Source organism: Pristiophorus japonicus, chromosome 17 (assembly GCF_044704955.1).
Source record: "Pristiophorus japonicus isolate sPriJap1 chromosome 17, sPriJap1.hap1, whole genome shotgun sequence".
Taxonomy (NCBI): domain Eukaryota; kingdom Metazoa; phylum Chordata; class Chondrichthyes; family Pristiophoridae; genus Pristiophorus; species Pristiophorus japonicus.
This window is the reverse complement of record NC_091993.1, coordinates 66,321,651-66,465,829: the sequence shown is the minus strand read 5'-3', so window position 1 is coordinate 66,465,829 and position 144,179 is coordinate 66,321,651. Positions and strand designations below refer to the sequence as shown.

Sequence of the window (144,179 nt, the reverse complement as noted above, 5' to 3'; positions counted from 1 at the left end):
CTCTCTCCAACACAACTTCTTCTCTATATGTCTGAATTGCCTCTTTAGTTTTAATATCCTGCTCTCTCCTCAGCCAAGCACCTTGTTTCTGTTCCACCACTGGGCAAGATATTGTACTTTGTCAGTCTATTTTTTGGATGGTCCAACTGCACAAAATTTTCAAATTCCACAAAGGATGGCAGGTTCTGGAAAGTTAAGTTTACAGTTGAATAACTATTGATTCCAATGGCTGTTTTTCATGGTTTAATGTCAACCTTTATATTGTTTAATGCCATTATATTAATTGCTAATTTAGAGTTTAATGTTTCATTTTCTGACCACAGTCAGTGTTCGGTTCATTGTTGGTATTATCATAAGGTATGCTTGCTCCAAACCATGGGCATGGGAGCAAGCGACTGAGATTTAATTTTTATTCCCTTTTTCTTGGTCTATTAGCCTTGCTGTGAGAATACTTTGCCCGAGGGCAAACACATTGGGAACTCTGAACACTTTGTTCCCAGTTTTTACAACAAGTACAAGTTAGTGCCAGTCTTAGCCAACTCATTGCATAGAACTTACAGCATAGAAACAGGCACTTCGGCCCCACCAGCTCATGCCAGATTTTATGCTCCACATGAGCCTTCCACCCCTCTTCATTTCAGCATAGCCTTATATTTATTTCTCCCTCATGTACTTACCTAGTTTCCCCTTAAATACATCTATGCTATTCGCCTCAAGCACTCCCTGTGGTGTGAGTTCCACATTCTAGCCACTCTCTGAGTAATGAGGGGGCGGGGAAGAGGGTGAACAGCCAGAGGTTGTGGTCCATATCGGGACCAATGACATAAGTAGAAAGAGGGATAAGGTCCTGCAGGCAGTGTTTAGGGAGCTAGGAGAGAGATTAAATAGCAGGACCTCAAAGGTAGTAATTTCTGGATTACACCCGGTGCCACGAGCTGGAGAGTACAGAAATAGAAAAATAGAACAGATGATGGAGAGATGGTGCAGGACAGAGGGCTTTAGATTCCTGAGGCACTGGGACAGCTTCTGGGGGAGGTGGGCCCTGTACAACCCGGAAGGGTTGCACCTCAACAGAGCCGGGACCAATATCATCATGGTTGGGCTTGCTAGTGCTGTTGGGGAGGGTTTAAACTAGCTTGGCAGAGGGATGGGAACCTGAAAATAGAGTCAGTAGGGAGGGGAGTAAAGTTGGAAGTGGAAAGCAAAAATGTAGAAAGTGAATTTGAAGGACAAGCAGTAAAAAATGGTAAAAAATACAAATTTAAAAGCTCTTTGTCTAAATGTACATAGCATTCGTAACAAAATAGATGAGTTGACGGCACAGGTACAAATGGGTATGATCTAATAGCCATTACAGAGACATGGTTGCAAGGTGACCAGGATTGGGAACTAAATATTCAGGGGTATTTGACAATTTGGAAGGACAGACGGAAAGGAAAAGGAGGTGGGGTAGCACTGTTAATAAAGGATGAGATCAGTGCGTTAGTGAGAAACGATATTGGCTCATTGGATCAGGATGATGAATAAGCTTAGGTGGAGATAAGGAATAATAAAGGGAAAAATTTGCTGGTGGGCATAGTCTATAGGCCCCCTAACAGTAGCTACACTGTTGGACGGAGTATTAATCAAGAAATAATGGAGGCTTGTAATAAAGTAACGGCAATAATCATGGGTGATTATAACCTTCACATTGATTGGACAAAGCAAATTTGCCAGGGTAGCCTTAAGGAAGAGTTCATAGAGTGTACCTGGGATAATTTCCTTGAACAGTACATTGCGGAACCAACCAGGGAGCAGGCTATCTTAGATCTAGCACTGTGTAATGAGGCAGGATTAATAAATGATCTCGTAGTAAAGGATCCTCTTAGGAATGAGTGACCATAACATGGTTGAATTTCAAATTCAGTTGGAGGGCGAGAAAGTTGGTTCTCAAACCAGGGTCCTAAGCTTAAATAGAGACTACAAAGATATGAGGGCAGAGTTGGCTAAAGTGGACTGGGAAAATAGACTAAAATATGGGATGGTTGAGGAGCAGTGGCAGATATTTAAGGAGATATATCACAACTCGCAACAAAAATATATCCCAATGAGAAGGAAAGACTGTAAGAGAAGGGATAACCATCCTTGGCTAACTAAAGAAGTAAGGGATGGTATCAAATTGAGAACAAGGGCATACAATGTGGCCAAGACTAGTGGGAGGCCAGAGGATTGGGGAATTCTTAAAAGCCAGCAGAGAATGTCTAGAAAAATGATAAAGGGAGAGAAGATAGATTATGAAAGTAAACTAGCAAAAAATATAAAAACAGATAGTAAGAGTTTATATAGGTACATGAAAAGAAAAAGAGTGGCCAAAGTAAATGTTCGTCGCCTAGAGGATGAGACTGGGGAATTAATAATGGGGAACAGGGAAATGGCAGAGACGTTGAACAAATATTTTGTATCGGTCTTCACGGTAGAAGACACTAAAAACATCCCAATAGTGGATAATCAAGGGGCTATAGGGAGCAACTTAATACAATCGCTATCACTAATGAAGTAGTACTTGGTAAAATAATGGGACTGAAGGTGGACAAGTCCCCTGGACCTGATGCCTTACATCCTAGAGTCTTAAAAGAAGTGGCTGCAGAGATAGTAGATGCATTGGTTGTAATCTACCAACATTTCCTGGAATCTAGCATACTCCCAGCGAATTGGAAAACCGCAAATGTAGCGCCCCTATTTACAAAAGGAGGCAGACAAAAAGCAGGAAACTATCGACCAGTTAGCCTAACATCTGTCGTTGGGAAAATGCTGGAGTCTATTATTAAGGAAGCAGTTGCGGGACATTTGGAAAAGCATGATTCAATCAAGCAGAGTCAGCATGGTTTTATAAAGGGAAATCATGTTTTACAAATTTTCTGGAGTTCTTTGTGGATGTAATGAGCAGGGTGGATAAAGGGGAACCAGTGGATGTGGTGTATTTGGATTTCCAGAAGGCATTCGATAAGATGCCACATAAGAGGTTACTGCACAAGATAAAAGTTCACGGGGTTGGGGGTAATATATTAGCATGGATAGAGGATTGGCTAACTAACAGAAGACAGAGAGTCGGGATAAATGGGTCATTTTGCGGTTGGCAAACAGTAACTAGTGGGGTGCCGCAGGGATCGGTGCTGGGTCCTCAACTATTTACAATCTATATTAATGATTTGGATGAAGGGACCGAGTGTAATGTAGCCAAGTTTGTTGATTATACAAAGATGGGTGGGAAAGCAAATTGTGAGGAGGGTACAAATAATCTGCAAAGGGATATAGACAGACTAAGTGAGTGGGCAAAAATTTGGCAGATGGAGTACAATGTGAGAAAATGTGAGGTTATCCACTTTGGCAGAAATAATAGAAAAGCAAATTATAATTTAAATGGAGAAAAATTGCAAAGTGCTGCAGTACAGAGGGACCTGAGGGTATTTGTGCATGAAACACAAAAAGTTAGTATGCAGGTACAGCAAGTAATCAGCAAGGCAAATGGAATGTTGGCCTTTATTGCAAAGGGGGATAGAGTATAAAAGCAGAGAAGTCCTGCTACAACTGTACAGAGTATTGGTGAGGCCACACCTGGAGTACTGCAAACAGTTTTGGTCTCCGTATTTAAGGAAGGATGTACTTGCATTGGAGGCTGTTCAGAGAAGGTTCACTAGGTTGATTCCAGAGATGAGGAGGTTGACTTATGAAGAGAGGTTGAGTAGGTTGGGCCTATACACATTAGAATTCAGAAGAATGAGAGGTGATCTTATTGAAACATAAGATAATGAGGGGGCTCAACAAGGTTGGTGCAGAGAGGATATTTCCACTCATAGGGGAAACTAAAACTAGGGGACATGGGGCTAGAACCTCCACTTTTTTTGCCTGCTTAATGCCCACTTAACCGTTGAAATGACATATAACGCCCAGATATCACCCATTTTGGCACAAAATGGAAACTGACGAGCTTTTTTAGGAGACTTATCACCGAGCGTTATTTTCCCAATGGGCTTAACGCCGAGAAAAAATATTACCGCCCGCCCACTTTTTTTGGGTGGAATCAGCAGAATGGGTGATTTCAACGCCCATATTATTGCCCAGCATTACTTTCCACACGGAATTAACGCCGAGATTCAATACCAACGCCCGGCGGCTGTTTTTTGTCGTAAAGAGCATATTTACCCAAACTAGCAGCCATGGAGATTGCCCACCATCAATTTCACCACCTCTGACACATATCGCCCAGAATATCGCCTGCTCAAAAAAATGCCCACAAAAAGTAGAACTAACCGCGACGGACACCAGCAGTGTGGCTGGCATTTGTTAAGTCCCACTCTTACGTGGGGAACTGATATCGGAAAGATTTGCCTGAAAGAGCGCTGACATGAGTGACAACGCTGACACACTGCTGTGTGTGCAGCTCAGACATCAATGGTGCCCATTATCTTGGTGCCAGTTAAAGTTTACGTTGATTGATGTTAAGCTGTATTTAACCCTTTCACGGTAAGGAATCACCAGTGTGTAACAGTCCAGCTCCCTGAGACAATGCGCAACAAGGTTATGTTCAATAACAAAAGTTTAATACAACATTGGTCTGAAATCATAAGTAACACAGCCAATAAGTCTGCGCTCTCATCCGTCGAGAACAGACCCAGCGGATTGTTGGGCAACAATCAGAGCTCCTCAGCACCAGATGTAGTAGGATCGTCCGCCGACTCTTGCCCCGCGCCCCCACCTTCTAGCCTCTGTGGCCTTGCCTGGGGCCGCGCTGCTGGCTGAGCTGCAAGACACAAATGAGGTTGTTAGAGGAGATGGGGTGCAAGGGTGACAAGGTGAGTCCAGCGCTGCACACAGTATATGCACGACATAAGTACCACCGCTCTCAAAATCATTACAGACATCACAATTCATGACCATCAACACATTGTGGATTTCAATAATTTTCATTAGGCCAGCATTATTTCTATGACACTTTTAGAAATCATCTATCATATATGATTGGTTGGATATGAGTTGGTGTGGCATCTATTGTCTTTACATCATGCAATGATGTAAGTTTTACTCACGTGGCATCACTTCAGTGTCAACAGATGCATCCGTGGCTGTCCGGGGGTGCTTCCCCACAAGTGCTCGCATTTGCTCCTCCATGTCAGTGATGTCGCTGGGGACTGGTGGCCTCCCCCTCCCGTTCGCCTCTGCATGGACCTCATTGTTGATAACTTCTTCTGTAAAAGGTGACAGGACAACATGGCATGAGATCATTGCGTGATATCATTGCAAGGCACTGTCACAGGCACTGATACAACACATAACCGACAGACGTAATCATGATTATTCTGATTATTATGATTCTTTACCTAAAGATGTACACCGTGACTACAGGCTTTGAGTAAAACATTCCCAGTCAAAGTGCAAGACCTCACATCTGCTGATAGTCACTCATGACTGTTACAAATCAAATTATATAAATACATAAGTACATGTAAATCAATGTAATACTTACTCTTGCGGATCCCAGAAGGTCATTCCATCGTTTGCGGCATTGGTTGCCCTCACGCACCTTGTTGGTCGCCGACGAAGTACCTCTGCTATCTCAGTCCATATCCTCTGGTAGGCCTTTGGGGATGGCTTCTCACGCTCTTCCTGTGTCAAATCACCCCAGCATGACACGACCTCCTGCAGGAGGGAGGCATTTGCCTCGTCCGAGAACCTCCTGGTTCTTTTGCGGCCTCCAATGTGCTCCTCACCTCACTGCTCTCTCCAGCATTAGTCTTCACAGCGTGCTGTGATTCCTCCTCCTCTCCCTCCATTATAGGGCAAATTTGATGAAATATGTGACTGTTAACAACTACTTTTTGTTTGCCTACTTGCTGTGAAGCTCTAAAGTCTCTCTCCTTACTCCCAAAGCAGACACACCACACCCAGCCATTCATTCAGTCCCTCTGAGCTCCCTCTCTCTGTCTCCTCTTCTGCGCATGTCATGGTGACCCTTGACCTCCTGGATCGTGGAAATCGAGCACTGCCATGACGTTGCTGAGGATGGCCACACTTTACGGCAGAAGGTCATTTGATATCGCTCACGGTAACGCCCATTTTCAAAAATGTAAACTAGGTATTTTGAAGCAAATTAAAATAACATTAGCGATGAAGGCGGTTTATTCTGCTGAGAAGTTCTTGGGCTCGAGGAAGGTATTGATTTCTAGAGGTTACTCGTGGAAGAGTGGAAGAATGCACATAAAAGGGAGAAGAATAGCAACTGAAATTGTGAAATTTATAGAGGACACCATCACATGAAATAAAACAGGTTGGGCATCAAATTTGATTGTACAAACCTCAATAATGTCAATGAAAGATTACTGTCTTTCTTAAAACATTTGAGTGTTCACATTTAAAATAGTTGTAACACTATTTCTGTGGTATAGTGTAAAAATATATCCCAATGAGAAGGAGAGACTGTAAGAGAAGGGATCATCATCCGTCGCTAACTAAGGAAATAAGGGATGGTATCAAATTGAAAATAAGGGCATACAATGTGCAAGACTAGTGGGAGACCAGAGGATTGGGAAACAGTTAAAAGCCAGCAAAGAATGACTAAAAAAATAAGAGAAAGGGAAGATAGATTATGAAAGTAAACTAACACGAAATATAAAAACAGACAGTAAGAGTTTCTACAGGTACATAAAAAGGAAAAGAATGGCTAAAGTAACTGTTGGTTCCATAGAGGATGAGACTGGGGAATTAATAATGGGGAACAGGGAAATGGCAGACATTGAACAAATATTTCACGGAAGAAGACACTAAAAACATCCCAATAGTGGATATTCAAGGGGCTATAGGGAGGGAGGAACGTGATACAATCACTATCACTAAAGAAGTAGTACTCGGTAAAATAATGCGACTAAAGGTGGACAAATTCCCTCTACCTGTTGGCTTACATCCTAGGGTCTTAAAAGAAGTGGCTGCAGAGATAATAGATGCATTGGTTGTAATCTAATTCATGTCTGGACCGGGGTCAAGCAGGGCTGCGTTTCAATCTTTCTCGCTGCCATGTTCCACCTCACAGCTGATAAGCTCCCCACTGGAGTGGAGCTAAACTACAGAACCAGTGGGAAGCTGTTCAACCTTCGCCGTCACCCGGCTAGGTCCAAGACCACTGCAACCTCGGTCGTTGAGCTGCAGTACGTGGATGACGCCTGCATCTGTGCACACACACAGGCTGAACACCAGGACATAGTCGACGTATTTACCAAGGCGTATGAAAGCATGGGCCTTACGCTAAACATTAGTAAGACAAGGGTTCTCCACCAGCCTGTCCTCGCCACACAGCACTGCCTCCCAAACATCAAGATCCACGGCGTGGCCCTGGACAACGTGGACCACTTCCCCTATCTCGGGAGCCTCCCATCAACAAGAGCAGGCATTGATGATGAGATCCAACACCGCCTCCAGTGCGCCAGTGCAGCCTTCAGCCACCTGAGGAAAAGAGTGTTTGAAGATCAGTCCCTCAAAACTGTCACCAAGTTCATGGTCTACAGGGCTGTAGTAATACCCACCCTTCTGTATGGCTCAGAGACATCGACCATGTACAGTAGACACCTCAAGTTGCTGGAGAAATACCACCAACGATGTCTCCGCAAGATCCTACAAATCCCCTGGGAGGACAGATGCACAAACATTAGCATCCTCGTCCAGGCCAACATCCCCAGCATTGAAGCACTGACCACACTTGATCAGCTCCGCTGGGCAGGCCACATAGTCCGCATGCCAGACACGAGACTCCCAAAGCAAGCACTCGACTTGGAACTCAAGAAGCCGGCGATCTGAAAACCCTTTTTTACCACCCACGCCGGAAATAATGCCCATATTTGGGTGATAAGCTCAAAAGTGGAGGTTCTAGCCCATTGTCTCAGGATAAGGAGATGAGGAGAAATTTCTTCTCTTAGAGGGCTGTAAATCGATGGAATTCTCTGCCCCAGAGAGCTGTGGAGGCTGGGTCATTGAATATATTTAAGGTGGAGATCAACAGATTTTTGAGCGATAATGGGATAAGGGGTTATGGGGAGCGGGCAGGGAAGTGGAGCTGAGTCCATGATCAGATTAGCCATGATCTTATTGAATGGCGGAGCAGGCTCAAGGGGCCAAATGGCCTATTCCTGCTCCTATTTCTGATGTTCACGAAATTTCACTTGAATCGCTATTAGATTTCTAGGTGAATATCTTATATTTATGACCACAAGGGGGTGAAATTGCCCCTTTTTGCATCTCTGGACTTGGTAATGGGGCGGAAACACTTTATGTTCGGGGGCGGGGAGTCCTATCAGCTCCCAGGAAATTGCACACGGTTAGCACCCTGGGTCGCCGCGCAACCGGCGATGATGTCATCATCGTGCACAGCGACCCCTTAACGCCTACGGCGACCCCTTTCCGCCCCGGATATTGCCCTGTGCCTCGCATGGTTGCCGCAAGCAGGTGTCAGCACCAGCATCGTGGCTCGCGAATGAGGCAAAAATCCGCTCGCGGGACGGAAGTTAAAGGGGACATCGCGAACATCGCACGCTGCCATCTTGGCGGCTTTGCGGACTCACCGGTCGGCGCCAATTCTTGTCCCCTATTGTGATCCAAGCCGCTTTGTGTGCTGGGCTGCAACCCTGATCGCACTCTACCATGGTGGCCTAGTGGAGGCCATCAGAGGCCATGCCAAGTGCGCAGCGGCCCACCCCTTTAAGCGAAGGGGAGAGGCATTGAAACGCGTCAGCGATACGTGGAGCATCCGCGTAGTGCTGACAATTGCACCCCATTATCTCCACCGGACCCGCCCCAGGAGAAAGTGGAGCATGCGAGATTGCGCTTCACTTCCTCTGAGCAGCTGTAAAGCCAATTCCGCAGCCGGGGGGGGATTTTGCTCCGGGTGCAGGAAGAACCACCCTGAGCAGGTTACCGCCCCCAGTCAGGGTGCAGGGCAATTTCTCCCACTAGTTTTGGTTCCACCTCAAGTAGAAATATCTTCTCTACATCTACCCTATCAAATCCTTTCATAATTTTAAAGACCTCAATCAAGTTAACCCCTCAGCCTTCTCTTTTCTAGAAAAAATAGTCCCAGTCTTTCATGATAGCTGTAGCCTCTCAGTTCTGGTGTCAACCTTGTAAATCATTTTTGCACCTTGTCCAGTGCTTCTATATCCATCTGTAACCTTTCGCCAATATTTCTGCATCTTCTCCTACTGTCTTCACTGGCTCCTCCTCAATTGTGCTTTGCGTTTGATCCAGTGCCCCTTCCTGCAGCTTACCAACTGTAGACTCCAAGGTCCCTTTATCTGTGCTGGAGCTGGTAGGGTGCTTGGCATAAGGTGCTGTGATGTGCCAAGTTCTTTGGTGCCACTTGTTTCTGCCTTATTTTGGGAATCAGCTACAGGATGCGAAAAGAAGATGGATTCAGTATACATCCCCGAGACAAGAGATGAAATTGGCTAAAACTCAAAAACGAGCACGGGGAGTGCAGAGCGTGATCTGCCCATGCCCAATAAAAATGATGATAAAAATTCCTACTGTCTGCTCATTATAATGATTGGAGCATTGATCTCAGCACTAAACATGTTGCTGGTTGCCTTCGCGCTCAACAGGTGCCACCAATATAGGGTGCAGTCTACTGGCCAGTAATGTTTGGCCTAGGCACTCTGCACTAGTTAACCAGAAAGTGCTTTGTTGCAGAAGTACCTCATTGTCAATCTGAAGCCATGGGCCAGCAGGGAATAACGAGGGCAAGGAGGTTCTCAGCTGCGGCAATGAAGGCATTGGTCCTAGGGTAGACAGAAGACTTCAGGTCCTCTACCAGCAGGGAGGCACGAGGCCTTCCAGGCAGCACACCAGAGGCTGTGGGTGGAAATTGCACAAGCTGTCAGTGCCACGAGTGTTGTCGCCAGGACCGGGATCCAGTGCCCAAAGAAGTTTAATGACCTCACATAAGCGGTCAATTTGAGTGAATGCATCTTCAAATGTCATATCCCATCATCTGCACCACTAGCCTCACACACTGCTCAATGCACCACACCCCCATCACTCACCTGCCAACAATCTCTAGCAATCGTGAATCATATCTCACAATCCTAGTTTCACCTCACCCTCACACACTTACCAGCGCTGCAAAACTCACATCCATATCTCACACCTTGCACACGCTGCACATTCATCCATGGCAGGCACATAACCCAACCACATTGCACTACACTCACTGACATACTCCCCTTTCTCTTGCATGCAAAGGTGGCTCGCAACCGCTGTGAGTAGCAGCAGACAGGCAGAGGGGAAGCCTGACTTCAGAACCTGACTGAGCTGGAGGAAACAGTGCAGGAGATCATTGGAGGGTTCGTCACTGAGGCTGAGGCAAGCAGTGAGGTTGAAAGCATTGATGATAACGGTATGCTCATACCTAATACTTCTCACATCCCATTTCCCCCTCATCCCACAATCTCGTTTCACTTACAAGCTGCTGATGGTGTAACCATGCACATCTTTCTTTCTCCTTCCTCCCCTTACACATCCTGACCCTTGTGCCTTTCTACTTTCAGATACTCAAGAACTGCCAGCAGCACAGCCTGTTTTGATGTTGTGGAGTAGGAGATTGAAGGTGAAGAAGAGGCACGGTTATTCGATCTGACATTCCCAGGCACGAACTAAGAAAATGGCACTGCGCAGACTTTAGAGGGTAGTATAGAGGTGGGTCTGCACGTGGTGAGCCACTAGGCATAAATGGGCTGCAGCCAAGCCAAAGGGAAAGGATAACTCGGGGGCCAACTCCCCAGAGAACGAGTTCGCGCACGAGTTCTGATGCACAGGACTCAGATGATGACTTCGATGGGGTGCCCTTCAGAATAAGGGTGATGGGCATGCACACAGAAATAGTTGCTGCATTGGCAAGCCTGCCAGAGAGACTCTTGTCAGTGTCAAGAAGCATGGAGGAGTCTGGCTCCAACATTGCACAGGGCTTTGCACAGAGCTAGGAGTCCAGGAATTCCAGGATGGGCAACTACATTAGGACACTTGTGGACCCAACTATGTCCTCAAGGTTGTCTTAGAGCAGCTGGCTAGGGGAGAAAATGTAGAAGGCCCGTTCGGGCCTTAAAGGAGGGAATACTTTTCAGGGGAGATCAGTGGGTGGTCCCAGAATAGCATCAGAGGGAATTCCTCCAGATAGCCCATGGGGGCCCAAGAGCGGGACACCCAGGGCCGGAGACTACCTGGCAGAGGATAGAACAGGCAGGGTGGTGGGCGCAACTGAGGGAGGATGTCCGCGATTTTTGCGCTGACTGTCTGGTGTGTGCAGCGTACAACCCCGATCCCCAGAAAAGAAAGGTTCCCATGGGACACACGAGAAGGGTAGAAGGACCAAGGCAGTTGGTAAAGGTCAATTACATTGGACCATTGCCCACTGCAAAGGGGGGGCAGGGGGGGTTACAAGTACTGTTTGGTCTTAGTGGACGTTTTCTCGAAGTGGGCTGAAGCCTTCTCTTGCCGATCAGCCACAGCATTGGCGATGGCAAGGATCTTGGTGAGGGAAATGTTCTCTAGGTGGGGACTGCCACAGATCGTGGAGTCCGACCAGGGGAGCCACTTCACAGGGCAGGTCGTGCAGGTACCTTGAAAGTGCTAGAGATAGAAGGGAAATGGCATGTGGCTCACAACTCACAGTCATCGGGGGTTGTGGAGTGACTTAATTGGACCATCAAAGAAAGGCTGCAGAAGGAAACAGGACAGTTCCTGAAAAAGTGGGTTGAGGTTCTGCCGTTTGATCTGATGGGAGTCTGAGCCAGCCTCGCCAGAAGCACAGGGTATTCCCTGCATGAGCTCATGACTGGTAGAGTCATGCGCACGCCCAGCCATGTTCTGGTGCCGGTTCTCACAGCGGGGCAGGTGAGAGAGGTAAACTGGGACAAGTTTGTTAAGAATCTGTTTGAGCACTTGAAACAGATTCATTGGCAAGCTGCCAGCAACATGGGGAAGCAGCACCTGAGCAATTGGTTGCTGCTCGAGCCCCGGAGAACATGGGAGTGGAAGGTAGGGGATCAGGTCATGGTCCGCAATTATGCTCAGGTGGGCACATTTGAGCCTTTGTACATGGGGCCCTACAGTATCGTAGATAAGGCCAGTCCCATGGTGTACGCGATTAAGCTTTCGAAGCGCACAAAGTGGTTCCATGTGAACCAGTGCAAGTTGTTTAACCCGGGGGAAAGAGCGAGAAACAGAAAGAAGCACCAAGGCGCTGTAAGCAGCATGGTGGACGCGGGTCTTCCTCCCATAGTTTGGGACAGTGAGGAGCCCGTGGTGGTGATGGTTAGGAGGAGTAGCAGGATCCCACGGCCGAGAACGGCGTGATCTCCTCCTTACACACCGCCGAGGAGCCGGAAAAGGCCAGGGTCATAGAGACCTAGCGGGGCCACCCAGAGACGGGTGGCGGTGTATATAGTTTCCTTCTCAGTTTCGTGTTTTACAGAGTGTGTTTTTGATGAAGCCAGACCTGTGGAGGTACACCCTCTCACAGAAAGGTTGTTTACCTGTTGTGTATTTCTTGTAAAAAGAGAAGTCAGGAGCTCTGAAGTCGATGGGAGGCCATAGTTAACGAACCTTGCATATAACTTTCTGTATCTATATGGTAACAGTGCGATGCACTGTTGTATTTCAGGGATGTTTTCAGGGATGTATTCAGGGTGTTAAAAGTAAAGTATATAGGATTGGCCATCCATCGAGGGACAGCCCAGTTTGACAAAGGGACAGGCAAAGACTTGGTTTTTGCTTTTCAGTTGGACAGCCTCAGGCGGGAAGGACAGTTGGACTTTTAGCAGTCTTATAGGTATAAGAGAAGGCAGTTGGAAGCCATCTCTCTCTCCCCTCTTCTATGCCTGCTTGCAACGCACAAGGACCGTGCACTCCATCGGGAATGAAGAGATGAAACCACCATCTACGAGCCAAGAGAGCCTTGCTACTTCAACTGGGAGGCTGATCTTGAGACTGGACTTGAATACCATAGTTTGGTACGGACCCAGAAGATACGCCTCATCGGGAGAAGCCAGAGGGGTAATTGGTGAGCATTTATCGCAGCCCATGCATCTTTAAGACCACTGCATAGTGTGAAACGATGTCGTGTGTCCCAACCAAGCTTTAGGGGTTTTCAAGAGAGGTGTTTTAGACGTGGGTACTTTGCATTAGGGGCCTGTTTAGACAGGCCAAACTGGGTATTGTACTGCATTTGTTTGTTTTACAAACCAGGGTGTTATTATTTCCCCCTCTCTCCAAATCTCTGCAGCAGTCGTAAAGTTGTGGAATTCTGCTCTCCTCCTCTCCCTCTGGATGAATTGTAGAGTAGCAAGCCCCTTCCTCCTCTTTCTGGGCTGGTCTCAGGGTTCACACAGGCCTCAGGCAGGAGCCCAAGCAGGGAGCTCCTTCCCTCACTGCTCCATGCTCCAAATGATTAGGCCACGCCCCCAACAGCTCCACAACTCCCCTGGAGTCAACAACAAACATGTAAATCATAAAACAAACCAGGGTGTGTGTGGTTTTACTGGGTGCAGGTGTGTGTTTTAACTTAAATAAAAAGCATTGCCGGTACTCGGACCAAGGTACCTGTCCCTGACTCATTAATCTGTCAGTACAGTAATTCCAGCGTTAAAACTATTGTAAAGTGGGAGTGCTTCAAAAACACCTAAGGAAAACCACTTATACCTCTCTCAGGGTGACTGCATTCATCCTCCCACCCCTGTTGCTCCATCATTGCCCTTGCTGCTGCCACCCATTCCGTGGTGGTGCAGTCTACAGCTGTGCTTTCTAGGCCCAGAGCAGCTCGAGGTTGACCTGCAAGACCATCTGCGGTCTCCCACACTAAAAGTCAGCAGCCTTCCACCAGCCATGCTGCAGCCGCTGGAATAGCATTGGGGTAGCACTAAGTAGGAGCACTAGAGAAGACACAGGAGCATGAAAGATGGACACTAAGGGAATGCAAGGGTGATTCGTTGATGTTGTGTAGTTTGCCATTGATTAATTTATAAATTATATCTGGAATGTTTATTTTGTGGTTGCTCTTACTTCAACTTTGTACCCAAGTGGATGCTGTGATGTTTTATGACAGAGGGATGGTAACATGGGGAAGTGGTGAGCAATGGAGATCTAGGGTTTCATTCATTAGAACCAGGTTCTGATGAGGCATTCACGGACAGCCCCTCTGGAATGGAAATCTGCTGCCCGCCTCCTGCCTTCCTCCTCCACTTCCTCCTCCTCCTCTTTAGTGTCAGCCAGTGGCTCAGTGGGTAGCACATTTACCTCTGAGTCAGAAGGTTGTGGGTTCAAGTCCCACTGTTTAATGGCCAGCTGTGACCAGGAGTTTGCGGTGTGCAAATTGGCTGCCGCGTTCCCCACATTACAACAGTGACTACACTCAAAAAGTACTTCATTGGCTGTAAAGCACTTTGAGACGTCTGGTGGTCATGAAAGGCATTATATAATGGCATGAGTTTCTTTCTTCTCATGAAGTGGTCACGGAATCTGTGGTGGCAAGGGCTGCATCCTCATGAGGCATTAGCCGAAGCCCTGTCTGCCTATTTAAGAACATAAGAACATAAGGAATAGGAACAGGAATAGGCCATACGGCCCCTCGATCCTGCTCCGCCATTCAATAAAATCATGGTTGATCTGATCATGGATTCAGCTCCACTTCCCCGCCCGCTCCCCATAACCCCTTATCGTTGAAGAAACTGTTTATTTCTTTCTTAAATTTATTCAGTGTCCCAGCTTCCACAGTTCTCTGAGGCAGCAAATTCCACAGATTTACAACCCTCAGAGAAGAAATTTCTCGTTGAGGAGGAGGCGGGAGTCCGGGGTCGGAGGCCTATAAAAAGGCCACGAGTTCAGCAGTCGGGAGTTCGTTGAAGAGGAGGCGGGAGTCCGGGGTGGGAGGCCTATAAAAAGGCCACGAGTTCAGCCAGTCGGGAGTTTGTTGAGGAGGAGGCGGGAGTCCGGGGTCGGAGGCCTATAAAAAGGCCACGAGTTCAGCAGTCGGGAGTTCGTTGAAGAGAGGCGGGAGTCCGGGGTGGGAGGCCTATAAAAAGGCCACGAGTTCAGCCAGTCGGGAGTTTGTTGAGGAGGAGGCGGGAGTCCGGGGTCGGAGGCTTATAAAAAGGCCACAAGTTCAGCAGTCGGGAGTTCGGAGAGGCCAGCCGGTGCAGCTGCAGGGAGAAGGCAAAAAAGAAGTAGAAAGAAATCGAAAGGTGACTTCACAGCCAAGGGGGTAAGTGATTGGCTGGTGATGGGTAAGTAGTTTTTCTTTTTCTTTTCTTTATCACTAAGTAACATTTAGCATTGTTGTTGCAAATTAAGTTAATCTAAAGGTTAAGTCATGGCAGGACAGCTCGGACACGTATTATGCTCCTCCTGTATATGTGGGAAGTCAGGGACACTTCCGGTGTCCCTGATGACTATGTGTCCGGGAAATGCATCTGCCTCCAGCTCCTGACAGACTGCATTGCGGCACTGGAGCTGCGGGTGGATTCACTCTGGAGCATGCACGATGCTGAGAATGACGTGAATAGCACATTTAGCGAGTTGGTCTCACCGCAGGTAAAGGGTACACAGCCAGATAGTAAATGGGTAAACAACAGGAAGAGCAGTGCAAGGAAGGCAGTACAGGGGTCCCCTGCGGTCATCCCCCTGCAAAACAGATACGCCGCTTTAGGTACTGCTGAGGGGGATGACTCATCAGGGGAGGGCAGCAGCAGCCAAGTTCATGGTACCGTGGGTGGCTCTTCTGCACAGGAGGGCAGGAAAAGAGTGGGAGAGGTATAATGATAGGGGGTTCGATTGTAAGGGGAATAGATAGGCGTTTCTGCAGCCGCAACCGAGACTCCAGGATAGTATGTTGCCTCCCTGGTGAAAGGGTCAAGGATGTCTTGGAGCGGGTGTAGGACATTCTGAAAAGGGAGGGTGAACAGCCAGTTGTCATGGTGTACATAGGTACCAACGATAGAGGTAAAAAAACGGGATGAGGTCCTATGAGACGAATTTAGGGAGCTAGGAGCTAAATTAAAAAGTAGGATCTCAAAAGTAGTAATCTCAGGATTGCTACCAGTGCCACATGCTAGTCAGAATAGGAATCGCAGGATAGCTCAGATGAATACGTGGCTTGAGGAGTGGTGCAAAAGGGAGGGATTCAAATTCTTGGGACATTGGAACCAGTTCTGAGGGAGGTGGGACCAGTACAAACTGGACGGTCTGCACCTGGGCAGGACCGGAAACAATGTCCTCGGGGGAGTGTTTGCTAGTGCTGTTGGGAAGGAGTTAAACTAACATGACAGGGGACCTATGCAGGGAGACAGAGGGAAATAAAATGGAGGCAGAAGCAAAAGATAGAAAGGAGAATCGTAAAAGTGGAGGGCAGAGAAACCCAAGGCAAAAAACAAAAAGGGCCACATTACAGCAAAATTCGAAAGGGGAAAAATGTGTTAAAAAGGCAAGCTTGAAGGCTCTGTGCCTCAATGCGAGGAGTATTCGAAATAAGTTGGACGAATTAACTGCGCAGACAGCAGTTAACTGATATGATGTAATTGGCATCACGGAGACATGACTCCAGGGTGACTAAGGCTGGGAACTCAATATCCAGGGGTATTCAACATTCAGGAAGGATAGGCAGAGAGGAAAAGGAGACGGGGTGGCATTGCTAGTTAAAGAGGAAATTAATGCAATCGTAAGGAGGGACATTAGCCTGGATGATGTGGAATCGGTATGGGTGGAGCTGCGGAATACCAATGGGCAGAAAACGCTAGTGGGAGTTGTGTACAGACCACCAAACAGTAGTAGTGAGGTTGGGGACAGCATCAAACAAGAAATAAGGGATGTGTGCAATAAAGGTACAGCAGTTATCATGGGCGACTTTAATCTACATATTGATTGGGCTAACCAAACTGGAAGCAATGCGGTGGAGTAGGGTTTCCTGGAGTGTATTAGGGACGATTTTCTAGATCAATATGTCGAGGAACCAACTGGGGAGCTGGCCATCTTAGACTGGGTGATGTGTAATGAGATGGGACTAATTAGCAATCTTGTTGTACGAGGCCTCTTGGGGAAGAGTGACCATAATATGGTAGAATTCTTTATTAAGATGGAGAGTGGCACAGTTAATTCGGAAACTTGGGTCCTGAACTTCAGGAAAGGTAACTTCGACAGTATGAGGCATGAATTGGCTAGTATAGACTGGCAAAGGATACTTAAAGGGTTGACGGTAGATACGCAATGGCAAACAGTTAAAGATCACATGAATGAACTTCAGCAATTGTGCATCTATGTCTGGAGTAAAAATAAAACGGGGAAGGTGGCTCAACCGTGGCTAACAAGAGAAATTAAGGATAGTGTTAAAACAAAGGAAGAGGCATATAAATTGGTTAGAAAAAGTAACAAACCTGAGGACTGGGAGAAATTTAGAATTCAATAGCGGAGGACTAAGGGTTTAATTAAGAGGGGGAAAATAGAGTACGAGAGGAAGCTTGCAAGGAACACATAAAAACTGACTGCAAAATCTTCTATAGATATGTGAAGAGAAAAAGATTAGTGAAGACAAATGTAGGTCCCTTGCAGTCGGATTCAGGTGAATTTATAATGGGGAACAAAGAAATGGCAAACCAATTGAACAAATACTTTGGTTCTGTCTTCACGAAGGAAGACACAAATAACCTTCCAAATGTACTAGGGGACAGTGGGTCTCGTGAGAAGGAGGAACTGAAGGATATCGTTATTAGGCGGGAAATTGTGTTCAGGAAATTGATGGGATTGAAGGCCGATAAATCCCCGGGGCCTGATAGTCTGCATCCCAGAGTACTTAAGGAAGTGGTCCTAGAAATAGTGGATGCATTGGTGATCATTTTCCAACAGTCTATCAACTCTGGATCAGTTCCTATAGACTGGAGTGTAGCTTATGTAGCACCACTTTTTTAAAAAGGAGGGAGAGAGAAAATGGGTAATTATAGACCGGTTAGCCTGACATCAGCAGTGGGAAAAATGTTGGAATCAATCATTAAGGATGAAATAGCAGTGCATTTGGAAAGCAGTGACAGGATCGGTCCAAGTCAGCATGGATTTATGAAAGGGAAATCATGCTTGACGAATCTTCTTGAATTTTTTGAGGATGTAACTAGCAGAGTGAATGAAGGAGAACCAGCGGATGTAGTATATTTGGACTTTCAAAAGGCTTTTGAAGAGGTCTCGCACAAGAGATTGGTGTGCAAAGTCAAAGCGCATGGTATTGGGGGTAATGTACTGACGTGGATAGAGAACGCGTTGGCAGACAGGAAGCAGAGTCGGGATAAACGGGTCCTTTTCAGAATGGCAGGCAGTGACTAGTGGAGTGCTGCAGGGCTCAGTGCTGGGACCCCAGCTCTTTACAATATACATTAACGATTTGGATGAAGGGATTGAGTGTAATATCTCCAAGTTTGCAGATGACACTAAACTGCGTGGCGGTGTGAGCTGTCAGGGGTACGCTAAGAGGCTGCAGGGTGACTTGGACAGGTTAGGTGGGTGGGCAAATGCATAGCAGATGCAGTATAATGTGGATAAATGTGAAGTTATCCATTTTGGGGGCAATAACACGAAGGCAGAATATAATCTGAATGGTGGAAGATTAGGAAAAGGGGAGGTGCAACGAAGCCCTGGGTGTCATGGTTCATCAGTCGTTGAAGGTTGGCATGCAGGTACAGCAGGCAGTGAAGAAGGCAAATGGTATGTTGGCCTTCATAGCTAGGGGATTTGAGTATAGGAGCAGGGAGGTCTTATTGCAGTTGTACAGGGCCTTAGTGAGGCCTCACCTGGAATATTGTGTTCAGTTTTGGTCCCCTAATCTGAGGAAGGACGTTCTTGCTATTGAGGGAGTGCAGCCAAGGTTCACCAAACTAATTCCAGGGATGGCTGGACTGTCATATGAGGAGAGACTGGGTCAACTGGACCTTTATTCACTGGAGTTTAGAAGGGTGAGAGGGGATCTCATAGAAACTTGTAAGATTCTGACAGGACTGGACAGGTTAGATGCGGGAAGAATGTTCCCAATGTTGGGGAAGTCCGGAACCAGAGGACAGTCTTAGGATAAGGCGTAGGCCATTTAGGACTGAGATGAGGAGAAACTTCTTCACTCAGAAAGTTGTTAACCTGTGGAATTCCCTGCCGCAGAGAGTTGTTGATGCCAGTTCATTGGATATATTCAAGAGGGAGTTAGATATGGCCCTGACGGCTAAGAGGATCAAGTGGGTATGGCGAGAAAGCAGGAAAGGGGTACTGAGGGAATGATTACCCATGATCTTATTGAATGGCGGTGCACGCTCGAAAGGCCGAATGGCCTAGCCCTGCACCTATTTTCTAATTTCTATGTTTCTCTTCAACTCTGTTTTAAATGGGCAGCCCTTTATTCTAAGATCATGCCCTCTAGTTCTAGTCTCCCCCATCAGTGGAAACATCCTCTCTGCATCCACCTTGTCAAGCCACATCATAATCTTATACATTTCGATAAGATCACCTCTCATTCTTCTGAATTTCAATGAGCAGAGGCCCAACTTACTCAACCTTTCCTCATAAGTCAACCCTCGCAATCCCGGAATCAACCTAGTGAATCTTCGCTGAACTTCCTCCAAAGCAAGTACATCCTTTCGTAAATATGGAAAGCAAAATTGCACGCAGTATTCCAGGTGTGGCCTCACCAATACTTTATATAGCTGTAGTAAGACTTCCCTGCTTTTATACTCCATCCCCTTTGCAATAAAGGCCAAGATACTATTGGCCTTTCTGATCACTTGCCGTACCTGCATACTATCCTTTTGTGTTTCATGCACAAGTACAAGTACCGCCAGGTCCCGCTGTACAGCGGCACTTTGCAATCTTTCTCCATTTAAATAATAGCTTGCTCTTTGATTTTTTTCTGCCAAAGTGCATGACCTCACACTTTCCAACATTATACTCCATCTGTCAAATTTTTGCCCACTCACTTAGCCTGTCTATGTCCTTTTGCAGATTTTTTGAGTCCTCACACATTGCTTTTCCTCCCATCTTTGTATTGTCAAAAAATTTGGCTACATTACACTCAGTCCTTTCTTCCACGTCGTTAATATGGATTGTTCATAGTTGCCACTATTTGCAGAGAGCAGAAGACTTTGCCCCGGTGTCCTGTGTAGTGTATGAAATGATACAATGAACTCCGTACTGTAAGCCAGTGACTAGGTATAACCTGGTCAATCTTAAATGGCTTCCAGAAGTGAAGATACAAAGGTGAAGTTCAGGTTATATACCGGGAACAGCACGAGTGTACCTATGACCTGAGGACCTCCGACGGTAGTGCCCCCTGTTTAGTGGGCAAACCTTATGTACATACATTACATCATTTCCCCCCCCACCGCACCCCCCCCCTCCAGTTGTTGGCACAACTCCATATTAAAAGTTCAGCTGGTCCGGAGCCTTTCGTTCCCTGTCTCAGTACAATCCTAGTGCTTTCTGAGTCTCTCACGACTTGGGGCATGACCACAGTGGGTTCTTCTGATGGCTGGACGTGAGTTGTTTGGTCGTCTAAGCTCACGGTGTCTTCTTCCAACTGTTTCGGTTCGTCAGTGTGTTTTAGCTTGATTTGATCAATGTGTTTCTTGCACATCTGCCCATTCTTGAGCTTAACCATATACACCCGGTTACCCTCCTTATCCATAACATTGCCCGGGAGCCACTTGGCCCTTGACCATGGTTAAGTACATATATCTGTAAATGACCCAGTGTGTCGCGTGACACTGCGGCGCAGTCGTGATACCACTGCTGGCGTTGATGTCAGCTTTTGACATGATCTTAAAGGTCAGGATGGACTAGAGAGAGCCTGGTTTTGAGATCTCTCTTCATCAATAGTTCCGCAGGTGGGACCCCGGTGAGCGTGTGTGGCCTTGTCCTGTAACTGAGCAGTATGCGTGACAGGCATGTCTGCAAGAAACCGTGAGTTACGCGTTTCAGGCTCTGCTTGATGGTTTGAGCTGCCCGCTCTGCTTGACCATTGGACGCGGGTTTGAACGGGGCTGACCTCACGTGTTTATTGCCGTTGCGTTTCATGAACTCTTGAAACTCCAGGCTCATGAAACACAGTCCGTTGTCGCTGACAACGATATCTGGCAGACCATGTGTGGCAAACATGGCTCTCAGGTTCTCAATGGTGGCAGTGGAAGTGCTGGATGACATGATCACACATTCTATCCATTTGGAGTATGCATCCATCACAACAAAAAACATTTTACCAAGGAAGGGGCCCGCAAAGTCGATGTGAATTCTAGACCACGGTTTGGATGGCCATGACCACAGACTGAGCGGAGCTTCCTTTGGGGCATTGCTTAACTGCATGCAAGTGCTGCACTGATGCACACATGACTTTAAGTCCCAGTCAATGCCAGGCCATCAAACATGGGACCGGGATGCATACTATGTAACTCCCATACAAATCTCGCCCTGCCTTTCTTGGGCATTACAACATGATTACCCCACAGTAAACAGTCAGACTGGATGAAAAGATCATCTTTGCGACAACTGTAAGGTTTGGTTTCATCACCCATTTCCTTGGGGATGGTCGACCAGTCCCCATGAAGAACACAACATTTTACAACTGATAGGGACGGATCCTGGCTGGTCTAGGTCTTAACTTGTTGAGCAGTGACAGACAACCCTTCACTCTCAAAGGCATCCATGAGCATGATTAGCTCTGTGGGCATTGGCGTTTCCACCTCCGGTGTGGGCAACGGTAACCGGCTCAATGCATCAGCACAGTTGTCGGTGCTTGGTCTATGGCGAACCACATAATCATAGGCAGATAATGTCAGCGCCCACCCCTGGATGCGGGACGACGCGTTGGTATTGATACCTTTATGTTCTGAGAACAACGATATAAGCGGCTTGTAATCGGTTTCCAGCTCGAAGCGAAGCCCAAACAGGTACTGGTGCATTTTTTTTACCCCATAAACACATGCTATAGCCTCTTTCTCTACCATGCCATAAGCTCTTTCCGCCTTGGACAGGCTTTGAGAGGCATACGCAATTGGTTGTAGTTTGCCTGACTCATTGGCTTGCTGGAGTACCCAGCCGACCCCATAGGACGACGCATCACAGGTCAAAACTAGACGCTTGCATGGATCAAACAGTACAAGTAGCTTGTGGGAACACAACAGATTTCTAGCCTTCTTAAAGACTCTGTCTTGAAGTTCACCCCACACCCAGTCGTCTCCTTTCCTGAGCAGCTTGTGCAAAGGCTCTAATACTGTGCTCAATTTGGATAAGAAGTTACCGAAATAGTTGAGAAGACCCAGGAAAGAACGCAGCTCCGTCACATTCTGGGGCCTGGGCGCATTTTTGATGGCCTTTGTTTTTGAATCTGTAGGCCTGATTCTGTCTGCAGCAATCTTTCGACCAAGGAATTCGACCTCTGGTGCCATGAAAACACACTTCAAACGTTTCTGCCTGAATCCCACTTTGGCCAGACGAAACAGAACCTCTTCCAGATTGTGCAGGTGTTTGGCAGTGTCACGACCTGTGACTAGGATGCCGTCTTGGACTACCACGGTCCTGAGATGGATTTAAATAGGCTTTCCATGTTTCTCTGAAATATGGCTGCTGCCGAACGAATGCCAAAAGGGCACCTGTTGTAAATAAACAGTCCTTTGTGCGTGTTGATGCACATAAGTTTCTTTGATGATTCAACCAGTTCCTGTGTCATGTAGGCCGACGTTAAATCCAATTTGGTGAACGATTTTTCCCCGGCTAGCGTTGCAAACAGGTCATCAGCTTTCGGTAGCGGGTACTGATCTTGTTTCGAAACTCAGTTGATCTTGACCTTGGAGTCTCCACAAATCCTGACTGTGCCATCGCTCTTTAACACCGGAACAATGGGACTGGCCCATTCATTAAATTTAACCGGTGTGATGACCCCCTCGCATTGTAGCCTGTCCAATTCGAGCTGGACCATTTCTCTCATCATGTGCGGGACCGCCCTGGCTTTGTGATGGATGGGCCTTGCGTCTGGGCCTCGGTGAATCTGCACCTTTGCTCCCTTGAAGCTGCCAATTCCCCGTTCAAACACTGAGGGAAATTTGCTCAGCACTTGAGCACACAAATCATCATCCGCTGATTACAAAGCTTTGATATCGTACCATTTCCATTTTATTTTCTTGAACCAACTCCTGCCAAATAACGATAGGCTGTTGCCCGGGATAATCCACAATGGTAGATCATGAACCGATCCCTCGTACGATACTCTTACTGCTGCACTACCGATCACTGGTATGAGCTCTTTGGTGTAGGTACGCAACTTCACATTTATCGGACTCAGCTTGGGTCTCTCTGCCTTGGTCTCCCACAGCTTTTTGAAAGTCCTCTGGCACATTATCGATTGACTGAGGGAGAGCGATAGTGATAGGGGATTCAATTGTAAGAGGAATAGAAAGGCGTTTCTGCGGCCGCAACCGAGACTCCAGGATGGTATGTTGCCTCCCTGGTGCAAGGGTCAAGGATGTCTTGGAGCAGGTGCAGGACATTCTGAAAAGGGAGGGTGAACAGCCAGTAGTCGTGGCGCACATTGGTACCAACAATATAGGTAAAAAAAAGGGATGAGGTCCTACGAGACGAATTTAAGGAGCGAGGAGCTAAGTTAAAACGTAGGACCTCAAAAGTAGTAATCTCGGGATTGCTACCAGTGCCACGTGCTAGTCAGAGTAGGAATCGCAGGATAGCTCAGATGAATATGTGGCTTGAGCAGTGGTGCAGCAGGGAGGGATTCAAATTCCTGGGGCATTGGAACCGGTTCTGGGGGAGGTGGGACCAGTATAAACTGGACGGTCTGCACCTGGGCAGGACCGGAACCAATGCCCTAGGGGGAGTGTTTGCTAGTGCTGTTGGGGGGGGAGTTAAACTAATATGGCAGGGGGATGGGAACCAATGCAGGGAGACAGAGGGAAACAAAATGGAGACAGAAGCAAAAGACAGAAAGGAGATGAGTAAAAGTGGAGGGCAGAGAAACCCAAGGCAAAAAACAAAAAGGGCCATTGTACAGCAAAATTCTAAAGGTCAAAGTGTAAAAAAAAGGCAAGCATGAAAGCTCGGTGCCTCAATGCGAGGAGTATTCGGAACCCAGGAGAGGGCTCTAAGCTAGTTAGAATGGGGGAGAGCTCAGCTGAACAGGACCGCAAGAAAGAATGCAAAAGGCAGGAGGCAACAGAGCAGAGTAGCACTGAGGTAAGTGTAAACCACAAGGTGATAGGAAGGGGAAATATGTATGAATATAAAGGGGCAGCAGGAGGGGTCAAAACTAAAAATTATTGATTAAAAACTAGTATTAAAACACTCTACCTAAACGCACGCAGCATTCGAAATAAAGTAAATGAGTTGACGGCACAAATCATTACAAATGGGTATGATTTGGTGGCCATTACAGAAATGTGGTTGCAGGGTGGCCAAGACTGGGAATTAACCATACACGGGTATCTGACAATTCGGAAAGATAGACAAGAAGGGAAAGGAGATTGGGTAGCTCTGATAATAAAGGATGATATCAGGGCAGTTGTGAGAGACGATATTTGCTTGAATGAACAAAATGTTGAATCATTGTGGGTGGAGATTAGAGATAGTAAGGGGAAAAAGTCACTGGTCGGCGTAATTTACAGGCCCTCAAATAATAACTTCATGGTGGGGCGAACAATAATCAAGGGAATAATGGAGGCATGTGAAAAAGGAACAGCAGTAATCATGGGGGATTTTAACCTACATATCGATTGGTCAAATCAAATCGCACGGGGTAACCTTAGGAGGAAATCATAGAATGCATACAGGATTGTTTCTTAGAACAGTATGTTACAGAACCTACAAGGGAGCAAGCTATCTTAGATCTGGTCCTGTGTAATGAGACAGGAATAATAAACAATCTCCTCATAAAAGATCCTCTCGGAATGAGTGATCACAGTATGGTTGAATTTGTAATACAGATTGAGGGTGAGGAAGTAGTGTCTCAAACGAGCGTACTATGCTTAAACAAAGGGGACTACAGTGGGATGAGGGCAGAGTTGGCTAAAGTAGACTGGAAACACAGACTAAATGGTGGCACAATTGAGGAACAGTGGAGGACTTTTAAGGAGCTCTTTCATCGTGCTCAACAAAAATATATTCCAGTGAAAAAGAAGGTCGGTAAGAGAAGGGATAACCAGCCGTGGATAACCAAGGAAATAAAGGAGAGTATCAAATTAAAAACCAATGCGTATAAGGTGGCCAAGGTTAGTGGGAAACTAGAAAATTGGGAAAATTTTAAACGACAGCAAAGAATGACAAAGAAAGCAATAAAGAAAGGACAGATAGATTACGAAAGTAAACTTGTGCAGAACATAAAAACGGATAGTAAAAGCTTTTACAGATATATAAAACGGAAAAGAGTGACAAAAGTAAATGTTGGTCCCTTAGAAGATGAGAAGGAGGATTTAATAATGGGAAATGTAGAAATGGCTGAGACCTTAAAAATTATTTTGCTTTGGTCTTCACAGTGGAAGACATAAAAACCATGCCAAAAATTGCTGGTCACGTGAATGTGGGAAGGGAGGACCTTGAGATAATCACTATCACTAGTGGGGTAGTGCTGGACAGGCTAATGGGACTCAAGGTAGACAAGTCCCCTGGTCCTGATGAAATGCATCCCAGGGTATTAAAAGAGATGACGGACGTTATAGCAGATGCATTCGTTATAATCTACCAAAATTCTCTGGACTCTGGGGAGGTATCAGTGGATTGGAAAGCAGCTAATGTAACGCCTCTGTTTAAAAAAGGGGGCAGACAAAAGGCAGGTAACGAAAGACCGGTTAGTTTAACATCTGTAGTGGGGAAAATGCTTGAAGCTATCATTAAGGAAGAAATAACGGGACATCTAGATAGGAATAGTGCAATCAAGCAGACGCAACATGGATTCATGAAGGGGAAATCATGTTTAACTAATTTACTGGAATTCTTTGAGGATATAACGAGCATGGCGGATAGAGGTGTACCGATGGATGTGGTGTATTTAGATTTCCAAAAGGCATTCGATAAGGTGCCACATAAAAGGTTACTGCAGAAGATAAAGGTACGCGGAGTTGGAGGGAATGTACTTGCATGGATCGAAATTGGCTGGCTAATAGAAAGCAGAGAGTTGGGATAAATGGGTCCTTTTCGAGTTGGAAATCGGTGGTTAGTGGTGTGCCACAGGGATCGGTGCTGGGACCACAACTGTCACAATATACATAGATGACCTGGAAGAGGGGACAGTGTAGTGCAACAAAATTTGCAGATGACACAAAGATTAGTGGGAAAGCGGGTTGTGTAGAGGACACAGAGAGGCTGCAAAGAGATTTAGATAGGTTAAGCGAATGGGCTAAGGTTTGGCAGATGGAATACAATGTCGGAAAATGTGAGGTCATCCACCTTGGAAAAAAAAAACAGTAAAAGGGAATATTATTTGAATGGGGAGAAATTACAACATGCTGCGGTGCAGAGGGACCTGGGGGTCCTTGTACATGAATCCCAAAAAGTTAGTTTGCAGGTGCAGCAGGTAATCAGGAAGGCGAATGGAATGTTGGCCTTCATTGCGAGAGGGATGGAGTACAAAAGCAGGGAGGTCCTGCTGCAACTGTACAGGGTATTGGTGAGGTTGCACCTGGAGTACTGCGTGCAGTTTTGGTCACCTTAGTTAAGGAAGGATATACTAGCTTTGGAGCGGGTACAGAGACGATTCACGAGGCTGATTCCGGAGATGAGGGGGTTACCTTATGATGATAGATTGAGTAGACTGGGTCTTTACTCGTTGGAGTTCAGAAGGATGAGGGGTGATCTTATAGAAACATTTAAAATCATGAAAGGGATAGACAAGATAGAGGCAGAGAGGTTGTTTCCACTGGTCGGGGAGACTCGAACTTGGGGGCACAGCTTCAAAATACGGGGGAGCCAATTTAAAACCGAGTTGAGAAGGAATTCCTTCTCCCAGAGGGTTTTGAATCTATGGAATTCTCTGCCCAAGGAAGCAGTTGAAGCTAGCTCATTGAATGTGTTCAATGATAGATAGATAGATTTTTAACCAATAAGGGAATTAAGGGTTATGGGGAGCAGGCGGGTAAGTGGAGCTGAGTCCACAGCCAGATCAGCCATGATCTTGTTGAATGGCGGAGCAGGCTCGAGGGGCTAAATGGCCTACTCCTGTTCCTAATTCTTATGTTCTTATGTATGACTCACACACGTGTCTAATTCCATGGATAACGGCCGTTTAATTTTACCTCCATCATTATCGGTTGGCTCTTTGTTAGAAACGCACTGACACCATATACTTCCTCCTCGGAACTCTCAAATGCCTTGGGCTGCATCGCCAGATCCACGCTGAATTGATTATCATCCTCGTGGTGTGTTGCAGCTCGCTTGCTCCGCTGCGGACACATCCACTGAAGATGCCCCGTCTTCGCACACCCGCTGCATGCATACTGCCTGAAGCGACACTGATGGGATTGGTGATTGGCCCTGTAACGCCAACACGTTGAGCTCGGATTTGCACCCGATGGCAGGCTTTGAAGGGCTCCTGTTCTCGCATACGCAGTCGAGTAGGCCCTCGATGGCAAACTTTGCGCGGCTCCCGTTCTCGCATACACAGTCAAATAGGCCCTCGATGGCAAACTTTGAGTGGCTCTTGGTCTTGCAGGCGCAGTCGAATAGGCCCTGCCATGTGCAGCTCTGCCAGCCATCGATACAATTTTGTACACAGTACTTGCCATGGAGTTCCTGTTTTGTCACGATATCTGCTTCGTCCTTTTCTGCGTGGACATGCAAGCCTGGGCGATGGTGATGACCTTGCTGAGGTCCGGTGTCTCCGCAGCCAGCAGCTTACTTAAGATCACCTCGTGGTTGACTCCGATCACGAAAAAGTCATGCAGCATGTCTTCCAACGCAGGCCAAAATTTGCAAGGCCCTGCAAGACGTCTCAGGTCGGCAACAAATGCCGCTACGTCTGGTCTTTTGGACAAATGTGCATATAGAAGCGATATCTGGATATGAGGATTCCTCCCATGGGTTTAAGGTGTTCCCGAACTAGAGTACACAGTTCTTTGTAATCCTTTTCTGTAGGAAGAGTGGGTGAGAGCAGATTCTTGATGAGTGCATAGATTGTGGGGCCACAGATGGTGAGTAGAACTGCCCTGCGCTTCTCTGCATCCTCATCTTTGTTTAGGTCGTTTGCCATGAAATACTGGTCAAGACGATCTGTGAAATCTCCCCAATCCTCTCCCTCATTGAATCTCTCGAGAATTCCAAAAGTACTCGATCGTGCTGTGCTCGCCATACTTTTGCCTGGGTTTGTATCTGCCTTGTTGCCAGTTGTAGTGTATGAAATGATACAATGAACTCTGTACTTTGAGCCAGTGACTAGGTGTAACCTGGTCAGTCTTTAATGGCTTCCAGAAGTGAAGATACAAAGGTGAAGTTCACGTTATATATCGGGCCCAGCACGAGTGTACCTGTGACCCTAGGACCTCTGAAGGTAGTGCCCCCTGGTGGTGGGCAGACCTTATGTACATACATTACATCCTGGCCAGTACTTATTCTTCAATCAACCTCACTAAAGCAGATTATCTGGTCATTTATCACATTGCTGATGGTGGGCCTTGGTGTGCATAAATTAGCTGCTGCTGGAATGTTACAAAAGTGACAACACTTCACAAAAAAAGTACTTCACTTCCAGCAAAGCACTTTGGAATGACTTGAGGTCATGAAAGGTGCAATTTAAGTGCAAGTTCTTTCCTTCTTGAGTTTGACACCTCATGCAGTGTAATGTCAAAGGCAGATACAAAGTGCTTGGGGTGTATGTTAGACCCTCTGGGCCCTTTTCGATTCTGCCTGATGCTAAATAAAAGTATAATGGTGAATTCTCCTCTCCATAACATTTAAAACAGTAATACTTCTACCAACATGTGTATCCAGACAAGCACAAAGCTTTGACTTGGGCAACATCATTAACATTCCAGCAGGCAGGAGCCCTGCAGTGCACTGGCTTTCTGAATCCGTAAGGGTAAACATGGGGTTACAATATTTATCTTCTATGAAGTAACATAGGATATTGTTTTCAGAGGTGACCTTGTGCCTCGCATGCTGAAGTTTGATTGATAGGCACGGATCACATGAACCACTGTAAATTGTGAAGAAATATTCTGGAACACCATGTTCAGACTGAGGCGGCACTGCTTGTTCCTGCAGTGCTGATTCATTCGTTTTTAATGTCTCAGTAGAGTATTTTATAGTAAATACAATCAATTGCTAACAAGCTTTGGAGGTAGTGAATGAGGAAATAAAGCCTTGTTGCAGGGAATAAAGTTCAAGGCTGCATGCTAAGGAATTCCTAAAGAGCCACAGGAGCATCATGACAATGTTATCATTAAAGAAAGACTTGCATTTATGTAGGGTCTTTCATGACCCCAGGACGTCACCTAAGCACTTTGAAACCAATGAAGTACTTTTGAAGTGTGGTCACTCTTGTAATGTACAAAACATGACACCCAATTTGCACATAGAATGGTCCCACAAACAGCAATGTTGACTGGTTTTGTCTCGATAATTTGTTGCTCAGGACACTGTGGAGAATGCCCCTACTCTTCTTCAAATAGTGTAATGGGATCTTTTAGGTCCATCTGAGAGTGAAGACGGGGTTTCTGCTTAATGTCTCTTGTGAAAGACGGCACCTCTGACAGTGCAGCATGCCCTCAGTAATGCACTGTAATACCAGCTTAGATTAGGTGCTCAAGTATCTAGAGTGCTCTAAATCATGTGATTAGGAGTGGGTTCTGAACCCACAACCTCCTGATTCAGAGACGAGACTGCTACAAACTGAGCCATGGCTGACATTATACTCTACCTTCAGTAAAGCAAAACTAGCTTCTGAAAAACACTGAGAGATGCACATTCTGTTGTCTCAGTTTGTTCGTGAGACTGTATTCTAAATAATAGCTAATTATCTCAACTTGTAATTAAAGGTTGCAGAGGAACTGATTAAAAATCAGCCTCTTCTCTTTTAAAGATGCTGTTTAAGTACTGGCCCAAGGTCACTTGGACCGATCCTGAGATTGGGTTGGGAATATCCAAATTTATTTCATGTCAGACTTCCTGACACAGGGCCCGTTGCCAGGTCCGGTCTGGACAAGTATGTAAAAAAGAAGAGAGTAGCAAACTAAGTGATTGTCCCATAGAGGCCGAGACAGATGACATGATAATGGGGAATAAAGAAATGGAAGAGAATTTGAACAAATATTTTGCATCTGTGGAAGACAGAAAAGCATACAAAAAATGATGGGGAACTTATGAATGTCTCCACAAGGCAATGCGTTATACTCAAACTGTAGTGACCTTGGTTCTTTAGTCCTAACTCCAGAGTGAGGCAGCTGCATGGTGGCTCCCCTTTTATACAGCCCCTGCTATCAGGGCAGGACAGGAAACTCCGGTCTCCACCAGTTGCACCCTCTAATGGTGCCAGCATGTATATACACAGTGTAAACCTTATTGAAAGTACATCAGGTAAATAGGTCTCCATCTTATGCAACAATAAAAAGTGACTACACAGACAGTATATCTATAGTCTGCATATACAACAGAACCAAGGGGCTGAGAGTGAAGAACTTAAAGTAATTAAGGTCAGTAGAGAAAAAGTACTTGAGAAACTAATAACACTAAAAGCCTACAACTCACCTGGATCTGATGGCTTGCATCTGAGGGTTCTAAAAGAGGTGGCTGCAAAGATCGTAGATGTGTTGGTTGTGATCTTCCAAAATTCCCGAGAATCTAGGACGGTCCCAGCAGATTGGAAGGTAGCAATCTGAGAAAGGATATACCGTTAGAGGGGGTGCAACGAAGGTTCACCAGATTGATCCCTGGGATGAGAGTGTTGTCCTTTGAGGAGAGATTGAGTAGATTGGGCCTATACTCTCTGGAGTTTAGAAGAATGAGAGATGATCTCATTGAAACATAAGATTTTGAGGGGCATTGACAGGATGGATAGTTGCTGAGAGGTTGTTTCCCCTGGGTCTGGAAAGTCTAGAACTAGGGGGCATAGTCTCAGGATAAGGGGTCGGCCTTTTAAGACTGAGATGAGGAGGAATTTCTTCACTCCAAGAGTTGTGAATCTTTGGAATTCTTTACCCCAAAGGGCTGTGGATGCTAAGTCGTTGAGTATATTCAAGGCTAAGATAGATATTTTAGCGTTTTTCAAGTGAACAGATATAACTGCTCCCCCCGCCCCCCGAAAAAATACTTTCATTCTATAAGAACATAAGAAATAGGAGCAGGAGTAGGCCATTTGGCCCCTCAAGCCTGCTCCGCCATTCAATAAGATCATGGTTGATCTGATCATGGAATCAGCTCCACTTCCTTGCCCGTTCCCCATAACCCTTTACTCCCTTATCACTCAAAAATCTGTCTATCTCCACTGAAATATATTCAATGACCTCCACTGTTCTCTGGGGCAAAAAATTCCATAGATTTACAACCCTCTGAGAGAAGAAATTTCTCATCAGTTTTAAATGGCGGCCCCTCATTCTAAGACTATGTCCCCTAGTTTTAGTTTCCCCTATGAGTGGAAATATCCTCTCTGTATCCCCCTCATTATCTTATAAGTTTCAATAAGATCACCTCTCATTCTTCTGAATTCCAATGTGTATATGCACATCCTACTCAACCTATCCTCATAAGTCAACCCCCTCATCTCCGGAATCAACCTAGTGAACCAAGAAGGTTAAAGCCCATGAGATCCAGGCCAAAGTGGCAAGTTGGATTCAAAATTGGCTTCGAGGTAGGAAGCAAAGGGTAATGGTTAATGGATATTTTTGTGACTGGAAGGATGTTTCCAGTGGGGTTCTACAGGGCTCAGTACTGGGTCCCTTGCTTTTTGTGGTATATAGCAACGATTTAGATTTGAATATAGGGAGTATGATTAAGAAGTTTGCAGACAACACTAAAATTGGCTGTGTGGTTGATAATGAAGAAGAAAGTCATGGGTTGCAGGAGGATATCAATCTACTGGTCAGGTGGGCAGAGCAGTGGCAAATGGAATTTAATGCAGAGAAGTGTGAGGTGATGCACTTTGGGAGGGCTAATAAGGAAAGGCCACTTAATAGTGTAGATGAACAAAGGGACCTTGGAGTCCTTGTCCACAGATCCTTGAAAGTAGGTCAGGTGGATAAGTTGGTTAAGAAGGCAACAGAATGCTTGCCTTTATTGGCCAAGGCATAGAATATAAGAGCAAGGAGGTTATGCTTCAATTGTATAAGACTTTAGTTAGGCCACAGCTGGAGTACTGCGTACAGTTCTGATTGCCGTATTAGAGGGTGCAGAGGAGATTTACTAGGATGTTGCCTGGAATGGAGATTCTTAGTTAAGAGGACACATTAAATAGGCTGGGTTTGTTCTCATTGGAACAGAGGAGGTTGAGAGGAGACCTCATTGAGGTGTACAAAATATTGAGGGGCTGGACAAAGTGGATAGTAAGGGCCTATTTCCATTGGTGGAGGGGTCTATTATGAGGGGGCATAGTTTTAAGGTGGGTGGTGGAATGTTTAGAGGGGATTTGAGGGGGGGCTTCTTTACGCAGAGGGTTATGAGGATCTGGAACTCGCTGCCTGTAAGAGTGGTGGATGCAGAAACCCTCACCACTTTTAAGAGATTTTTGGATGGGCACTTGATTTGCCATAACCTGTAGGGTTATGGACCTAGAGCTGGTAATTGGGATTAGACTAGATGACCTTTTGTTGTCCGGCACAGTATTAATGGTAAGTACTGCAGGGAATCGAATACGGCCAGGGTAATCTCCTGGACTAGTTTCGATCGCCTGGATGGGTCAGAGAGAAATTTTCCCAGATTTGTTTCCGGTTGGGGTGGAGTGTAGAATGTTTCAGTATAAGGGGTGTCGCAGTTGTGTGATGCGGATGGGTTGGGCTGGATGCTCTTTGCCGTTCCGGTATTGTTCATAGATTTATCTGTAACCTTCAGGGCTGTTGACCAAGGGCCTTGCGGCTCTTTGTCGGCAGGCATGGACACGATGGACCGAAATGGCCTCCTTCTGTGCTGTAAATTTCTGTTTCTATGAACAGCCTCCAATGCAAGTATATCCTTCCTTAAATACGGAGACCAAAACTGTATGCAGTACTCCAGGTGTGGCCTCACCAATACCAGTACAGTTGTAGCAGGACTTCTCTGCTTTTATACTCTATCCCCCTTGTAATAAAGGCCAACATTCCATTTGCCTTCCTGATTACTTGCTGTACCTGCACACTAACTTTTTGTGTTTCATGCACAAGGAGCCCCAGGTCTCTCTGTAATGCAGCACTTTGTAATTTTTCTCCATTTAAATTATAACTTGATTTTCTATTATTTCTGCCAAAGTGGATAACCACACATTTTCTCACATTATACTCCATCTGCCAGATTTTTGCCCACTCACTTAGTGTGCCTATATCCCTTTGCAGATTTCTTGTGTCCTCCTCACAATTTGCTTTCCCACCCATTTTTGTATCATCAACAAATTTGGCTTTGTTACGCTCAGTCCCTTCATTCAAGTCATTAATATAGATTGTAAATAGTTGAGGACCCAGCACCGATCCCTGCAGCACCCCACGAGTCACTACTTGCCAACCGGAAAATGACCCATTTATCCAGACTCTGTTAGCTAGCCAATCTTCTATCCATGCTAATATATTACCCCAACCCCGTGAGCTTTTAGCTTGTGAGTAACCTCTTATGTGGCATCTTATCGAATGCCTTCTGGAAATCCAAATACACCACATCCACTGGTCTCCCCATATCCACCCTGCTTGTTACATCCTCAAAGAACTCCAGCAAATTTGTCAAACATGATTTCCCTTTCATAAAACCAAGCCAACTCTGCTTGATTGAATCATGCTTTTCCAACTATCCCACTACTGCTTCCTTAATAATGGACTCCAGCATTTTCCCAACGACAGATGTTAGACTAACTGGTCTATAGTTTCCTGTTTTTGTCTGCCTCCTTTTTTAAATAGGGGCGTTACATTTGCGGTTTTCCAATTGCTGGGACCATCCCAGAATCCAGGGAATTTTGGTAGATTACAACCAATGCATTCACTATCTCTGCAGTCAATTCTCTTAAGACCCTAGGATGAAAGGCCAGGGGACTTGTCTGCCTTTAGTCTCATTATTTTACCTAGTACTACTTCATTAGTGATAGTTATTGTATTAAGTTCCTCCCTACCTATAGCCCCTTGATTATCCACTATTGGGATGTTTTTAGTGTCTTCTACCGTGAAGACGAATACAAAATATTTGTTCAACATCTCTGCCATTTCCCTGTTCTCCATTTTTAATTCACCAGTCTCATCCTCAGGCGACCAACATTTACTTTAGCCACTCTTTTCCTTTTCATGTACCTGTAGAAACTCTTACTCTTTTTTTATAATTTGTGCATGTTTACTTTCATAATCTATCTTCCCTCTCAATCATTGTTTTAGTATAAGACACCAAAAACATCCCAATAGTGCATAATCAAGGGGCTATAGGTAGGGAGGAATTTAATACAATAACTATCACTAATGAAGTAGTACTAGGTAAAATAATGAGACTAAAGGCAGACAAGTCCCCTGGCCTTACATCCTTCTCTGCTGGCTTTTAAAAATGTTCCAATCCTCTGGCATCCCACTAGTCTTGGCCACATTGTATGCCTTTGTTCTCAATTTGATACCCTCCCTTATTTTCTTAGTTAGCCATGGATGGTTATCCCTTCTCGTACAGTCTTTCCTTCTCATTGGGATATATTTTTGTTGCGAGTTATGAAATATCTCCTTAATTGACTGCTACTGCTCATCAACCATCCCACTCTTTAGTCCACTTTCCCCAGTCCACTTTAGCCATCTCTGCCCTCATACCTTTGTAGTCTCCGTTAGTTAAGCTAAGGACCCTGGTTTGAGAATCAACTTTCTCACCCTCCAGCTGAATTTGAAATTCAACCATATTATGGTGATTCGTTCCTAGAGGATCTTTTAATATGAGATCATTTATTAATCCTGCCTCATTACACAGTACTAGATCTAAGATAGCCTGCTCCTTGGTTGGTTCCGCCACGTACTGTTCAAGGAAACTATCCACCTCAAGGCTACCCTGGCCAATCTGCTTTGTCCAATCAATATAAAGGTTAAAATCACCAATGATTATTGCTGTTCCTTTATTATAAGCCTCCATTATTTCTTGATTTATACTCCGTCCAACAGTGTAGCTACTGTTGGGGGTCTTATAGACTATGCCCACCAAGACATACATTTATTGGGCCAGCCAAGCATCATAGCTAAAACCAATTTTATTCACCCAAGTTTCACACACATTTTTCAGATGGCATCGCTGGATAGCAGTAACTCTGGCTGATTCATCCTCCCCTTCCCCCTTACCCAAACAAGCCAATGTCATACTCCAGGTAAATGAAGGCTGCCTCACCCAAAATGGTTTAACATGGGAAACAAGGAACTAGAGACAAATGAAGAAAAGAATGTGTGTAAAATGAAGTTATTTTCTGCTTTGAGAGAAAAGCAATACATTACTTCCATACTGGAAAAATGACGCCAGATAGTAAGTCCAGACAATAAGTGTTGGGCACAAAAGTCCATCGTGTCTGTGATGTTGGCCATTACTCAAGGATTGTGCCTGCCACTAACCTCAATACTTTCAGGGAGGTTCCCTGACTCGTATCCCGATAGTAGGTGCCTGTGTTACTGGAATGCCTGTCATTGTCTTGATACTGGAAAGTCTGGCGGAGGTGGCCTGGCCTGGGGGAGGGGGTTGTTGGGCCTCTCCCAAGAAAAATAACTGCTCCCATGGTTCCCTTTGTAAACAAACAAAATTATTAAAAAGTAATCTTTAGGGTTCCTTGCTCAGATTGAGGCCTGGACCCCACAGGTGGGCCCTACTTCTGCCCCTGTTGTGAGGTATGCTTGGTAAAATCAGACATGCCTTCATCAACTATACCTGGATCCCACTGAAGGCCGAGGGAACTGGAAATCCCAATGTAGAGAGTCCCCGCCCTTGGCCCCATCCCCTTCGATGCTTGGGAGTGGAGGAAGGCTCCGTCTCCAACAAACCATCATGGAATCCCCAATCAAAAGCAAAATACTGCAAATCCAGGAAATATGAAATAAAAACAGAAAAGGCTGGAAATATTCAGCAGGTAAGGCAGCCTCTGTGAAGAGAGAAACAAAGTTAACATTTAGGTAATTGACCTTTCATCAGAACTGGCAATAGCTAGAGATGTAACAGGTTTAAAGCAAGCACAGAGGCAGGGAAAAGGGGTGAGGGGCTGAAAGAACAAAAGGGAAGGTCTGTGATAGGGTGGCAGGCAGGAGTGATTATGTGATGGATCTGTTTATTCGCAACACCAAAAGCTCTGATTGGTCCCCTTGGAGGACAAGACACATCCACTAGTTTCTCTAGAATGTGTAATTAGATCCTTCCTACCTAAGAGGCAAGGGCCCGGGGGCAGCACAGGCCAGCCCACATTGCAATATGCGTGCGCACTAGGTCAGTGCATCAGAGCTGGTCTCCAGTCGTCTTGGGTAAAATCCTTGCCACTGGACCAAGACCTAGCTCTGTCGAGTCCGTGTGGTGGCTGGTGGGCAACGGCCACAACACATTAAAAAAATCCACGCACAGGCATCTTCCACCCTTCAATATGTAGTTTGCGATCTGGAATATCAGGTCCTTTATCGAAACACCTGCGAAATCCCTTTATGGTGTGGCAGCAAGTCATCCTCGATACGAGGGACCGCCTAAGAGAAGAGATAGATTTTTGGACTCATGGGGAATCAAGGGATATGGAGAACGGTGGAAGAAGTGGAGTTGAGGTTGAAGATCAGCCAACATCATTCAACATTTAGGAAGGATAGATAGAAAGGAAACGGAGGTGGGGTGGCGTTGCTGGTTAAAGAGGAAATTAATGCAATAGTAAGGAAAGACATTAGCTTGGATGATGTGGAATCTGTATGGGTGGAGCTACGGAATACCAAAGGGCAGAAAACATTAGTGGGAGTTGTGTACAGACCACCAAACAGCAGTAGTGACGTTGGGGACAGCATCAAACAAGAAATTAGGGATCCGTGCAATAAAGGTACAGCAGTTATCATAGGCGACTTTAATCTACATATTGATTGGGCTAACCAAACTGGTAGCAATGTGGTGGAGGAGGATTTCCTGGAGTGTATTAGGGATGGTTTTCTAGACCAATATGTCGAAGAACCAACTAAAGAGCAGGCCATCCTAGACTGCGTGATGAGAAAGGACTAATTAGCAATCTTATTATGCGAGGCCTCTTGGGGAAGAGTGATCATAATATGGTAGAATTCTTTATTAAGATGGAGAGTGACACAGTTAATTCAGAGACTAGGTTCCTGAACTTAAGGAAAGGTAACTTTGATGGTAATGAGAAACAGACCCAGCATCTCCAAGCTTTCCTCATAGCCAAAATTCTCCAGTCCAGGCAACATTCTTATAAATCTCCTCGGCACCATTTCCAGTGCAATCACATTTTTCCTGCAGTGTGGTGACCAGAACTGCACACAGTATTCCAGCTGCGGCCTAACCAGTGTTTTATACAGTTCAAGCATAATGTCCTTGCTCTTGTATTCCATGCCCCAACTAATAAATGCAAGTATTCCATATGCCTTCTTATCCACCTTCTCTACCTGGCCTGCTATCTTCAGGGATCTGTGGACCAGCACTCCAAGGTCCTTTTGTTCCTCTACACTTTTCAGTGTCGTATCATTTAATGTGTATTCCCTTGCCTTGTTAGACCTCCCTAAATGCATTACCTCACACTTATCCAGATTTCATTTGCCACTGTTCTGCCCACCTGATCAGTACATTGATATCTTCCTGCAGTCCGCAGCTTTCTTCTTCATTATCAACCACATAGCCTATTTTAGTGCCATCTGCAAACTTCTTAATCATACCTCTAACATTCAAGTCCAAGTCATTGATATATACCACAAAAAGAAAGGGACCCAGCACTGAGCCCTGCAGAACCCCACTGGATACAGTCTTCCAGTCACAAAAACACCCATCAACCATTACCCTTTGCTTCCTGCCTCTGAGCCAATTTTGGATTCAACTTGCCACTTTGCCCTGGATCCCATGGGCTTTTACTTTCGCGACCAGACTGCCATGTGGGACCTTTATCAAAAAGCGTTGGTGAGGCCTATAAAGGCTCAGCGGCAGCGAGAGGCGGCGGCAGTCCGAGAGGCGGGAGTTCTTGGCGTTGGTGAGGCCTAGAAAGACTCAGGGCAGCGAGAGGCAGCGGCAGTCCGAGAGGCGGGAGTTCCTGGCGTTGATGAGGCCTATAAAGGCTCAGCGGCAGCGAAAGGCGTACCTGTGCAGCTGCAGCGGGGAGAGAAGGCAAAAAAGAAGTAGAAAGAAATCAAAAGGTGACGTCACAGCCAAGGGGGTAAGTGATTGGCTGGTGATTGGTGAGTAGTTTTCTTTTTTCTCTTCTATAACAGTGAGTAAACTTTAGCATTGTTGTTGCCAATCTTAGGGTTAAGTCATGGCAGGACAGCTCGGTCACGTGTTATGCTCCTCCTGTACCATGTGGGAACTCAGGGACGACACCAGTGTTCCTGACGACTACGTGTGCGGGAAGTGTATCCTCCTCCAGCTCCTGACGGACCGCGTTGCGGAGTTGGAGCTGAGGGTGGATTCACTCTGGAGCATCCACGATGCTGAGAATGACGTGAGTAGCACGTGTAGCGAGTTGGTCGTATCGCAGGGAAAGGGTCCACAGCCAGAAAGGGAATGGAAGACCAACAGGAAGAGCAGTGCAAGGAAGGTAGTGCAGGGGTCCCCTGTGGTCATCCCCCTGCAAAACAGATACACTGCTTTGGGTACTGTTGAGGGGGATGACTCATCAGGGGAGGGCAGCAGCAGCCAAGTTCATGGCACCGTGGCTGGCTCTGTTGCACAGGAGGGCAGGAAAAAGAGTGGGAGAGCGATAGTGATAGGGGATTCAATTGTAAGGGGAATAGATAGGCGTTTCTGCGGCCGCAACCGAGACTCCAGGATGGTATGTTGCCTCCCTGGTGCAAGGGTCAAGGATGTCTCGGAGCGGGTGCAGGACATTCTAAAAAGGGAGGGAGATCAGCCAGTTGTCGTGGTGCACATTGGTACCAACGACATAGGTAAAAAAAGGGATGAGGTCCTACGAAATGAATTTAAGGAGCTAGGAGCTAAATTAAAAAGTAGGACCTCAAAAGTAGTAATCTCGGGATTGCTACCAGTGCCACGTGCTAGTCAGAGTAGGAATCGCAGGATAGCGCAGATGAATAAGTGGCTTGAGCAGTGGTGCAGCAGGGAGGGATTCAAATTCCCGGGGCATTGGAACCGGTTCTGGGGGAGGTGGGACCAGTACAAACTGGACGGTCTGCACATGGGCAGGACCGGAACCAATGTCCTAGGAGGAGTGTTTGCTAGTGCTGTTGGGGAGGAGTTAAACTAATATGGCAGGGGGATGGGAACCAATGCAGGGAGACAGAGGGAAACAAAAAGGAGGCAAAAGCAAAAGACAGAAAGGAGATGAGGAAAAGTGGAGGGCAGAGAAACCCAAGGCAAAGAACAAAAAGGGCCATTGTACAGCAAAATTCTAAGGACAAAGGGTGTTAAAAAAACAAGCCTGAAGGCTTTGTGTCTTAATGCAAGGAGTATCCGCAATAAGGTGGATGAATTAACTGTGCAAATAGATGTTAATAAATATGATGTGATTGGGATTACGGAGACGTGGCTCCAGGATGATCAGGGCTGGGAACTCAACATCCAGGGGTATTCAACATTCAGGAAGGATAGAATAAAAGGAAAAGGAAGTGGGGTAGCATTGCTGGTTAAGGAGGAGATTAAGGCAATAGTTAGGAAGGACATTAGCTTGGATGATGTGGAATCTATATGGGTAGAGCTGCAGAACACCAAAGGGCAAAAAACATTAGTGGGAGTTGTGTACAGACCTCCAAACAGTAGTAGTGATGTTGGGGAGGGCATCAAACAGGAAATTAGGGGTGCATGCAATAAAGGTGCAGCAGTTATAATGGGTGACTTTAATATGCACATACATTGGGCTAACCAAACTGGAAGCAATACGGTGGAGGAGGATTTCCTGGAGTGCATAAGGGATGGTTTTTTAGACCAATATGTCAAGCAACCAACTAGGGGGGAGGCCATCTTAGACTGGGTGTTGTGTAATGAGAGAGGATTACTTAGCAATCTCGTTGTGCGAGGCCCCTTGGGGAAGAGTGACCATAATATGGTGGAATTCAGCATTAGGATGGAGAATGAAACAGTTAATTCAGAGACCATGGTCCAGAACTTAAAGAAGGCTAACTTTGAAGGTATGAGGCGTGAATTGGCTAGGATAGATTGGCGAATGATACTTAAGGGGTTGACTGTGGATGGGCAATGGCAGACATTTAGAGACCGCATGGATGAACTACAACAATTGTACATTCCTGTCTGGCGTAAAAATAAAAAAGGGAAGGTGGCTCAACCGTGGCTATCAAGGGAAATCAGGGATAGTATTAAAGCCAAGGAAGTGGCATACAAATTGGCCAGAAATAGCAGCGAACCCGGGGACTGGGAGAAATTTAGAACTCAGCAGAGGAGGACAAAGGGTTTGATTAGAGCAGGGAAAATGGAGTACGAGAAGAAGCTTGCAGAGAACATTAAGATGGATTGCAAAAGTTTCTATAGCTATGTAAAGAGAAAAAGGTTAGTAAACACAAACAAAGGTCCCCTGCAGTCAAAATCAGGGGATGTCATAACGGGGAACAAAGAAATGGCGGACCAGTTGAACAAGTACTTTGGTTCGGTATTCACTAAGGAGGACACAAACAACCTTCCGGATATAAAAGGGGTCGGAGGGTCTAGTAAGGAGGAGGAACTGAGGGAAATCCTTATTAGTCAGGAAATTGTGTTGGGGAAATTGATAGGATTGAAGGCCGATAAATCCCCAGGGCTTGTTGGACTGCATCCCAGAGTACTTAAGGAGGTGGCCTTGGAAATAGTGGATGCATTAACAGTCATTTTCCAACATTCCATTGACTCTGGATCAGTTCCTTTGGAGTGGAGGGTAGCCAATGTAACCCCACTTTTTAAAAAAGAAGGGAGAGAGATAACAGGGAATTATAGACCGGTCAGCCCGACATCGGTAGTGGGTAAAATGATGGAATCAATTATTAAGGATGTCATAGCAGTGCATTTGGAAAGAGGTGACATGATAGGTCCAAGTCAGCATGGATTTGTGAAAGGGAAATCATGCTTGACAAATCTTCTGGAATTTTTTGAGGATGTTTCCAGTAGAGTGGACAAGGGAGAACCAGTTGATGTGGTATATTTGGACTTTCAGAAGGCGTTCGACAAGGTCTCACACAAGAGATTAATGTGCAAAGTTAAAGCACATGGGATTGGGGGTAGTGTGCTGACATGGATTGAGAACTGGTTGTCAGACAGGAAGCAAAGAGTAGGAGTAAATGGGGATTTTTCAGAATGGCAGGCAGTGACTCGTGGGGTATCGCAAGGTTCTGTGCTGGGGCCCAGCTGTTTACACTGTACATTAATGATTTAGACGAGGGGATTAAATGTAGTTTCTCCAAATTTGCGGATGACACTAAGTTGGGTGGCAGTGTGAGCTGCGAGGAGGATGCTGTGAGGCTGCACAGCGACTTGGATAGGTTAGGCGAGTGGGCAAATGCATGGCAGATGAAGTATAATGTGGATAAATGTGAGGTTATCCACTTTGGTGGTAAAAACAGAGAGACAGACTATTATCTGAATGGTGACAGATTAGGAAAAGGGGAGGTGCAAAGAGTCCTGGGTGTCATGGTACATCAGTCATTGAAGGTTGGCATGCAGGTGCAGCAGGCGGTTAAGAAAGCAAATGGCATGTTGGCCTTCATAGCGAGGGGATTTGAGTACAGGGGCAGGGAGGTGTTGCGACAGTTGTACAGGGCCTTGGTGAGGCCACACCTGGAGTATTGTGTACAGTTTTCGTCTCCTAACCTGAGGAAGGACATTCTTGCTATTGAGGGAGTGCAGCGAAGGTTCACCAGACTGATTCCCGGGAATGGAGGGACTGACCTATCAAGAAAGACTGGATCAACTGGGCTTGTATTCACTGGAGTTCAGAAGAATGAGAGGGGACCTCATAGAAACATTTACAATTCTGACAGGATTCGACAGGTTAGATACAGGAAGAATGTTCCCAATGTTGGGGAAGTCCAGAACCAGGGGACACAGTCTAAGGATAAGGGGTAAGCCATTTAGGACCGAGATGAGGAGGAACTTCTTCACCCAGAGAGTGGTGAACCTGTGGAATTCTCTACCACAGAAAGTTGTTGAGGCCAATTCACTAAATATATTCAAAAAGGAGTTCGATGAAGTCCTTACTACTAGGAGGATCAAGGGGTATGGCGAGAAAGCAGGAATGGGGTACTGAAGTTTCATGTTCAGCCATGAACTCATTGAATGGCGGTGCAGGCTAGAAGGGCCGAATGGCCTACTCCTGCATCTATTTTCTATGTTTCTCTGTAATGTTGCATTACTTTCTTGCTGATAGTGATGTTTAAATTGGATGTGATAAAACCGACTGAAATGTGTCTAAGCTGATGGAGGCTTTTTTGTTGCACCTTGTTGAAAGTCCTTCATTGAGAAGGCCAGTGGCAAAGGGAAAATTATTATGAGTGACAAGTGTTCAGCGTCTCACATGTTGTCATTCCAAACTGATTCATTAATTGTCTCGCACAATGTACTGCAATGTAACTGATGACCATGTCATCTCAGGGATGGCACTCCTCCATCTTTGGCCTCGCAAAAAGAGGGTTGAAGTGCAAGCCTTAAGGTCTGCTCTGCAACTCTGTAAACTAGAGTAAGTGAATGGCAGCCCATTGATGCTGCTCACCTAGTTCCCTCCCTCCCAATTGCTGCCGATAATATTGCTGCCTCCCTCCCTCCGGATTGATGCCATTCGCACAGCTCCCTCCCTCCCTCCTGATTGATGCTAATAATACTGCTGCCTCCCTCCCTCCCTACCTCTCTCCCGATTGATGCCAAGAATACTGCTGCCTCCCTCCCTCCGGATTGATGCCGATCACACAGTTCCCTCCCTCCCGATTGATGCTGATAATATTGCTACCTCCCTCTCTCCCTCCCTCCCGCTCTCCTGATTGATGCCACTCACACTGCTGCCTCCTGCCTGATGTGCGATTGCTGGCCCACTGCCGCCCAGCTCAGACCTGCTTTCCAGAGCAGTCCTTCTGGTGGGCGGCAGGTCAGCAGGAGTGCAGCAAAAGTGAACAAAATGGGGATTATCTGACATCCGCATGGACGGGTGGGACACTGCGATGTGGGCGGAACCCTTCCCCACCAATCTTCCGCCGGGCAGATCCTTGATGGGAGATGGGCGGTTCCAGAGGAATCGCCAAGAAAACGGCCATTTCCGGCGGAACTCTGGTAGCAGCGGGCGGGACATCGATGAAGTTCGACGTCTCTGCCATTTTCCTGTTCTCCATTATTAATTCCCCAGTCTCATCCTCCAGGGGACCAACATTTACTTTAGTCAATCTTTTCCTTTTTATGTACCTGTAGAAACTCTTACCATCTGTTTTTATATTTCATGCTAGTTTACTTTCATAATCTATCTTCCCTCTCTTAATCATAGTTTTAGTCATTCTCTGCTGGCTTTTAAACATTTCCCAATCATCTGGTCTCCCACTAGTCTTGGCCACATTGTTTGCCTTTGTTTTCAATTTGATACCCTCCCTTATTTCCTTAGTTAGCCACGGATGGTTATCGCTTCCCTTACAGTCTTTCCTTCTCATTGGGATATATTTTTGTTGTGAGTTATGAAATATCTCATTAATTTTTTGAGGATGTAACTAGCAGAGTGGACAAGGGAAAACCAGTGGATGTGGTGCATTTCGACTTTTAAAAGGCTTTCGACAAGGTCCCGCACAAGAGATTGGTGTGCAAAATCAAAGCGCATGGTATTGGGGGTAATGTACTGACATGGATAGAGAACTGGTTGGCAGACAGGAAGCAGAGAGTTGGGATAAACGGGTCCTTTTCAGAATGGCAGGCAGTGACTAGTGGAGTGCCGCAGGGCTCAGTGCTGGGACCCCAGCTCTTTACAATATACATTAACGATTTAGATGAAGGAATTGAGTGTAATATCTCCAAGTTTGCGGATGTCACTAAACTGGGTGGCGGTGTGAGCTGTGAGGGGTACGCTAAGAGGCTGCAGAGTGACTTGGACAGGTTAGGTGAGTGGGCAAATGCATGGCAGATGCAGTATAATGTGGATAAATGTGAGGTTATCCATTTTGGGGGCAAAAACACGAAGTCAGAATATTATCTGAATGGCAGCAGATTAGGAATGGGGAGGTGCAACGAGACCTGGGTGTCATGGTTCATCAGTCACTGAAAGTGGGCATGCAGTTACAGCAGGCGGTGAAGAAGGCAAATGATATGTTGGCCTTCATAGCTAGGGGATTTGTGTATAGAAGCAGGGAGGTCTACTGCAGTTGTACAGGGCCTTAGTGAGGCCTCACCTGGAATATTGTGTTCAGTTCTGGTCTCCTAATCTGAGGAAGGACGTTCTTGCTATTGAGGGAGTGCAGTGAAGATTCACCAGACTGATTCCAGGGATGGCTGGACTGCCATATAAGGAGAGACTGGATCAACTGGACCTTTATTCACTGGAGTTTAGAAGGATGAGAGGGGATCTCATAGAAATGTTAAGATTCTGATGGGACTGGACAGGTTAGATGTGGGAAGAATGTTCCCGATGTTAGGGAAGTCCAGAACCAGGGGACATAGTCTTAGGAAAAAGGGTAGGCCATTTAGGACTGAGATGAGGAGAAACTTCTTCACTCAGAGAGTTGTTAACCTGTAGAATTCCCTACCACAGAGAGTTGTTGATGCCAGTTCATTTAATATATTCAAGAGGGAGTTAGATATGGCCCTTATGGCTAAAGGGATCAAGGGGTATGGAGAGAAAGCACGAAAGGGGTACTGAGGTGAATGCTCAGCCATGATCTTATTGAATGGAGGTGCAGGCTCGAAGGGCCGAATGGCCTGCTCCTGCACCTAGTTTCTATGTTTCTATGATCTAATTGAATGGCAGAGCAGGCTTGAGGGGCCGTATTGCCAACTCCTTATTCTAATTCTTGTGTTCTCAAAGCCAACAAGGGCTGGAATTAAGGTAGGCAAAGGTTGGTTCATGCCTTTAGCATTCTCTGTTGCTGATTACAATACATTCAGACATTGTCAACCCAAAACAATGGCTTTTTACCTTTGTACCTAAAGGCACAGAATGGAAATATATTGAAACCGTAGACTTTTGTGGTGCAGTTTATATTTTTGAAATATCCAGAGTATCTGGTTCAAAATCAGATAATTGGCACGATCAATCTCATGAATGAGGGCTGGATTTAAACCTTGTGCCCAGAAATGAAAGGGTGAATGCGTGAAGCTTCCATCCACAAGCAAAATTCCATGCTCCTCCCCTGAAGGAAAACAATTTAAAAAGTATACGGAGTTTAAAAGCAGGGAAGTCCTGCTACAACTGTACAGGAATTTGGCAAGACCACGCCTGGTTTTGTTCTCCTTATTTAAGGGTGGATATACTTGTATTGGAGGCAATTTAGAGAAGGGTCGCTAGATTGATTCCGGAGATGAAAGGGTTGTCTTATGAAGAAAGATTGAGCCTATACTCATTGGAGTTTAGAAGAATAAGAGGTGATCTTATTAAAACATATAAGATTCTGATGGGGCTTGACAGGGTAGATGCTGAGAGGATGTTTCCCCTTGTGTGGGAATCTAGAACTAGGAGCCATAGTTTCGGAAAAAGGGTTGCACATTTAAAAAGATGAGGAGGAATTTCTTCCCTCAGAGGGTCGTGAATCTTTGGAATTCTCTACCCCAGAGAGCTGTGGAGGCTGGGTCATTGAATATATTTAAGGTGGATAGTCAGATTTTTGAACTATTATGGGTTCGGGGGACCGGGCAGGGAAGTGGAGTTGAGGCCAAGATCAGATCAACCAAGATCGAGAGGCCAAATGGCCTACTCCTGCTCCTATGTCTTATGTTCTTGTGTATGGGCTGTTATCGGCCCCAACACGGCTCAATGGAGGCTGGTATGTGCTGTTATCTGCCAAAGCTAAGATGAACTGCAGTCAGGTACAGGAGCAAACCGATTAAAGCATTTGCAGCTGGCCACTCCACCTTGCAAAATATTCAAAGATTTAAAAAAATTTAACTGGTTTGTCGACGTGGCACTATCATAATGGCTGAATGAGTAAGTACACTCTGGCAGTGATGCCAACCCTTGCCAACTATTGGCGAGACATGTGATTTTTTCAATTGAAAACTTGCCGCAATTCTTGATCTCGCGAGTCATCTACACGAAGCGCTGACTTTCCTCTTGGAGCGGCGCCCGCTGCCCCGGCAAACGGCTGCACATTTGAATCCAGCCACCCCGCGCGAGCACTGAAACCAATAGGAGGAAGGCGCGAAAAGAAAGCTAGCCAATCAAAAATAGAGTTCGGGGCGGGCGGGCGCGCGGATCAGATCTCTGCAGGCACGGGAGAGTGAAGGCCAGAGCTGAGGCGGGCAACGTGGAGTGATCGAGCTTGGGAGTCGAGTGGGTAAATGCGGCTCGTCTCGTTATCAGCTGCCCGACAGACGCCGTCTGAAAGATATGGGGCGCTGGGCGAGACGGAAGGATTTTGTACATTGCGAGATACCTAGCATATGAGAGGACCAGAGAAAGGGGGGGGGGGGAGGAATCAGTGCAAGCCAAGCCCATCCCACCGGTCGCCTGTTACACTGCCCGCCCGATTATCACTTTAGTTGACTTCAATAGGATCCCGAAGCTATTACAATAGCAAGGCTTTCTGTGCGACCCTGGGCACCAGCGGCTTACAAGGGAGAGGAGGCTCGCAAACACAAGTGATATGTGTAACGGCCATTATCCCTCTCCCTTTTTTATTTTCTCTCCCTCGTTACCTGTGCCCTTTCAAGCAGTGGGGTAGATATTGACTCTGTGCCACAGTGTGAAGCGGATGATAGCGAGTTATCAGCCCATTTTACATCTCCTCATTTTTATTTATATTGAGATCAGTGGGGAGGGATGTAAAACGTGCTCTTGACTCACACCATCGCACAAAGTCAAAAACCTACCTCCGTGAACTAGAACTACCCACTCAACTATTGTTGCAAACAATACTCTAGTGCCCCCTGATTAAAGGGGGGTCACTAAAACTGACAAATTAAACAAATCAACCTTTTAACAATAAATTTGGTTCAAATTAAAATTTGGTTACCGGGGGCGATGATGCATTCCAGTCCCTTTGGCGCCCACCTCTCGCGGAAGGACATCGCATGCTCCATCTCCAGGGACACCCTGGCTCAGATGCAATTGCGGAAGAGAGGCAGGCAGTCGGGCTGAATGACCCACTCGACTGCCCGCTGCTGGACCGGCTGATGGCCACCTTGGCCATGCCCAGGAGCAATCCTATGAGGAGGCCTTCCGACCTGCCCGCTCCCCTCGCACAGGATGCCCAAAGATCAGCACTGAAGTGCAACCACAATTTGAGGAGCAGCGCCATCAAATATTGAACTACCCGCTCACAGCCCAGATTTAGCCAGAGATCTGTCTCTCTGTGTTTCTCTCTCCCCGTGTTTTACTCCCTGTCTCTCCCTGTGATTCTCTTTCTCTCCCTGTGTTTCACTCCGTCTCTCTCTCTCCCTGTGTTTCTCTTACTCTCCCCATGTTTCACTCTCTGTCTCTCCCTGTGTTTCTCTCTCACTCTCTGTCTCTCTCTCACTCTATTTCCCTGTGTTTATCTCACTCTGTCTCTCTTTCTCTCACTCTGTCTCTCCGTCTTGTACTTGCCTGTGGATGTGATTGGGAACCGGTTGCCTGGGGTTCATTGGCCATGAACTTGTCCCAAAACAATTCAGTGACACTTCCGTACTCCAGTGCACACTGCACATGGTGCCAAACTCCATGCTCCATTTAGTAATGCTAACTTTCGTAAATTAATTGTAAGACATGTGATTTTTAATGAAAATTTACCCCAACTCATGAAGGGTAGTGATAACTGTCATGTATTCAACTGTCATTGTAACCCATGTATAAGCTGACCTAAGTTGTACACCTTGAGAACACTGACCACATGGGGCGAACTTGTGGGAGACACTCCTAACCTGGACTTTTCCAGTATAAAAGGGGAAGCTCCACCCACCGTATGTCTCTTGAGGTCTTGGTAATAAAGTTAACTGGTCACAGAGTGACCTTCTCTCAAGTATGGGCCTCGTGTGCATTTATACTGTATATTAAGGACATATCATTGGCAACGAGAAATTGGGATTCAAACAACGTGAGCATGGCCACTAGCAGCACAGAAGAGAGGTACTGTGTTGGTGATGATTGGGACGACTTTATTGAGAGACTACAACAAAGTTTTGTCACTAAGGAATGGTTGGGACAGGATTCGGCCGATAAATGCAGGGCTCATCTCCTGACGGTTTGTGGATCCAGAACATACTCCCTGATGAAGGACCTTCTAGTGCCAGAGAAGCTGGCGGACAAGACATTTGAAGAGCTCAGTAAGTTGATCGGGGAAGACCTTAAACCAGCGAGCAGCATGTACATGGCGAGAAGGGCAAAGCGTTCCAGACTTCATGGCAGATCTTCGGCGACTGGCGAGCCTATGTAAGTTTCCAGATGCATGCAGAGCGGAGATGCTGCAAGACATTTTTATTGAGGGCATCGGGCACGCTGGGGTTTTCAGGAAACTGATTGAGACCAAAGACTTGACCTTGGAAGCGGCGGCTCTGATAGCCCAGACATTTATCTCAGGGGAGGAAGAGACCAGAATGATTTATGGCAAAAATTTTGGCTCAAATGTGGCAAATGACCAGGGAGTCAACATTATTAATGCGACACATAGTTCTCGAGGCAGACAAGGGCAATCGGACATGCCCCAGCAAGCAGTCGAACCCAAAGAGGGAATTCAACAGAGACAATGGCTAGCTGAACAGTGATTCATGCCATTGCAATGGACAATGCGGCCAGTAATGGGGCCATCAACACCTGTTAATGGTGCGCTTAAAGACAGTTACAGAGACAGTCAGAGACGATCAACTGGTAATGGACCTTTTGTTTCCAACAATGGGGCCTCCAGCTCATGCTGGAGGTGTGGAAGCAAACACCCAGCCAGAGCTTGCAGGTATCAGCAATATACCTGCAGAAACTGCAACATCAGCGGTCACTTGCCGCGTATGTGCAAGAAGCCTGCAGCCAGGTTGATGTATGAGGAGGACGGGCCCGATGTAAGCCCTACGAGGCCAAATGAATACTGGGGGAAATCGCTGGAAGCTGAAGTTCAGCGAGTTCATGTGGAGCACATATACAGTTCATATACCAGGACGCCACCGATGATGATGAAAGTGCTCCTCAATGGCATCCCAGTATGAATGGAGCTGGTCACGGGGGCCAGCCAGTCCCTGATGAGTATCAAACAGTTCGAAAGGTTGTGGGTGTCCAAGGCCAGGAGGCCAAAATTATTGCCGATTAACGCACTGCTATGGACATATACAAAGAAGATCATTCTGGTGCTAGGCAGCGCCACGGTAGTCATGACCCACAAAGATTCGGAGAACAGGTTGCCACTCTGGATTGTCCCGGGGGACGGTCCTGCAGTACTGGGGAGGAGTTGGCTTGCTGTCATGAACTGGAAATGGGGCGATGTCAGAGCAATTTCTTCTGTGGAACGAGTATCATGCTCACAGGGCCTGGACAAATTTGACTCATTATTTCAACCCGGCATCGGCACTTTCATGGGGACCAAGGTAGTGATTCACATAAACCCGGACGCCAGGCCAGTACACCACAAAGCCAGAGCGGTGCCGTACATGATGCGGGAAAAGATAGAATGCAAATTGGACCGCCTGCTGAGGGAAGGCATCATCTCGCCAGTCGAATTCAGTGACTGGGCGAGCCCGATCGTGCCGGTGCTCAAGGCGGATGAGTCGGTCAGGATATGTGGTGATTACAAGGCCACCATCAATCGGGTGTCACTCCAAGACCTGTACCCGCTACCGAGAGCGGAGGACCTCTTTGCGGCGCTATCCGGTGGCAAACTTTTTTCAAAATTGGACCTGACCTCAGCTTACATGACCCAGGAGCTGGCGAATGAGTTGAAGAAGCTGACCACCATCACGACACACAAGGGGTTGTTTGAGTATAACACATGTCCATTTGGGATTCGTTTTGCCACCGCGATCTTTCAGCGAAATATTGAAAACCTCCTCAAGTCGATTCGAAGGACGGTGGTTTTTCAAGACGACATCCTCATCGCAGGTTGCGATACTGAAGAACACCTCCACAACCTGGAGGAGGTGCTATGCAGACTGGACCGGATAGGGCTGCGACTGAAAAAGGCTAAGTGCGTCTTCTTAGCTCCAGCGGTAGAATTCCTAGGGATGAGGGGAGCAGTAGACAGGATCAGACGTACTGCGCCCAAAACGGAAGCGATCCAGAGAGCACCCAGACCCCGAACATGACAGAGCTGCGTTCGTACCTGGGGCTCCTGAACTATTTTGGTAACTTTCTTCCCAAATTGAGCACACTGTTAGAGCTGCTACACGTGCTCCTACGCAAAGGTCGCGATTGGGTCTGGGGGGGCAGCCAGGAAAGGGCTTTTGATAGAGCACGCAATTTGTTATGCTCCAACAAACTGTTAACGTTATATGACCCGTGTAAGAAACTAGTTTTAACGTGCGATGCATCGTCCTATGGGGTCAGATGTGTGTTGCAGCATGTGAATACCATCGTCAGTTACAGTCGGTAGCGTATGCCTTCAGAAGTCTGTCCCAGGCAGAAAGGGGCTACGGGATGGTAGAAGAGGAAGCGTTAGCATGTGTATATGCTGTAAAAAAAAAAATGCACCAGTACCTGTTTGGCAGGAAATTTGAGCTGGAGACAGATCACAAACCCCTAACGTCCCTTTTGGCCAACAACAAGGCCACAAATGCGAATGCATCGGCCCGCATACAGAGGTGGGCACTTACGTTAGCCGCCTATGACTACACAATTCGGCACAAACCGGGCACTGAAAACTGTGCCGATGCACTCAGCAGGCTCCCACTAGCCACCACTGAGGGGGCAGCTGAGCGTGATTCTGAGATGGTCATGGCTGTTGAAGCTTTCGAAAGCGAAGGCTCACCTGTGACAGCCCGTCAGATTAAAGTCTGGACAAATAAAGACCCGCTACTGTCTTCAGTTAAGAAATCTGTCCTGAATGGGGACTGGGCAGCCACGTACGGTGCATGCCCTGAGGAGTTCAAACCGTTTCATAGGCGCAAGGATGAACTCTCGATTCAAGCTGATTGCCTACTGTGGGGAAACTGAGTAGTCATGCCCCAGAAGGGCAGAGAAGTGTTTATCAGAGAACTTCACAATGAGCACCCAGGCATTGTCATGATGAAGGCAATTACGAGGTCACACGTTTGGTGGCCAGGGATAGATGCAGACCTGGAACTTTGTGTTCGCAGTTGCAACACGTGTGCTCATCTGGGAATCGCACCCAGTGAAGCCCCCCTTAGAAACATAGAAAATAGGTGCAGGAGTAGGCCATTGGGCCCTTCGAGCCTTCACCGCCATTCAATGAGTTCATGGCTGAACATGCAACTTCAGTACCCCATTCCTGCTTTCTTGCCATACCCCTTGATCCCCCTAGTAGTAAGGACTACATCTAACTCCTTTTTGAATATATTTAGTGAATTGGCCTCAATAACTTTCTGTGGTAGATAATTCCACAGGTTCACCACTCTCTGGGTGATGAAGTTTCTCCTCATCTCGGTCCTAAATGTCTTACCCCTTATCCTTAGACTGTGACCCCTGATTCTGGACTTCCCCAACATTGGGAACATTCTTCCTGTATCTAACCTGTCTAAACCCATCAGAATTTTAAACGTTTCTCGAGATCCCCTCTCATTCTTCTGAACTCCAGTGAATACAAGCCCAGTTGAGATCCAGTCTTTCTTCATATGTCAGTCCCGTCATCCTGGGAATCACTCTGGTGAACCTTCGCTGCACTCCCTCAATAGCAAGAACGTCCTTCCTCAAGTTAGGAGACCAAAACTGTACACAATACTCCAGGTGTGGCCTCACCAAGGCCCTGTACAACTGTAGTAACACCTCCCTGCCCTTGTATCAAATCCCCTCGCTATGAAGACCAACATGCCATTTGCTTTCTTAACCGCCTGCTGTACCTGCATGCCAACCTTCAATGACTGATGTACCATGACACCCAGGTCTCGTTGCACCTCCACTTTTCCTAATCTGTCACCACTCAGATAATAGTCTGTCTCTCTGTTTTTACCACCAAAGTGGATAACCTCACATTTATCCACATTATACTTCATCTGCCATGCATTTGCCCACTCAACTCACCTATCCAAGTCACTCTGCAGCCTCATAGCATCCTCCTCGCAGCTCACACTGCCACCCAACTTAGCGTCATCCGCAAATTTGGAGATACTACATTTAATCCCCTCGTCTAAATCATTAATGTACAATGTAAACAGCTGGGGCCCCAGCATAGAACCTTGCGGTACCCCACTAGTCACTGCCTGCCATTCTGAAAAGTCCCCATTTACTCCTACTCTTTGCTTCCTGTCTGCCAACCAGCTCTCAATCCACATCAGCACGCTATCCCCAATCCCATGTGCTTTAACTTTGCACACTAATCTCTTGTGTGGGACCTTGTCGAAAGCCTTCTGAAAGTCCAAATACACCACATCAACTGGTTCTTCCTTATCCACTCTACTGGAACCATCCTCAAAAAATTCCAGAAGATTTGTCAAGCATGATTTCCCTTTCACAAATCCATGCTGACTTGGACTTATCATGTCACCTCTTTCCAAATGCGCTGCTATGACATCGTTAATAATTGATTCCATCACTTTACCCACTACCGATGCCAGGCTGACCGGTCTATAATTCCCTGTTTTCTCTCTCTCTCTCCTTTTTAAAAAAATGGGGTTACATTGGTTACCCTCCACTCCATAGGAACTGATCCAGAGTCTATGGAATGTTGGAAAATGACTGTCAATGCAGCCGCTATTTCCAAGGCCACCTCCTTAAGTACTCTGGGATGCAGACCATCAGGCCCTAGGGATTTATCGGCCTTCAATCCCATCAATTTCCCCAACACAATTTCCCGACTAATAAGGATTTCCCTCAGTTCCTCCTTCTTACTAGACCCTCTGACCCCTTTTATATCCGGAAGATTGTTTGTGTTCTCCTTAGTGAATACCGAACCAAAGTACTTGTTCAATTGGTCTGTCATTTCTTTGTTCCCAGTTATGACTTCCCCTGATTCTGATCGCAGGGGACCTATGTTTTTACTAAACTTTTTCTCTTTATATATCTATAGAAGCTTTTGCAGTCCATTTTAATGTTCCTTGCAAGCTTCCTCTCGTACTCTATTTTCCCTGCCCTAATCAAACCCTTCGTCCTCCTTTGCTGAGTTTTAAATTTCTCCCAGTACCCGGGTTCACTGCGATTTCTGGCCAATTTGTATGCCACTTCCTTGGCTTTAATACTATCCCTGATTTCCCTTGATAGCCACGATTAAGCCACCTTCCCTTTTTTATTTTTACACCAGACAGGGATATGCAATTGTTGTAGTTCACCATACGGTCTCTAAATGTCTGCCTTTGCCCATCCACTGTCAACCCCTTAAGTATCATTCGCCAATCTATCCATCAATTCACGCCTCATACCTTCAAAGTTACCCTTCTTTAAGTTCTGGACCATGGATTCTGAATTAACTTTCATTCTCCATCCTAATGTAGAATTCCACCATATTATGGTCACTCTTCCCCAAGGGGTCTCGCACAACGAGATTGCTCATTAATCCTCTCTCATTACACAACACCCAGTCTAAGATGGCCTCCACCCTAGTTGGTCCCTCGACATATTGCTCTAGAAAACCATCCCTTATGTACTCCAGGAAATCCTCCTCCACCGTATTGTTTCCAGTTTGGTTAGCTCAATCTATATGCATATTAAAGTCACCCATGATAACTGCTGCACCTTTATTGCATGCACCCCTAATTTCCTGTTTGATGCCCTCCCCAACATCACTACTACTGTTTGGAGATCTGTACACAACTCCCACTAGTGTTTTCTGCTCCTTGGTATTCCGTAGCTCCACCCATACTGATTCCACATCATCCAAGCTAATGTCTTTCCTTACAATTGCATTAATTACCTCTTTAACCAGCAACGCCACCCTGCCTCCTTTTCCTTTCTGTCTATCCTTCCTAAATGTTGAATACCCTTGGATGTTGAGTTCCCAGCCTTGGTCACCCTGGAGCCATGTCTCCGTGATGCCAACCACATCGTATCCGTTAACTGCTATCTGCAGTTAATTCGTCCACCTTATTCTGAATACTCCTCGCATTGAGGCACAGAGCCTTCAGGCTTGCCTTTTTAACACACTTAGACCCTTTAGCATTTTGCTGCAAAGTGGCCCTTTTTGTTTTTTTCCTTGGGTTTCTCTGCCCTCATCTCTTTTACTCATCTCCTTTCTATCTTTTGCTTCTGTTTCCATTTTGTTTCCCTCTGTCTCCCTGCATTGGTTCCCAATCCCCCTGCCATATTAGCTTAACTCCTCCCCAACAGCACTAGCAGCCACTGGTCCTGGCCCGCCAAGCCATGGTCACGCATCCATGTGGACTACGCAGGTCCTTTCATGGGAAAAATGTTTTTGGTTGTAGTAGACGCCTACTCCAAATGGATTGAGTGTGCCATTTTAAATTCAAGCACATCCTCTGCCACGGTAGAAGGTCTATGGGCAATGTTCGCCACCCATGGTCTACCGGATGTCTTGGTCAGCGACAATGGCCCGTGCTTCACAAGCACTGAATTCCAGGACTTCATGGCAGGCAATGGAATCAACCATGGAGGGTTGTTGAGGCCAGTTCACTAGGTGTATTCAAGAAGGAGTTAGATGTAGTCCTTACTACTAGGGGGATCAAGGGGTATGGCAAGAAAGCAGGAATGGGGTACTGAAGTTGCATGTTCAGCCATGAACTCATTGAATGTCGGTGCAGGCTCGAAGGGCCGAATGGCCTACGCCTGCACCTATTTTCTATGTTTCTATGTCAGAACAGCATTGTTCCTGTTGGCCAATAGATCCCGACCATACTCGCTCACAGGGGTCCCACCCGCAGAGCTGCTAATGAAAAGGATGCTCAAAACCAGGTTATCCCTTATAACACCCTACTATGAAAGAAACTGTTGAGAGCAGGCGTCAGTCACAATGTGACTACCATGACAGGAATGCGAGGGCGCGATGTATTGATGCCAATGACCCTGTTTTTGTCCTTAATTATGCTGCAGGGCCCAAATGGCTTGCCGGCACTGTGATTGCCAAAGAGGGGAATAGGGTTTTGGTAGTTAAACTTACCAATGGACAAATCTGCCGCCAACACATGGATCACACTAAAAGGAAGTTCAGCAACCCCATAGAAGAAGCAGAGGAAGAACGCGATGTAGAGTTTACTCCACCACAGGTGACCGAACACAGGGAACCAAGTGGGGGAGAGCCCAGTCACTGTGGGCAGTCCGGACAGGCCTGAGGCATCGCAAACAGCAGACACTCAGGCCAGCGCCCAACAACCGGAGCCCCAACTCAGGGGCTCTACAAGGGAGTGTAAACCACCAGAGAGACTTAACCTGTGATCCCAATAAGACTTTGCAGAGAGATGATGTCATGTATTCAATTGTCATTGTAACCCATGTATAAGCTGACCTAAGTTGTACACCTTGAGAACATTGACCACAAGGTGGTGAACTTGTGAGAGACATTCTTAACCTGGACTTTCAGGTATAAAAGGGGAAGCTCCACCCACCGTTTCTCTCTTGAGGTCTTGGTAATAAAGGTAATTGGTCACAGAGTGACCTTCTCTCAAGTATGGGCCTCGTGTGCATTTATACTGTATAGTAAGGACATATCAATAACAGGTAGGATTTTTAAAAAAGATTTTGTAAAGCATTTTCAGTTGCAGTAATATTGTTTTTGTAAAGAGCTGTAACCTGTTGGAGATTAAATTAAGCCACTAATGAGATTTATAAGCTTAAAAAATACCAAGACATGATTTCTTACCAAATCTCATGATTTTTAAGAGTTTGTTTCATGATTTATGAGACGGTGGGGTTTACAGACTGAATTATAATAGGTTCAGGCTCATTTATACTTACTGCAAAGACTTGTATGTTTATAACAGTTGCTTGGATGCAAAGGATAGGCAGTGGCCTTTCACGTCTCAGACTTAAGTTCCAATAAAGCCCAGACTAATGGGCTGCAAATCTGTATTTGTATGGGTTCCTTGTGAAATTCTGACTAATTTCTTCTCATATTAAATTCATTCAATTGACAGTTTGCGAATGTAAAACTCAGAATATCCAGGGACTGGTGATAGCATTAATACTTTTTTCCTGTAGACAGCCGCAACCCCATCAACGTACTCTTCTGCTATCTGGGTCGGCAGCATTTCCCTCTGCCAACCTTCTCCCACTGCCCTTTGCACACCAGCTCTTGGAATGAAGCAAGCAGTTTATTTCTTTGATCACTCTCCTCAGCTCTCAATGTAAAGCAGATCAAGCCTCCTGCGAGAGAGACAAGTACCTGTCAGACAGCTCCATGTAATACAATCACTTGTTATACAATGGAGTTATACTGCACAACCTGCTTGTAGTATACCAGTCTCAGGCAATGTTTAATGTAAGCTGCGTGGGTATGCGTCCGCGCAGTAATCATGTACCGCCAAGGCTGCTCACAAGCTTTCCATTGGAAATACCATGCAGATGCAGAACTTAAACGGACCGCACATTGAAATAAACATGCAGCGCGCAACAAAGCAGAGCTTAGAGTGAACATTGGATTCAGGCCATTCGAACAGTAGGTACCTGCAGTATCACTCAGTACACTCTGACCCTGCAGTATTGCTCAGTGCACTCTGTTCCCGCAGTATTGCTCAGTGCACTCGGCCCCGCTCTAACAGCAGGGACCTGCAGTATAGCTGATTGAACATTTACCTGCAATTATTCTACAAGCAGTATGATTTTGAAGGTGAACAATATGATTGAAACATCCCCCCTCCTACACCTAGATATTTCTGTTTGCCAACGCATGTCTGTAAAAGGAGCTTTCTGTGTAGAATTAGACCTGCCCCTGGAGCTGTTGCCTTGTGACAGTCACCTTGTTTGGGTGGCACGGCCTGTGGATGCCACAATGACAGGCCGAGCTGACTTACGGGGATGGGCCTTTCTACTCGCCTGATTTGGTGACTCTCAGTATCTCTGGAAGGATGTCCTACAGCAGATGTTGTTGAGCCAGTCCACCAACAATAGTCACTAAATCATAGGTACCTACAGCAATTTAATCCAACAACAAAGAGGCTTGTTAGACTGCACAGGCCAACTGTTACCTGACTTCATATAACAAAATGAGAGAAGACCTTTTTTAATAAGTCGAGTTCCCTTTAAACCCAACCAGTCAGATCAAAAAAGACACCGCTCCTCTACCAGTAAAGGAACTCTGAGGGTCTCCGAAATATTCAGACAAGAGCTCTTCCAAGGACTCAAACCTCAAAGATTGTCGGACAGAATGAAGGGGCCTGTTCTCTGGGGGTTACGGGTATTATTTAGCTGGTTTATCTGCTTTTATAGGCAATGGTTTATCTGCTGTTACCATCCAATGTGTCAGACTCTGATACAGGCCTTTGGATTCAACTATCTTCACCATTTGTTCACTGCCATCTATTCCATGGAAGTTCTTAAATCCCAGTTTCTGCAGCTAAAGAGACCAGATTATTACATTATGTGTTATCCAACAAGCCTCTGGTCGATTACACTTGTCTCCATAGTATTTTATCAAGCCCCATGTCGTGTATCCTACATGGTTACTGCTTGCACTATTACAAGGTGTGCCACCAGAGGGCACCGCAGTGGGAGACTTGCAGGTTACCTGTACAGTTGTGCCTGGCCAAGTATAAAAGGCAGGCCACCATGTGTGATCCTCACTCTGGAGATATCAATGAAGGACTAAGGTCACTACAGTTCAAGTACAACACATTGCCTCGTGGAGTCATTATCAGAGCATCTAAAGACACAACAATTGGCGACGAGATTACGGACCTTCACGTGAAAATGGCTACCCTTGGTACGTTGCAGCAGTTCACCGATGGTGATGATTGGGACGCCTTTGAGGAGAGGCTCAACTATTTCTTCACAGCAAACGACCTGGCAAGCGACAACCCGGCCACAATGGCTGATAAGCGCAGAGCTATCCTGCTAACCAGTTGTGGGCCCACCGTCTATGGCCTCGCCAGGGATTTGCTGCCACCAGTGAAGACAACGACCAAGACGCACAAGGAGCTCGTAACGCTGATCCAAGAGCAACTCAAGCCCAAGGAGAGCATAGTCACAGCCAGACATCAGTTCTACACGCACTGAAGGCCAGGAAATCGCGAAATATGCTACAGACCTAAGGAGGCTGCCTGCACCATGTGATTTCGGCAACCACCTCACCGAAGCACTGCGGGACATTTTTGTCATTGGAATCGGCCATGAGGGCCTTCTTCAAAAGCTACTGTCTGCGGACACCACAGTCACACTGCAGAAGGCTATTTCTGTGAGCCAGGCATTCATGACCTCGACCTGCGGCTCTAGGCAGATGACTCATCCTCAGGACTCAAACTCGGCAAGTACTGTGCACAGAGTGGCGCCTTTTAGAGGCTGGACTGTAGAATGCAAACCTTTTCAGGGAACAGAGAACAGGCCCCCGAGTCCCTTAACTCAGAGTCCGCCGAGGGGGTGCTAGTCGGGTAGCTCCATGCTGGCATTGTGGAAGGAATCACAGGGCTCACTAGTGCCGTTTTAAAGACTATGTGTGCAAAGGCTGCAGCACAAAGGGCCACCTCCAGTGAATTGTAGGAGAAATTTGACTCACTGTTGATGAAGAATCTGCAGATGGCCATGAATCCAGCATAAATTATGAAACGATAGGCAGAGAGGCAGCTCAGCCCCACGATAAGGTATATAGCATATTTACTTGCACCACTGAGTGTTCCCCGTTGAGGATGGAAGTCGAGATAGATGGCATTCCAGTCTTCATGGAAGTGGACATGGGGTGAACCAGTCAGTAATGAATCAAAAATCCTTTGAGAGGCTATAGGACAATCAAGCTGAACGACCCAAGTTGGTCCCGGTTCAGGCAAAGCTGCGCACCTACACCGATGAACTTATCACAGTCGTTGGTAGTGCGGATGTAAATGCACTCCATGATGGCGAGGTGCACAAGTTACCTCTGTGGATTGTTGCAGGTGATGGACCAACGCTACTTGGAAGAAGGTGGATGGAGACGATCCATTGGAAGTGGGAAGACTTTATCCCTCCAGCGATCGACGACCTTCGCACTCGGAGGCAAAGCAAGCCCTCACCTGAGGGTGGACCCGGCATCAGAGAGCAGATCAGCACAGCACCCGAGGCACAGACCGCTCAGCACGACTGCGTGGGGATGATCCAGCTGAGACGACCCGAATGCACCTTCCATGCTCCAGTAGCAGGACTCCGGAGGAAGAAAATCGGATCCAAAGGCGACTTCCCAGCTTCGGTGGCAGAACCCGGGTAGAAGAGGATCACCGCAGTCGACATCGTGGATGGAGGAACGATGGCCCCAAACCACGAGGTGATGCGCTGAAGAAAAAGATGGCGGCGGCCAGACCAGGAGGTGCAGCGCTGATGGAGCAACACGTGGCACCAAACGGAGAAGAGGATTGGGGTTAAGAAAGCAAGGCTCTCTTAAAGGAGGCCTGCAACCCAACACACTTAAAGGGACAGTTCCACATTTTCAAACAATGTAAGAGCAACTGTGAGTTAGATGTAAAATGTGCAATTGATGATCAGATTGTGAGCATGCAATAAGCAAAGAAAAGGCGTGCGATCATGATCGGAGCTACAGGTTATTTACAATGAGTAATAAAACGTTGTGCAATGTAGGATTTCAACTGCACTCAGTCAATGCAGCGGGCAGACACCTATCGGGAGCACACAGGTCCAGCGAGCTCCCCAATGTAGTAGCCTGCGTCCCTGGGACCAGAGTTATGCACCATGGGATGTGGCCCCAAACAGCCAATACATGTGAGCTGCAGAACAAGCGATCTCAGGAGGTATCTCAATGGCGCCGGTATCGATACCCTGCCCCTGATCAGCTCCACCTCTCAGGCACTCAATGGCACCCACTGCCACGAGCCTGAAAGAGCAAACTGTGCTAAGGCGCAGCCCCCAGACTCCATCGCCACCAAGGCCAGACCCGGGAACGAAGCGTCACCCACAACAGTTCTCCCAAAGAGGACTGGGACCAGCCAGGATCCCAAACCAAACATCGCCCAGGCAAGCAGTTCCCTGTGTACTGCTAGACGACAGCTCCTCAGGGAGCAGCAGCGACCCAGGGTGCAAAGAAAGGACAGGGCGGTCACCGGCATCTGTGAACCTGCCCGACGCTAGGAGCAACGGCAACCGCCCCGAGACCAGGCAACTTGAGCCATCTGGGTTCCCACTGCCAGCACTGGGCACCGCACCACCACCAGACTGCCTGGACACCATCCGGCAGCTCTGGAACTAGCTTGTCCTTACGCACCGGTTACCGATCCCCAGTACCTATCAATAATGTATCTCACCAGTCGAATGTACTTGCCTCACAACTGAACCACAAATGTAATGCAAACTTTTTTTTCTGGACTTGAATGTTTATGAATGTAATGAGCCTCCGGCATAATCTATATGTGGGGGAGAGATAATGGAGTGGTCATGGACACACACAAACAGAAACCACCAGCACTCTACTGCCAACGAAACACCAACCACTCACCCAAGATAAAAACGACCTGCCATGGGTCAACCAGATAGAGCTAAGCCCAGAGCACAGTCAATGCAGAGGCGATTTGCACGAAAGGCTTGGGGAGAGTGATGTCATGTATCCTACATGGTTACTGCTTGCACTGTTACAAGGTGTGCCACCAGAGGGCACTGCAGTGGGAGACTTGCAGGTTACGTGTTCAGGTGTGCCTGGCCTAGTATAAAAGGCAAGCGACCAGGTGTGATCCTCTGGCATTATCAATAAAGGACTAAGGTCACTACAGTTCAAGTACAACACATTGCCTCGAGGAGTCATTATCAGAGCATCTAAAGGCACAACACTCCACATGAAGGGTTAAGTGTGCCACACAGTTTATAGTTCCAGCATCTACACTGCTTCATGATTTGGACAGGAGGGTATCACTTTTGGCACTTGCACCAATTGCAGCTAACTGAAAAAAAGAAGTATTTTTCTGCCTCGTGTATCATGTGCTGGACTTTTCTCTTTCTACCATGGTTCATGGGTCCAAAAATAGAAAAATGTTACGAACAGAAAATGGGCTCGCTTCTTTTCATACCCCGAGATTTCCCTGCGTCTGTGCCCAACTGAGCTGGATTTCCTGTGTGCAGGATAGTAGCGGGTAAGATGCTGGATTAACTGTCCAGAAGTTGTGAGTTCAAATCCCACCAGGGCAAGTTGGGAAATTGAATTCATTAAATCTTGTAATTTGTGGGCTGGCAACAGAAAAAGTGATCTTGGAAGCTGCCGGATTGTCATTAAAAAAAAAACAATTTTGGAAAGCCCTTCTCAGCCTGTCTTGTTCCAATGGAAGTTTTACAGATATAAAAAGATATATTCTTCCTGGAATATACAGTGATCTTTGTCAGGATATTTGAACATGCTTGTGGGGAAGTTGTCAGTACTTTCACTCATTTCACACAAGCGCCTTGGGACGTTTTAATACGTTAAAAGGTGCTATATAAATAAAAGTTATAATTTCACAGTTTCTCTTCCTCCACTCATACCCACAATAGCAGCAATGTTCAATAATAAGCAACGTAGACATTCTAAAACCGTCTCACTATTGCACAGAGCGATGAACCCTGAGGGAAATTTGCACTGGTTTATATCACTATCTCTATGGCATTCGATTACGGTTTCATCGTCTGTTACCCCTTCAGCCACCATTCCTGTTCCACAGGGCACATCAAGGACGAGTGCGCTCCCTCGATCTTCTGGATACACAGAGTCCACGGTCTCTACATCGAATCTGGGAGCCTAGTACTCCATCGCACTCATATGCTGAGGGCAGAAAGAGATTGCATTCACACGGTCTGGCTCCTGGAAGAGTTTTGATATAGAATCCTTATCTTAGAGCACGGGGTGGGGGCTGATTCTGGAGTACACGCTAAACTGGATGCATAAGAACATAAGAAATAGGAACAGGAGTAGGCCATACAGCCCCTCGAGCCTGCTCCGCCATTCAATAAGATCATGGCTGATCTGATCACGAACTCAGCTCCACTTCCCCGCCCGCTCTCCATAACCCCTTATTCCCTTATCGTACAAGAAACTGTCTATTTCTGTCTTAAATTTATTCAATGTCCCAGCTTCCACAGCTCTCTGAGGCAGCAAATTCCACAGATTTACAACCCTCTGAGAGAAGACATTCCTCCTCATCATCTCTGTTTTAAATGGGCAGTCCCTTATTCTAAGATCATGCCCCCTAATTCTAGTCTCCCCCATCAGTGGAAACATCCTCTCTGCATCCACCTTGTCAAGCCCCCTCATAATCCTATACATTTCAATAAGATCACCTCTCATTCTTCTGAATTCCAATGAGTAGAAGCCCAACCTACTCAACCTTTCCTCATAAGTCAACTCCCTCATCCCCGTAATCAACCTCGTGAACCTTCTCTGAACTGCCTCCAAAGCAAGTATATCCTTTCGTAAATATGGAAACCAAAACTGCATGCAGTATTCCAGGTGTGGCCTCACCAATACCTTGTATAGCTGTAGCAAGAATTCCCTGCTTTTGTACTCCATCCCTTTCGCAATAAAGGCCAAGATACCATTGGCCTTCCTGATAACTTGCTGTACCTGCATATTATCCTTTTGTGTTTCATGCACAAATACCCCCAGGTCCCGCTGTACTGCAGCACTTTGCAGTATTTCTCCATTTAAATAATAAATTTGATTTTTTTCTGCCAAAGTGCATGACCTCACACTTTCCAACATGATACTCCAAGTGCTAAACTTTTGCCCACTCACTTAGCCTGTCTATGTCCTTTTGCAGCTTATTTGTGTCCTCCTCACACATTGGTTTTCCTCCCATCCTTGTATCTTCTTCCAAGTCGTTAATATAGATTGTAAATAGTTGGGTTAGCCTGGTGACCGCCAGCCCCTATTGTATTATCGCAGGTGAATGGCCTGCAATTTGCCACCCATTGAATTAACAAATGGAGAATTTTCGGACACACACCTACCACAGCCGAGGTTACCCAACCCCAGCATAGTCTGAAGAAGTTAACCCCATGAAAAGTTTGGGTCGGGTTATGTCATTTTTTACGGCGCTGACTGTATATTGATGCCACCTCCTGTGCTATTTACATCTTACCTCCCTCCTTGTCTATGTTGGTAGTTTTAATTCCATCTTTTCTCTCTTTCAGTCCCCACTGCGACCCCTTTACTCATAGTGTTCCTGTTATTATCCGACCCCATGACCCTTCTTGCAGCACATCACCACTTTGCTCGAATGGACACCCACTTGAGTCTTTTACTGTATCTAGCAACAATAATGACTGAGGTTAAGGGGTAAAGTGTGCTGTGGGAGATGGAAACTAGCTTAAAGAGAGGAACAGCAGTCATCTTCAATAGGAATTTTACAGAGTCACATAAGAGGATCCCAATGGTTAGGTCTTGGGGACCTTGCTATTTTTACAAATTAATGACGGTAGCTTAATCTATAGATCATGGGGTGATAATAGATTAATCTATAAATCATGGGGTGATGGTAGAGCAATCTATGGATCATGGGGTGATGGTAGATAAATCTATAGATCTGGGGGTGATGGTAGAAAAATCTATAGATCCGGGGGTAATGGTAGATTAATCTATAGATCTGGGAGTGATGGTAGATTAATCTATAGATCCGGGGGTGATGGTAGATTAATCTATAGATCATGGGGTGATGGTAGATTAATCTATAGTGCCGGGCTGCAGTAAAACAACAATGAAACCACTTTCATGTTTGTATTAGTAAAGGGGCAAAGAACAAGTCAAAAGATTCGATAATGCTGACCTATAAGACATTGATTATCAAACCCCATTACGAATGCTGTGCATTGTTCTGGTTACCGACTCTTCGGAAGGATATCTTCCTTGATAGGGTTCAGAGGCAAGGCAAAAAGGGATTCTGGTTTCAGGTACTTCAGATATGAGAAAATGATAAGGAAATTGAATTTATTTCATTTAGTAAAGAGACTTCAAGCTGAGTTTAAGTTTCAAGATTATAAATTTCAAGGATGTCTGAATGGAATTGTTCACAGCGGTGAAGGGTTCAACCATTGGAGACGTGTTAAACATTAGATGTGCACTTTAACCTACAGTGCTTTTTGATCTTTATGACTGTTTTTCTTCCTTGGTTATGGAATGCTGGCAGATGTGTCTAAAACGGTGTTGCCAGTAGTGGCACGTCGGCAATTTCTATTGGACAACACTGGACTAAAACCGCCTAGAAACCTCCAGCACGAAACAACTTTCCCCCTTTAATCATTAAACAGAAATAAATATTGGTAACATTACAATCTGATGGGGAACAATTTGCTCTGGTTGCTATGGGTAATGGCTCCATAACTACAAGCAGGACATTTGTGTAATTGGCATTTGTAGCAAAATTTTAAATGCATTTAAAAAGTATGTGTGGAGACACCAAGTCGGATAACCCACGGTAACAGTGACCATGTTGCTACACAGATGGGTGGAGAGATTCTTTCCCCCAGAGGGCAGTTCTATGGCTAGTATTGTGAGATGGTGACAGGCACTACCTTCTCATAGTTCTCAGCCCAAGAATTGTAAAATTTCACTTTTTCTTCTGTGTCCATGTCTCTGTACAAAGTGCGGAGGTTCTTGGTGGCAGCAGCCACATCTATTCCAGACTGTTCCATCCTATGGAAATAGAGAATACGAGCCGGTAATAGGAGGGTTGGAATAAAATATTACAGCAAAAACTTCCTTTCATTCCAATTACGAGGAATTGAAATGAGACAGATACACCCTTCCTACAAATACTGTACACGGATTGAAATGAGACATATATGCCCTTTGTCCAAATATTGAGGTGGTTTCAGTCCTTGGCCAGTGTCATGTATGTATGCTTGTGGTTACTAGCCACTAGGGGGCGCCACTGTCAGAGGTCATTGGGCTGTACGCACGTGTGCGCGGGCCAGGTATATAAAGGAAGCCACCATGTAATGTGGGCACTTTGGGCCCGAATAAAGTTGAGCCAGGTAAAGACTGTAAACAAGATTGTGTCGTCGTATGGCAGAGCTGCTTATGGCAGGGCCTTCTCGACTGTGTATGCGAAAACTGCTCAAAGTCCGCCAACAGGTACGAATCCGATTTCAGCCTTTTGGCATTGTGGGGGCAATCATCGTCATCATCAGTGTCGTTTTAACCAGTACATCTGTAAAGGCTGCCCGCTCCTCCACCATTGAGCAGGTCCCTGACCCTGGTCACCTAGCCAGCCACAGCCCTCTCGTCCGCCTGCCACTTAAAACCGCGGTTGTGGAGTTACGGATTCCTGAGCAGCAGCTCCTGCAGGACAGCCGCCACTCTAGACAGGGGAGAGCTGCACTTGGTGGCGACTCTGTTCCAGACCCTGATGAGTTCCCGGTAAAAGACAGGCAGCCCCCACATGGTGGTCCTGACGCCCCCCAGGCTCACAAACAGGAGCTGCGTGTCATAATTGAGGCAGTACTGCTGGTGGAAGAAATACGTTGCTAGCGCACGCCACCTAGGAGGGGCCCGACGTAGAGGCATTCCTGCAGGGTCTGAAGACGGAAAGTCGCATGCTGGGTGCTGACGCACACCAATGCCTGACCGCCCTCCCTAAGCGGGAGACTCAAAACAGCAGCAGAGACCCAGTGCTTCCTGTTGTTCTAGAAGTCCACCAGCTTCTTCTGTATCTTGGCGACAAACGCAGGGGGAGGGGTCAAAGTGGCCAGCCGGTACCACAGCATAGTGACCACCAGCTGGTTTATGACTCGCGCTCGACCACTGTAGGACAGCACTTGGAGCAGTCCTATCCAGTGCCCTTGGCGAGCGGTGACCTTGGCCTCCAGCTCCTGCCAGTTTGCCAGCCAGGCTTCCTCATCTGGGCTAAGGTAGACTCCCAGATAGAGGAGATAAGTTGTGCTCCAGGCAAAAGGCCTGAGCTCCTCGGGCAGGGAGTCCACCTGCCACGGACTCATCAGGAGTCCGGAACATTTCTCCCAGTTGATCCTGGTGAAGAATGCGGCCAAGTAAATCTCCTGGCACCCACGCATCCTCCGCAGGTCAACGGGATCCTCGACCATGAGGAGCACATCATCGGCGTAAGCCAAGAGGACGACCTCCACGCCCGGCCCTTGCAGAGCCAGTCCCGTCAACCTCTTCCGCAATGATCAGCCATGATCTTATTGAATGGTGGTGCAGGCTCAAAGGGCCGAAATGCCTACTCCTGCACCTATTTTCTATGTTTCTATGTTTCTGTGAAAGTGGGGCATCTTCAGCAAATGTGTCTACAACTGAGCAAGCGTGCTGTGACTCACCACGTGGATGATGACGACCAGTCCAGTGCGGACCTGAATATGCAACCCGAGAGGAAGTGTATGGACTGTGTTCCTGACAAAGAGCCAACCGATAATGGTTAATGTGAAACTAAATGGTGTGGCGGTATCGATGGAATTGGACACGGGTGCGAGTCAGTCGATAATGAGCCAAAGGACATTCGACATGTTGTGGGACACCAAGGCTATGAAGCCTAAGCTGAGTCCAGTCAATGCCAAGTTGCATACTTACAACCAAAGAACTCATACTGGTGATTGGCAGTGCAGTAGTCAAGGTGTCGTATGATGGTATGGTTCATGCCGTTCGGCAGGAATTGGCTCGAATAAAATCAAATGGAATTGGAACGATATCAAAGCGTTGTCATCAGTGGATGACACTTCGCATGCTCAAGTACTGAGCATAGACCTGGCACTGAGAATTGTGTCGATGCACTGAGCCATCTGCCTTGGCCCACACCGGAGGTGGAGATGCCACAACCTGCAGATCTACTGTTAGTTATGGATGCTTTTGAGAGTGAAGGAACCCTCCTGGTTAGGACCTGGACCAGACAGGACCCGATTTTATCAGTTGCAAAACGTTGTGTCCTTAGTGGAGATTGGTCTGCTATACCTATGGAAATGTATGATGAGACCAAACCTTACAACCGTCACAAAGACGAACTATCCATTCAGTCAGATTGTTTACTGTGGGGTAATTATGTTGTTATGCCTAAGAAAGGCAGAGAGAAATTTGTACGTGATCTACACAGCACTCATCCCGATATTGTCATGATGAATGCCATCGCCAGGTTTCACGTATGGTGGCCTGGAATTGACTCTGATCTGGAATCATGTGTGCATCAGTGCAACACTTGCATGCAGCTAAGCAAAGTACTAGTGAAATCTTCGCTGAGTCTGTGGTCGTGGCCATCCAAACCATGGTCGAGGATCCACATCGACTTTGCGGGTCCTTTCCTGGGCAAGCTGTTTTTTGTTGTGGTGGATGCATATTCCAAGTGGATAGAGTGTATAATCATGTCATCCAGTACATCCACAGCTACCATTGAGAGCCTTCGTGTCATGTTTGCTGCTCATGGTCTGCCTGACATTGTTGTGAGCGACAACGGATCTTGCTTCACAAGTCTGGAGTTTCAAGAGTTCATGAAACTCAATGGTATTAAACATGTGAGGTCAGCACCATTCAAACCTGCTTCTAATGGTCAAGCAGACCTTGCTGTCCAAACAATCAAGCAGAGTATGAAACGTGTAACACAGGGTTCACTGCAGACTCGCTTGTCATGCATATTGCTTAGTTACAGGACAAGACCCCACACGCTTACCGGGGTCTCACCTGCTGAACTATTGATGAAGAGAGGTCTCAAGGCCAAGCTCTCTCTCATCCATCCTGACTTGAATGATCGTGTTGGAAACAAACGGAAAAACCAACAGTGGTATCATGATCGTGCTGCTGTGTCACACGACATCACTGTTAACGATCCTGTATGTGCTAAATTATGGTCAAGGTCCCAAGTGGCTCGCTGGTACTGTTACGGTCAAGGAGGGTAACAGAGTGTTTATTGTCCTGCTCAAGACTGGGCAAACATGCAGGAAACATGTTGATCAGATAAAACTGAGGCACATGGATGAACTGGAACAAGTTGAGGAAGATACGATCAGTGACCAACCAACCTATATTCATTCATCAGAGGACTCCACCGTCATCAATGAATCTGGACGTTTAATCTCTATCATGGTCATTGCCACTCCCCATCAGATCGGCTACCCAGCCTCCAGTCATAACTGATTCAGAATGCTCACCCAGAACTGGAGTTGAACTGAGATGATCAATTCGTGAGCGGAAAGCCCCGGACCGTCTTAACTTGTAAAAAGACTGACACTAAGATCTTGAAGGCGGATGTTGTCATGTATGTATGCGTGCTTGGGGTTATTAGCCACCAGGGGGCACCACTGTCGAAGGTCATTGGGCTGTACGCACGTGTGTGCGGGCCAGGTATATAATGCAGGCCACCATGTAATGCTGGCACTTTGGACTTGAATAAAGTTGAGCCAGGTTTGCACCTGAGTGAGTTTACAGTATTCAGTCTATCGAGTTATTACATACATAACAGCCAGAATGCCGTTGGAAATCAGATCACCCATATTGTGATGTTGCTTTAATATCTAACTTTAGAGCACAAGGAGAAAGGGATCACACTGCTATGACTAGAATATTCTTACCAGTTGCTCATTCCCACAGATGCTCAGCATAAACTTGCCCATGACACACACAACCTCCCAGCAAAGAAACCAAGACCGATATCCCAGGATGGACTATGACTGACCTTTGAAGCTTGATCCCACCAGTGACCATATTCTGCTTCCTGTAACTGAAGGTATAATTGAGTAACTCATTATTTTACTCACTTTGAGCAAAGGTCATGCACAGTATGTGCAGCAGCAGAGAAATTAACCCCTTGTGTCAAGAGCAACTTTATTCACCAACCAAAATGGGATTTTGGGATCACAGTAGGGTTGCCAACCCTCCAGTATTACCCTGGAGTCGAGAAGAATGAAAGATTAATCTCCTGAGCACTGCTCTGAGCAACCCGGGAGGAAAATCAGAGGAGAATTAAATTAAGTTATGTTTTTTTTCATATTCTTTGAATACTTTTGTTTAATAGTTATAGAAATATTGGAAATTGGGAAAAAAAGGTTGATTGACTGGATGGGGTAGCTGGACGTGGAAGGTCATGTAATGAAACCTCCAGGAATACATCTAATCAGAGTTGGCAACCCTAGTTCACAGGGATAGAGGAAAAGTTCACTTAGCAACTACATAATACCTAAAAGGGTATAAGTCAAAACCACCAGAGTTCATGATCTAGTTCAACAAGATCTCATGGATGGGCCTTACCAGCTCATGATGGTGACTCTCCAATAAAGGTTATTCCCAGGAAGAAAGGGAATATTAGTGGCTCAAGCTGATTTAACTCCTAACAACAGACAGCTCAAGAGCAGCAATGGCACAAACTGAGGTGGAAGGGCACTTACCCATCCTCTCAGCTGAGGAATAATGTTGGAGCTAGGACATGTCAATGAGAGAACTGAAAACAACTGTTAAAATCCAATACAAACAGAAAATCAAGGACCCAAGCAAACAAACGTGCATTTATATATTGCCTGTCACATCCTCTGGAAGTCCCAGGGTGTTTCACAGCCAATGAAGCCCTTTTGAATTGTAGGCAAACAAGATAACCAATCTGCACACAACAAGGTCCCACCAACAGCAATGAGGTAAATGACCAGATAAAAGCCTAGAAAAAGAATGCCATGACTGAATGCCGATATATTTCCAAGTCAGGATGGTGTGTGCCTTGGAGGGGAACTTGGAGGTGGTGGTGCTTCCATGCGCCTGCTTCTCTTGTCCTTCTCGGTGGAAGTGGGCGTAGGTTTGGAAAGTGCTGCCGAAGAAGCTTTGGCGAGTTGCTGCAGTGCATCTTGTAAATGCTTTACACTCCAGCCACGGTGCGCCAGTGGTGGAAGAAGTGAATGTTCAAAGTGGTGGATGGGATATTGATCAACTGGGCTGTTTTGGCCTGGATGGTGTTGAGCTTCTTGAGTGTTGTTGGAGTTGTACTCATCCAGGCAAGTGGAGAGTATTCCATCACAGTCCTTACTTATGTCTTGTAAGTGGTGGAAAGACTTTGGAGAATCAGGAGGTGATTGAACTGCCACAGATTACCCAGGTCACAAAATCTATCTCAGAAGCACCCGTTGTTTGGGTGCTATGGGGACCAATCCGATTCCAAAGTGGTGTCCCCAGCATGCACACACTTCTGGTGCAGGCCGCACCAGACAGCATTTTGGGTAGAACGTTAGCACGGGAGCAAGGAACATGTTCAATGCTGATTTGATGCTAGCATTGACATTTTAGAGCTCCATGCTCCAGCTTTACGCCCTCCCTTAAACTCACACAGCTGAGCATGCATTCAGCAGCAGGAAGGACCCCCCCCTCCAGCACTATTTAAAGGGATCATCAACAGTTGCTGATTGATTTCTAAGGACTGTTGCTGGGTTTATATTGTGTTTGGTGGTTTGTACAGTTATTTAAAGTTGCAAAGGTCGACAGGGAGTGTTGTGGCAAGTACTGTAGGATGTTGTCCTGACATCAAAGATTCTGCACAGACCACTTGCTCCAAGACATGGGTGCAGTAGCAGGCATTCCACTCTGCCTACAGCATGATGGGGACAATGAGCAAAGGCGACACAGAACTGGTTAAACTGCTGGCAGAAGCAGGAGGAGGAGAAGTGTTATGTATGCAACCCTATGTAACCAGTATTATACCGCCACCAGAGGGCGTGCCTGTGGGAGTCCCAAGGGATCCCAGCATTCCTTGGGAGCACTGTATATAAGCAGGCCTCCCATGCTGCACCAACACTTTGGAGTTAGAACAAAGGAACTAAGGTCACACTTACTCACGTCTACAGTACTCAGTTACGCCATTTTATTATGAACATAACAACTGGCGACGAAATAATGAACCATCACGTGAAAATGCAGAGAACTGTTGGTATCCTGGAGAAATTCTCAGAAGGGGACGATTGGGAGACCTTCGTGGAGCGACTTGACCAATACTTCATGGCCAACGAGCTGGAAGTGGATGAGAACGCTGCCAAACGAAGGACGATCCTCCTCACTGTCTGCGGGGCAACAACCTATGGCCTCATGAAGAATTTTCTTGCTCTGGTGAAAGTAACAATCAAATCATATGAAGAACTGTGTATGCTGGTCCTGGAACACCTAAATCCAAAGGAGAGCGTTCTGATGGCAAGGTATCGATTTTACACATGTCAACGGTCTGAAGGCCAGGACGTGGAGAGCTAGGTCGCGAACTAAGGCGCCTTGCAGTACATTGCGAATTCAATGGATTCCTGGAGCAAATGCTACGAGACTTTTTTGTGCTTGGCATTGGCCACGAGGTTATCTTTCACAAACTGTTGACGGTTGAAACACCGAATCTGAGCAAAGCCATAATGATAGCCCAGGCATTTATGTCCACCAGCGCTAACACCAAACAAATTTCGCAGCATAAAGACGTTTCAGCAAGTACTGTACACAAAGTAATGTCGTTTTCAGGCAGAAATGCATATGGCAGAACGTACACGCCTGCAGTTGCATGACCTTAGATGATCCAGAGTCCGCCATCAAACATTAATGCGAGGCAGTTAACACCTTGTTGGCGCTGCGGAGGTGATCGAGCCCATCAATGCCGCTTCAAACACTATGCATGCAAAAACTGTGGAACAATGGGACACCTCCAGTGAATGTGCAGACGAGCTGCAAACCCTGCAAACCACCATGTTGCAGAGGAAGATCGATCCAGGACGGATCATAGAAACAAAGAAACATAGAAAATAAGTGCAGAAGTAGGCCATTCAGCCCTTCGAGCCTACACCTCTATTCAATACGATCATGGCTGATCATTCCTTCAGTACCCCTTTCCTGCTTTCTCTCCAAGCCACTTGATACCCTTAACCGTAAGAGCCAATCTTGAATATATCCAGTGGACTGGCATCAACAACTCTCTGCGGCAGGGAATTCCACAGGTTAACAACTCTCTGAGTGAAGAAGTTTCTTCTCATCTCAGTCCTAAATGGCCTACACCTTATCCTAAGACTATGTCCACTGGTTCTGGACTTCCCCAACATCAGGAACATTCTTCCCGCATCTAACCTGTTCAGTCCCGTCAGAATCTTATGTTTCTATGAGATCCCCTCTCATCCTTCTAAACTCCAGTGAATAAAGGCCCAGTTGATCCAGTATCTCCTCATATGAAAGCCCAGCCATCCCTAGAATCAGTCTGGTGAACCTTTGCTGCACTCCCTCAATAGCAAGAACGTCCTTCCTCAGACTAGGAGACCAAAACTCAACACAATATTCCAGGTGAGGCCTCACTAAAGCTCTGTACAACTGTAGTAAGACCTCCCTGCTTCTATATTCAAATCCCCTAGCTATGAAGACCAACATACCATTTGTCTTCCTTGCCGCCTGCTGTACTTTCAGTGACTGATGAACCATGACACCCAGGTCTCGTTGCACCTCCCCTTTTCCTAGTCTGCCACCATTCAGATAATATTCTGCCTTCGTGTTTTTGCCCCCAAAATGGATAACCTCACATTTATCCACATTATACTGCATCTGCCATGCATTTGCCCACTCACCTAACCTGTCCAAGTCACCCTGCAGCCTCTTAGCATCCTCCTCACAGCTCACACCACCACCCAGTTTAGTGTCATCTGCAAACTTGGAGATATTATACTCTATTCCTTCATCCAAATTGTTAATGTATATTGTAAAGAGCAGATGTCCCACCACGACAACTGGCTGTTCACCCTCCCTTTTTAGAATGTCCTGCGCCCGCTCCGAGACATCCTTGACCCTTGCACCAGGGAGGCAACATACCATCCTGGAGTCTCGGTTGCGGCCGCAGAAACACCTATCTATTCCCCTTACAATTGAATCCCCTGTCACTATTGCTCTCCCACTCTTTTTCCTGCCCTGCTGTGCAGCAGAGCCAGCCATGGTGCCATGAACTTGGCTGCTGCTGCTCCCCCCTCATGAGTCATCCCACTCAACAGTACCCAAAGCGGTGTATCTGTTTTGCAGGGGGATGACCGCAAGGGATTCCTGCACTACTTTCCTTGCACTGCTCTTCCTGTTGGTCTTCCATTCCCTATCTGGCTGTGTACCCTTTACCTGCGGTAAGACCAACTCACTGAATGTGCTATTCACATCATTCTCAGCATTGTGCATGCTCCAGAGTGAATCCATCCACAGCTCCAGTGCCGCAACGTGGTTCGTCAGGAACTGCAGGTGGACACACTTCCCGCACATGTAGTCGTCAGGGACACCGGAGGCGTCCCTGACTTCCCACATAGTACAGTAGGAACATAACGTGTGTCCGAGCTCTCCTGCCATGACTTAACCCTTAGATAGACTTAAATTGGCAACAACAATGCTAAAGGTTACTTACTGATCGAGAAAAGAAAAATAAAAACTACTTACCAATCACTTACCCCCTTGGCTGTGATGTCACCTTTCTATTTCTTTCTATTTCTTTTTTGCCTTCACCCTGTAGCTGCACAAGCACGCCTTTATAGGCCTCTCATCGACTCATGGACTCCCGACTCAGCGACGCACCTCCTGACCTCGCGGCCTTTATAGGCCTCTCGCCGACTCACGGACTCCTGACTCAGCGACGCACTTCCCGACCTCACGGCCTTTATAGGACTCTCACGACACATGGACTCCCGACTCAGCAACGCACTTCCTGACCTCACGGCCTTTATAGGCCTCTCGCTGACTCATGGGCTCCCGACTCAGCCTGAACTAGAGACTCGAATCGAGGAGGCAGATGTGTACGGGGTACACACCTTAACCACGAAATGTCCACCGATCATGTTAAGAGTCGAACTGGATGGAATTCCAGTATCCATGGAACTGGACATGGGTGCGAGTCAGTCTATCATGAGCAAAAAGATCCTTCGACAGACTGTGGTGCAACAAGGCACACAGGTCCAAGCTTAGCCTCATTCACACCAAGCTGAGCACTTATCCTAAAGAGCTGATCCCTGTAATTGGCAGCACAGCAGTAAAAGTCTCCTAAGATGGAGTAGTGCATGAACTCCCACTATGGATTGTACCAGGAGATGGCCCTACACTGTTCGGCAGAAGCTGGCTGGGGAAAATCCGCTGAAACTGGGACGACATCCGAGTACTCTCGTCTGTCGACGATGCCTCATCTGCCCAGGTTCTGAGCAAGTTTCTGTCGTTGTTTGAGCCAGGCATCGGAAGTTTCTCGGGGGCGAAGGTGCAGATCCACTTGGTTCCCGGTACGCAACCCATCCACCGCAAGGCACGGGCAGTGCCATATATGATGCGAGAGAAAGTGGAGATCGAGCTGGACAGACTGCAGCAAGAAGGCATCATCGCGCCGGTGGAGGTCAACGAGTGGGCCAGTCCGATTGTTCCGGTCCTCAAGGGACGGCATTGCCATAAGCACGGTCAGAATTTGTGGGGACTATAAATTAACGATTAACCGTTTTTTGCTGCAGGACCAGTATCCGCTACCAAAGGCAGATGACCTATTTGCGACCCTGGAAGGAGGAAAGATGTTCACCAAGTTGGACCTGACCTCGGCCCTACATGACGCAGGAGCTGGCGGAATCTTCAAAGGGCCCCACCTGCATCAACACGCACAAATGTCTGTTCATCTACAATAGATGCCCGTTTGGGATTCGATCGGCCGCGGCTATTTTTCAAAGGAACATGGAGAGCCTGCTAAAGTCGGTTCCGTGCACCGTGGTTTTCCAGAATGACATATTGATCACAGGTCGGGACACCATCGAACACTTGAAGAACCTGGAAGAGGTTCTAAGTCGGCTAGATCGTGTGGGACTCAGGTTGAAATGCTTGAAGTGTGTTTTCCTGGCGCCAGAGGTCGAGTTCTTAGGGAGAAGAATCATGGCAGATGGCATTAGACCCATCGACGCCAAGATGGAGGCCATCAAGGCGGCGCCAAGACCACAGAACGTGATGGAGCTGCGGTTGTTCCTGGGACGACTCAATTATTTTGGTAATTTCCTACCCGGGTTTAGCACCTTGCTAGAACCTCTACATGTGTTGCTATGCAAGGGAGATGACTGGGTATGGGGGAAATCACAAGAGGCTGCTTTTGAGAAAGCCAGAAATCTGTTATGTTCCTACAAACTGCTTGTTCTGTATAACCTATGTAAACATTTAGTGCTAGCTTGCGATGCTTCTTCATATGAGGTTGGGTGTGTGTTACAACAAGCAAACGCATCAGGAACGTTGCAGTTGGTCGCCTATGCATCTAGGAATTTGTCCAAGGCTGAAAGGGCCTACAGCATGATTGAAAAAGAAGCTCTGGCATGCGTTTACGGGGTAAAAAAAATTCACCAGTATCTGTTTGGTCTTAAGTTTGAGTTAGAAACTGACCATAAGCCGCTCATATCGCTTTTCTCACGGAGCAAAGGGATTAATACCAATGCCTCTGCTCACATCCAAAGATGGGCGCTCATGCTGTCTGCATATAACTATGTGATCCGCCACAGACCAGGCACAGAGAACTGCGCTGATGCTTTCTGTCGGCTACCATTGCCCACCACCGGGGTGGAAATGGCACAACCTGCAGACTTGCTCTTGGTGATGGATGCATTTGAAAACAAAAAGTTACCCGTTGCGGCCCGCCAGATCAGGACGTGGACCAGCCAGGATCCCCTTGTAAAAAAACTGTGTCCTCGATCGGAGCTGGTCCAGCATCCCAGCGGAGATGCAGGAAGAGATCAAGCCATTCCAGCGGCGCAAAGACAAAATGTCCATACAGGCGGACTGTCTTTTGTGAGGTAATCGCGTGGTTTTGCCGAAGAAAGGCAGAGAAACATTCATACACAACCTACACAGTACCCACCCAGGCATAGTAATGATGAAAGCTGTAGTGATGTGTGGTGGCGCGGCACCAGATTTGGAGTCTTGCGTGTGCCAATGCAACGCTTGCTCTCAACTGAGCAATGCATCCAGGGAGGCACCGCTATGTTTGTGGTCATGGCCCTCCAAACTGGTCTAGGATCCACGTTGACTTTGCTGGCCCATTTCTAGGCGAAGGTTGTTGTGGATGCTTATTCAAACTTGCAATATCTCCCACTTTGTTGTGCATTGTTGCATTAGAGAGGTAACTGAGGTTCTGTATTCCAAGAGAGCTGAATACATTTCCTTCTCTGTGGCCAGAGATCAGCTGACGGAGTGGGCACATGTGTTTGTGAGGATTAAAGGCTTCCCCATGGTGCAGGGTGCCATTAACTGCATGCACGTTGATTTGCAGCATGTAAAATCGGAGATGTACTGCACACGAAAGGGGTTCCACTCCCTTAACGTCTAGCTGGTTTGCGACCATACTCAGCGAACCTTGCAGACCAATGCCCGATATCCTGGCTGCGGTCATTCAGTGACAGTCCGCTGTGCCATCTGCATATGAGTCACTACCACAAACCAGAGAGCGACAAGAACTATCCGTTAACAACGTGATCCTGCGTCTAAGCTATCCTCTAAAGTACGCGGACTGTCAGTATCTGAGCTGTTGGCTGCGAGTGTGAAATCAAGTAATAGTGCTGTGCCTTCACCATCACCTTCCTCTTCCAGCTCTTACTTTTCCACTACTGCCTGGCCAGGTTGCAGTTCTTGGGTAAGGAGAAAGGCACAAGGGTAGAGTTGTGGTGAGAGTAGGGGAGGAACACAAGAGGTGCATGCTTTCACATCAGCAGCTTGTAAATCAGAAGAGTTTGTGGGATGAGGGGGAAGTGGGATATGAGAAGGATGATTAGGTATGAGGATACCGTCATCTTTGATTGTTTCAGCCGTGCTTGTCCCTCACTGATTAACTTCTGCTGCTGTCGGTTATGAGCCACCTTGTCCTGCAAGAGAGAGGGAAGTGTGTCAGTGTGTGTGGTATAGTTGAATAGCTGGCAGTGCGTGCAAGATGTGAGTAGGTGTGAAGCTTGCAGCAGTGGTAAGTGTGTGAAGGTGAGGTAAAGCTATGAGTCATGATTGATACCGATTGTTGGTAGGTGAGTGAAGGGGGATGGTAAGTTGAGCAGTGTGTGAGGCTAGTGGTGGAGTTTGTGGAATATGGCATTTGATGATATATTCATTGACCTTGACCACTCGTGTAAGGCCATTGAGCTTTTTGCAGCACTGCATCCAGGTCCTCTGGGCTTGACTTCTGGCATCGACCGCCACAGCTATCTACTCCCATTGCCTTTGCAGAGTTTGTCTGGAGGGACTCCTGGCCCCCTGTGGATAGAGGACCTCTCTCCTCCTGTCCACTACCTCCACCAAGGCCTTCAGTGCAGCATCTGAGAAGCTTGGAGCAGGCACTCTCTCTGTTGCGCCATTATTTAGTCATCTTGTAGGTCAGACTTTCTTCCCCAGCCACTTCCTGCTCCAGCCAGAATACACATTGCCTTTAGGAGTTGCAGACTGGCTTTAAGTAGTGCAGCCTAGATTTAAGTCGTACTGGTCTCTCACAAACTTGAGTCCCCTGCTGAGGCAAGGTCAGTAACATGCAACATTGCATTTAGCGCTGGCTGAATACTGCCATCGTTTAAATTAGCAGGCAGCACAAAGTTTGCACGCTAGCTGCATCAGAAGCAATGAGCATGGGTTAATAGTGCATCGCCATCCCCACACTCATTTTTGGGAGCTATCGAATTTAGCCCCCCTCGCCACAGTATTTATTTGGCTGGTCCAGTTAGTTTTCTCGTCACTGATGATGCCCCCAGGATGCTGATAGTGGGGGATTCAACTATGGTGATGCCATTGAATGTGATTAGACTCTCTATTTTTGGACATGGTCATTGCCCGGTACTTGTGTGATGCGAAAGTTACTTGCAACATCGTCCCAAGCCTGGATGTTGTCCAGGTCTTGCTACATATGGGCATGGACTGCTTAATTATCTGAGGAATTGCGAATGGAACTCAACACTGTGTAATCATCAGCGAACATCTCCACATCTGACCTTATGATGGAGGGAAGTTCATTGATGAAGCAGCTGAATATAGTTGGGCCTAGGACACTGCCCTGAGGAACTTCTGCAGCGATGTCCTGGGGCTGAGATGATTGCCCTCCAACAACCGCAACCATCTTTCTTTGTGTTATGTATGACTCCAGCCAGTGGAGCGTTTTTCCCCTGATTCCCATTGACTTCAGTTTTACTGGGCTCCTTGATGCCACATTCAGTCAAATGTTGCTTTGATGTCTAGGGCAGTCACTCTCACCTCTGGAATTCAGCTCTTTTGCCTATGATTGCTCCAAGGCTGTTTTGAGGTTTGGATCCGAGTGGCCCTGGCGGAACCCAAACTGAGCTTCGGTTAGCAAGTTATTGTTGAGTAAGTGCCGATTGAAAGCACTGTTGACAACACCTTCTCTCACTTGCTGGTGATTGAAATTAGACTGATGGGGCAGTAATTGGACGGATTTGATTTGTCCTGCTTTTGTAGTCAGGACATATTTGGGCAATTTACTATTTTGTTGGGTAGATGCCCTTGTATAGGTAAGCTATACTGGAACAGCTTGGCTAGAGGCATGGCTAATTCTGGAGCACAATGCTTCAGCATGATGGCCGGGATATTATTGGGGCCCATAGTTTTTGCTGTATCCAGTGCGCTCAGCCGTTTGTTGATATCACGTGGAGTGAATCGAATTGGCTGAAGATTGATTTCTGTGATGGTGGGGAACTTGGGAGGAGGCCAAGGTGGATCAGCCATTTGGCACTTCTGGCTGAAAATGGTTGTGAACTCTTCATCTTTGTCTTTTGCATTCACTTGCTGGGCTCTGCTGTTATTGAGATGGGGACTGTTTGTGAATGCTCCTCCGCCCATTAATTGATTAATTGTCCACCACCATTCTTGGCTGGATGTGGCAGGACTGCAGAGCTTTGGTCTGATCCGTTGTTTGTGGGAACCCTTACCTCTGTCTATAGCATGCTGCTTCTGATATCTGGCATGCCTATAGTCCTGTGTTGTAACTGCTACTGAGAGAATGGAGGGGCGGGGGGTGGGGGGGGATTGGAGTTAGATCTCCAACCCTGGGGTGTTGTCTGACCCTGGGGGGATCCAATATCCGAACCGAGGTCTTTGTATGGGGAAGGGTTCTGATGGGGCTCTGATCCCAGAGAAGGTGGTAAGCTTGAGGACTGTGGGAAACATTCCTGATCCTCCTTGCCCACATAGCTTTACCCCAAAGCTGTCCACACCCCCCTTGAGCTGCCAGGTTTCCCAAGGCGCAGGATACCCAGCTGGCCAGGGTTAAACTTCTAAAGCAGGTTAAATCACAGGCTGCCAGCCTTGTTAAAATATTTAAATTGCCAATTGGTATCCAGCGGCATGCTGTTGTGGTTGTGGTGTGGTGGGGTGTAAGGTCTCTTGGCCCCTTCTTAGATTTTAAGTTTTCTTGAGGCTTTCCTTACAATTTGGGTCATCTGGACATGCTTCCTGATTATTTTTTTTAAAGCTGGATTGCAATTGGGGCATTTTTCTAGATCTGAGAGCACAAAAATGCATTTGTTTATCTGTATGATCTCACCAAAATAGCCGTTAAGATTGACTTCCCCTTTTAAGAGTTTTGTAAGACTTGTAGTTATTTGCAGCATAGAACAAGCTGGATATTCTGATGACTCTTCATCGTTTTATTCTGATACTAGCTGTAGCTGCAGAATTAATCTACATGATTTTTTTTCCATTTCTTTTGCAATGTTGGATCTGACTTTATTTTACAAATCAAGCAGATGTACAAGCTCAGCTTTTGCCTGAAGTGCATGCATTTAATAGTATTTTTCTACAGCAAATAGATTTAGGATTTACTTTTAGTTCCTGTGTGATACAAGTAAAATAATGTTACTGGAAAATTAGACCAGTCATTCCATATATAATATTCCAGGACAGTCTTGGTGCACAGTGTTAGGCATCCTAAAATTATTTTAGTTAATCTTCTTCTTTCCTATGGTCATAGACAGTCCCTCGAACGAGGATGACTAGCTCCCACAAGAGTTCACAGATATTTCAGTGAAGGACCCGATGTTCCAGTCTTGAACTCCAGGGGTGGAAGATGCCTGTGCGTGGATTTTTTTAACATGTGTTGACCGTTGCACACCAGCCATCACACGGGCTTGACAGAGCTAGGTCTTTATCCAGTGGTAAGGGTTAACCAGGACGACTGGAGACCTGCTCTGCTGCACGGGCCTAGTGCGCACACAAATTGCAGTGTGGGCTGGCCCGTGCTGCCCCTGGGCCCTCGGCTCTTCTGGGCCCCATACCCTCATTTGCCGCACCCCCGCCATGATCTCCCGCCGCTCCTCCACCACAAACATTCACCGCACCTCTGCCACGATCTCTCATCACCACTACCTTGATAGCCTTGCTTAGAGAGGTCACCTGGAAGACTTTGCAAGTGCAGTCCAATAATCAGGTGGTGTTGGTTGAAGGATAAATGCCGGCCAGGAAACTGGGAGACCACCTTGTTCCTCTTCGAATAGTGCCGTGGGATCTTTTATGTCCAGGCAAATAGGGCCTCGGTTTAACCTTCCATCTAAAGTACAAGAGAGCCGGAAGTCCCTGTGCATCCATACCTCAGCAGATTTTGCAGCTTTAGAGGAGGATGGGAGAAAACTGGCAAAAGAACATTTTTAAAATCAGAGTATGTCGTATCTACAGGGCTTAATGTGAAGGTAGAAACCTCAATCCTTTTGGAGTCGGAGAGGCTTTTTATTTACATTAGATTAGTTTACGCAAGACCTAAAACATCTCTGCTATAAGTAAATATGCTCATCAATTGAATGGCAAATTTTGGACAGTTTCTGTATTAATCAAGATGGCAAGTTAACCTCGGCTGCTTTGCACAAGGTGGCAGGACTGACATGTGAAGAAAGATTGGATCGACTAGGCTTACATTCACTGGAATTTAGAAGAATAAGGGGGATCTCATAGAAGCATATACAATTCTGACTGGACTGGACAGGTTAGATGCAGGAAGAATGTTCCCAATGTTGGGGAAGTCCAGAACCAGGGGTCACAGTCTAAGGATAAGGGGTAAGCCATTTAGGACCGAGATGAGAAGAAACTTTTTCACCCAGAGAATTGTGAACCTGTGGAATTCTCTACCACAGAAAGTTGTTGTGTCCAGTTTGTTGGATATATTCGAAAGGGAGTTAGATGTGGCCCTTACGGCTAAAGGGACCAGGGGATATGGAGAGAAGGCAGGAGTGGGGTACTGAAGTTGCATGATCAGCCATGATCATCTTGAATGGTGGTACAGGCTCGAAGGGCCGAAATGCCTACTCCGGCACCTATTTTCTATGTTTCTATGTTCAGTCATTAAATTTGAGATGTTTATGAACCACATTAGGCATCATTTACATTTTATCATAGAGACGCTAATGTTTGGATTTAATTTTTTTCCTCAGGCCCCAAAACATATGTCACCATATTCAAAAATGGTGTCAAATGCTGCCATTGCAATTAAATTGTGAATTAACTTATTAGAAATTCCCAATGCAAGTAGTTGCCCATGTTTGTTTTATTACCTTTTCTGTGTCAGTGAAAATGTATTTGGACTAGACATTATTCCATTTGTGATTAAAATGTTTGGAAATTGGTTATGGTGCTCTCACAATCGAGTTTGTATAGTTTAACAAATAAAAATAAAATCAACACTTGGGCAGTTGCATACTCAGAAAATTTAGACTATAACCTATAAATAACAAAAGTGCACAGACTTATAACATGCAGGGCAAAAGTGTTTTTGATGTCTGAGATGCATAAATAAAAGATTTGGATGAAATTCTCCAGTTCGACCAAGTGGTAACCTGCAGAAACTAATTGCAGCAACTGATTACAGATATCCAAGACAGTTGTTGCTACAGTTGAGGAGAATACGTGATCTCCTCTGACTGCATGATCCACCAGAGCAGAGGAATCCATGCCAGCTGAGCAACAGAGGTTAAAGAAGGATTCAACTACCAAGACAAACAAAGGGAACCTATGTTACATAGGTGAGCGAAAAGCTTAAAATCAAACTTTCAATGATTCTGTCCTAATCTACAGCCTTTCAAGATAAGAAAGCAAAGCAATAAAAATAGATCAGTTTCAAACCAGCCACTAAAGCAGCATGCTGCGTTATGATATGTTATGACTTGTAACATCTGGACAAAGTATGCAAGGTAGTGTGACTACTTGCAAAGTGTCTCACCATGAGCCTTTATCCTGTTTAGTGAAAATGATGGTAGAAGCAAATTAAATGTCAATACTGGTTGAACCTCCCTGATCCGGAGCCACCCCTCGTCTGGCACCATTCCCAGCCACTGGGTGGCGCATGTGCAGAACTCCAACATGAACAAATTGAAGTCCTTCCTCTGTCGACTCCTGCAGTCATTGGCCTGATCCCGTGATCCACCGCCCCCACCTCCCCACCCCCTTATCTCTCTGCCGCACTCCCAGCCCCAAGCCAGCCAGCCCCGATGTCCCCTTGCTCAGTACCTGTACCATCCAATTTAACGTGACTACACTTCGTCCGTAAAACTCCCTTATCCAAAACAGGCCAGGTCCCACGGGTTCTGGATACTTTGCGTATGTTTTCACAAAAGAGAAGTGCAATGCAGACACTACTATCGAGGAGAAGCAGTGTGAAATATTAGATGAAATAAACATAGTGAGAGTGGAGATATTAAGGGGTTTAGCAGCTTTGAAAGTGGATAAATTCCCAGGCCCGGATGAAATGTATCCCAAGCTGCTAAGTGAAGCAAAAAACAAAATAGTAGAGGTTTTGTCCATCATTTTCCAATCCTCTCTGGCTTCAGGTGTGATGCCAGAGGACTGGAGGACTGCTAATGTGGTACCTTTGTTTAAGAAGGGAGAAAGGGATAGACCGAGTAATTACAGGTGTAAGGGGTTCTCAGGGAGTGTTGTTGTGCCTTGGGTGTCTCTCTGGGCTTCTGCCCTCAAGCTTATGCCTGGCCTGTGAGGTACCCTGAGTGCTGCAAGAGCACCCCTGGAGAGATTGTGTCCACAGCTTATGAAGGGGGTTTTGAGACTCGTGCGTCCCCACATCTTATGCCTAGCCTGTGAGGCACCTGTGAGTGTCAAACACTCCTAACCCCTTCTTCCCTAGCCTGTGACACACAGTTGAGCATTTTCGAGGCGCTCCTAGCTTCCCTTACACTGTTCTGACATAAGACTCACGATCAGGAGATGTAATACAATAGAACTGAGACAAGGTGATTCCAAGAGGAACTTAGGCTTCCAATTTATTTGACAAGGTGTATCTCAACAAACAGCAATACACCAACAAAACAATCCCCCTAAATCCCACTAAACAGACACAACGAAAATCTTCACACAAGTTTAGCAGTACAATGCCCAACCTCCCACCTTTCCTGGCCTAACTGAGTTGGGAGTTCCGGGGACCAGAGATTATACTCACTGCTGTGCCTTCTGCAGTCTGGTGGCTTGTTTCTTCTATCTTCGGTGACTTCGGACACTGGTTTTCCTTCAGTGTCGAGAGGCTTGCTGGTTATTGGATCACGAGAGCAGGGAACCACACACACTCCGTCAGAAACCCCTTTTTATAGCCAGATTATCCAGTCCGCCTCTCCTGCTGAAATCGATCCTTCTCATTGGTGGGCTTTGTGATTTTGAAAAATGCAGCAGTTTTAGATTATTGGGGGTTTTTTCCACTGATGTTAACCTACTCAAGGTTTGAGTGGGTGTTGATTACGTTGGCCTCCTGTAGCCATTGTGTAGGCCCTTGGTTTGTTTTGGGTTCCCTAGTTTTCTGAAGGTCTGCATAATTTCCTTCCATAGTGTAAACATGGGGAAGACAATAGCCCGATAATGGCTATGAGTCAGTCCCACAGTTTTCGAGCAAGTGCTCTCCCATTGGCTTGAAAGCCCCATGCTTCGGGCTGACTCTGTCCCACCATTGGCCCTTCGGTGTCCTCCCCCGTCCAATCACTGTTCTGCCAAGGTCAAACCGTCTCGGTTTCAATTCACAGCACAGACCGATCCCACAGCCCTTTTCCTTCTGGGTAAAATAAGGGGGTTTTCGTCCTCCCTTACATAATCCTGCATCTGACACAGTCAGACACCACTCGAGTGTGTCAAAGTTCAGGGTGGTGAGAAAACCCTAGGTCTCCCAAATTGCCCAACTTTCCCCAGTTTAACTCTAAACTGATCCCGTCGATATATATCGTAATTCCTTTTAACGCGGTACAAAACACAGAATCCAACAGGTTACAATATAAGCAATATACATATATGTACTTAAGGTTATAGCAGCAATTGTACATTGAGTCTCATTTCAGTCTTAACCGTAAAACAAAGAAACCTGCCCTGCAAACTCCCCAAGGGCCATGTATGAAAACGCAGTCATCCCTGGGAATAACAAAGCCGCCTAATTGTCGCGGTTAAGCTTTGTTTACATGCCTTGAGTGTTTAGCAACAGCTCTCCTGTCTGTGCAGTAGCCTGAGGAACTGCTTTCTTTTTCCTTTTCTCCTGAGCTTACAGCTTGTAACTAGCAGATAAGCTACAATCAGGAGTTGGCCGATTACTAAGGCAAGTGATCCCACTCAGATCCACCCAGTTATGTCTGTCCATATCCCCAAATCCCACCATGCTGGGGGTTTAATCTGGGCAATCTCACCTGCTAGAATTTCAGTTTTCTGCTCCATGGTGTAAAAATGTTTTTGAGACAAATCCACTGCCTGGAGGAGGGCTGTAAGTTTCTCAGGTAGTGGGGCAATGGGATAGCCAAAATGGGCGACATATTGTTGTAGGTGGCTGAGGTTGTTTTGTACCGTGAGGTGAATCGTGGAAGGTTCAGAGATGGGTATGATTCTGGTGTGTGCCACTTGAACCTCTGCCCTGGGTTTAAAGCAAAAGCTGCTGTATGGTATTGGACACCAGCTTCCCAGTCCGTGTTCATACCGTTGGGCACTTGTGGTGACACAATATGTCTCATTGCCTACATATGCTACCTGTGGAGGCATGTGGTTAGGGGCCATTACCTCCATTGTGCAATTGATAGGCTCTGCCCCAGCAGTGCTGAACCCGCATTGTGGCCTTGCAAAAGCGTTCAAGTGCTGGGGGCACAGGATTACCTGTGCTCCCATGCTCTGACAACCCGAGAGGTCTGTACCTGTCACAGTGTGCTCCCACATTGTGACATAAGGTGGGACCTCTTGGAATCGAACATGCACCCCTCCATGAATGGCTCCCACATTCTCCACTCGGTACAGGGGTGCTGGTCGTGGGGACGCCCCCATCACGGGCATCCTGACCACCACACCCATGATGGTATGGTTTGACTTTCCACAGTCCACCGGTACCGGGTAGGCTTCCGACGCTACACGAAGTTGGCAAGGACTCAAAACATTATCATAAGTGTGCAGTGCTGCTAAGTGCTGGTTGCTGATCCAGGAGGGGACCTGTCCCTGTCTCAGATCCTCGAGATTACTCCGTCCCTCTCCCAGCAACCAGGCCCCATCGAGCACGCACACCTCATTTTGGGCGGCTTGATTGGAGGCGTTTCTATCCTCCCGAATCAAGGCGTTTACAGCCTTGGTCTGCGCCTCCGATTGAGAGATAATCACCTTTAAGTGAACTGTCATTGCCACCTCTTCGTGGAGCGCGGATCCCACTACGGTATTCTCGTCCTCCAGGATTTTGCGCAGCTGATTCTTTAACCCATTTATCTGGAGGGCCAGCTGCATGTTATCCAAACTGTTTATGGCGGACGCCCCGGTGTTAAACCCCGTGAAAATGTCATTTAAAGTGCCACGCCTCTGCCTGCCCGGTTCGACCCTATCCCACTGTCACTCTCACTCTGGAAGTGGCCACAGTGATCTCCGGGCAGGGGATGGATGTCTCTCCGTAGGTAAAGTCCTTATGGTTGGAGTACTTGCTGGAGTTTGATCCCAACCAGCCAGGCAATCTCCCCTCGTGGGAGTAGGTGACCCGGCCATCCGCCGCCGGAGTCCCTTCTCCTGTGGTCACTGTCGGCGCTCTGCCCCCGGAGCATCCGAAAACCAGGAAGTCCTCGGTGTCCCCTTGGTGCCCGGTGCAGATCCTTAGCGATACCAGCATCACTAATGCCCAGTCGGGAGGTGTTGACATCTGAAAGGCAAGAAGATCATGGCCTTGCCTTGAGAGACCTCTCCAGGCTCGGCCCGCGTAACATGTTCCAAACATAAAACGCTGTACCCAACAGTCACTGCCTTACCTAAACACATATGCACACAACACAAAGTAACAAAACAGGAAGGGAAAATATATACACCGCCACCCGTCCCTGGGTGGCCAGGCTATATCCCGTCACTGTACAGGCGTCGTCGACCACTCGGCTGACCGTACCCTGGGGACCAGGATGCCCTCCGCTGAGGGGCTCGTATAGTCCCTCTTAATGAGTCTTGTGCTGCCCTCCAAAGCCCTCCCGAGCCCCGGATAATCGGTGGGAGACCCTTGCTAGCGCAACAGAGCACCCTCCCTGTTGTCTTTCGCCTTCTCGGTCTGGGGCGGGGAGCTAAGTAAACAGGCCCTTACTGTCGGTGCAGAGTCCCACGTTATGGGCTGCAATGCTATCTCCTCTACCTCTTGGGCTAGCCCCAGCTGATCCACCATGGGAGGTTCAGCTTCCTCTTGGACCTTGCTAATGGTAGAGCCTTTCTCCCTACTTCTGTTAGTGGGCTGGGAACCTCTACCCAATGGTGGAATAGCCTTACTGGAGCAGTGAACCATCCCCGGCTACAGAGCTTCGGGGCCCGCTGCCTCCTCCGGAGCCTCCAAATCCACCGGGGTCTGTTCTTCCCCCAGTGCCTGATTCCCTTCCCTTGCTCGCCCCCTCTGTTTTTTACCTCTTTTGGGGTCAAACAATTTACACTTTTTAATGTGCTACCACTTCATCCGGCGAGGCAATTGAACCACATAGACCATAGGGCTAGCCTTGTCGACTATGCTGTATGGTCCCATATACAGTGGTTCAAATACCCCGACCCGGGCAAAGCTTCTCACCATCACCTGGTCGCCCACCTCCCAATCATGGTGACTGCGGGGTTCCAACAGCAGCCAATTGGCACGGTGCTGTTTACCCATGTTGTTGGCCGCCTGCCAATGAATGTGTTCAAGCCGTTCAAACAGATTCCTGACGAAGCGGTCTCGGTTCACCTCTCGAAGCTGCCCTTCGGTGAGAACCGGTGCCAACACATGCACTGGGGTTCTCATGATCCGGTCCGTTATCAGCTCATGGGGTGAGTACCCTGTGCTCTTTGACTGACTGGCCCTGATTCCCATGAGGACCAACGGTAAGACCTCCACCCACTTGTTCGGTGAGTCTCCCGTCTCCTTGCGCAGCCTTTCCTTTAGGGTCCAGTTCAGGCGTTCTATGGGGCCTGAGGACTGAGGGTTGTAGGCGACATGCCATTTGGCTCTTATCCCCAGCACCTTTAGGGTGGCCTGCATCACCTGGCTGGTGAAGTGGCTTCCCCGGTCGGACTCCACGATTTGAGGTAGACCCCACCGAGAGAACACCTCCCTCACCAGGATTTTTGCAGTCCCCACCGCGGTAGCTGTTCGGCATGGGAAGGCTTCCACCCACTTGGAAAACACATCCACTAGGACGAGGCAGTATTTATAACCTCCCTGGGCGGTCTGAGGGTCTGGGTTCTGACAGCCCACACAGAAGTTGCGGACGTCTTCCCGGAGGCCTGGCCACCACCCTGCCTTTTCTACCCGTGTCCCGCTGAAGGAATTCCCTCCGGTGTTGTGGCGGCACTACCCATTTGTCCCCTTTAAACAACATGCCTTCCCGCACAGCAATATCTGCAGCACTGTATGGGCCCTCCGCCTTTTCCCCCTTTTTGATAGCAGCCAAGGCAGCCTTCAGGATCGGATCCTGCATCTGGGCTACTTTAAGGTCCGGGGCTGCAGCCACCCTTATGCTCCCTTGTGTCCCTGGCTTGCTTCTTGCTGCTGCTATCCTGCCTGCCTCATATGGGTCCCATGGGCGACCTGTACGAGCACCTTCCCTTGCCAGCAGGTCTGCCTGCTGGTTACCTCCCCCCCGTGGCTCACTTTTGGAGTGGGCCTTTACCTTATGGATATATACATCCCCGGTTTCTCCCACTGCAGCCATGATCTTTTCTTGCAGGGGTTTGGTCACAAGGGTTTCCCATCCGCAGAGGTGTACTCCCGGCGTGACCAAATCGTCAGATACTCTGCACACGAATTGCAAGTGAACATGCTGTCCGAGCAAATCATGTATGGGGTAGGGAATTCCTCGGGGTGTGTGACCACATACATCACCGCCGAGAGTTCCGCCTGCTGGGCGCTCAGGGTGCATGGGAGTTTAAGAGCCAAGGCAATCCCTGCCTTGGGATCCCAAATTCCGCAGCCCGTGAGTCTTGTACCCGCGGACACTGAACTGGAGCCATCAACGTAGATCTCGCAGCCTGTGGGGTGTATCCCTGCCCGAAATCCAAAGTTGATGTCCCATACCCCCTCCACAGAGCATCTATGCAGCTGCCCTGGATAGATTAAATTTGCTGCGAGCCTGGGCTCGCAGAGGCCCTTGACCTTTAAAGTCATTTGGGAGAGGAGGAGGGTCCAGCGAGTGATTCTAGCACTGCTCACTGTCCCGTCCTTAATCCTCCCGTCCAACAGCATCTGCGTCGGGGTATGATGAGTGTAATGGGGGATATTCCGGTAAAGATCTGAGCTCTCACAATTGGAGTATCCCTTTTCTACCTCCGTGAGGACCCTGGAGGAGTACACCACTGGTCTCAGCTGACCGTTTCGCTCCTGGAGCAACACTGCACTTAAGCTGTCGCCACTGGCTGCCACCTCCAGGAAGAATTCCTCCCCCCCATCAATTGCCCCTAGGGCTGGTGCTGCCTGTAGGTCTCTCTTAAGATGGACAAATGCTGCCTCACAGCCCTCATCCCATTCCCACTCGACCCCCTTATGTAGGAGTCTGAGCAGAGGGGCGGCAGTGGCTGCATAGTCCTCGATGAAGTTCCTACAGTAGCCAGTGATTCCCAGGAAAGACCTTACCCCCGACACATCCCTAGAGACAGGGAGTTCCTGCACTGCCTTTCTTCTAGCCTCATCAATGGCCCTTTCTCCTGCCCTTATCGTCAGGCCCAGGAATTTTACCTCTCCTAGACCTATCTGGGCTTTCTTGGGGTTAACGTTAAAACCCCCTTCCTTCAGTAAGACCAGCAGTTCGGCCAGCAGTGGACCGTGTTCCTCACTGCTGTCTGTGAACAACAACAGGTCGTCCACATACTGGACCAGCTGGTGTGGTTGGCTGAAGCCTTTTAAGCAGTTCGCCATGCATTGGTGAAAGATGCTGGGACTATTATGAAAACCGTGTGGGAGGCAGCTCCATGTATACTGCTGTTCCCGGAAGGTGAAGGCAAACTTGTACTGGTCTTCCCTCCGTACAGGGATAGACCAGAACCCGTTGGATATGTCCAACACTGTGAACGTGGTTGCGGATGCAGGGATTTCCCCTATCAGATCCGCAACCGCCGCTACTGTGGGAGCACAAGCTGGGATGTTTTTATTGAGCACCCTATAATCCACCGTAGCCCTCCAAGAATTGTCCGGTTTCCTAACCGGCCAAAGTGGGGAGTTGACATGGGTGGCTATGAGTCTCAAAACACCCTGCTCGACAAGCGAGCTTAAAGCTGTCTCCAAGTCTGCTTCTGACTCTCGGGGAAAGCCATACTGCTTTTGCGGGTGGGACATGGGATCCCCATCTATTCTAACCTCCACTCCTGTGACTCTCCCACAATCATGTTTATGGGTGACAAATGCTGCAAGATTTGCTTGCACATAGGCCCGGTACTCAGATGGGGTGTTACCGACCAGAACTCCAGGTCGTAACCCCCTTTTGGCTTCATTGTACACAGAGTCCCTTTTCCCTGTTTCTTATCAATAACCATGACTTCTCCCTCTGCTCCCGTGCCCACTGTACCCCATAGACAGTGATTCCTCAAGCCTATTAGGATCTGGCGAGCGATGATGAAATCAGCCCCCAAGATCCCTTTTCCCACCTGCTCCAAGTTCATCAGGATGCACTTCCATTGTGTTTGGAGTGCTCCTAAACGAATTACAAGCCGGACTGAGAAAAACCCAGCCTTCTCATTTCCTGTGAACCCAACTAGTTGATACGGCACCCCGTTTGATAGAGGTGAGGTTGCGGGGTCCTCCGAATGGACTATCGTGCTGGAAGCACCAGTGTCCAAAAGGTAAGTACCCAATACACCCTCAACCTCCATCTTGACCCAGGGTCGTCCCCAGGGGTCGTATTCTAGTGGGCACAGGTATGCAGGCTAGTCACGGCCTCTGTATTGGCAGGGTTGCTGGTGCTTCCCTGCCTGTTGCCATGACTACCTTCCCAGTCCCCTCCAGCGCTGTCCTCACTGCAGCTACTATCTGGTCAAGGGATGGTGAGGAGCTCGCTTCACTTCCCCCACTCTGGGCGGCTCCTGAAGGACTTCTCCCCCCATATCTCTTTATTAGGCTCCTGCAATCCCTTTTAAAATGCCCAGCTTTCCCGCACCTGTAGCATACTCCCTCCTTATCAGACGAGCAGCCACCCTCCTGGTGCCATTCCCTTTTGGGAATCGAGTTGGGTTTTACTTCATTTACCCGACCTTTGGAGGTTTTCTCCTCCTCCCCTCCTCCATTCCGTTGGACCAGTGCCAGTTGCCTGACCACTGCTTCCTCGGTGAGGTTGGGGTCCCGGGAATCGAACCACAGTTCTGCCCTGGCCTTGAGCCGGGGCAAGCAGTTTGCCATCAGCATCCTCAGCCAGCGGCCAGTCTGTACCGCGGAAAGATTCGCCCAGTCGAGGAGCTCCCCACAGGCTGCGTGGTATACCACCCACAGCCTGTCCGCAAATGCCTGCGGGGTTTCCCTTGGGAGCTGCCTTGTCCTTTCAACCCATTCGAAAGGACTGCCGTCATCGAAGCCCATAGCCTCAAGGACGGCCCTCTGGACCTCAGTAAATGTGCGCTGCCCCCTCCGGCATTCTGCCTATAGGGCCTGGTACAATTTTCTGTCCAGAGAGAAGAGCAGCAGCTGGCTGTCTCTTCCTCGTCGCACCCATTAATTTCCCCTGCCTGCATCACCTCCATGAAGTGGATAGATGAGTCCCCGCTGCGAGTGAGTTTGGCCAAATGGGCCACCATGGCCCTGAGTAATTGAACTCCATGCGGAATAATAAAGTCACTCTCCAGCACTCCCTGACCTTGGCCACCTCCCTGTGGAGGACCGTACTTGCGCTGCCTGACCGGGCACATCCGCCCTGGTTCAGGATCTTTCTGCGCTGGTCCCTCTACCTCCGGCTGTCCCACCATACCCGGTGCAGCAGACAGTGCCTGGTCGCCTGATCCAGCCCTTAACTGACCCTTGGCGGGAGCCTCACATCCCTGCTGCTGAGCGGGACACATTGGTCCTACCCCCAGCCCTGGGTATGCTGCTACCTGCGTGCCCCGCTCCTCCTGGTACCCCACCAGATAAACCACCGGTGCCTCAGGAGGTGGTCGGGCGTCTCTTGCCTTTGGATTCTCCTCTACCCCCCAATACTCTCCTTTGTCCCTATGGACCCTCCAGGTCCTATCAGGACGACCATCCCCTTTGCCTGGGATAGAGCGTGGGTGAGAGTTTTAATCCTCTCCTAGCAGGGACCGTGATCTGCAAACTCAGTGCTACTGGCCACTTTATAGGCTGCCTGTACGTCTTTTAATTTATTCTCTAGTTCCCAAATTTTCTGGGTGTACCGAGAGTTCTGTTCCCGGAGGGACCCCTCACTACCCTTGGCCTTAATGACCTGACACTGAAGATAGTCCCGGCTATTTCGGAAGGTCTCCTCCAACTGCCGGTTCCCTTGCTGCTCCTCAGCTAATTCGGCCAGCAGGTTGTCCCCAACCGCAGCCCGGATAGCAGAGAGCTCCTCTGATTTCTGAAGACTCTGTTCCAAGTCCTTCACCCGCTGGTCGAGCTTTCGGACTTGGCGGGTGAAGCAGATAAGCCAGATGGCCTTTTCCACCCTGCGGTTGTGGTCCTTCCCTGCTGTCCACTGGGCAGCAGCATCTACTGGGCGCTCTGCCCGTGTGAGGGCTTGCACCCAAGGTTTGGTGCGGTTCACCTTGCCAAAAATGTATGAGGAAATTCTCTCCTCCATTTTAATTTCAACTCTTATCACCTCATCAGTTATATTAACATTTCCTGTTTGCTTATGCCTGCCGCGGTCACCATGTTCTGTAAGGGGTTCTCAGGGAGTGTTGTTGTGCCTTGGGTGTCTCTCTCTGGGCTTCTGCCCTCACAGCTTATGCCTGGCCTGTGAGGTACCCTGAGTGCTGCAAGAGCACCCCTGGAGAGATTGCGTCCACAGCTTATGAAGGGGGTTTTGAGACTCGTGCGTCCCCACAGCTTATGCCTAGCCTGTGAGGCACCTGTGAGTGTCAAACACTCCTAACCCCTTCTTCCCTAGCCTGTGACATACAGTTGAGCGTTTTCGAGGCGCTTGTAGCTTCCCTTACACGGTTCTGACATAAGACTCACGATCAGGAGATGTAATACAATAGAACTGAGACAAGGTGATTCCAAGAGGAACTTAGGCTTCCAATTTATTTGACAAGGTGTATCTCAACAAACAGCGATACACCAACAAAACAATCCCCCTAAATCCCACTAAACGGACACAACAAAATTCTTTACACAAGTTTAGCAGTACAATGCCCAACCTCCCACCTTTCCTGGCCTAACTGAGTTGGGAGTTCCGGGGACCAGAGATTATACTCACTACTGTGCCTTCTGCAGTCTGGTGGTTTGTTTCTTCTATCTTCGGTGTCTTCGGACACTGGTTTTCCTTCAGTGTCGAGAGGCTTGCTGGTTGATGGATCACGAGAGCAGGGAACCACACACACTACGTCAGAACCCCTTTTTATAGCCAGATTATCCAGTCCGCCTCTCCTGCTGAAATCGATCCTTCCCATTGGTGGGCTTTGTGATTTTGAAAAATGCAGCAGTTTTAGATTATTGGGGGTTTTTTCCACTGATGTTAACCTACTCAAAGTTTGAGTGGGTGTTGATTGCGTTGGCCTCCTGTAGCCATTGTGTAGGCCCTTCCGTTGTTTTGGGTTCCCTGGTTTCTGTAGGTCTGCATAATTTTCCTCCAATTCAGTTTTTCTAACCTACTTAAGGTTAATGGCCATGAGTCAGTCCCACAGTTTTCGAGCAAGTGCTCTCCCATTGGCTTGAAAGCCCCATGCTTCGGGCTGACTCTGTCCCACCATTGGCCCTCCGGTGTCCTCCCCCGTCCAATCATTGCTCTGCCAATGTCAAACCATCACGGTTTCAATTCACAGCATAGACCAATCCCACAGCCCTTTTCCTTCTGGGTAAAATGAGGGGGTTTTCATCCTCCCCTACACAGGCCAGTCAGCCTAACCTCAGTGGTGGGAAAATGATTGGAAAAAATCCTGAAGGACAGGATAAATCTTCATTTAGAAAGACACGGATTAATCAAGGACAGTCAGCACAGATTTGTTAAGGGAATGTCTTGTCTGACTAACTTGATTGAATTTTTTGAAGAGGTAACAAGGGGGGTCGGTGAAGGCAGAGAGTATGATGTAGTGTATATGGATTTTAGCAAAGCTTTTGATAAGGTCCCACATGACAGACTGGTCACGAAAGTAAAAGCCCATGGGATCCAGGGCAAAGTGGCAAGTTGGATTCCAAATTGGCTCAGAGGCAGCAAGCAAAGGGTAATGGTTGATGGGTGTTTTTGGAACTGGAAGGATGTTTCCAGTACTGGGTTCCGCAGGGCTCAGTAGTGGGTTCCTTGCATTTTGTGATATATCTGGATAGTGTAATCACCGAGAGCATGCAGAAATCAAGCGCAGGCAGCGGAAAGAGCCTTTCCCTCAACGACTGTCTGTCCCACCTGTGACAGGGACTGTGGTTCTTGTATTTCACGGGCTCCCAGGCCGCCTGCAATTTCTGCGGTCTGGAATAGTCCGTGTTCCATTTTTTTATAGAATGTGCGAGGTTGCAGCCCCTGTTCCACTATTTAAAGGGGCTGCTCCTCAAATTCTGGTTGCACTTCAGTCCCACATCTTTGGGCACCCTGTGCGAAGGGGAGCGGGTAGGTCCGAAGGCCTCCTTGTAGGACTGCTCCTGGGCACAGCCAAGGGTGCCATCAGCCGGTCCAGGCAACGGGCGGTCGAGGGGGTCGTTCAGCCCGAATGCCAGCCTCCCTTCCGTGGCTACATCCGAGCCAGGGTATCCCTGGAGATGGAGCACGCTGTGTCCACCGGTACGCTCGCGGCCTTCCGCGAGAGGTGGGCGCCGGAGGGACTGGAGTGCATTATCACACCCGGCAACCAAATTTAAATTGATTTTATGTTTTAAAGTTTACTTTGTTATAATGCCGGGTTTTAGTGTCTCCCTCCCCCTTTTATAGGGGGCACTTGTAAATATATCTGTGGTTTTAGTGCCAAAAAAAGAAAAAAAACACAAAAAAAACACAAAAAAAGGCACTTGTAAACTGTTTGTAAGCCCCCCCCTTTAATAAGGGGGCACTTGATTTAATGCTTAATTTTTGTTTTCGACAAAAAGAGTTGTATTAGACAGTTCAGCCACCTAAGGACTCCTTTTTAGAGTGGAAGCAAGTCTTCCTCGATTCTGAGGGACTGCCTGTGATGATGATGATACATCAATGATCCAGACTTTGTATATCGGGGGTATGATTAAGAAATTTGCAGATGATACTAAAATCGGCTGTGTGGATGATAATGAAGAAGAAAGCTGTAGACTGCAGGAAGATATTAATCTAATGGTCAGGTGGGCAGAACAGTGACAAATGGAATTTAATCCAGAGAAGTGTGAGGTAATGCATTTGGGGAGAGCTAACAAGGAAAGGGAATACACAATAAATGGTAGGATACTGAGAAATGTAGAGGAACAAAAGGACCTTGGAGTGCAGGTCTACAGATCCCTGAAAGTAGCAGGCCAGGTAGATAAGGTGGATAAGATGCTTGCCTTTATTAGCCGAGGCATAGAATACAAGAGCGGGGTGGTTCTGCTTGAACTGTATAAAACACTGGTTACTGCGTGCAGTTGGAGTACTGTGTGCAGTTCTGGTCACCGCACTACAGGAAAGACATGATTGCACTGGAGAGGGTACAGAGGAGATTTACGAGGATGTTGCCGGGAGTGGAGAATTTAAGCTATGAAGATAGAAACATAGAAACATAGAAAATAGGTGCAGGAGTAGGCCATTCGGCCCCTCTAGCCTGCACCGCCATTCAATGAGTTCATGGCTGAACATTCAACTTCAGTACCCCATTCCTGCTTTCTCGCCATACCCCTTGATCCCCCTAGTAGTAAGGACCTCATCTAACTCCTTTTTGAATATATTTAGTGAATTGGCCTCAACAACTTTCTGTGGTAGAGAATTCCACAGGTTCACCACTCTCTGGGTGAAGAAGTTCCTCCGCATCTCGGTCCTAAATGGCTTACCCCTTATCCTTAGACTGTGACCTCTGGTTCTGGACTTTCCCAACATTGGGAACATTCTTCCTGCATCTAACCTGTCTAACCCCGTCAGAATTTTAAATGTTTCTATGAGGTCCCTTCTCATTCTTCTGAACTCCAGTGAATATAAGCCCAGTTGATCCAGTCTTTCTTGATAGGTCAGTCCCGCCATCCCGGGAATCAGTCTGGTGAACCTTCGCTGCACTCCCTCAATAGCAAGAATGTCCTTCCTCAGGTTAGGAGACCAAAACTGTACACAATACTCCAGGTCTGGCCTCACCAATGCCCTGTACAACTGTAGCAACACCTCCCTGCCCCTGTACTCAAATCCCCTTGCTATGAAGGCCAACATGCCATTTGCTTTCTTAACCGCCTGCTGCACCTGCATGCCAACCTTCAATGACTGATGTACCATGACACCCAGGTCTCTTTGCACCTCCCCTTTTCCTAATCTGTCACCATTCAGATAATAGTCTGTCTCTCTGTTTTTACCACCAAAGTGGATAACCTCACATTTATCCACATTATACTTCATCTGCCATGCATTTGCCCACTCACCTAACCTATCCAAGTCGCTCTGCAGCCTCACAGCATCCTCCTCGCAGCTCACACTGCCACCCAACTTAGTGTCATCCGCAAATTTGGAGATACTACATTTAATCCCCTCATCTAAATCATTAATGTACAGTGTAAACAGCTGGGGCCCCAGCACAGAACCTTGCGGTACCCCACTAGTCACTGCCTGCCATTCTGAAAAGTACCCATTTACTCCTACTCTTTGCTTCCTGTCTGACAACCAGTTCTCAATCCATGTCAGTACACTACCCCCAATCCCATGTGCTCTAACTTTGCACATCAATCTCTTGTGTGGGACCTTGTCGAATGCTTTCTGAAAGTCCAAATATACCACATCAACTGGTTCTCCCTTATCCACTCTACTGGAAACATCCTCAAAAAATTCCAGAAGATTTGTCAAGCATGATTTCCCTTTCACAAATCCATGCTGACTTGGACCTATCATGTCACCTCTTTCCAAATGCACTGCTATGACATCCTTAATAATTGATTCCATCATTTTACCCACTACCGATGTCAGGCTGACCGGTCTATAATTCCCTGTTTTCTCTCTCCCTCCTTTTTTAAAAAGTGGGGTTACATTGGCTACCCTCCACTCCATAGGAACTGATCCAGAGTCAATGGAATGTTGGAAAATGACTGTCAACGCATCCACTATTTCCAAGGCCACCTCCTTAAGTACTCTGGGATGCAGTCCATCAGGCCCTGGGGATTTATCGGCCTTCAATCCCATTAATTTCCCCAACACAATTTCCCGGCTAATAAGGATTTCCCTCAGTTCCTCCTCCTTACTAGACCCCCCGACCCCTTTTATAACCGGAAGGTTGTTCGTGTCCTCCTTCGTGAATATAGATTGAATAGGCTGGGTTTGTTTTCATTGGAACAGAGGAGGCTGAGGGAGACTTCATTGAGGTGTATAAATTTATGAGGGGCCTAGATATAGTGGATAGAAAGGGCCTATTTCCCTTAGCAGAGGGGGCAACAACCAGGGGTAATAAATTTAAAGTAATTGGTAGAAGGTTTAGAGGGGATTTGTGGGGAGATTTCTTCATGCAGAGGATTGTGGGGGTCTGGAACTCATTGCCTGAAAGGGTGGTAGTGGCAGAAACTCTCACCACATTTAAAAAGTACTTGGATGTGCACCTGAAGTGCCGTAACCTGCAGGGTTACAGCAGACCTAGAACTGGAAAGTGGGATTAGGCTGGATCGCCTCTTGGGCCAGAATGACCTTCTTCCATGCTGTAAACTCCTATGATTCTATGAAACTCGAGGTGCTCAGCACCCTCCCGGATGTTCTTCCTCTACTTTGGGCGGTGTTGGGCCAAGGATTCCCAGGTGTCGGTGGGAATGTTGCACTTTATCAAGGAGGCTTTGAGGGTGTCCTTGAAGCATTTCCTTTGCCCACCTGGGGTTTGCTTGACTTGTCGAAGCTCCGAGTAGAGCACTTGCTTTGGGAGTCTCATGTTAGGCATGCAGATGATGTGGCCCACCCAATCGAGCTGTGGTTAATGCTTCGATGCTGGGGATGTTGGCATGAGCGAGAACACTGACGTTGGTGCATCTATCCTGCCAATGGATTTGCAGGATCTTGCGGAGGCAGCGCTGGTGGTACTTTTCCACCGTTTTGAGGTGTCTGCTGTATATAGTCCACGTCTCTGAGCCATATAGGAGGGCGGGTATCAATACTGCTCTGTAGACCATAAACTTGATGCCGAGTTTGAGGTTCTGGTCTTCAAACACTTTTCCTCCGGCAACTGAAGGCTGCACTGGCACACTGAAGGCAGTGTTGGACCTCGTCATCGATATCTGCCCTTGTTGACAGTAGGCCCCCGAGGTATGGAAAATGGCCCATGTTTTCCAAGGCCTCGTCGTGAATTTTGATAACCGGGGAGCAGTGCTATGTGGTGGGGTAGAGGACCTTTGTCTAACATGATGTTTAGTGTAAGGCCCATGCTCTCATATGCCTCGGTGAAGGTGTTGACAATGGTTTCGAGTTTGGCCTCCGAATGTACACAGATGCAAGCGACACTTGCGTAATGTAGTTCAATGACAGAAGATGGGATGATCTTGGATCTGGCCTGGAGGCGACGGAGGTTGAACAGATTCCCATTTGTTCTTTAATTTAGCTCCACTCCAGCGGGGAGCTTGCTGAGGGTGAGATGGAGTATTGCAGCAAGAAGATCGAGAAGAGCGTTGATTTGCTGATGCAACCTTGCTTGACCCCGGTCCAGACGATCATTAGGTCCGTGGTTGATCCGTTGGTCAGGATCACGGCTTGCATGTCATCGTGGAGCAGGCGGGCGATGGTGACAAACTTTTGAGGGCAGCCGAAATGGAGGGGAACACTCCATAATCCCTCACTGTGAGGTCAAAGAAGGCCATGTACAAGGTTTGGTGCTGTTTTTTGCATTTCTTTTGTAATTGTCGTGCCGTGAAGATCATGTCCGTTGTACCCCTTAGTGGGCGTAATCCGTATTGCGACTCTGGGAGGAGCTCTTCAGCCACAGGGAGAAAGCGATTGAGGAGGATTCTGACGATGACTTTCCCGGTGGTCGACAGCAGGGAGATTCCTCTGTGGTTACCGCAGTCGGACTTGTCACCTTTCTTGAAGGTGGTCACGATTATGGCGTCTGAGATCTGGCATGCTCTCCTCATTCCAGATGGGAGAAATAAGGTCACAAATTCGCACCAATAGTGCTTCTCCGCCATGCTTTAATGCTTCGGCGGGGATTCCATCTGCTCTTGTTGCATTGTTGTTGTTCAGCTGTTGGATGGCCTTTTCTACCTCGGGCTGGGGTTGTGCTGAAATGGTGGTGCGTAACATGCTGCGGAATGGAGTCAAGGACATTCTCGGTTAAGGAGATCTTCGAAGTGCTCCTTCCAACGGGCACTGACTGCCTCTCTGTCCTTGATGAGTACCTCACCATTCTTGGCCAGCAGTGGGGTAGGGACTTGGGTGCTTGGGCCGTAGGTGGTCTTGACTGCGCAGAAGAATTCTCGCATGTCGTGATTGTCGGCTAATTGCTGGATCTCCTGCGCTTTCTCCACCCACCATCTGCTCTTTAGGTCACGAGTTTTTTGCTGGACTTGGCCTTCAGCCGTCTGTAGAGCTGCTTTCTTGCTCTCGTTGCTGTTTCAAATTCAGAAATGTCTTGCGCTTGCGGCTTATTAGTTCCTGGATCTCCTGGTTGTTCTCGTCAAACCAGTCTTGGTGTTTCCTGGTCGAGTGACCGAGCGTCTCTTCACTTGTGCTGGTTATGGAGGCCTTGAGGACAGACCAGGCACTGTGGACACTGCGTGTCTGGCTCAGTGAGGCGCTGGCTGAATAGGGCTTTCTTATATGAGCGCCCCAGCGTTGATTTTTCTGGGGCATTGTTTCTGTTGCCATCGCTGCTTTGGGGCTACACTGATGTTGATGACAGAGTGGATTAGGTGGTGGTCCATCCAGCAGTCGTCCGCTCCTGTCATGGCGCAGGTGATGCGCATGTCCTTGCGGTCCCTCACTCAGATGATGACGTAGTCGAGCAGATGCCAGTGCTTGGAGTGAGGGTGTTGCCATGATGCCTTGTACTTGTCTCTCTAACAGAACAAGGTGTTGGTAATGACAAGACCATGTTCTAGGCATTTTGTCAGGAGCAGGATACCATTGGAGTTGGGTTTCCCTACCCCCTCTCTGCCGATCACACCTCCCCAGAGGCCTGTGTCCTTTTCAAACCTGCCGTTGAAGTCGCCAAGGAGGATCAGCTTTGTCATGTATGTACATGCTGTTTGTAGTCACCAGATGGTGTCATTGTAGGAGGCCATTGAACAGCACGCACATGGTGCTGCTCTCGTATAAAAGGTCAGCCATTTTGTGAGTCAGGCACTTTGGGCTGTAATAAAGCAGCAACAAGGTTGTACCTTGTTCAGTTAAACAGTGCTCAGTTTGTACCTTCATTGCATACATAACAAGTTTGTCGCCTGTTGGGACTCGGGACCAGGATTGTTCAAGGCTGGAGTAGAATTCCTCTTTGGTCTCATCTATAGCTTCCAGTGTTGGGGCATATGCACTGATGACCGTAGCGCACTGGTTCCGGGCTAGGGTGAGTCGAAGAGTCATGAGGTGTTCGCTTATCCTGCAAGAGGAGTCTCTGATATGGCCCACTAACTCATTCTTTATGGCGATGCCTACGCCATGGAGGCAGCGTTCTTCTTCTGGTCTACCTTTCCAGAAGAAGGTGTAACCTTGTTCTTTGAGCCGGCCTTCCCCTGCCTGTTGGGTCTCATTTAGGGCGGCGATGACAACGTCGAAATGTCTGAGTTCCTGGGCAATGATAGCAGTGCGACGTTTAGGTCTGTCGCTAATATGGTTGTCCATGAGGGTCCTGACATTCCAGTTCACGAACTTCATTTGAAGAGTGGAAGATGCCTGTGCATGAGTTCTTTTAACATGGGGTGGCCATTGCACACTGGCAACCACACAGGCTTGGCAGAACGAGGTCTTGGTCCAATGGCAAGGGGATCCAAGACGACTGGAGGCCAGGCTCTGCTGCATGGGCCGAGTTGCATACGGTGGGATGTAAACCATAAGCTTGGCACTGAGCAGCGCCTTTAGCAGAGATGGTGAGAAATCCAAGGTGTGGGGAGTGAGAATAAGATACCTGAGGCAATACGTCCTGGTTGAAGACAGACACTGGTGCCCCGCTTGCACTTTTCTACTGCACCCCGCTCCATCTTTGTTTCTCAAGATGGGTCGTAGAAGAAGACAGAAGAGAATTCAGGTAAATCACAGAGACATTCCGAAGTGAATACGGCCTGAGACACGTCCAGAGGGGCGCAGACAACTCTCATTGCGGCTTTTTCCAAAGGGATAAACGTGGTCGTATGACATTTAATTATACCATTCTGGAGTGCAGCGTCTTCCTGCCCGCGTGCCTGACAGAGGTTCCACCGCAATTATTCCAGCTTCTTTCACCTCCGTAGTTGAGCGGGACCGGCGGCCGATGAGAGGCCGAATCGTCGACAGAGCCAAATTAGCTCGATATGGGGGCGGAGAGAGAGAATAAGAGCAAAATCCAAAACCGAGAGTGGATTGTGAGCTCCCCGGAGACCGAAAGGTGTCTGAATAGAATATCTCAGTCGGTCACATCCAGTGGCGAAGCATAGTCTTGGCGGCAGAGAAGTCCGGTAAGTTGGAAGTTAGATTTGAGTGACGATCCAGTGCTCACTGACTAAAAGAGCAAAGAGCAGGCATGGTTGGGGGATGGGCAGTGGGCATAGGTAGCTAACCTTGCAGCATGAACTTGCACTTAGGGATAAAAAATGCGCACACAATTAGGGCTAGGGGAGCTTAAACAGTGAAAGAGAGGAGATTGGGGGAGAAAGAGCAAAGGATGGCAATGGATGGCCAAGGATAAAGTTGTACAGCAAAGGAGCTCCCTAGGGAGCTGCCATCCCAGGAGCCACCTTGTCAATCAGCGTATACGAACTTGCGGGAATCTGTTTCAGGCAGGTCACTGGTGTAAACGTTGAATAACATAGGTACCAGGACAGAACCCTGTGGGAGTCCATTGTTCTATGCCCTATATCTGCTCTTCTGGGTGCCAGAACACACACTGAAGCATCGGTTGCTAAGCATAGACTTGAGAAGATGGATTACTGCTCTGCGGGGTAAAATGTTGGAGAGCTTGAAAAGCAGTCGATGCTTCTATACTGTGTCATATGTCGCTGACAGATCTGCGAGTACTATGATGGTCTTGAGCTGGCATTGGAAGCCTGCTTCGATGTGCGTTGTTAAAGCTACCACTTGGTCGCAGCAGTTATGGCTGCTCTGGAAGCCCGCTTGCTCCTTCGGAACAGTTAGCCCGATGATGGGGGCTAGTCTGGACTAGTTGCCTCTCCAGCACTTTATAACAAGTGCAAAGTAAGGAGATCTGGCAGTAGCTTAGTTAATGAAACCTTTAATGGCTGAATCATCTTTATTTTTGAGTATCCGTGTATAACATTTAAAGGACCATTAAGATATTGACACTTTCACAACAAGGTCCCTCTGTAATGCCCAAATAACGAAAGCCCATTCCAAAGTGATTCATAATATGGTGTGTTTTGATCTCTACGAGGACACAGTTTCATGAATAGTAGGATGCTGCTTCACCTCCCTCACATTGCAATTGCTGACTTTCTCATCTTCAACCGATGTCTTATCAATAATTTCTGGAGAATGGCTTCATCACTTGTCTGCTCAGATTCTTATCTCTATCGGTGTGCTGTGGCAAGAGTGGTGGGATGTTGTTTCATTTCTGTGAATTGCACCTCAGCGTTTCGCATCTAGCTCTGCAGGGAATGGAAGTGGAGTAATTTCTGCACCAAAATAGGCTTAATGCGTTAAAGCAGTGCATGGTTGTGGTACTAAGCCATAGAGACCAGAAGGTCCCATGGCCAGTTCCCATTCTGTACTGAGTTAGCTGGAGCTGCAGTTGGGACTTCAAAATTGAGCTTTAACCCGAACACCACCCCCGTGCCCCCTCCCCCAGCTAAAGAAGGTAAATATCATTCAATCCTGATTTATATCTGGTGACCCTGCTGCAAAGTGTGGATGTTGATATTGTTATTGGCATTTCTTTACTCTCTTGTCTTCTAGATCATTTTTGTGTTTTGAGACTACTGCAAGTGATCCTAGGTTCCAAAGCTTTTTTTTACACTTACACAGATGTGTAGGTAAAGTCATAAGAGGATGAGCAGAGAACTCTCTTTAGTCTATTCTAGCTATTAGTTTTATCACGTAATCTTCCTTGTCTCCGAAAGTGGCGGAATAATATACTACACTGTGACTTGGAAACATGGGAACAGAAGTAGTCCATTCAGCACCATGAGCCTGCTCCGCCATTCAATGAGATCATGGCTGATCTGTAACTCAACCCCATTTACCTGCCTCAGACCCATATTCCTTGGTACTCTTGCCTAAAAATCTATGCATCTCAGTCTTGAAAGCTCCAATTGATGCAGGATCCAGAACCTTCTGGGGAGAGAATTTTAAATTTCTACTAGTGCTTGTGTGAAAAGGTGCTCCCTGATTGTTCTCCTAAATGGCCTTGCTTTAAATTTAAGATTGGGAAAATAAAATGGGCAGCAATATTGGAAAACAATGATGTAGAACAGCAACGGGAAACATTTAAAACTGTGTTCAACAGAGTGCAGGAACAATATATTCTGCTAAAAGGAAAGAACAAACTATACACTAATGAGACTCCATGGATGAATAAAAGGGAACCATTGAGGGTAAGGAAAGAGGCATACATTAAGTACATAGACAGCAGGGGTGTGCATGATAAGGGATTATAAGAAGAGATTGGGAGAGAAGTAAAAAAAAAACAATTAGGAAGGCAAAGAGGAACTATGAAATTAAATTATCAAGGAACATAAAACAAAATAGTAAAATATTTTAGAGGCACATCAATTTAAAAAAAAGGAAGGTTCGGATGGGAATTGGGCCATTAAGGAATAGAAGGGTAATACCACGATAGAGAGATGGCAGAAATATTAAATCATTATTTTGCTTCAGTATTTATCAGGGAGATAGAACAGGTGGACATGACATTGGATGATGAGATTAATAAAAAGATAAGTGTATTTAAAATAAAAAAAGGGGATATATTAAATAAACTAATCAAACTCAAAGAGGACAAAACCCTTGGATGGATTGCATCCGCGCATTTTAAAAGAAGGTAGGGAAGAGATAGCAGAGACATTACTACACATATTTAATAATTCATTAGAAAAACGTATAGTGCCTGAGGACTGGTGGATAACTAATGTAATACCTATATTCAAGAAGGGGGATAGAACATGTCCAGAGAATTATACACCAGTCGCTCAACATCAGTGGTAGGAAAAATAATGGAATCCATACTATAGGAGAAAATAGAACATCTAGAAACCAAAAATAATGTAAGGAATATTCAGCATGGATTTCAAAACGGAAAGTCTTGCTTGACAAACCTCATTAAATTCTTTGCAGAGGTAACAGAGTAGACAGTGGTAATGTAGTAGTATTATAAATATCTACTACTGTTTGTGTGAAAAGGTGCTTCCTGATTTTTCTCCTAAATGGCCTTACTTTAAATTTAAGATTGGGAAAATAAAATAGGCAACAGATTTAATGTAATTGTAATTTATCTAGATTTTCAAAAGGCCTTCGATAAGATACCCCATTATAGACCGATGAACAAGGTCAAAAAAAGTGGAGTCAGGCAAGAGGTAGCAGAATGGATAGCTAGCTGGCTTCAAGACAGAAAACAGAGTAGGAGCAAAGGGTAGCTATTCAGAGTGGCAGAAGGCAGGTAGTGGTGTACCACAAGGATTAGTGCTGGGACCACTGTACACAATTTACATTAATGATTTAGATTTTGGAATCAAACACAATTTCTAAATTTGTAGATGACACCAAATTGGGGGGGGGGGGCGTTGGGGGGGGGATAGTCAATTTTGAGGAGCACTGCAACAAATTACAGGAGGACATTAATAAACTTGCAGAATGGGCAGAAAATTGGCAAATTAAGTTCAACACTGATAAATATGAGGTTTTCCATTTTGGGAGGAAGAATAGGGAAGTCACTTATTACTTGGAGGGTGCAAGTCTAGGTGGGGTAGAGGAACAAAGGGAACTCTGAGTACAAATCCACAAAGCACTAAAAGTTGTGACACAGGTTAGCAAGGTCATTAAAAAAAAGTAAACCAAGCACTAGGGTTATTTCTAGAGGGATAGAATTGAAAAGTAGGCAAGTTATGCTAAATTTATATCAAATCTTGGTTGGACCACACTTGTGGCTGGATTTTCAGGACCTTTGCCCGGAGCGGCGAGAAATGGGGCGGCAAGGTCTTCTGCGTCTGGTTGCGATCCTCCAGTTGGGTTTTGCGGTGGCGCTTAGAAGCACCGCGCTGGGTGTGCAACGCCTCTCGTTGCGACACGGCAATAGTTTGGACTTGCACCCGATCTGTACACCCCGTAGTGTGCCCCGCAATGACCACCAGGGAAAACGGAGCAGTCCAGCCATGCAGGCGACGGTGAGGTAGATAAAGTGCAGAAAAGGTAAGTTTGAGTGTTTATTCTTTTATTTTATTTGTAGCGATTTGTGTTGTGGTGGCGTGGGCAATGTTTTTGGAATGCTTTTGTGATTTTTTTGGCTGGGGGGGTTCTCGGAGCGCTCCCTACCCTGCACTTTAGTAGGCGTGGTTCTCACTTTTGCACCGTGAAACACCTCCCTTTGCGCTGTGCCCCTGGCGCAGGGACCGGATGGCAAAAATTTATTCTCTTGAACACAAACGCAAACGCTTTCCGGGCCGCCTCCGTTTTCGCCCCGAAAATGGCAAAGCCGAAAATCCAGCCCAATTAATTGAGTACTGCGTACAGTTCTGGACACTATTATTAAAAGGATATAGAGGCACTGGAAAGGGTGCAGAGAAGGTTTACAAAGATGTTACCAAAAATGCGAGGGTATACATATCAGGAAAGGATGAACATGCTGGCTCCCTTTTCTCTTGGAAAAAAGGCTGAGGGATGACCTAATTGAGGTCTTTAAAAAGATGAAAGGTTTTGATAGAGTGCACATAGAGAGAATGTTTCTGTTATATATGTAAACTTGTATTTACTCTGTACAGCCACTAGAGGGCTCATCCCCTGGAGTCCCAAGGGATCCCATAATCCCTTGGTAGCACAGGTATTTAAGGATGCCTCACAGGTTGCAGAGGCATTCTGGAGACCTGCAATAAAAGACTAAGGTCACACTTTACTTTGAGCTCACAGTGTTCAGTCTGACTCTTTCTCCATACATAACAACTGGCGACAAGATACAGATAGCGAACTCAAAAATGAAGAGAACAGTGGGCATCCTGGAGAAATTCTCGGAGGGAGATGATTGGGAAACTTTTGTGGAGCGACTCGACCAATACTTTGTGGCCAACGAGCTAGATGGGGAAGAGAGCGCTGCCAAACGAAGGGCGATCCTCCTCACCATCTGTGGGGCACCAACATATGGCCTCATGAAGAATCTGCTCACTCCAGTGAAACCCACGGAGAAATCATACGATGATTTGTGCACACTGGTCCGAGAGCATTTGAACCTGAAGGAAAGCGTTCTGATAGCGAGGTACCAGTTCTACACCTACAAAAGGTCTGAAGGCCAGGAAGTGGCGAGTTATGTCGCTGAGCTAAGATGCCTTGCAGGACATTGTGAATTTGAAGGACATTTGGAGCACATGTTCAGCCATGAGCTCATTGAATGCTGGTGCAGACTCGAAGGGCCGAATGGCCTACTCCTGCACCTATTTTCTATGTTTCTATGCTCAGAGACTTTTTCGTACTTGGCACTGGCCACGAAACCATACTTCACAAACATTTGACTGTAGCGACCCCAACCTTGAGTAAGGCCATAGCGATAGCCCAGGCGTTCATTGCCACCAGTGACAATACTAAGCAAATCTCTCAGCACACAAGTGCTGCTATAAGTACTTCGAACAAAGTTGTTGTTTTCGAATCGTAACAGACAGGGCAGGTCACACATGCCTGCAGCTACATGTCCGCAGATGTCTCAGAATTCACCATCAAGGGTGACGAATGCAAGGCCATTAACACCTTGTTGGCGCTGCGGGGGTGATCACCATTTCCATTCATGCCGATGCAAAGGAAACATTTGCAAGGGTTGTGAAACAATGGAACACCTCCAACGAGTGTGCAGGTGAGCTGCTAGGCCTGCTAAACCGGCAAACCACCATGTTGCAGAGGAGGACAGATCCACGGAGGATCACGATGAAACAGAAGCTCTGATAGAGGAGGCAGAGGTACATTGAGTGCACTCATTCACCACGAATTGTCCCCCGATAATGCTGAAGGTTAAACTAAATGGACTCCCGGTGCCAATGGAGCTGGAGGTGGGTGCGAGCCAGTCCATCATGGGCAAAAAGACTTTCGAAATGTTGTGGTGCAACAAGGCCTCAAGGCTAGTTTTAACTCCAATTTGCACGAAACTAAGAACTTACACGAAAGAACTGATTTCTGTAATCGGCAGTGCTACCGTAAAGGTCTCCGACAATGGAGCGGTGATACTGGGCGATGAACCCACGCTGCTCGGCAGGAGCTGGCTGGGATAGATACGCTGGAATTGGGACGACATCCGAGTGCTATCGCCCGCTGATGACACTTCGTGTGCACAGGTCTTAAACAAATTTCCTTCGTTGTTCGAACCAGGCATCGGGAAACTCCAAGGAGCAAAAGTGCAGTCCACCTAATTCCGGGGGGCGCGACCCATCCATCACAAGGCAAGAGCAGTACCGTACATGATGAGAGAAAGGATAGAAATCGAGCTGGACCGGCTGCAACGAGAGGGCATCATTTCCCCGATCGAGTTCAACGAATGGACCAGCTCGATCATTCCTGTCCTCAAGGGAGATGGCACCCTCAGAATCTGTGGCGACTACAAAGTAACTATCAATCGTTTCTCCCTGCAGGACCAATACCCACTACCAAAGGCCGATGACCTCTTTGCAACGCTGGCGGGAGGAAAGACGTTCACGAAGCTGGATCTGACTTCAGCCTATGACGCAGGAACTGGAGGAATCATCGAAGGGCCTCACCTGCATCAACACGCACACAGATCTTTTTATTTATAACAGATGCCCATTTAGAATTGGATCAGCGGCGGAGATATTCCAGAGAAACATGGAAAGCTTACTGAAGTCGGTCCCGCACACCGTGGTCTTCCAGGACGACATCTTGGTCACAGGTCGGAACACAGCCGAGCATCTGCAGAACCTGGAGGAGGTACTTAGTCGACTCAACCGCGTGCGGCTCAGGTTAAAATGCTCGAAGTTCGTTTTCCTGGTGCCTGAAGTGGAGTTCTTGGGAAGGAGGATTGCGGCGGACGGCATCAGGCCCACCAACGTGAAGACAGAGGCAATCGAGAATGCTCCAAGGCCACAGAAAGTGACGGAGCTGCAGTCATTTCTGGGACTCCTGAACTACTTTGGTAACTTCTTACTGGGTCTCAGCACACAATTAGAACCACTACATGTCTTACAACGGAGAGGGGATGAATGGGTTTGGGACAAAAGCCAAGAAAATGCCTTTGTAAAAGCGAGAAAATTGTTATGCTCAAACAAATTGTTTATGTTGTATGATCCATGTAAGCGTTTGGTACTAGCATGTGATGCGTCGTCATATGGCGTCGGGTGTGTATTGCAACAAGCTACTGATTTCGGGAAACTGCAGCCGGTTGCTTATGCACCCAGGAATCTGTCTAAGGCTGAGAGAGCCTGCAGCATGATTGAGAAAGAAGCGTTAGCATGTGTCTACGGGGTAAAGAAAATGCATCAATACCTGTTTGGGCTAAAATTCGAATTGGAAACTGACCATAAGCCACTCATATCCTTGTTTTCCGAGAGTAGAGGGATAAATACCAATGCATCGTCCCGCATCCAGAGATGGGCACTCACGTTGTCTGCATACAACTACGCCATCCGCCACAGGCCAGGCACAGAAAACTGCGCCGATGCTGTCAGTAGAATGCCATTGCCCACCACGGGGGTGGAAATGGTGCAGCCTGCAGATTTAGCCATGGTTATGGAAGTATTTGAGAGTGAGTTCACCCTAATCTACATGAACAGGTAGAGAGCAGGCGGCTTCAACAAAGTACATACCATGATAGCGCAAATGTCATGTGAGATTGAAATCAATGATCCTGTATTTGTATTGAATTATGGACAAGGTCCCAAGTGACTTCCCGGCACTGTCGAGGCCAAAGAGGGGAGCAGGGTGTTTCGGGTCAAACTTTCAAATGGACTCATTCACCGGAAACACATGGATTAAATCAAACTCAGATTCACGGACTATCCTGAGCAACCCACCTTGGACCCTACCTTTTTTGATCACCTAACATACACACCAGTGGCAACTGGCACCACGGCTGATAACGAAGCAGAACCCATCATCCACAGCAGCCCAGCAGGACCCAACACACCAGGCAGCCTAGCAAGGCCAACTGCACAGCAGTCCAGCTAGGTCCCAAAAAATGATTCAACAATACCAGCTTTCAAGCTTTCACACCAAGACGATCAACCAGGGCAAGAAGGGCCCCAGATCGACTCACATTGTAAATATTTACACGATTGACTTGGGCGGTTGGGGGTGGGGGGCGGGAGTGTTGTTATATATGTAAACATATTTACTCTGTACAGCCACCAGAGGGTTCATCCCCTGGAGTCCCAAGGGATCCCATAATCCCTTGGGAGCACAGGTATTTATGGAAGCCTCACAGGTTGGAGAGGCACTATGAAGACCTGCAATAAAAGACTACGGTCACACTTTACTTTGAGCTCAGTGTTCAGTCTGACTCTTTCTCCATACAGAACAGTTTCCACTGGTGGAAAATATAACTAGAGGCCATCAATATAAGATAGTCACCAAGAAATCCAATAGGAAATTCAGAAGAAACTTCTTGACCCAAAGAGTGGTGGGAATGTGGAACTCGCTACCACAGGGAGTGGTTGAGGTGAATAGTATTGATGCATTTAAGGGGAGTCTTGACAAGCATATGAGGGAGAAGGGAAGAGAGTTTTATGCTGATAGATTTAGATAAGGAAAGACGGGATGAGGCTCGAGTGGAGCATAAACGCTGGCATGGATTGGTTGGGCCGAATGGCCTGTTACTGTGCTGTTCATCATATGTAATCCTTTGTAATGTAATTATGTCCCCTTGTTCTTGATTACCCCTGTAAAGTCCTTACTCTACAGCATGAAACCACACGAGGCACATTCTGGGGATAAGGTCACTCTGTGGCCTGCTCTCTTTATTCACAGGACTCTAAAGATGATGACCCTGCCTGGGCCCTGTGATCAGGTAAGGAGTGTCTCCCACAAGTTCACCCCTTGTGGTCAAGGTGTGCATCTAGGTTAAGTGTATACAGTAATACAGTGGTGTTACATTGTGGTTACATACATGACATCACCTTCCCCCCCAAAGTCTTATTGGGATCATAGGTTTAGTCTTTCAGGTGGTCTATGCACCCTCGTGGAGCGCCGCAGTTGGAGCTCTGGGTGTTGGACACTGACATGAGTGTCTGTCACCTGTGGTGATTCTGGCCTGTCCGGGCTGACCACAGGGACTGTGCATTCTTCTGATTGCTTTTGTTGCTCGTTCACTGGCGGCGTTGTGAAATCCATCTCATGGTCTTCTTCAGGTTCCTCCGTGTCGGTGCTGAACCTTTTTTTTACTTGGTCCAGATGCTTACGGCATATCTGACCATTGTTGAGTTTTACCACGATGACCTTATTCCCCTCTTTGTCAATTACAGTACCCTCAAGCCATTTGGGCCTCATGGCATTATTGAGTACAAATACTGGATCATTTATTTCTATACATCTCCCCCTTGAATTACGGTCATAGTACTCGTTTTGCGACTTGCGCTTGCCTTCAACTATGTCGGTCAGGACTGGGTGAATGAGGGACAACCGAGTTTTGAGTGTCCGTTTCATTAGTAGCTCTGCGGGCAGGACCCCCGTGAGTGAGTGTGGTCGGGATCTATAGGCCAGCAGGAGGCGCGACAGGCGGCATTGTAGGGAGGGTCCTTGAATCCTGAGCATCCCTTGCTTAATGATTTGGACCGCACGTTCCGCCTGGCCATTGGAGGTTGGCTTGAATGGCACAATCCTGACATGGTTGATGCCATTGCCCGACATAAACTCTCAGAATTCGTAGCTTGGAAAACATGGGCCGTTATCACTAACCAGGATGTCCGGCAAGCCATAGGTTGCAAAGATCGCATGTAGGCTTTCCACGGTGATGAATGATGTGCATGAATTCAGAATGATGCACTCAATCCATTTCGAGTACGCATCTACCACAATAAGGAACATCTTACCCATGAACGGGCCCGCGTAGTCAACATGAATGCGTGACCATGGCCTGGTGGGCCAGGGACACGGGCTGAGCGCGACCTCCCTGGGGGCATTGCCCAGCTGGGCACACGTCGTGCACCTGCGAACACAGTGTTTCAGGTCTGAATCAATTCCAGGTCACCAAACGTGTGACCGGGCAATGGCCTTCATCAGCACAATGCCAGGGTGCTCGCTGTGGAGTTCCCTGATGAATGCCTCCCTGCCCTTCTGGGGCATAACTACCTGGCTGCCCCATAGTAGGCAGTCGGCTTGGATGGAGAGCTCACCCATCCGTCTGTGGAATGGTCTGACCTCCTCAGGACATGCTCCGTGTGCGGGCGCCCAATCCCCAGTCAGGACACATTTCTTAATCAGGGATAGGAGGGGATCTCTGTTTGTCCATTTTTTGATCTGGCGGGCTGTGATGGGGGAGCCTGCTCTGTCAAAGGCATTGACAGCCATGACCATCTCGGCACATTGCTCCGCTGCCCCCTCAGTGGTGGCCAGTGGAAGCCTGCTGAGCACGTCAGCGCAATTTTCAGTGCCGGGCCGGTGCCAGATGGAATAGTCATAAGCAGCCAGCATGAGAGCCTATCGCTGTATGCGAGCTTGATGCGTTGGCATTGATAGCCTTGCTGTCTGACAACAGGGATGTTAATGGCTTGTGATCCGTCTCTAATTCAAACTTCCTACCAAAGAAATACTGATGCATTTTTTTTACACCATAGACACATGCAAGCGCTTCCTTCTCGACCATCCCATATCCCCGTTCTGCTTGATAGAGCGACCTGGAGGCATAAGCCACAGGTTGTCGTTAACCCTCAGCATTGCCCTGCTGCAACATGCACCCAACCCCATAGGATGATGCATCACATGTCAGAACCAATTTTTTACAGGGTTCGTACAGGGTCAACTTGTTTGAACAAAGTAGGTTTCGCGCCCGATCAAAAGCCCGTACCTGACAGTGCCCCCAAAACCAATCGCAACCCTTATGCAGGAGCCCATGTAGCAGCTCCAGCAATGTGCTCAAGTTTGGCAGCAAGTTCCCGAAATAGTGCAACAGTCCCAGGATTGAACGCAACTCCGATGTGTTGCAGGGCCTGGGTGCTCGTTGAATTGCCCCGGTTTTGGATTCGGTGGGCCGAATCCCATCTGCAGCAATCCTCCTGCCCAGAAACTCAACCTCAGGAGCTGAGAACACACATTTAGACTTCTTGAGTCGCAGGCCTACCCGGTCCAGTCAGCGTAGCACCTCCTCCAGGTTGTGGAGGTGTTCCTCGGTGTCTCGACCCGTGATGAGGATGTCGTCCTGGAATACGATCGTTCCAGGAATGGATTTAAGCAGGCTTTCCATGTTTTGTTGAAAAATTGCGGCCGCTGAACGAATGCCAAACGGGCACCTGTTATAAATGGACAGTCCCTTGTGTGTGGTGATGGTGGTCAGTAGTTTAGATTCATCGGCCAGTTCCTGGGTCATATAGGCTGAAGTGAGGTCCAACTTGGTGAACAGCTTGTCGCCTGCCAGCGTGGCGAAGAGATCCTCCGCTCTCGGGGGCAGGTATTGATCTCGTAGAGACACCTGATTGATGGTGGCCTTGTAGTCACCACAGATCCTGACAGAGCCATCCTCTTTTAGGACGGGAACAGTGGGACTCGCCCAGTCGCTGAACTCAACAGGCGAGATGATGCCCTCTCTCAACAGCCGGTCCAATTCACGCTCGATCTTTTCGCGCATCACATATGGCACTGTTCTGGCTTTGTGGTGCACTGGTCTGGCATCCAGGGTGATGTGTATCACTACCTTAGTGCCTTTGAAAATCCCGATGCCAGGTTGAAATAGTGAATCGAATTGTTGTAGGACTTGTGAGCACGAACTTCACTCCACAGGTGACATGGCGTGAACATCCCACCATTTCCAGTTCATCTCGGCTAACGAGCTCATAGAAACATAGAAAATAGGTGCAGGAGTAGGCCATTCGGCCCTTCTAGCCTGCACCGCCATTCAATGAGTTCATGGCTGAACATTCAACTTCAGTACCCCATTCCTGCTTTCTCGCCATACCCCTTGATCCCCCTAGTAGTAAGGACCTCATCTAACTCCTTTTTGAATATATTTAATGAATTGGCCTCAACAACTTTCTGTGGTAGAGAATTCCACAGGTTCACCACTCTCTGGGTGAAGAAGTTCCTCCGCATCTCGGTCCTAAATGGCTTACCCCTTATCCTTAGACTGTGACCTCTGGTTCTGGACTTCCCCAACATTGGGAACATTCTTCCTGCATCTAACCTGTCTAACCCCGTCAGAATTTTAAATGTTTCTATGAGGTCCCCTCTCATTCTTCTGAACTCCAGTGAATACAAGCCCAGTTGATCCAGTCTTTCTTGATAGGTCAGTCCCGCCATCCCGGGAATCAGTCTGGTGAACCTTCGCTGCACTCCCTCAATAGCAAGAATGTCCTTCCTCAGGTTAGGAGACCAAAACTGTACACAATACTCCAGGTGTGGCCTCACCAATGCCCTGTACAACTGTAGCAACACCTCCCTGCCCCTGTACTCAAATCCCCTTGCTATGAAGGCCAACATGCCATTTGCTTTCTTAACCGCCTGCTGCACCTGCATGCCAACCTTCAATGACTGATGTACCATGACACCCAGGTCTCTTTGCACCTCCCCTTTTCCTAATCTGTCACCATTCAGATAATAGTCTGTCTCTCTGTTTTTACCACCAAAGTGGATAACCTCACATTTATCCACATTATACTTCATCTGCCATGCATTTGCCCACTCACCTAACCTATCCAAGTCGCTCTGCAGCCTCACAGCATCCTCCTCGCAGCTCACACTGCCACCCAACTTAGTGTCATCCGCAAATTTGGAGATACCACATTTAATCCCCTCATCTAAATCATTAATGTACAGTGTAAACAGCTGGGGCCCCAGCACAGAACCTTGCGGTACCCCACTAGTCACTGCCTGCCATTCTGAAAAGTACCCATTTACTCCTACTCTTTGCTTCCTGTCTGACAACCAGTTCTCAATCCATGTCAGTACACTACCCCCAATCCCATGTGCTCTAACTTTGCACATCAATCTCTTGTGTGGGACCTTGTCGAACGCCTTCTGAAAGTCCAAATATACCACATCAACTGGTTCTCCCTTATCCACTCTACTGGAAACATCCTCAAAAAATTCCAGAAGATTTGTCAAGCATGATTTCCCTTTCACAAATCCATGCTGACTTGGACCTATCATGTCACCTCTTTCCAAATGCACTGCTATGACATCCTTAATAATTGATTCCATCATTTTACCCACTACCGATGTCAGGCTGACCGGTCAATAATTCCCTGTTTTCTCTCTCCCTCCTTTTTTAAAAAGTGGGGTTACATTGGCTACCCTCCACTCCATAGGAACTGATCCAGAGTCAATGGAATGTTGGAAAATGACTGTCAACGCATCCACTATTTCCAAGGCCACCTCCTTAAGTACTCTGGGATGCAGTCCATCAGGCCCTGGGGATTTATCGGCCTTCAATCCCATCAATTTCCCCAACACAATTTCCCGGCTAATAAGGATTTCCCTCAGTTCCTCCTCCTTACTAGACCCCCCGACCCCTTTTATAACCGGAAGGTTGTTCGTGTCCTCCTTCGTGAATACCGAACCAAAGTACTTGTTCAATTGGTCTGCCATTTCTTTGTTCCCCGTTATGACTTCCCCTGATTCTGACTGCATGGGACCTACGTTTGTCTTTACTAACCTTTTTCTCTTTACATATCTATATAAACTTTTGCAATCCGTCTTAATGTTCCCTGCAAGCTTCTTCTCATACTCCATTTTCCCTGCCCTAATCAAACCCTTTGTCCTCCTCTGCTGAGTTCTAAATTGCTCCCAGTCCCCAGGTTCGCTGCTATTTCTGGCCAATTTGTATGCCACTTCCTTGGCTTTAATACTATCCCTGATTTCCCTTGATAGCCACGGTTGAGCCACCTTCCCTTTTTTATTTCTATGCCAGACAAGAATGTACAATTGTTGTAGTTCATCCATGCGGTCTCTAAATGTCTGCCATTGCCCATCCACAGTCAACCCCTTAAGTATCATTCGCCAATCCATCCCAGCCAATTCACGCCTCATACCTTCAAAGTTAGCCTTCTTTAAGTTCTGGACCATGGTCTCTGAATTAACTGTTTCATTCTCCATCCCAATGCAGAATTCCACCATATTATGGTCACTCTTCCCCAAGGGGCCTCGCACAACGAGATTGCTAATTAATCCTCTCTCATTACATAACACCCAGTCAAAGATGGCCTCCCCCATTGTTGGTTCCTCGACATATTGGTCTAAAAAACCATCCCTTATGCACTCCAGAAAATCCTCCTCCACCGTATTGCTTCCAGTTTGGTTAGCCCAATCTATGTGCATATTAAAGTCACCCATTATAGCTGCTGCACCTTTATTGCACGCACCCCTAATTTCCTGTTTGATGCCCTCCCCAACATCACTACTACTGTTTGGAGGTCTGTACACAACTCCCACTAACGTTTTTTGCCCTTTGGTGTTCTGCAGCTCTACCCATATAGATTCCACATCATCCAAGCTAATGTCCTTCCTAACTATTGCCTTAATCTCCTCCTTAACCAGCAATGCTACCCCACTTCCTTTTCCTTTTATTCTATCCTTCCTGAATGTTGAATACCCCTGGATGTTGAGTTCCCAGCCCTGCTCATCCTGGAGCCACGTCTCCGTAATCCCAATCACATCATATTTGTTAACATGTATTTGCACAGTTAATTCATCCACCTTATTGCGGATACTCCTTGCATTAAGACACAAAGCCTTTAGGCTTGTTTTTTTAACACCCTCTGTCCTTTTAGAATTTTGCTGTACAATGGCCCTTTTTGTTCTTTGCCTTGGGTTTCTCTGCCCTCCACTTTTCCTCATCTCCTTTCTGTCTTTTGTTTTTGCCTCCTTTTTGTTTCCCTCTATCTCCCTGCATTGGTTCCCATCCCCCTGCCATATTAGTTTAACTCCTCCCCAACAGCACTAGCAAACACTCCCCCGAGGACATTGGTTCCGATTCTGCCCAGGTGCAGACCGTCCGGATTGTACTGGTCCCACCTCCCCCAGAACCGGTTCCAATGCCCCAGGAATTTGAATCCCTCCCTGCTGCATCATTGCTCAAGCCACGTATTCATCTGAGCTATCCTGCGATTCCTACTCTGACTAGCACGTGGCACTGGTAGCAATCCCGAGATTACTACTTTTGAGGTCCTACTTTTTAATTTAGCTCCTAGCTCCTTAAATTCATTTCGTAGGAACTCATCCCTTTTTTTTACCTATGTCATTGGTACCAACGTGCACCACGACAACTGGCTGTTCTCCCTCCCTTTTTAGAATGTCCTGCACCCGCTCCGAGACATCCTTGACCCTTGCACCAGGGAGGCAACATACCATCCTGGAGTCTCGGTTGCGGCCGCAGAAACGCCTATCTATTCCCCTTACAATTGAATCCCCTATCACTATCGCTCGCCCACTCTTTTTCCTGCCCTCCTGTGCAACAGAGCCAGCCATGGTGCCATGAACTTGGCTGCTGCTGCCCACTCCTGATGAGTCATCCCCCTCAACAGCACTCAAAGCAGTGTATCTGTTTTGCAGTGGGATGACCACAGGGGACCCCTGCACTACCTTCCTTGCACTGCTCTTCCTGCTGGTCTTCCATTCCCTCGCTGGCTGTGGACCCTTCTCCTGCGGTAAGACCAACTCGCTACATGTGATACTCACGTCATTCTCAGCATCGTGGATGCTCCAGAGTGAATCCACCTTCAGCTCCAACTCCGCAACGCGGACCGTCAGTAGCCGGAGGTGGACACACTTCCCGCACATGTAGTCGGCAGGGACACTGGTGTTGTCCCCGTGTTCCCACATGGTACAGGAGGAGCATATCACATGACCGAGCTGTCCTGCCATGACTTAACCCTTAGATACACTTAAACTGCCGACAACAATGTTAAAAGTTACTGACTAATAAAGAAAAAGAAAAACTACTCACCAATCAGCAGCCAATCACTTACCACGTTGGCTGTGACGTCACCTTTTGATTTCTTTCTACTTCTTTTTTGACTTCTCTCAGCTGGAGCTGCACCGGTACGTGTCTCAACTCCCGCCTCTCTCGACGCTCCCCGGACTGCTGAGTCTTTTATAGGCCGCTGCCTCTCTCGACTCCCGCCTCTCTCGACGCTCCCCGGACTGCTGAGCCTTTTATAGGCCGCTGCCTCTCTCGACTCCCGCCTCTCTCGACGCTCCCCGGACTGCTGAGCCTTTTATAGGCCGCTGCCTCTCTCGACTCCCGCCTCTCTCGACGCTCCCCGGACTGCTGAGTCTTTTATAGGCCGCTGCCTCTCTCGACTCCCGCCTCTCTCAACGCTCCCCGGACTGCTGAGTCTTTTATAGGCCGCTGCCTCTCTCGACTCCCGCCTCTCTCGACGCTCCCCGGACTGCTGAGCCTTTTATAGGCCGCTGCCTCTCTCGACTCCCGCCTCTTTCGACGCTCCCCGGACTGCTGAGCCTTTTATAGGCCGCTGCCTCTCTCGACTCCCGCCTCTCTCGACGCTCCCCGGACTGCTGAGTCTTTTATAGGCCGCTGCCTCTCTCGACTCCCGCCTCTCTCGACGCTCCCCGGACTGCTGAGCCTTTTATAGGCCGCTGCCTCTCTCGACTCCTGCCAACAGTGCGGGACCATTGCCTGGGACAATACAGAGCGGCAGCCGATTCACTAACCCATTGTGTGTGACAGCCAACATTGCACTGCCTAGCACCGGAATGATTTCTTTAGTGTAAGTCCGTAATTGTGTCTCGATGCGTGCTAATTTAGGTCTGCTGGCTTTAAGTGGCTATAGCTTCTCAAATTGCTGAATTCCCGTGAGTGACTGGCTGGCCCCAGTGTCCAGCTCCATGCGTACATGGATACCGTTTAATAAAACCCTCATCATCATTGGTGGCATTCTGGTGTATGAACTGTGAATATTCACCACCTGGACCCGCTGAACCTCGGCGTCCATCAATTTGCCGCAAAAGACATCCTGCCTCAAAGAACCCTCTTCTGGTCCATCCACCTCATATGTTAGTCTGGTTGCAGACTTCCTGCACATTCGAGCTAAATGGGCACTGAGATTGCAGTTCCTGCAGACAAACTGTTGAAATCTGCAAGGTCTAGCTGAGTGTCTTCCCCACACCTCCAGCATGAGTTAAAGTTTCCATTGTTGGAACAAAGGGACTATGGCCAAGCATTCCGCGCTGGTTGTCCCTTTGACTGCTCTTAAGTACCCTATTATTGGCTGTTAATGGCCCCATCCCGGGCCGCATTGTCCACTGTGATGGTGTGAATGTCCATTCAGCCTGCCATTGTCTCTGAAGTCCTACTCTGGGGTCGATTGCTGCCTGGGGAATGTCGGACTGCCTCTGCCTGCCTGCGGGGTTATGAGTCGTATTGATGATGTTGACTCCCTGATCCATCGCCGCGTTAGAGGCAGAATTGCGCGTGTATATTATTTTCGTCTCTTCCTCCCCCGCCATGAAAGTTTGAGCCATCAACGCTGCCGCTTCCAAGGTCATATCATTGGTCTCAATTAATTTGCGGAAAATTCCCACATGACCGATGCCCTCGATAAAGAAGTCCCTTAGCATCTCCCTGCAAGCATCTGTGAACTTACAGAGGCTGGCCAAATGTCGGAGGTCCGCTACAAAGTCCGGTATGCTCTGTCCTTCACGACGTCGGTGGGTGTAGAATCTGTGTTGGGCCATATGTATGCTAATCGCCGGTTTGAGGTGCTCCCTGATCAATTTGGTAAGATCTTCAAAGGTTTTGTCCGCCGGCTTTTCGGGTGCTAGTAAGTCCTTCATGAGCGCGTAAGTCTTTGGTCCGCAGCTGGTCAAAAGATGAGCCCTTCGCTTGTCGGCCGCTGCATCCCCCAGCCATTCTTTCGTAACGAAGCTTTGCTGACGCCTCTCGACAAAATCGGCCCAGTCTTCCCCAACACAGTACCATTCCTCTCTGCTACCTGTGGCCATTCTCGTGTTCCGTGAATTCCCATTTCTCGCCGCCAATGTAAAGTCCTTACTTTACAGCATGAAACCACACAAGGCACATTCTGGGGACAAGGTCACTCTGTGACCTGCTCTCTTTATTTACAGGACTCCAAAGACGATGGCCCTGCGTGGGACCTCCCTTTTTATACCTATGTGATCAGGTAAGGAGTGTCTCCCACGAGTTCACCCCTTGTGGTCAAGGTGTGCATCTAGGTTGAGTGTATACAGTAATACAGTGGTGTTACATTGTGGTTACATACATGACAACCCCCACCAGAGGAAATAGTTTCCTCATATCTATCCTACGAAATCCTTTTAACATTTTAAACACCTTGATCAAATCACTCCTCAATCTTTTTTATTCTGTCTTCATAAGTTAACCCTCTCAGCCCTGGTATCATTCAGGATACCTTCTGGAGGCTTAAGGGCTTTAACTGCTCAATACATTTATTAAACAGTAAAGGAACAAGCAAATGTTAGCAGTGATGCATCAGATATTTTTACACTAGTTGATGAGATGAGCTGGCTATTCGTATAGTAGAACATAAATAGTTTGCAAATGCTGTGCTAAACTATGAGAGAGGTAATGGTGTGGAACTTACTGTGAATCATAGAATGGTTACAGTACAGAAGAAGCCATTCGGCCCACCGAGCCCGTGACAGCTCTCTGCAAGAGTCCCTCAGCTAGTCCCACTTACCCACTTACTCCGTAAGTCCTGCAAAATTTTTTCTTTCTGTGGTATATTCTCTACGACATCACAAACACACAGACTACAAAGTAGTCCACTAGGTGGAGCTATATATTACACTTTCAGGTTCTTATCCAACTTCCTTTTGAAAGCCATGATTGAATCTGCCTCCACCACCATTTCAGGCAGTGCATTCCAGATCCTAACCACTCGCTGCGTAAAAAAAGTTTTTTCTTGTGTCACTTTTGGTTCTTTTGCCAATCACCTTAAATCTGTGTCCTCTGGTTCTCGACTCTTCCGCCAATGGGAACAGTTTCTCTCCATCTACTCTGTCCAGATCTCTCGTGACTTTGAACACCTCTATCAAATTTCCTCTCAATCTTTTCTGCTCTAAGGAGAACAACCCCAGCTTCTCCAGTCTAACCACATAACTGAAGTCCTTTGCCCCTGGAATCATTCTCATAAATCTTTTCTGCCCCTCTCTAAGGCCTTCACATCCTTCCTAAAGTGCGGTGCCCAGAATTGGACACAATACTCCAGTTGAGGCCAGTGTTTTATACAGGTTCACCGTTCACCATAATTTCCACGCATTTGTACTCTATACCTCTATTCATGAAGCCCAGGATCCTGTAAGCTTTTTAAACTGCTTTCTCAACCTGCCCTGCCACCTTCAACAATTTGTGCACGTATACCCCTAGGTCTCTCTTTTCATGCACCTCCTTTAGGATTCTACCCTTTAGTTTATATTTCCTCTTCTCATTCTTTCTACCAAAATGTATCATGTCACACTTTCCTGCATTAAATTTCATCTGCCACATGTCCACCCATTTAACCAGCCTGACCATGTCCTCATAGAATCATAGAAATTTACAGCACAGAAGGAGGCCATTTCGGCCCATCGTGTCCCGCCGGCCGACCAAGAGCTATCCAGCTTAATCCCACTTTCCAGCACTTGGTCCGTAGCCCTGTAGGTTACTGCACTTTAAGTGCACATCCAAGTATTTTTTAAATGTGGTGAGGGGTTCTGCCTCTACCACCCTTTCAAGCAGTGAGTTCCAGACCCCCACCACCCTCTGGGTGAAGAAATTTCCCCTCATATCTGCTCTAAACCTTCCCCCAATTATTTTAAATCTATGCCCCCTGGTTTTTGACCCCTCTGCCAAGGGAAACAGGTCCTTCCTATCCACTCTATCTAGGCCCCTCATAACTTTATACACCTCAATCAGGACTCCCCTTAGCCTCCTCTGTTCCAAAGAAAACAGACCCAACATCTCCAATCTTTCCTCATAGCCAAAATTCTCCAGTCCAGGCAACATTCTTATAAATCTCCTCGGCACCATTTCCAGTGCAATCACATTTTTCCTGCAGTGTGGTGACCAGAACTGCACACAGTATTCCAGCTGCGGCCTAACCAGTGTTTTATACAGTTCAAGCATAATGTCCTTGCTCTTATATTCCATGCCCCAACTAATAAATGCAAGCATTCCATATGCCTTCTTATCCACCTTCTCTACCTGGCCTGCTATCTTCAGGGGTCTGTGGACCAGCACTCCAAGGTCCTTTTGTTCCTCTACACTTTTCAGTGTCGTATCATTTAATGTGTGTTCCCTTGCCTTGTTAGACGTTCCTAAATGCATTACCTCACACTTATCCAGATTTCATTTGCCACTGTTCTGCCCACCTGATCAGTACATTGATATCTTCCTGCAGTCCGCAGCTTTCTTCTTCATTATCAATCACATAGCCTATTTTAGTGCCATCTGCAAACTTCTTAATCATACCTCTAACATTCAAGTCCAAGTCATTGATATATACCACAAAAAGAAAGGGACCCAGCACTGAGCCCTGCAGAACCCCACTGGATACAGTCTTCCAGTCACAAAAACACCCATCAACCATTACCCTTTGCTTCCTGCCTCTGAGCCAATTTTGGATTCAACTTGCCACTTTGCCCTGGATCCCATGGGCTTTTACTTTCGCGACCAAACTGCCATGTGGGACCTTTATCAAAAAGCGTTGGTGAGGCCTATAAAGGCTCAGCGGCAGCGAGAGGCGGCGGCAGTCCGAGAGGCGGGAGTTCTTGGCGTTGGTGAGGCCTATAAAGACTCAGCGGCAGCGAGAGGCAGCGGCAGTCCGAGAGGCGGGAGTTCCTGGCGTTGATGAGGGCTATAAAGGCTCAGCGGCAGCGAAAGGCGTACCTGTGCAGCTGCAGCGGGGAGAGAAGGCAAAAAAGAAGTAGAAAGAAATCAAAAGGTGATGTCACAGCCAAGGGGGTAAGTGATTGGCTGGTGATTAGTGAGTAGTTTTCTTTTTTCTCTTCTATAACAGTGAGTAAACTTTAGCATTGTTGTTGCCTATCTAAGGGTTAAGTCATGGCAGGACAGCTCGGTCACGTGTTATGCTTCTCCTGTACCATGTGGGAACTCAGGGACGACACCAGTGTTCCTGACGACTACGTGTGTGGGAAGTGTATCCTCCTCCAGCTCCTGACGGACCGCGTTGCGGAGTTGGAGCTGAGGGTGGATTCACTCTGGAGCATCCACGATGCTGAGAATGACGTGAGTAGCACGTGTAGCGAGTTGGTCGTATCGCAGGGAAAGGGTCCACAGCCAGAAAGGGAATGGAAGACCAACAGGAAGAGCAGTGCAAGGAAGGTAGTGCAGGGGTCCCCTGTGGTCATCCCTCTGCAAAACAGATACACTGCTTTGGGTACTGTTGAGGGGGATGACTCATCAGGGGAGGGCAGCAGCAGCCAAGTTCATGGCACCGTGGCTGGCTCTGTTGCACAGGAGGGCAGGAAAAAGAGTGGGAGAGCGATAGTGATAGGGGATTCAATTGTAAGGGGAATAGATAGGCGTTTCTGCGGCCGCAACCGAGACTCCAGGATGGTATGTTGCCTCCCTGGTGCAAGGGTCAAGGATGTCTCGGAGCGGGTGCAGGACATTCTAAAAAGGGAGGGAGATCAGCCAGTTGTCGTGGTGCACATTGGTACCAACGACATAGGTAAAAAAAGGGATGAGGTCCTACGAAATGAATTTAAGGAGCTAGGAGCTAAATTAAAAAGTAGGACCTCAAAAGCAGTAATCTCGGGATTGCTACCAGTGCCACGTGCTAGTCAGAGTAGGAATCGCAGGATAGCGCAGATGAATAAGTGGCTTGAGCAGATGTGCAGCAGGGAGGGATTCAAATTCCCGGGGCATTGGAACCGGTTCTGGGGGAGGTGGGACCAGTACAAACTGGACGGTCTGCACATGGGCAGGACCGGAACCAATGTCCTAGGGGGAGTGTTTGCTAGTGCTGTTGGGGAGGAGTTAAACTAATATGGCAGGGGGATGGGAACCAATGCAGGGAGACAGAGGGAAACAAAAAGGAGGCAAAAGCAAAAGACAGAAAGGAGATGAGGAAAAGTGGAGGGCAGAGAAACCCAAGGCAAAGAACAAAAAGGGCCATTGTACAGCAAAATTCTAAGGACAAAGGGTGTTAAAAAAACAAGCCTGAAGGCTTTGTGTCTTAATGCAAGGAGATTCCACAATAAGGTGGATGAATTAACTGTGCAAATAGATGTTAATAAATATGATGTGATTGGGATTACGGAGACGTGGCTCCAGGATGATCAGGGCTGGTAACTCAACATCCAGGGGTATTCAACATTCAGGAAGGATAGAATAAAAGGAAAAGGAAGTGGGGTAGCATTGCTGGTTAAGGAGGAGATTAAGGCAATAGTTAGGAAGGACATTAGCTTGGATGATGTGGAATCTATATGGGTAGAGCTGCAGAACACCAAAGGGCAAAAAACGTTAGTGGGAGTTGTGTACAGACCTCCAAACAGTAGTAGTGATGTTGGGGAGGGCATCAAACAGGAAATTAGGGGTGCATGCAATAAGGGTGCAGCAGTTATAATGGGGGGGGTGACTTTAATATGCACATAGATTGGGCTAACCAAACTGGAAGCAATACGGTGGAGGAGGATTTCCTGGAGTGCATAAGGGGTGGTTTTTTAGACCAATATGTCGACCAACCAACAATGGGGGAGGCCATCTTAGACTAGGTGTTGTGTAATGAGAGAGGATCAATTAGCAATCTCGTTGTGCGAGGCCCCTTGGGGAAGAGTGACCATAATATGGTGGAATTCAGCATTAGGATGGAGAATGAAACAGTTAATTCAGAGACCATGGTCCAGAACTTAAAGAAGGCTAACTTTGAAGGTATGAGGCGTGAATTGGCTAGGATAGATTGGCGAATGATACTTAAGGGGTTGACTGTGGATGGGCAATGGCAGACATTGAAAGACCGCATGGATGAACTACAACAATTGTACATTCCTGTCTGGCGTAAAAATAAAAAAGGGAAGGTGGCTCAACCGTGGCTATCAAGGGAAATCAGGGATAGTATTAAAGCCAAGGAAGTGGCATACAAATTGGCCAGAAATAGCAGCGAACCCGGGGACTGGGAGAAATTTAGAACTCAGCAGAGGAGGACAAACGGTTTGATTAGAGCAGGGAAAATGGAGTACGAGAAGAAGCTTGCAGGGAACATTAAGATGGATTGCAAAAGTTTCTATAGATATGTAAAGAGAAAAAGGTTAGTAAAGACAAACGAAGGTCCCCTGCAGTCAGAATCAGGGGATGTCATAACGGGGAATGAAGAAATGGCGGACCAGTTGAACAAGTACTTTGGTTCGGTATTCACTAAGGAGGACACAAACAACCTTCCGGATATAAAAGGGGTCGGAGGGTCTAGTAAGGAGGAGGAACTGAGGGAAATCCTTATTAGTCAGGAAATTGTGTTGGGGAAATTGATAGGATTGAAGGCCGATAAATTCCCAGGGCCTGTTGGACTGCATCCCAGAGTACTTAAGGAGGTGGCCTTGGAAATAGTGGATGCATTGACAGTCATTTTCCAACATTCCATTGACTCTGGATCAGTTCCTTTGGAGTGGAGGGTAGCCAATGTAACCCCACTTTTTAAAAAAGGAGGGAGAGAGATGACAGGGAATTATAGACCGGTCAGCCCGACATCGGTAGTGGGTAAAATGATGGAATCAATTATTAAGGATGTCATCGCACTGCATTTGGAAAGAGGTGACATGATAGGTCCAAGTCAGCATGGATTTGTGAAAGGGAAATCATGCTTGACAAATCTTCTGGAATTTTTTGAGGATGTTTCCAGTAGAGTGGACAAGGGAGAACCAGTTGATGTGGTATATTTGGACTTTCAGAAAGCGTTCGACAAGGTCCCACACAAGAGATTAATGTGCAAAGTTAAAGCACATGGGATTGGGGGTAGTGTGCTGACATGGATTGAGAACTGGTTGTCAGACAGGAAGCAAAGAGTAGGAGTAAATGGGGATTTTTCAGAATGGCAGGCAGTGACTAGTGGGGTACCGCAAGGTTCTGTGCTGGGGCCCAGCTGTTTACACTGTACATTAATGATTTAGACGAGGGGATTAAATGTAGTTTCTCCAAATTTGCGGATGACACTAAGTTGGGTGGCAGTGTGAGCTGCGAGGAGGATGCTATGAGGCTGCACAGCGACTTGGATAGGTTAGGCAAGTGGGCAAATGCATGGCAGATGAAGTATAATGTGGATAAATGTGAGGTTATCCACTTTGGTGGTAAAAACAGAGAGACAGACTATTATCTGAATGGTGACAGATTAGGAAAAGGGGAGGTGCAAAGAGACCTGGGTGTCATGGTACATCAGTCATTGAAGGTTGGCATGCAGGTGCAGCAGGCGGTTAAGAAAGCAAATGGCATGTTGGCCTTCATAGCGAGGGGATTTGAGTACAGGGGCAGGGAGGTGTTGCGACAGTTGTACAGGGCCTTGGTGAGGCCACACCTGGAGTATTGTGTACAGTTTTGGTCTCCTAACCTGAGGAAGGACATTCTTGCTATTGAGGGAGTGCAGCGAAGGTTCACCAGACTGATTCCCGGGAATGGAGGGACTGACCTATCAAGAAAGACTGGATCAACTGGGCTTGTATTCACTGGAGTTCAGAAGAATGAGAGGGGACCTCATAGAAACATTTAAAATTCTGACAGGGTTCGACAGGTTAGATACAGGAAGAATGTTCCCAATGTTGGGGAAGTCCAGAACCAGGGGACACAGTCTAAGGATAAGGGGTAAGCCATTTAGAACCGAGATGAGGAGGAACTTCTTCACCCAGAGAGTGGTGAACCTGTGGAATTCTCTACCACAGAAAGTTGTTGAGGCCAATTCACTAAATATATTCAAAAAGGAGTTCGATGAAGTCCTTACTACTCGGGGGATCAAGGGGTATGGCGAGAAAGCAGGAATGGGGTACTGAAGTTACATGTTCAGCCATGAACTCATTGAATGGCGGTGCAGGCTAGAAGGGCCGAATGGCCTACTCCTGCATCTATTTTCTATGTTTCTCTGTAATGTTGCATTATTTTCTTGCTGATAGTGATGTTTAAATTGGATGTGATAAAACCGACTGAAATGTGTCTAAGCTGATGGAGGCTTTTTTGTTGCACCTTGTTGAAAGTCCTTCATTGAGAAGGCCAGTGGCAAATGGAAAATTATTATGAGTGACAAGTGTTCAGCGTCTCACATGTTGTAATTCCAAGCTGATTCATTAATTGTCTCGCACAATGTACTGCAATGTAACTGATGACCATGTCATCTCAGGGATGGCACTCCTCCATCTTTGGCCTCGCAAAAAGAGGGTTGAAGTGCAAGCCTTAAGGTCTGCTCTGCAACTCTGTAAACTAGAGTAAGTGAATGGCAGCCCATTGATGCTGCTCACCTAGTTCCCTCCCTCCCAATTGCTGCCGATAATATTGCTGCCTCCCTCCCTCCGGATTGATGCCATTCGCACAGCTCCCTCCCTCCCTCCTGATTGATGCTGATAATACTGCTGCCTCCCTCCCTTCCTACCTCTCTCCTGATTGATGCCAAGAATACTGCTGCCTCCCTCCCTCCGGATTGATGCCGATCACACAGTTCCCTCCCTCTCGATTGATGCTGATAATACTGCTACCTCCCTCTCTCCCTCCCTCCCGCTCTCCTGATTGATGCCACTCACACTGCTGCCTCCTGCCTGATGTGCGATTGCTGACCCACTGCCGCCCAGCTCAGACCTGCTTTCCAGAGCAGTCCTTCTGGTGGGCGGCAGGTCAGTGGGAGTGCAGCAAAAGTGAACAAAATGGGGATTATCTGACATCCGCATGGACGGGTGGGACACTGCGATGTGGGCGGAACCCTTCTCCACCAATCTTCCGCCGGGCAGATCCTTGATGGGAGATGGGCGGTTCCAGAGGAATCGCCAAGAAAACGGCCATTTCCGGCGGAACTCTGGTAGCAGCGGGCGGGACATCGATGAAGTTCGGGCCCCAAGTGTCTTCTACCGTGAAGACCGAGACAAAATATTTGTTCGACGTCTCTGCCATTTTCCTGTTCTCCATTATTAATTCCACAGTCTCATCCTCCAGGGGACCAACATTTACTTTAGTCAATCTTTTCCTTTTTATGTACCTGTAGAAACTCTTACCATCTGTTTTTATATTTCATGCTAGTTTACTTTCATAATCTATCTTCCCTCTCTTAATCATAGTTTTAGTCATTCTCTGCTGGCTTTTAAACATTTCCCAATCATCTGGTCTCCCACTAGTCTTGGCCACATTGTATGCCTTTGTTTTCAATTTGATACCCTCCCTTATTTCCTTAGTTAGCCACGGATGGTTATCGCTTCCCTTACAGTCTTTCCTTCTCATTGGGATATATTTTTGTTGTGAGTTATGAAATATCTCGTTAATTTTTTGAGGATGTAACTAGCAGAGTGGACAAGGGAAAACCAGTGGATGTGGTGCATTTCGACTTTTAAAAGGCTTTCGACAAGGTCCCGCACAAGAGATTGGTGTGCAAAATCAAAGCGCATGGTATTGGGGGTAATGTACTGACATGGATAGAGAACTGGTTGGCAGACAGGAAGCAGAGAGTTGGGATAAACGGGTCCTTTTCAGAATGGCAGGCAGTGACTAGTGGAGTGCCGCAGGGCTCAGTGCTGGGACCCCAGCTCTTTACAATATACATTAACGATTTAGATGAAGGAATTGAGTGTAATATCTCCAAGTTTGCAGATTTCACTAAACTGGGTGGCGGTGTGAGCTGTGAGGGGTACGCTAAGAGGCTGCAGAGTGACTTGGACAGGTTAGGTGAGTGGGCAAATGCATGGCAGATGCAGTATAATGTGGATAAATGTGAGGTTATCCATTTTGGGGGCAAAAACACGAAGTCAGAATATTATCTGAATGGTAGCAGATTAGGAAAAGGGGAGGTGCAACGAGACCTGGGTGTCATGGTTCATCAGTCACTGAAAGTGGGCATGCAGTTACAGCAGGCGGTGAAGAAGGCAAATGATATGTTGGCCTTCATAGCTAGGGGATTTGTGTATAGGAGCAGGGAGGTCTACTGCAGTTGTACAGGGCCTTAGTGAGGCCTCACCTGGAATATTGTGTTCAGTTCTGGTCTCCTAATCTGAGGAAGGACGTTCTTGCTATTGAGGGAGTGCAGTGAAGATTCACCAGACTGATTCCAGGGATGGCTGGACTGCCATATAAGGAGAGACTGGATCAACTGGGCCTTTATTCACTGGAGTTTAGAAGGATGAGAGGGGATCTCATAGAAATGTTAAGATTCTGATGGGACTGGACAGGTTAGATGTGGGAAGAATGTTCCCGATGTTAGGGAAGTCCAGAACCAGGGGACATAGTCTTAGGAAAAAGGGTAGGCCATTTAGGACTGAGATGAGGAGAAACTTCTTCACTCAGAGAGTTGTTAACCTACGGAATTCCCTGCCGCAGAGTTGTTGATGCCAGTTCATTGGATATATTCAAGAGGGAGTTAGATATGGCCCTTACGGCTAAGGGGATCAAGGGGTATGGAGAGAAAGCAGGAAATGGGTACTGAGGGAATGATCAGCCATGATCTTATTGAATGGCGGTGCATGCTCGTAGGGCCAAATGGCCTACTCCTGTACCTAGTTTCTATGTTTCTATGTCTGCCACTGCTCATCAACCATCCCATTCTTTAGTCTATTTTCCCAATCCATTTTAGCCAACTCTGCCCTCATACCTTTGTAGTCTCCTTTATTAAATCTTAGGATTCTGGTTTGAATGGACAAATGCATGGCAGATGCAGTATAATGTGAGGTTATCCACTTTGGTGGCAAAAACAGGAAGGCAGAATATTATCTGAATGGTGACAGATTAGGAAAAGGGGAGGTGCAACGAGACCTGGTGTCATGGCAGATCAGTCATTGAAAGTTGGCATGCAAGTATAGCAGGCAGTGAAGAAGGCAAATGGCATGTTGGCCTTCATAGCGAGAGGATTTGAGTATAGGAGCAGGGAGGTCTTACTGCAGCTGTACAGGGCCATGGTGAGGCCACACCTTGAATATTATGTTCAGTTTTGGTTTCCTAATCTGAGGAAGGACATTCTTGCTATTGAGGGAGTGCAGCGAAGGTTCACCAGACTGATTCCCGGGATGGCAGGACTGATATATGAAGAAAGAATGGATCGACTAGACTTATATTCACTGGAATTTAGAAGAATGAGAGGGGATCTCACAGAAACATATAAAATTCTGACGGGATTGGACAGGTTAGATGCAGGAAGAATTTTCCCAATGTTGGGGAAGTCCAGAACCAGGGGTCACAATCTATGGATAAGGGGTAAGCCATTTAGGATCGAGATGAGGAGAAACTTCTTCACTCAGAGAATTGTGAACCTATGGAATTCTCTAACACAGAAAGTTGTTGAGGCCAGTTTGTTCAATATATTCAAAAGGGAGTTAGATGTGACCCTTAGGGCTAAAGGGATCAAGGGGTATGGAGAGAAAGCAGGAATGAGGTACTGAAGTTGCATGATCAGCCATGATCATATTCAATGGTGGTGCAGGCTTGAAGGGCCAAATGGCCTACTCCTGCACCTACTTTCTATGTTTCTATGTTTCTATGTTTCTAACCAACTTTCTCACCCTCCAACTGAATTTGAAATTCAACCATATTATGGTCACTCATTCCTAGAGGATCTTTTACCACAAAATCATTGATTAATCCTGCCTCATTACACAGTACTAGATCTGAGATAGCCTGCCCCCTGGTTGGTTCCGCAACGTATTGTTCAAGGAAACTATCCTGGATACACTCTATGAACTCTTTCTCAAGGCTATCCTGGCCAATTTGCTTTGTCCAATCAATATGAAGGTTAAAGTCACTCGTGATTATTGCTGTTCCTTTATTACAAGCCTCCATTATTTCTTGATTTATACTCCGTCCAACAGTGTAGCTACTGTAAGAGGGCCTATAGACTATGCCCACCAGTGACTTTTTCTCTTTATTATTCCTTATCTCCACCCAAACATCACATAAACATCCCTAGGGCTAAAAAGACAGTTTTTGGCGATATCATTTTTTTCCCGTCATTTTACAGAAAAAATACCACTAAAAATCGTCACCATTTTTTAAGGGGGTAAAATTGGCAAAAAAATGCACCCAACGGTAAAAATCGGCATTGCACGCGGATTCACGGTGGAAACTGCGGTCCTCGCCAACTTTGGACTGAGGCCTATTACCGCCAAAAATACAAGCCCTGGGAGGGGAGAAAACACACAAAAAAAATGGCAAAAATTTTAAAAATTAAAAATCAAAAAACATTCACTGTACACTTAACTAATGAATAGCTGAAAAAGAATTTTAAAATAAAAACTTCAACTTACCTTTTTTGTAGGTTTTCATACCTACCGCTGTTTCTGGGGCTTCAGCGTAAGCTTTTCTTGGGCGTTTTTTATCACCCTGAGTCATTGGTAGTCCCTCGAATCGAGGATGACTTGCTTCCATGTCAAAAAGTTCACAGGTGTTTCAATGATGGACCTAAAATTTCAGGTCCGAACTAATTCTTGAACAGTGGAAGATGCCTGTGCTTAGATTTTTTTAACGTGTGGTGGCCGTTGCACACCAGCCACCACACGGGCTTGACAGAGTTTGTTCTTGGTCCAGTGGCAAGGATTAACCAAGCCGACTGGAGTCCTGCTCTGCTGCATGGACCTAGTGCGCACACATATCGCAGTGTGGACTGGCCCGTGCTGACTCTGGGCCCTCGCCTCTTCTGGGCCCCGAACTCACACCTCTCCTGGGCCCCGATCATATCCCTCTACAATCTCTCGCCGCTCCTTTGCCACGACCTCGCCGCTCCTGCAGTATCTGCCCCTGCTCCAATCACCGACCTGGACCTTGATGATGTCCCTCTTCGCTGCCATTGCTCTCCTGCTCCAGCACGTGCTGCTCCCTGGAGTGGTATGCTGCCACGCTGCTCTTTCCGCTCCCCAGCCAACTCCGATGGTGCTCGCAGGCCGGGGGCCACACAGACTATTGGGCTAGGCTGCCACGCTGCTCCTTCCGCAGAGTACGGGTGTGCCAAATGGCCAATTTTAAGCGGTCGCAGTTTTTATGGTATTGCACGTCGTCGATCCGCTTTTTGGCGATATTTCAAAATCGTTAACTTTGGCCAATTTAAGTGAGTACATTTTACCGGCAAAAATGGCCAAATGTCGCCGAAAAAACGTGCGCAAGGCTGGCCAATTTCTGTCCCCCTTGTGTTATACAACAGCAAATCCTCTGACTCACAGTAAACAATACCACGAGACATCGATTTCCATCCACACAAAAAACGCACGTACACAATCATTTTATCTGAAATAGTCTTACTGTTGCTTTAAAAACCCAGTTCCCACTGTCTTTTGAGATAATGGAGACAGGAATAAATAGAATTTTGACATAGTTACTTATCATAATCAATTAGTACTAGCAGATCTGCCACATTGGGGAAATGTTAGCTGCAACATTTATTACTAGGAGGTGTGACACAGATTGCAAACATATTTAATTATGCACGAGGCCAGAAAAGATATCAGAGGATGAATATTTAAGATGCTCATATTACATTCCTCCATCTGTTATTTTAGCAATGACATTAACTTGTCTATCTTAAATAGTTTGATGCTTCCATTAATAACCACTGATGATATGACTAACAATAATTTCCAGACTATGGTATTTTGATGACTTTCAAGATTTATATTGAAAAAAGAATAGCTTCGTATTCATATTTTTTAAATAAATAACAAATTTCAGTACTTCAAAATAAATATGGATACTTCAATAAAAATTAGAGGAACATTTTGAGTAAAGTGAAGGTATATTTTAAGTTAATTGGTTGATTAATTAGAATACAATAGAGTACGTTGAGAAAGAAACAGCGTTTACTAAATGGTGGAGTGCTATGGATTAATTGGAGAAATACTGTGGATTAATTGGACGAAAACAATGGATTAATTGGAGAAATACTGTGTTTCATTTGGGTGCCTTTTATTAAAAACTCGTGAGAATAACCATTGCTTTTATAAACTGAACATTAAAAGTCATTCTTTATTCCAAACCTTACAGTGGAAAAATGATCAACAAATCCTGAAACATAGCTATCTGTCCTCTTAAATAAAAACAGAAAATGCTGGAAATATTCAGCAGGCCAGGTAGCATCTGTGGAGATAGAAACAAAGTTAACGTTCAGTTTGATGATCATTCAGCATTTTCTGTTTTTATTTCAGATTTCCAGCATCCGCAATAGTTTGCTTTTGTCCTTTTAAATATCTGATTCCATTGTGTTTCTGGCAGAAGTTAGGTCTTACCTGAAGTTCCAATGGTTAGGATTGAATACAATGAGCTTGTAGGAGGCTGTGTGACAGCAGTGCTGCTTGGTTGCCTACTTGTTACAGCAGAGTCTGTTTGTGTAGGCTTCAGTATAGGTGTTGATATTGATGACGAGACTTGACTCCTTGTAGTAACTTGGCTCTTTGTAGCTGTTGAATTAACTGTTGTACTTGCAGAGGACTCAGGTGTGCTGTGACTTGAAACATGGGGTGGTGTTATTGTTTGAACTGTGGCTATCGGTGTCATGGGAGGCTGAGAACTATCAGGTGCAGAGGGCTTCATTGGATTGGTTGATGTGGTGACAATAGTCCCAGGGGCTAAGGTGGTCATGTTCTGTTTGGATGTGGAAAGTGACATTGCCCCTGTCTGATTGGATCCAGTTACAAAGGGGTTGTTAGAAGTAGCAGTTGTATTAAGATCTTCAGATGAATTACCATCACTACCAAGAGAAGCATTTGTGGCAGAAACCTTTTGCTCTGTTGCTTGAGTAGAATTCATTCTACTTATTAATATTAAGAGGATAACGTATAGAGTAAACAGAGTAGGCCAAATACCCGGTCTCATGTTATTGCCTTTTACTGCTTTTTATGTACAGAAGCTAGTAATTTTCTTCAATTTCCAAATTTATCCTGTAAAATATAAAAAATGGGTAATAGATTACACACAAGTTCCCGTGCTGAGCTAAGTGACAAAAGGTGTAGCAAAATGATGAGTTTTCCTGCAGGAATATAGACCCTCTCATAGAAAACCTTATGATTGTATCCCTTTCATCTGATCATCCTGTATATTTGACTTGCAAATCAATAACTCACCTTTATAGATTTCCTGTTAGCATTGCTACACTGCTGGATGTTAGACTTCACTTACCTGCCCTCGGGATAGTGACATGATGCTGTTCATACGTTAAACTAGCAACCCCATTTTTCGGAAAGGGTGCATTGCCTTTTATGCAAATTAAGCTAACTTTTATGGGCTACTCACTAGAAAAGCTAGCATAGAGATTCCAGTAAAAGCTCCGTTAGATTGAATAACAGTAAAAATATAATCTATTCTAAATTTGAAATGAATTTAACTCTAATTAAACAGAACTTGATATTCACATGAACGATTGTGACAAAAGTGGAGATTCTTTTGTCTTTAATTTTATGAGACTTTAAATATGGTAAATTCATATTAAAAATGACCTCAGACAACTTGGTCTCTGGAATACTTGTATGACATTTCCTGTGTTCTAGGTAAAGTAAGAGAATGGTAGCATAGTGGTAATATTACTGGACTAGTAATCCAGATGACCCAGAGATGTGAATTCAAATCCACTGCAGCTGGGGAATTTAAATTCAATTAATTAAATAAATATGGACTAAAAAGCTAGTATCAGTAATGGTGACTATGAACCTATTTGATTGTTGTAAAAACCCATCTGGTTCACTAACTTCCTTTAGGAAATCTGTCATCCTTACTTGGTCTGGCCTATATGTGACTCCAGACTCACAGCAATTTGGCCCTCTGAAATGGCCTAGTAAGCCACTCAGTTGTAACAAACTACTACAACCAAGAAACAACAATAAGAAGAATAAAACTGGATGGACCACTGGCTACGGACACGACAACGGCACACCCAGCCCACTCGACCCTGCAAAGTCCTCCTCACCAACATCTGGAGACGTGCTAAAATTAGTAGAGCTGTCCCGCAGACTACTCAAGCAACGGCCTGACATAATCATACTCACTGAATCATACTTTTCAGCCAATGTCCCAGATACTTCCATCACCAACCCTGGGTATGTTATAGAATCAAAATTCTATATAGGCCCCGAACCTGGTGGAAGCTAAGTGCCGCCCAAAGGACCGCTGAGATCCTGACAGTATTTTCGGTGGAACTTTCATGAAAAAGTCCTGGAAAGACCATCCAGCGGCAAAAAAAGGACTCACACCATGAATCTGGGCGAAAGCGGGCAGGAGATCCCAATCGCGGCGGCAAATGCAACCCTCAGCAAAGTACCACTGAGGATTGAGTCGGGCCCAGGGAGGGGGGAGCAGATAAAAATTAAAATTTCCAAAAATTAAAAAAATACACTGGAAAACCTTCAGGGGACCACATCCACCTGAATCGCTAGAATAAAAATAAGAAAAGTTTACTGACCTTTTTTTGCAGGTCTTCATACTTACCATTGAGGTTAAACCTGCCTTCACACAATGGTCCTCTCCCCTGCTGCAGCGGACTCCCGCCCGCACCAAACTGACAGTTCGGCGGGCGGAAGGACACTTACGTGAGTTGTGCGCCAGCGGATGTCAGCGGACGGTCCCCAGCGGTCTTCCCTCCTCGCCGGCGGGAGACCTCCACCAAACTCGCTCGGAGAGGAGACTGCCCTGAAAACTCGGCGGCAGCGGGTCCACCAAGTTCAGCCTCTATACCTCGAGAAATAAACCCCAGTGCTTGGTTTGCTTTTTTTATGGCCTTGCTAACCTGTGTTGCAACTTTTAGTGCTTTGTGTATTTGTACTCCGAGATCCCTTTGTTCCTCTACCCCACCTATACTCGCACCCTTCAGGTAATAAGTGACCTCCCTATTCTTCCTACCAAAATGTAATATCTCACATTTATCTATGGTGAACTTCATTTGCCAAATACATGCCCATTCTGAAAGTTTATTAATATCATCCTGTAATTTGTTGCAGAACTCCTCAGAATTGACCATGCCCCCACTTTGGTGTCATCTGCAATTTAGAAATTGTGTTTTTGATTGCAAAGTCTAAATCGTTAATGTAAATTGTGAACAACAATGGTCCCAGCACTGATCCTTGTGGAACACCACTACCAACCTTCTGCCACTGTGATAGCTACCTTTTACCCCTACTCTCTGCTTTCTGTCTTGAAGCCAGCTAGCTATCCATTCTGCTACTTGTCCAATGACTCCGCATTCTCTGACCTTGTTCATCAGTCTATTATCGCCTTGTTTGAGACCTGCCTCAAACAAGGGAAGGAATGGGCACTTAATATTCCTGGCTACAATATATTCAAGAAAAATAGGGAAGGAAAGAAAGGAGGGGTTATAAATATTGATCAAAGATACTGTCATAGCACAAGAAAAAGATGATGTACTTGAGGGTTCAAAGACTGAATTTATTTGGTTAGAATTAAGGAAAAATAGAGGTGCTATTATGCTACTGGTTGTATACTATAGGCCACCAAATAGTGGAAAGGAAATAGAGCAGCAAATCTGCAGGAAAATTGCCAAAAGTTGCAAGACCTTTAGAGTAGTAATAATGTGTGACTTCAATTATCCTAATATAACTGGGAAAATAACTGTTAAGGGCAAAGAGGTGGAGGAATTCCTGAAATGCGTACAAGAGAACTTTCTTAATCGGTATTTTTCCAGACAATGAAGAAGGAAGCAGTACTGGAATGAAGTGGGGCAACTGGAGCATGTTTCAATGGGAGAGTGTTTGGGATACATTAGGTTTGGAATAGTTATGGAAATGGACAAGGCAAAATCAAATGTGAAAATATTCAACTGGAGAAGGGCTAATTTCAGTGGGTTAAAAAGGGATCTGGCCCAGGTGGATTGGAATAAAAGATTGCAGATAAAATAGTAAATTCCCATTGGAAGGCCTTCAAAGCACAGATAGTTCAGATACAGATTAGATACATTCCCACAAGGGGAAGAGGAAAGGTATCTTGGATGATTAAAGATATAGGGCCCCAAATTCAGGGTCTAGATAAAGCCTGTTACCGCAGTTTTGCGGCGGCCATGCGGTGGAATCGAGTGATTGCCGCGTTGCAGTCCAATGGCCGCCACGATCCAAATTTAACTCGGGTATTTTTCGGGCGGTCCCCACTTCCACCCTGCTGCTGCCGACCACCCCAAGTGCATCATCAAAGCGCGTACCGCTGATCTCCCGCACCTCCATCCCATTCCACGCGGAATTTACCTCAGAAAATCCTTGATCCGCTGCGCGGTGTCCCCGACAGCTTTTTCTGTTGGTGCACCTGATTTCTTGTCTGAGAGCCACGGCAGCGCAACGGCCCTTCAATGGGAGGGTGCACTGCTGTGGCCGCCATGGGTTTTTTTACCGGCCGACTTCCCGATCGGTTGGACAATTGTGGCCTTGGGTTCGGCCGGGCCGCCAACAGCCTCTCCCCTTTAAAACAGGGGTGAGACACACGCGCACTGACGTCACCACCGCTCTGCCGCTGAGTGACAGCAGCGGAGACTCCGTCCTGCCCCCACTTCCGTCCCTCACCAGCACTTACCGCCACACTCCCGCCACCGTTATGACCGGCTTTCAGTCCGAAGCGAAAAAAATTTAAAAGAGGAGAAAATCGATTGGAAGCCCGTCTCACCGCACCCGACATGTCAAAACAAAAGGTAGCTGTGCCAGCTTTCTGGCGGGCCTGAATTTTTGCCCCATAGAGATTAAAATGAAACAGAAGAAGGAGCTTATGATAAATATCAGGCTCATAATTCAGTAGTGAATTAAGCTGAATACAAAATGTTCAGGGGAGAAATGAAGAAGGGAATAAGAGGGGCAAAGAGAGTGTATGAGAATAGATTAGGGGCTAATTTAAATGGAAACCCAAAAGTCTTTTATAAACATATAAAAAGTAAAGGAAGGGTGGGACCAATTGGGAACCAAAAAGGAGATCTTCTTGTGGAGGCAGAGGCCATGGTCGAAGAATAAAATGACTACTTTGCATCTGTCTTCACTAAAAGAGAAGATGCTGGCAATGTCACAGTAAAGGAGGGGGTAGTAGCGATATTGGATAGGATAAACATAGATAAAGAGGAGGTAGTTAAAAGGTTAGCAAAGGTTGGTTAAAAGTAGAAAAGTCACTTGGTCTGGATTGGATGCATTCTAGGTGCTGAGGGAAGTAAGAATGAAAATTATGGAAGCTCTGGCCACAATCTTCCAATCCTCCTTAGATATTGGTGTGTTGCAAATGTTCAAAATGTTCAAATGTTCAAAAATGGAGAGAGCAACTACAGGCCAGTCAGCCTAACGTTAGTAATGGGAAAACTTTTAGAGGCAGTAACAAAATTGATTGGCATTTGGAAAGGAATGGGCCAATATGTGAAAGTCAGTATAGATTTGGGTATAATTTCAAAACTGGCAGATGATACAAAACTCAGAAATATAGTCAGCAATGAGGAGGATAGTAACAGATATCAGGAGGACATAGACAGACTAGTGAAATGGTCAGACACGTGGGATATAACATTTAACACAGAGAAGTGTGAAGTGCTTCATTTTGGCACGAAGAATAAGGAGCGGCAATATAAACTAAATGGTACAATTTTAACGGGCGTGCAGGAACAGAGAGACTTTGGTGCATACTTGCACATGTCTTTGACGGTGGCAGGACATGTTGAGAAGGCTTTTAAAAAGGCATAAGGGATTGGTTTTATGAATAGAGGTATATAGAGTACACAAGCAAGGAAATTATGCTTAACCTTTATAAAACACTGGTTGGCCCCAGTATTATGTATAATTCTTGGCACCACACTTTAGGAAGGATGTCAAGGACTTATTAAAGTGGGTTAAGAGAAGATTTACAAGAATGGTACCAGAGATGAAGACTTCAGTTATGTGGAAAACTAGAGAAACTGGGATTGTTCTCCTTGGAACAAAGAAGGTTAAAGGGAGCTTTGATAGAAGTGTTTAATAGAGTAAATAAGGAAAAACTATTTCCGGCGGCAGAAGGATTGGTAACTAGAGGACGCAGATTTAAGATAATTGGCAAAATAACCAGAAGTGACACGAGGAAAAATATGTTTATGTAATGAGTTGTTTTGATCTGGAATGCACTACCTGAAACGGTGTTGCACCTTTCCAAATGCTCTAAGTGGTAGCACTCTCGCCTCTGAGTCAGAAGGTCAGGCATTCATGTCCCACTCCAGTGACTTCAGCACATAATCTCGGCTGATACTTCAGTACAGTGTTAAGGGAGTACTGCACTGGCAGAGATAGAATCATAGATTCGTTCGGCCCATCGTGCCTGTGCTGGCTATTTGAAAGAGGTATCCAATTAGTCCCACTCCCCTGCTCTTTCCCCATAGACCAGCAAAATTTTCCTTTTCAAGTATTTTTACAATCCCTTTTGAAAGTTATTATTGAATCTGCTTCCTTCACACTTTCTGGCAGTACATTTCAGATCACAACAACTCGCTGTATAAAAAGTTTCCTCCTGTCACCTCTAGTTCCCATGACAGCACTTCTCCCAATGATTTCTCTTTCCTCAGTTTCTGGCAGTGGAAGCACTTTCCATTTTTACAACTTATTTTCTTTACAGGGGAATGGGTGAAGCAAGATAGAATATTTCTGCTTGGCATCGTAGCGGACAACATTTTTTTTCAGAATAATTGGACACTTAGAACAGTGTCATTGAGATCAGTTGGTGGAATGTGGAATACTAATGCGAAACTTCCACAATTAAGTAAAATTCTATAATCTATCCTATATGGGAATAATTCTATGAAAATATCTGGGGAAACAACTGGAGCAGGACAGGCTGCACTGAAAACTGCTTTCTAATGTCACTGTGTATCACAGATATGACATGTCATTGTTCTGCAATAAAGACAAATATTACACAGATGCCTGGAGGTAAATCTATTGTCCTTACTCTAACCACTTTTCAAATCACCACGTAAGGTGAGCAAGTCCGTAGCAACTTTCTTATTTGCTTTTCAAACCTCGGTAAATGCCCTTGTGTTCAGCTTTAGTGCCCAGTTTGGTAAGTTGACCTGGCACCTCATGGATTGGATATCGTGTCTCATGTCCCTCGACCACCCCAATATCTAGGTAAATATAGCAAGACCTAGGGGTTAAACAGAGAACCTTTGCCACTGTACTCTGGATCATTGTAATGTATCACGAGCTGTCAGGTAACTTGTCTTTGGCAGGAGGATGAATTAACACTCGATCAGGATATAAATCAACAGACTAATGTATTTAACATTATTAAGTACAAACAGTATATTTGCAGTAATTACAAACCACTGTTCACCTCAAAATGTCAAAATGACAATAATGATATGCTAAATCCCAACATAAATTTTATCCCTGAGATGCAGTGGCTCACTTCTTACATGGCAAATGCTATTCTGGAGCTACAGATTCTCTCCGTACCTCTGCTGGCTTCAGACTGACTGGAGAGCTGAGTGCAGCTAACCAAACATATGCCCCCAATTGGAAGCTTCTGGATCACAAACCTGTCCGCTAACAATTATCACCCCATTCCTCCCACAGAACTGACCATCTTCACCCCAACAAAGCAGTCAATTGAATCCACAAATGTCCCCAGGACATCGATCACATACAGACCCAAAATGTTCTGCCTACCACAGGTCATCATAGGCAGTCCCTCGGAATCGAGAAAGATTTGCTTCCACTCTAAAAATTAGTTCTTAGGTGATTGAACAGTCCAATATGAGAACCACAGTCCCTAACACAGGTGAGCCAGACAGTCATTGAGGGAAGGGGTAGGTGGGACTGGTTTGCCGCACGTTCTTTCCGCTGCCTGCGCTTGGTTTCTGCATGCTCTCGGCAATGAGACTCGAGGTGCTCATCGCCCTCCCGGATGCACTTCCTCCACTTAGGGCGGACTTTGGCCAGGGACTCCCAGGTGTCGGTGGGAATGTTGCACTTTATCAAGGAGGCTTTGAGGGTGTCCTTGAAACGTTTCCTCTGCCCACCTTTGGCTCGTTTGCCGTGAAGGAGTTCCAAGTAGAGTGTTTGCTTTGGGAGTCTTGTGTCGGGTATGCGAACAATGTGGCCTGCCCAGCGGAGCTGATCGAGTGTGGTCAGTGCTTCAATGCTGGGGATGTTGGCCTGGTCGAGGACGCTAACGTTGGTGCATCTGTCCTCCCAGGGGATTTGCAGGATCTTGTGGAGACTTCATTGGTGATATTTCTCCAGCGATTTGAGGTGTCTACTGTATATGGTCTATGTCTCTGAGTCATACAGAAGGGCAATTATATTACAGCCCTGTAGACCAAGTAGACTACAGAGGAATCTCCCTGTTATCAACCACTGGGAAAGTCGTCGCTAAAATCCTCCTCAATCACAGGTAATTGATCTTTGACACAGTGGAACTTCTGCCCACTCCATGATTGCACCCCTGATCCTTGCTATCTCCCACATTTGGGGGCTTACGTATTTCAGTGGGCACTGAGGCCATTTATGGTGCCACTTATGTCTCCAATGAGGGATGGAAATAATAGCTGCACCTTTCCAAAGCATAATTAGGCCAATAGTCCCAGAAACAGAGTCAGACAAGAGTCATTAGGGCTGGGAAATTGGTTCAGGAATATTTTTGGCCCAAAAATGATTGGTACTTTCCAAGCGCACACCTGAAGCCAGGGGACCGAGGCCCAACCAATGTTAGGCTTCATGCTTCGCTAGCATGTTTCTGACTAGCTGTGGATACCTATCATGTCTTTAATGGCAGCTCATCACAATTAGGTCTCCAATTTAGACCAATTGCCTTGTCATCAGCAGCACCTCAGAGTAAGTCCTGGAATTGGCAGCAGAATGTGCTGGGGCGATCACGGGATGGCAGCAGCCCTCAAGAGCATTGCAGAAAGTCGCGGAGCACTCATGCTCCTCCTGGCTCCACATGAAGTAAAATTACATTTCGAAAACTTATATTTGTATAAATACTTGACAACCTGAGCTGAGCCTGCCCACGGCGCTGTCCGCTCAGCACTAATTAATTTTACTGAGTGTTTCTTAAACATATATTAGACTTCTCATTAACATATGCAAGGAGATTAATGCCTATTTCAGGCAGGCACTAGGGACAGCTGAAACATTGCCTTCACCAATATGGTGGCACCCGTAATATGGCACAGGTCAGGGGTGGGACTTTGCACCCTGAAATTGGTCTTCTTTGCCCCCTATTTTCTGTCTGGAAAATGGGCAAAATTAGGACCAATTTCTCCCCAATATGTTTTGAAGATGTGGGGAGGTATATGATGAGCACAACCCTACTTAAGGAATAATGGGTTTCTACCTCACCGTTCTCACCTAACCTCTTGTATTATGCTGATTTCCCAGTGCAATTACACGGCAAATTTGAACTGAATTGGATGCCTTGATTCAGGGAACTCTACTAAATGCTTGGAATGACCATGTACAATGGCAGCAATCAAACCGTACATATCAAAGACTTCCTGAAATCTCTGTGTCTCTATCTTTCTGTGGGGTGTAGCAAAATTATAATGTAGATTCACTGCAGTTTGTAGAAGCAGCTAGAAATAACTGAACTCATCACTGTGTGTGCTGTAGCCAAATAAATAATCTAACTTAGACAATAAAGCATAGTTCTTTGCACCCTAATGGCTTTGAATTTCAGCGGTACTGCTTGCATATGGACTGCAAAGTCAGGTTTTTGAGTGTATTATCTGGTAATTTCTTCCATGTAAATTAGATAATAGCTCATGAATTTGAATGCCTCTGGTGCAGACTCTTGTCTGTTGGGAATACGTATCAGGAAATGGGGCGCAAAGGTCAATGCACCTATCAGGATCTTCTCTTCCCACTTTTGCATCTATCACTCGCTCCACCATTGGCGACCATGCCTTCAGCTGTCTCGGTCCTAAGCTTTGGATTTCACTCCCTAAGTATCTCTGCCTCTCTACTACTCTCTTCTTTAAGACCCTCTTAAAGCCTACCTCTTTCACCAAGCTTTTGGTCATGCATCCCAATGTTTCTTTCTTTGGCTTTGTGTCAATATTTCTCTGATTACGCTCCAGTGAAGTGTCCTGGGACATTTTCCTACATTAAAGTTGTTATATAAATGCAAGTTGTTGTTGTTATTGTTGGTCTTTTTATTTTAATTTTATTTTTATTTTATTTTTCCTCTCGTTCCTCCTTTAAGACGCTCCTTAAAATGTTCCTCTTTGAACAAGCTTTTGGTCATCTGCCATCATTTCTTCTTATGTGGCTTGGTGTCAAATTTATCTATTTTGTCTTATAATACTGCTGTGAAGCGCCTTGGGACGTTTTACTATGTTAAAGGCACTATATAAATAAACGTTGTTGTTGTTGTATTTTAAGTACATTTTAACGAGCAGCAAAGAAAGCACTGAAGCCTGCTGCTTGTCTATCACTAACCCTCTTTGATGTTGGAATTGGCTAAAGCAGCAACTCTGACTAAAATTGCAATTGCAAGGTATTTAGTTTCCTCTTCCACATCCCGTGAACAACAAGTAACAACTGGTTTAGAAAGAAACAGGAATGTTAGAGTCACTATTAGTGCTCAATCTCACAATTAAAGCTAATCACAGATCTTTAATCTGCACAGTTCTAAAACATAGCTTGCAGCAAATGCACAATGATTTTCCTGCACAAGGTAAGGATAGTTTACTGTGTTTTTTATACCGACTGAAAGAGCAAGTGACGTAAAATGACGTGAATTCTAATGCCCAGTTTGTTGTAGTCATGGTAACTCACATTTTTCTGACTTGTGTCATGTTGTGACCCGCTCTGGGTGTGTGCATGTGGTTTGAAGAGAGTCCAACCTGTTTCCAATAACAGCACTCGCATTACAAGTATAAGAAATCAACATGACATCACTGATACTCAGTATTAAGGCCAGCACATGGGGCTCCTATATGACCATCATCAGTTTGATTATGTCTGAGAAAACTGCCAAAACAACTGCACATTAAGGTTGTAGGTAATGAGCTTAAACTCTTCTACAGATGACGCAACTGTATATTGATCCGTAGTTCAGTGGTTGAAATAAAGTTTGTCAACAGAATGTACTGCTGAGGCTCAGAGACAAAAGTCTCATTAAAATTATAAAAGAGCAGTTACATTTCCACGCTGTAAAACACTAGACTATAATTGCACATCCCCAATCATTTCTCACCAAGTTTTGGCTTTCCTTTTAATAATAGGTTTTATTTGCAGCTTAACGCCAAAGTCCTTTGTTCTGTTTTTCTCGTAAATCATTAACTAATTTCCACAGTAATGATATTGAATGTACTGAAGAGAACCAGTACAACATGAGAGTTTGAGGCCCGAATAATATTCCAGTCATATCGATGGAAAACCTGGGAACTTTCAGCATTATCACTTTACAAACTGACCTTTGAAGCTTTTAACAAGGTTGATTAGCACATTATTTGTAAATATTTCCGACTCCCCTCCCCCAGCCCTAACC

The 144,179-nt window shown here is 46.8% G+C and overlaps 1 long non-coding RNA gene and 1 pseudogene across 1 annotated transcript; both read right to left on the bottom strand.

Moving 5' to 3' along the window:
- Positions 1-4,599: 4,599 nt before the first annotated feature.
- On the bottom strand, positions 4,600-46,557 carry LOC139228199 (uncharacterized). Its single transcript, XR_011587522.1, has 4 exons — positions 46,480-46,557; positions 30,757-30,883; positions 5,067-5,225; positions 4,600-4,780 (listed from the first exon to the last, which is right to left on the bottom strand). It is a non-coding gene; the product is annotated as an uncharacterized lncRNA (long non-coding RNA).
- A 10,103-nt stretch (positions 46,558-56,660) lies between these two features.
- Positions 56,661-137,181, bottom strand: LOC139227993 (methyltransferase-like protein 27; annotated as a pseudogene).
- Positions 137,182-144,179: the final 6,998 nt, after the last annotated feature.